The sequence below is a fragment of the Aquarana catesbeiana genome, linkage group LG03 (genome assembly GCF_042186555.1).
Source record: "Aquarana catesbeiana isolate 2022-GZ linkage group LG03, ASM4218655v1, whole genome shotgun sequence".
Taxonomy (NCBI): Eukaryota; Metazoa; Chordata; class Amphibia; order Anura; family Ranidae; genus Aquarana; species Aquarana catesbeiana.
The window spans coordinates 64,967,449-65,111,627 of NC_133326.1; the positions used below are offsets into that span (position 1 = coordinate 64,967,449).

The 144,179-nt window shown below is 43.7% G+C and overlaps 3 protein-coding genes across 6 annotated transcripts; 1 reads left to right on the top strand and 2 right to left on the bottom strand.

Moving 5' to 3' along the window:
* Positions 1–8,137: 8,137 nt before the first annotated feature.
* Positions 8,138–37,882, bottom strand: BLOC1S6 (biogenesis of lysosomal organelles complex 1 subunit 6). The gene is made up of 5 exons (XM_073618630.1): positions 37,682–37,882; positions 33,872–34,016; positions 29,192–29,279; positions 24,684–24,770; positions 8,138–10,200 (listed from the first exon to the last, which is right to left on the bottom strand). Exons 1-5 carry the CDS (start codon positions 37,752–37,754, stop codon positions 10,081–10,083), a joined length of 513 nt encoding a protein of 170 aa, XP_073474731.1. The 5' UTR covers positions 37,755–37,882; the 3' UTR covers positions 8,138–10,080.
* A 159-nt stretch (positions 37,883–38,041) lies between these two features.
* On the top strand, positions 38,042–69,715 carry SLC30A4 (solute carrier family 30 member 4). Its single transcript, XM_073618629.1, has 7 exons — positions 38,042–38,522; positions 49,540–49,686; positions 52,597–52,750; positions 58,979–59,180; positions 64,726–64,831; positions 65,110–65,244; positions 69,191–69,715. The coding sequence occupies exons 1-7, from the start codon at positions 38,144–38,146 to the stop codon at positions 69,337–69,339; spliced, it is 1,272 nt and encodes a 423-aa protein (XP_073474730.1). The 5' UTR covers positions 38,042–38,143; the 3' UTR covers positions 69,340–69,715.
* Positions 69,716–90,835: 21,120 nt separating this feature from the next.
* AFG2B (AFG2 AAA ATPase homolog B) lies at positions 90,836–112,199 on the bottom strand. 4 transcript variants are annotated; one of them, XM_073618631.1, is made up of 10 exons: positions 111,957–112,199; positions 110,513–110,577; positions 106,388–107,452; positions 103,000–103,185; positions 99,258–99,416; positions 95,824–96,033; positions 95,468–95,689; positions 94,538–94,672; positions 92,600–92,725; positions 90,836–91,022 (listed from the first exon to the last, which is right to left on the bottom strand). In XM_073618631.1, the coding sequence occupies exons 1-10, from the start codon at positions 112,102–112,104 to the stop codon at positions 90,858–90,860; spliced, it is 2,481 nt and encodes an 826-aa protein (XP_073474732.1). In that variant the 5' UTR covers positions 112,105–112,199; the 3' UTR covers positions 90,836–90,857. The 4 variants fall into 4 exon arrangements, with proteins under 4 accessions (XP_073474732.1, XP_073474733.1, XP_073474735.1 ...); XM_073618632.1 differs by having other exon boundaries at positions 112,008–112,077; XM_073618634.1 differs by lacking the exon at positions 110,513–110,577 and having other exon boundaries at positions 112,008–112,195.
* Positions 112,200–144,179: the final 31,980 nt, after the last annotated feature.

Here is a 144,179-nt window from a genome sequence, read left to right on the forward strand (position 1 = left end):
ATTTTAATGGTAGGTTTATTTTAACAGTGAGAGACAGAATAACAACAAAAAAATTCAGAAAAACGCATTTCAAAAAAGTTATAAATTGATTTGCATTTTAATGAGTGTAATAAGTATTTGATCCCTTATCAATCAGCAAGATTTCTGGCTCCCAGGTGTCTTCTATACAGGTAACAAGCTGAGATTAGGAGCACTCTCTTAAAGGGAGTGCTCCTATTCTCAGTTTGTTAGCTGTATAAAAGACACCCGTCAACAGAAGCAATTAATCAGATTCCAATCTCTCCGCCATGGCGAAGACCAAAGAAATGTCCAAGGATGTCAGGGACAAGATTGTAGACCAGGGGTCTTCAAACTGCGGCCCTCCAGGTGTTCAGGAACTATAATTCCCATCATGCCTAGTCATGTCTGTGAATGTCAGAGTTTTACAATGCCTCATGGGATGTGTAGTTCTGCAACAGCTGGAGGGCCGTAGTTTGAGGATCCCTGTTGTAGGCCTACACAATACTGGAATGGGCTACAAGACCATTAACAAGCAGCTTGGTGAGAGGGTGACAACAGTTGGTGTGATTATTCTTGAATGGAAGAAACACAAAATAACTGTCAATCTCCCTCGGTCTGGGGCTCCATGCAAGATCTCACCTCGTGGAGTTTCAATGATCATGAGAACGGTGCGGAATCAGCCCAGAACTACACGGGAGAATCTTATCAATGATCTCAAGGCAGCTGGGACCATAGTCACCAAGAAAACAATTGGTAACACACTACGCCATGAAGGACTGAAATCCTGCAGCGCCCACAAGGTCCCCCCGCTCAAGAAAGCACATGTAAAGGCCCGTCTGAAGTTTGCTAATGAACATGTGAATGATTCAGAGGAGAACTGGGTAAAAGTGTTGTGGTCAGATATGACCAAAATCGAGCTCTTTGGCATTAACTCAACTCGCCGTGTTTGGAGGAGGAGGAATGATGCCTATGACCCCAAGAACACCATCCCCACCATCAAACATGGAGGTGGAAACATTATGCTTTGGGGGTGTTTTTCTGCTAAGGGGACAGGACAACTTCACTACATCAAAGGGACAATGGACGGGGCCATGTACCATTAAATCTTGGGTGAGAACTTCCTTCCCTCAGCCAGGACATTGAAAATGGGTCATGGATGGGTATTCCAGCATGACAATGACCCAAAACACAAGGCCAAGGCAACAAAGAAGTGGCTGAAGAAGAAGCACATTAAGGTCCTGGAGTGGCTTAGCCAGTCTCCAGACCTTAATCCCATAGAAAATATGTGGAGGTAGCTGAAGGTTCGAGTTACCAGATGTTTTTATTACAAATTATGTGAGCAGACTGCAGTTCCACTTTAATGACTTGGTCAGGATCTGCAAAACATGCATAGGTGTGAATCCAGCCTCACTCTTGTGAGAGTTTGCCAGGAAGAGAGGGGGGATGAGTCATAAGAGGTCCAATGAGAGCTGCAGAGCTGGAGGTGTGTGTCTGTGTAAATCCAGGAAGTGAACAGGAAGCTGCTTCAGCTGCCCACAGTTAAAATGGATGCAGCCAGACTCAGTGGAGGGAGATTTCTGCAGCGTATTTGGCAAGTACAGAATCACAGTATATATAAAATAACATGCAAAGTGGTTGGAGCGAAGCTTCAGAAAGGCAAAGATGTTTTTATTACAAATTATGTGAGCAGACTGCAGTTCCTCTTTAATGACTTGGAGAGGATCTGCAAAGAGGAGTGGGACAAAATCCCTCCCGAGATGTGTGCAAACCTGGGGGCCAACTACAAGAAATGTCTGACCTCTGTGATTGCCAACAAGGGTTTTGCCACCAAGTACCAAGTCATGTTTTGCGAAGGAGTCAAATACTTATTTCACTTATTAAAATGTAAATCAATTTAGAACTTTTTTGAAATGTGTTTTTCTGCATATTTGTTGTTATTTTGTCTCTCACTGTTAAAAAAATGATAGACTGATAATTTCTTTGTCAGTGGGCAAACGTACAAAATCAGCAGGGGATCAAATACTTTTCCCCCCCTCACTGTATATCATGCAGGTGCGCCTTTCATGCGACTTTTTGAGGGTTAACATTGAGGTCTATGGACCAACTCAAATGAAAGTCAGACCAATGTAGTGCAGGAGCTACTTTGAAGTCGCACAGATATGAATGGTTATCATAGGGAAAAATGGGGTGCGGCATGTCATGTGACTTTGGGGTCCATTTATCATAGGGAAACATGGGGTGCGGTGTGTCATGTGACTTTGGGGTCCATTTATCATAGGGAAACATGGGGTGCGGCATGTCATGTGACTTTGGGGTCCATTTATCATAGGGAAACATGGGGTGCGGCGTGTCATGTGACTTTGGGGTCCATTTATCATAGGGAAAAATGGGGTGCGGCATGTCATGTGACTTTGAGGTCCATTTATCATAGGGAAACATGGGGTGCGGCGTGTCATGTGACTTTGGGGTCCAAAGTCGCATGAAAAGTTGCACTGGTGTGAATGGAGCCTAAATGGATATAAAAGGAATTTGCACACTTTCAGAAACCACAAAAGTCAAAGTGATTGAAAATAAGCTTTTCTTATAAATCAAACTTCTTTAACATAGTTGCTTCAAATGGGAAAAGCAATACAGCCCCGCTCTGGAGATATACATACACAAGAGAGGAAAAACAAGTTTTACAAAAAAGAACATTAAAGTCGCTGTATAAAGACAAGGACAGCGTGTTTCTCCTACACACTGGACTCTAGACTCACATCAGTTTACAATACAAATCAGTTGCTGAAGATAACATCTCCAGTTTCACAGTTTTTTTCTTCTTGATACAAGGTTTGTTGCAATTTACTATATTGTAAACTATGTCATATTCTTTATTACAGGCATTTAGTGCTCTTCTCACGTGTGGCAGCACTTACCACCCCTATGAAATGCAATCCTTGGTTGAATGCTTTTCATAGGGCGGTTCACAGAGGTGGAGGTGATATTTCGCCTCTTCAATGCCTGTTTTAACACGGAAGCAGTGCACCCCATTAGCTTTAATGTGTTGTGTTTAAAAGCGGTACTGCCCAAAGCACAGCAATACAGCTGCGGCATGTGTACAGCCCTGAGTGCCTGCACTTCTTTGTTTAGGTGGGTGTCTGGGGGCAGAAAACTGTGGCTCAACCGCCTGCTTTTACAACCCCCTAAATCCAAAACCAAAAATGTAGTATATTGCAACTTACCAATCATTAGATGTGGTGGCTGCATTAGTTTTCTAAGGGCTCTTTCACACAGGGCGGATCAGTGATGATCCGCCCCGTGAACACCCACTTGCTCAGCGGGGATCGCTCCGCCGATCCCCGCTGAGCAGGAAAATGACAGGTCCGTCGCTGCACACTGTGCAGCGACGGACCTGTCAGAGCGCCGCTCTCCCCTATGGGGGATCGGATGATGACGGACCGTAGAGTCCGTCGTCACCCGATCCGATCCGAAAACGGATGGAAAAGTAGGGTTTTCCTCCATTACACTTTTCGGATCAGAGCGGGTCGGATGTCAGCGGACATGTCACCGCTGACATCCGATGCTCCATAGGGATGAATGTATGTCCGTTTTTCATCCGAAAACGGAAGGATGAAAAACGGACATATGGATCCTCTGTGTGAAAGAGCCCTTAGGCTTTTTTCACCTTTGTTCTCATCTGGTGATCTAGCCAGTAACACACCTCCTGTATTAGAGGGCCTCCACTCTGGATGAAGGAGCACAGGGGGCCCCTTTGGACAGCATCATTGTTAATCGGGGGGGGGGGGTGTTAGATTGTCTAGCAGATTTAGATACACTAATTCAGGGGTGTCCAAACTTTTTTCAAAGAGGGCCAGATTTGATGAAGTGAACATGCGTGGGGGCCAACCATTTTGCCAGACATTCTTTGAACCATTAAAATGAGGTCTAAGTGTGTTAGTCTGAGCAATAATACACTGCCCAACGAGAATTCTCGTGCCTTTGTGGCTGTGTGGTGAAGAGATGATCTCAGGCGTTATTTGTATATACCGTATTTATGGGCATATAACACGCATCTTCACTTTAAGAGGGAAGTTTCAGGAAAAAACTTAAATTTTAAAGAAAGAACTGTGAAGCAAAATAAGGGTCACAGCCCATCAATGCAGCCTCACCATTGCCATGGGCAGCCTTACCAGTGCCATTAATGCAGCCTCATCATTGCCATAAATGCAGCCTCACCATTGCAATGGGCAGCCTTACCAGTGCCATGAAGGCAGCCTCACCGCTGCCATCAGTGCAGCCTGATTGATGCCCATCTGCAGCCTCGGAGGGGACAGGGAGGGGGCGGGACGAACGCCAACAGATTACATACAGGAGAATCTCCTGTTTACTTGGCAGCCTCTTTAATACAAAGTCCCGCCTCCTATTATAGACAGAACAGTCCTCCAATGGCAGCCCAGGAGACCGGACTTCCTATTACAGATGCCGCAGAGTAAACAGGAGATTCTCCCGTATGTACTCCGACGACGCTTGTCCCACCCCCCTCAGAGGCAACGCCGATAAATACTATATATATCTTATGTGGCTTATGTGTATATCCAAATCACCAGGGGGGCCGTATTAAACTGGAACATGGGCTGCAATTGGCCCGCAGACCGGACTTTGGACATGTCTGCACTAATTGAAGCCAAACTCCAGCTAATACTTTATAAGCAATTACAGCAGTTTTTTTTCTTTTGGGGTTTAGGTTTTACATGAATAAAAAAAGCTGATCACTGTAAGCACCCCTGCTAGTGTTGAATGGTTTGTCTCATCTCTGTAACTGATACATTCTGCTGGAGAGCTTGTTCTATTGAAAAACAACAGACTTACTGGCTGGAACACCAGATGAAAACAGAAGGCCTAAAAAAGAAAATGAATGCAGCCATCACATCTAAGAAATGGCAAGCTGCAATATAATTAACACCTTCCCGCCGGAGCTATAGCCAAAAGACGACTACAGCACGGCTCTCCAGTTCTGGGAAGACATCCATGGATGTACTCCCCACACCTCCTGCACACCCCCTGGGGCGCGCATTCTGTGACCGCTGTGTCCTTTGGACACAGCTGATCACAGATCGCAGTAAAAGGACCGATCACAGGCCCTTTACCATGTGATCAGCTGTGTCCAATCACAGCTGGTGACAAGTAATCAGTCTTGCCATTTTTCGGCATTCCTTTCCTCACACGCTGTCTCTGTGTGAGGAAAGGAGAGCCGATAACCAGCAACGCTGAAAGGGCACAGTGAGTACATTGTTTACACTGCTCATCAGTACAGGTTATCAGTGCCCATCAGTGCAGCCTCATCCGTGCCCATCTGTGAAGAAGAAAAAGTACTTGTTCGCAAAATTTTATAACAGAATAAAAATGTTTTATTTTCATAATTTTCAGTCTTTTTTTGATTGTTTAGCTCTATATCTCAAAAAAGAAAAAAAATGATACAAATTGCGGTGCAGTGTTACGTGACTAAACAATTGTCATTCAAAGTGTGACAACGCCGAAAGCTGAAAATTGGCCTGGGCAGGAAGGGGGTAAAAGTGCCCGGTATTGAGTTAATGTTTGCTTTTGGGTTTAATGCCGTGTTAATGACTCAGAAGTGTCTGTTGTGTTGTGTTATATTTCTGTACCTGTGTGTCATTCTCAGGACATTATAAATCCAGGAAATGGGTCTAATATAATTGCCCTAGTATCTATTTATTTTTTATTTTTTTAACCACTTGCTTACTGGGCACTTAAACCCCCCCTCCTGTCCAGACCAATTTTCAGCTTTCAGCGCTGATGCACTTTGAATGACAATTGCACGGTCATACAACACTGTACCCAAATGACATTTTTTTCATTTTTTTCCCCCACAAATAGAGCTTTCTTTTGGTGGTATTTGATCATCTCTGCGGTTTTTATTTTTTGTTAAAAAAATGTAAAAAGACCGAATTTAAAAAAAAAAAAAAAATTTTTTTTTTAATTTATATTTTGTTATAAAATTAAAAAAAAAGGTTAAATATAGCATATACAGTTATTAGGCTTGCAAGACGATTTTAGCCCAGGTTCACATTGAAGTGATTTGGCATGTGATTTGACATGTCAAATCGCATGCCAAATCGGTGGCTATTGCCGGCAATGACACCGTCCAAATCTTTTCTGTACTACTTTTGGCGGGCGATTTGTATAGACATGAACCTGCACAGATGTCTGTCAAATCGCCCCTGAAGTCGGACTGCATTGCCGTGTTGAAATCGTGCAAGTTCAGATTTCAAACCCGCAGCAATGTGAACCTACACTGAATCACAGATCTACCCAGCAGATGGAACATAAGCCCACGCCTTGACCTCAGCTTGGGTGAAGATTAAGCTGTACACAAGATCAGAGACAAGGAAACATCTAAAAAAAGAAATACCAAGCTTCCTTCGCTGACCATTTGAAAATACCTGTTGCCTGGCTGCCACGGCAATCCAGTGGCTTTGGTACTTTCTGAATACTGAATCAGAACAAGTATGTACTTCACTTGCTGAATATTTGTTGTAGGTCAGTGACTCAGAAAGTACTGAACTCAGAGGCCAGCAACAGAAGACCATTCATTTCTCTTAGTATCAATTTTCTTTAACGCTGACGTTCCAGCAGATAAAAAAAAGACACACATTAATGTCTATCATAATATTGTAATTATACACGTTAAAAAAAAATCATCAATATAGTATCTAATATATATTTTTTAATGCAAGCATGGCAAGTACCTGAATTTTGTTTTAGCTCCTTACAGTCCCTTTACAGCAGAGCTCAAACTGGGGGAAAGCGAAGCAGCACAAGGATCCAATCAGTTGTGCTGCAGTATAAGGAGCGCAAAGGAGTTGGCAGAGAGGAGGAAGTGACATAGAGATGAGCTTGTCAGTGTGCTACTTCTCTATTCACTGTCCAGTCACATATTTAAGGAAGGACAAGGTCTGTAACTATTACTTAACTGCAGCAGACAAAAAGCAGGTCTCTGGTAGGCCAGACAAGACTGTGCTGTATGGTAGAGCTGTATAAAAGTCAGGACTGCAGCGACAGAAATACAAATCATTTGGCAGCTCCCATATATGTAATTTATTTGTGCATTTAGCCGTTTGCCTGGAGTTCAAATTTAATAACAAAAATTACAACAGACCTGGCACCTAGATTTGTGACCTACAAATGCGTACTCCACAGTGACAATAAAGAGTTACTGCTTATGGGATCCCCCACTGGCACTCCTGGCCAGCTTTCTCTGGTGTACCCAAGCAGGCTCGCTCCTGAGCCGCTGCTCTGCGTATCCATTCAAACACAGAGCCCTGGCCTGGCCCCGCCCTTGCTTTCTCCTCATTGGCTGTGACTGACAGCAGAGGGAGCCAATGGTTACCAATGCTGTCTCATCCAATGAAGAGGGAGAGTCCCCGGAGAGCCGAGGCTCTCCTGCACATCACTGCTGCCCCTGCTTTCTCCTCATTGGCTGTGACTGACAGCAGTGGGAGCCAATGGTTACCGCTGCTGTCTAAGCCAATGAAGAGGGAGAGTCCCTAGTGAGCCAAGACTCTCCTGTATATCACTGGATCGCAATGTGGCTCAGGTAATTATTGGGGGGACTGCTGCACACAGATGGTTTTTACCATCATGCAAAGAATGTATGAAGGTAAAAACCTTGTGCCTTTACAACCACTTTAACATGTTATGTATCCATTTACTCAGCGCAGCATCACCTTTTATATTTTAACAATAAAAATGGGCATTGTATTGTGTCTGTGTGCATGAAAATTAATTTATGTGTATTTTTCCTCAAAATTTGCTTTTAATAAATAGCTGCGCAAATAACGTGCAACAATTTCTCCAGACAGCAAGTAGTTAATTAGGCCTAACAGTTAGCTTGAATATATTTAAAAGACAATAAAAATTAAAACCCAAGTCAAGCAATATCAAAGTGAAATTGTACCATTCTCTAAATATAAGTTAGAGCCTCTGCCTGATTTGTCTTGCCATCCTCTTCCTTTTGGGGGAGATTACTGCTCATTTTCCTTCAGGTCAGGGAGTTATGGGAAATCCATTATATCGGTTTTATTATTAGGATTCAAGAGTTATTGCATTAAACAAAGAAGCTGGCTGCAATCCAATGACATCAGATTTAAACAGACTTTATTGTTCCAGACAAAATCAACAAACATCCAACCAGGCCAAGCCTCACTCTGATGCATTTCACCCAGAAGAGCTTACCATATGTGTGGAGCGTTGATGAGCTCCATTAGGCTGCTAACTGCTGTCATAGTGATGGGCGGATGGCAGACTAATGAGCAGCAGGTCTTCCTGGTACAGTCATAAAGGACACAGACACCTAAAGGGGCTTACATGTGGTGCCACATATCTTACTCTATGCTCTAGGACAGGGGTCTCCAAACTTTCTGAACAAAGGGCCAGTTTCACATTTTGAGGGGGCCGGACTGACCAGTCTGAGTAGAAAATGCTGTGGGGTCAATGAGAGTAAAGAATGCCCAATTATTGGTATTAGTGGGAGGAATATTGCCCTATTGTGGGTATTAGGGGAAAAAAATAGTGCCCCATCATTGGTGTTATTGGAAAGAATAGTGCCCCATCTTTGATTTCAATGGGAGGAATAGTGCTGCATTGTTGATATCAGGGCAAGGAATACTGCCCCATCATTGGGAAGAATAGTGCCCCATCATTGGTGTCATTGGGAAGAATAGTGCCCCATCATTGGTGTTATTGGGAAGAATAATGCCCGATCGTTGGTGTCAGTGGAACGAATAGAGCTGCATTGTTGATATCAGGGCAAGGAATAGTGCCCCTTCATTGGTGTCACCGGGAATAGGGCCCTGCACTTGGTGCCAGTGAGAAGATTAGTGTCTTATCATTGGTGTCAGTGGGAGGACTAGTGTCCCATCATTGGTGTCAATGGGAAGAATAGCACCCCACAATCACAGGAATTATGTCTTATTATTGGTGTAGAAGGAAAGGTGTCCCAAGGGCCTGAGAAAGGCAAGCAAAGGGCCACATCTGGCCCCCGGGCTGCAGTTTGGAGACCACTGCTCTAGGATCTTGGCACCCAACCAGCGCCCCTTTGGCACTTATTGTGTGACCCTTACACCCTCCGCAGACAACAGTCTATGTTTTCCTTACATAGGGCAGAGAAGGAAAAATATTAATTAAACAGGATTCTAGTAGTTAAATGGTTTGGTTTATATATTGCCTACTATCTTTTTTTCTGTGCTGCCCATTCTTTTTTCCCTTTGCTCTATTATAACAGATCTTACTGGGACACATCATTTTAAATGGGCTGTAGGGAGTACAAACGTGGAGGCATAAATTTGTAAAACTGCTGTAAAAGCAGCGATTTCTAGCAGCCTCATGTAATGTGCCTAAGGCATATGACTGTTGCCTGAAGCACGTCCCCAGTCTCCCATAGAGCATGTTCACAGATCCTAACCATCTCCTACAGCATGTCTGCAATCTCTGACAGTTTTCTGTAGGATTGCATTAACTGAATAATATGTGTGGCCCTTTGGTGATGTCAGGAGCCACACTTGAGACCCGCCACATGAAGATAGTGGACATATAATTAAAGATACTGTAAATTGCCTTCCTGATATTAGCCAGTAGATGGCAGCAAAGTTCCAAGGTCATCTGGAGCAGGCGTCAAAAATACCATATTTTTTGTTCTCTACTTTCCTACTAAGCTCCCTAGCAATATATAAAAAAATTATATTTAATTGAAAAAGAGTAGTCGGTGCTTTCGTACAGAAAGAAAAGAATTCATGCTCCAGCTATTACATTCTCTTCACTGCTTGGATAGACTTTCTTCACATGCTTTATTATACACAATGATTGCACCCACGCTTATCTTGAAAGGCATTTGAAATGTGTGCTCAATCAGTGCAAGCTGGGCAAGCAGAAACCTGGACTGGATGGTTAAAAGCATAAAAATTGCAGACTAGAATTTTTGATAACGGTCTTCAGCTTCAACAGTATCAGCGCTGATTTTCCATAACTAGATAGAAATGCCCAGGATGCAGAGTTCATGAACGGGCCGAGCCATGGCCCTGCATTTCATGTCCTTTTAGCTGGCTTGGCTGTTAATTGTTTTTCTCTCTCCAGCTCACGCTCACGTTGCTGTTCTTGCTTAAGATTTTCCTCCTGTTTCTTCTGCTGCAACTTTAGTGCTCGCTTCTGAAAAAAAAAAATAGACAGGAAACCCATCAGTAACTTCTAGATAAATGAAAATGCTAGTGCAGTCTAAAAAAGGGATGCTGCAATCATATGGGAACACTGATGTACAGCAGAGTGCAGAGTTTAGGGGTGAGCTACGTACAGAGTGCAGAGTTCAGGGGTGAGCTACGTACAGAGTGCAGCGTTCAGGGGTGAGCTACGTACAGAGTGCAGCGTTCAGGGGTGAGCTAAGTACAGAGTGCAGCGTTCAGGGGTGAGCTAAGTACAGAGTGCAGCGTTCAGGGGTGAGCTAAGTACAGAGTGCAGCGTTCAGGGGTGAGCTACGTACAGAGTGCAGCGTTCAGGGGTGAGCTACGTACAGAGTGCAGAGTTCAGGGGTGAGCTACGTACAGAGTGCAGAGTTCAGGGGTGAGCTACGTACAGAGTGCAGAGTTCAGGGGTGAGCTACGTACAGAGTGCAGAGTTCAGGGGTGAGCTACGTACAGAGTGCAGCGTTCAGGGGTGAGCTACGTACAGAGTGCAGCGTTCAGGGGTGAGCTAAGTACAGAGTGCAGCGTTCAGGGGTGAGCTAAGTACAGAGTGCAGCGTTCAGGGGTGAGCTAAGTACAGAGTGCAGCGTTCAGGGGTGAGCTACGTACAGAGTGCAGCGTTCAGGGGTGAGCTACGTACAGAGTGCAGAGTTCAGGGGTGAGCTACGTACAGAGTGCAGAGTTCAGGGGTGAGCTACGTACAGAGTGCAGAGTTCAGGGGTGAGCTACGTACAGAGTGCAGAGTTCAGGGGTGAGCTACGTACAGAGTGCAGCGTTCAGGGGTGAGCTACGTACAGAGTGCAGCGTTCAGGGGTGAGCTACGTACAGAGTGCAGCGTTCAGGGGTGAGCTACGTACAGAGTGCAGCGTTCAGGGGTGAGCTACGTACAGAGTGCAGCGTTCAGGGGTGAGCTACGTACAGAGTGCAGCGTTCAGGGGTGAGCTACGTACAGAGTGCAGCGTTCAGGGGTGAGCTACGTACAGAGTGCAGAGTTCAGGGGTGAGCTACGTACAGAGTGCAGAGTTCAGGGGTGAGCTACGTACAGAGTGCAGAGTTCAGGGGTGAGCTACGTACAGAGTGCAGAGTTCAGGGGTGAGCTACGTACAGAGTGCAGAGGTGAGCTACGTACAGAGGTCAGCTGTGCACTAGGTACAGAGTGGAGAGTTCAGGGGTGTGTTATTTACAGAGTGCAGGGTTCAGGGGTACGCTACGTACAGAGTGGAGAGCCGGGGGGGTGCACTGTGTAAAGAGTGCAGGGTTTTGGAGTGCACTATGTACAGAGTTCAGGATCATGCTACAGAGTGCAGGGTTTAGGGATGTGCTACATACAGAGTATAGAGTACAGGGGTGCAGTGTGTGCAACCCCATCCCCAACTCAAAGGCCATCTTCGCATCTCTCCCACCTACCTGGCACCTCTACATCTAGTATCTCCCTGTGTAGGGGGATCTGCATTCTCTTGCAGGGAGATTGTTCTCTCCCTCAGATTCTGGAGATCTGTCCCCACCATGCCCCGCCATGAGTGCATGCAGGAATCTGTTAGATCCAGGAGCCACCGAGAGCAAAGCTGTTCTTTGTAAACACAGAATGCTTCTGTGTGTACAAGTGACTGGGGAGTGAGAGCCTGGAGATGACAAAAACTGAGTTCCAGCTGCAAAATTGGGTATGAGGACCACATAACAAGGCCTAGTAGGCTGGATTCGGCCCATGGGTCTTGTGTTTGATATATGTGATGTACAGAATCATGTACTGCCCAAAGCAATATAACAACCCAAAGTTGGCTTCCTCCTTTTGCCATCTCAGGCAAAAGTACCTCTTTCTTGCTTTAAATAAAAAACTGTTCTAAAATCCAAAATGTCACAACCTAGCCATAGATAACGTCTACCAAATGCATGGTGGGTTGTGAACAGAGAAAGACGATCTGGATGGCTGCTCTCGTTAATTACGCCACCTTTACTGCAGTAAATCTTTGTAACACAGCACTCAGAAGCATAGAGATCACAGCGGGGGACTGAAGGTTGATGAGTTTAATGCCTGTCTCAGCACTTAATCATTACATACTGGATCGATCCTGCAGCCACCTAATATAGGAGAACAGGACCCCATTCAGCTGTACACAATTAGCTGCGGACGGATCGATCCCAGATAGGTAGGTCAGCTACTTTGTACACCTCATATAATTGTAAAATAAAACAAAAATTAAACTCTGCACTCAGAAAGCAGAACAGAAACACGATACAATTAAAATACATCAAAGATGACAAATGGGACTATGAAAAATATCCTCTATAACAGCTTTCCTCAGCCTTTTCAACACAGGAGGAACTCCTGGTATAACTTTCATCCCTCTAAAAATGACTATATCTACAACTCACAATACATTAGTGTGATGATCAGTGGGAAGAATGTCTCTTACAATTGTGGTCATTGCCCCTATGGCCCCTTTCACACGGGTGGACCGTTCAGGTCCCCCTGTCAGTTTTTTGGGCGGACCTGAACAGACGCTCCATACAGGTCTATGGAGCGATGGATGTCAGTGGTGACATGTCCGTTGACATCCGACCCGCTCCGATCTGCTAAAGTGTGACGGATGGAAACCCTATTTTTCCATCCATCTGGCGGATCGGATGAAAACGGACTCATTCGATCCCCCATAGAGGAGAGCGGTGCTCTGACAGGTCGGTCCCTGCACAGTGTGCAGAGGCAGACCTGTCATCTGCCTGCTCAGCGGGGCTCGACGGAGCGATCCCCCGCTGAGCAAAGCGGAGCCCGTACACCGACACGTCCGTGTGAAAGAGCCCTAAGGATCCTTTCACATGGGCTTTCCACCCGGCGGATTCAGCGGTGGGTCGATCCGTTGAGCAGGCGGATGACAGGTCCGTCTCCGCTCACTGTGCAGGGATGGACCTGTCAGAGCCCCGCTCAGTATATCAGCTTTAAAGCCCAACTCCTTGCAGAGAGGTATCAGATAAACAGAACTGGTATTTCTTTACAATTTCTGCCAGGGTTTTTTAACACATCAGATTATTCCCAATTAGTTGATCGCTCTACATGTGAACCTATCATACATTAAAAAATGCTATAGAACAGGTCATCTTCAAGGTCTCAGGATGTTCTTCACCGGCTGGAGCCATTCTGTTGCTGATTTACCCCTGTAAATGTTTAAACCATCCACTAAAAACAAGGCACTATAAAATGCTGTCTGTACTTGGTAAAGTGCATGTCAGGGCAAAATGCAAAATGACATGCCATAGATCTGTGCAATACATGCACATTCCCCACGTTTTATTCCACTAGAAACTTTCCAAGTGCAAAAAAATACCCAATCAGGGGCGGACTGACCATTCGGGCATATCGGACACTGACCGAGGGCCCGGGGCCAGTAGGGGGCCCCATGAGAGGCTCCTGGGAGGATGCAGCAGAATGGATGGAGCAAGCAGGTACCGGGTCCAGTCTTGAGAAGGGAGAGATAAAGTGAAAGAGATCAAGAGAGCCTAGGGAGGAGGAGAACACTTCTCGAACCAATGAGAGAACTCAGGGCAGGGGTCGGCATCAGTTTAACAGCACCGCCGCCAAATAGGCTGCATGTGTGACTTGCTCACATTATACTGTCTCTCTGCTCTTGTCAGTGAGGAGAACAGCATCGCTGAAGTCTCTCCTGCACTGCATATATACATAGTTTCACTTTCACCTCCCAGCAGGACAGCAGGATGTTTGGCTGCCAATTCACCCGAATACAACTGGAAGATGATTAGCCCTGCCATACAATGCTGGCACCTGCCATCTCCTGAAGTCCAGGCTGTGCTTCCCGCACAATATGCATGCTGGAGAATTAAAATGTCTGCTGGAGCAAGGGTGGTAAGAGCCAGTGGCCTCTCTTGGCATAGCTTGATAATGAACATGGTTAGGGGGGAGTAAAGTGATAGCATATATGTGGGGGCTTGTGTGTGTATGTGTGTGTGTGGGGGGGGGGGGGGGGGGGGCGGGCACTGTGCTTCATATATTGGGGGGCCCTGTGTCCCCTTAGCATGAACAGTACTCATAATGGACAACCCCCTGTCATGCCATGTGGGCTGTGAGAGAGATAACTCCTTATATTGAGAGATCCTGTGTCCTGAGGATGGGGGGCACTGAACTTATAATGAGGACCCCCTGTGTGACCTCAGGTTGAGGAGCTCAGTGCATATTACTGTATAATAGGGACCCCCTGTATGACCTGAGGATAGAAGCTCTATACACCTTGTAATGAGGGGCACACGTTGTGACCTGAGAATTAGGGCTTATTGTGTTTTGTTGTTGGGGATCCCTTTCTGCCCTGAGTAAGGGGCTCTGTGCACCTTATAACAAGGGGTCCACTCTGTGACCTGAGCATGATGATGTACTCTGCACTTTATAATGGGGAGCACCCGGTGTGCCCTGAGATTGGGGGGCATTAAATATCTTTTAATGGGGTGCCTCCTGTGTGACCTGATGATGGGGGGGAACTTAATGTCCCCTGTGTGTCCCAAGGTTGGGGGGCACTATATGCCTTATAATGGGTACCTCCCCTGTGTGCCCTGAGTATGGAGGGGCACTGTACGTCTTATAATGCAAACCCCCTGAGTGTCACCTTCCCTCAATTCCTCCCCCCATCATTCTCTTTTCTTCCCCCTTCCCTCTCACCCCCTCACTCTCTCTCACCCACCCTTTCTATCTCACCCATCTTCTCTGTGTCACCCCCCCTCTCTCTCTGTGTTTCTCTCACACTCCCCCCTCTCATCCCCCCTCTCTCTCACTCAGGGCGGTGCTACACTAGGAAAACTAGGCAGCCACCTAGAGTGCACTGCTGCAAGGGCCACTGGTGTTTCTACTCTCTTCTTTTTGCAGCAAGCAACTAAGGTCACAGCATCATCAGGCAGTGGCCACTCCATTTGCACAGAGTGTCAGAGATGCAGCGGCAGCGGAGGACTGTGTCTGTGTCCCGACTCCCCAATGAATGGAAGCAAGCACAACATTCATTGATGGGCGCTAGGTAGGCTGCATTTTGATGAGTGCTGGTGGACTGCTTCATTAAAAAGGTGGGGTATACATAGGCAGGAAAAGGGGGTGGGGTCAGGGGTGGAGCCACGGGGGGGTGGAAAAATTAGGTTTCGCCTAGGGTGTCAAAAATCCTTGCACCAGCCCTGCAGTCTCACCCCCCCACCCCTCATTCCCCTACTCTCTCATCCCCCTCTCTCTCTCACCCCCCTCTTTTTGTCTCACCTCCCTCTTTCTCACAATCCCCCCACCCCCTTCTCTTTCTCACACCCATCTCTCTCTCTTACTCCCCTCTCTCTATTTGTCTCATCCCCTTTCTCTAACTTCCCTCACTCCCCTCACTCCCCTCTCTTTGTCTCATCCCCTCTCATCCCCATCTCTCTCTCTCTCTCCTCTCTCTCTCTCCCCTCTCCCTCTCCCTCTCCCTCTCCCTCTCCCTCTCCCTCTCTCTCCCTCTCTCTCTCCCTCTCTCTCTCTCTCCCCCCCTCTCTCTCTCTCCCCCCCTCTCTCTCTCTCTCCCCCTCTCTCTCTCTCTCTCTCTCTCTCTCTCCCTCTCCCTCTCTCTCTCTCCCTCTCTCTCTCTCCCCCCCTCTCTCTCTCTCTCTCTCTCTCTCTCTCTCTCTCTCACCCCCTCTCTCTTAAAGGGGTTGTAAAGGTAAAAAAATTTTCACCTTAATGCATTATATGCATTAAGGTGAAAAAACTTTTGACAATACTGCCGCCCCCAGCCCCCCCGTTTTACTTACCTGACACCTCGAATCTCCGCTGCTCGTTCCCGTCATCTCTATTGCAGCTCAGCCTGGTCGCTGATTGGCTGCAGTGGATGGATTGAAAGCAGCGCAGCCATTGGCTCGCGCTGCTGTCAATCACATCCAATGACACGGCGCGCTGGGGGGCGGGGCCGAGTGATACAGTGAGCGGCTATAGCCGCCGGCTGTATCACGGGAGCGCGCCCGCAAGAACTAACCACCATGCGAGGGAGCTCGCATTAAGGTGGATAGTTCTTGCGGGGAGGAGCTGAAACAGCCGCCGAGGGACCCCAGAAGAGCAGGTTCGGGGCCACTCTGTGCAGAAACGAGCTGCACAGTGAAGGTAAGTATAACATGTTAGTTATTTTAAAAAAAAAATAAAATTACCTTTACAACCCCTTTAATGAAGGAGCTGAGTGGTAGCTGAATGGCTGCACAAGGCAATGAAAACCAGCCCCCCCGTAAACCACACCCATGCCACACTACTTTCTCTGGCATTGGGGCCCAAATTATGATCTTGTGCTCAAACCCACTGCTTTTATAAAACACCCCTGGTTTCGTCATAAAGATGGCTGCTGTGCATCGGCCACCTTTAACCTGGAACCTCCTAAGGAAAAAAGCCGAGAACTTCCATGCAGGCTATATTTAAATGCCCCTCTATTCAATTGAGCTGCACTATGTAGTTGGAGCTTTTTGTGGGTGGGGACACAGGGGGCCCATAGATCTCCTGATGCCCGGGGCCCCTTGGGTTGTCAGTCCGCCCCTGTACCCAATGATCCTGCCAGAAAGCCACTGATCTCCTAACCTTCTGTAGTGACTGACAACACTTCCTCTGCTACATTGAAATCCCCAGAAGTGTTGTCAGCTCTGCCTAAGTTCTCCCCCTGTTGACTACAGAACATCCCTCTATATAAATGTAGATGAAAGGGGGGAGGAGCACTGTAGCCCAACAGAAGATAACTGAGACAAAGCTGACAATACGGACTGAGATTTTAGTGTAGCAGAGGCAGCATTGTCAGCCCACAACAGAAAGTTTGGAACGAACTGGATTACTGGCTGCATCAACATATATTTTCCTTGAAGTGTTTTCATATAGCAGATGCATGCTTTACAGAAACATACGGCACATGTTTTTTTTCACTTTACATACAATTGGTATTTTTCTAGTATGATTTAGATAATGGTCGATCCAATGTTATAAGCGGTTTATGCAAAAAATACCTATTGCTTAAAGCATAACAACAGGGCAAAACTTTTTTTTTTTAGTTTTGGATAAGAGTGGAGAGGGATTAGAACCTCTGCCAGTTTGTATTGCTGTCTGTGGCCCTGTTAGAAGATTCAACCTCTCTATTTGTCCTGTTTACCATTATCATTGTAAACAAAAGTAAAAGAAAATCCCAAATATTGGGTCGTCCACAGAAAAGTAATAGAGGGGAAATCTTCCAATGCAGACATTAGTTTTAGTGACCTGGGGCCAAGAGATTCTCTTAACCACTTGCCGACCAGCCGCCGCCGATATACGGAACAGGTCGGCTCTATTGCGCAAATCGCCGTACCGGTACGGCGGTTCGTGCAATAGATATATCGGGTGCGTGCGCTGGTGCCGATGCACGTGGCCAGCAGCCACGATGTCCACCGGCTACTTGTGATCACTCCACAGAGCGCCAGAACAGGGATCTGTCAATGTAAACAAACAGATCCCTGTTCTGACAGGGGAGTAGAGAGAGATTGTCTGTTCCTAGTGATCAGGACAGTGATCTCCCCCTACTCCCAGTCAGAAACACCTCTCCCTAGGACACATTTAACCTCTTGATCGCCCCTTAGTGTTAACCCTTTCCTGCAAGTGACATTTATACAGTAATCAGTGCATTTTATAGCACTGATCGCTGTATATATGTCTCTGTCCCAAAAAAAGTGTCAAAAGTGTCCAATCTGTCCGCCGCAATGTCGCAGTCCTGCTAAAAATCGCTGATCACCGCCATTACTTGTAAAAAAAAATTATAATATTAATAACAATTCCATAAATCTGTTCCCAATTTTGTAGATGCTAGAACTTTTGCACAAACCAATCAATACAGGCATTCCCCGAGTTACGAACACAATAAGGACTGTAGGTTTGTTCGTAAGTGGAATTTGTGTGTAAGTCGGAACACTGCTTGCAAGTGTAACTTCTGCCTGTGCATCGATGTGGAATGTGCCGGGTGCTTGTGGCCATGCAGTACATGTAGTACTGCAGTGTGGGGTGTGGCAAGATAGCTGCTCGCAGGTATCCAGGACCAGCATGGAGCACAAGCGGCCGGCATTGAGGCCGTTCATAAGAGTCGTTCGTAACTCGGGGACTGCCTGTATGCGCTTATTGCAATTTTTTTTACCAAAAATATGTAGAAGAATACATATTGTCCTAAACTGATGAAGACATTTTTTATTTTATTTTTTTATATTTATTATAGTATTATGATTATTATTATTATAATATTTATTTATTATGGAAGCTCATCCATCCTAGTATGGTCAGTTTTCTGGATGTGCTGGGAGAACAGCCTGCCTGTCCTCCAATGATCGGACTTCTACTGACACTCCCCCACTGCACAGCCATTTACTGGGAAGATCAGTGTACTTGTGTTTCTCCTCCCCTAGCTCTCTAAGCCCCATATGCAACCGAGAATAGAGACTATGTGATGTGTATTTATAATGTACTGTATACACAAATGTTTTTTTTCTTTTATTTCAATTTGAAACTAAATGAGTTGTTTTACAAGGTAAGGGTTCACATAAACTTTAAGCTCAGTGACATAGCCTATAGCAAAATGCCAGACCCAGTATTCTCCATTGCACCAAAATCATGAGACCCCAGCGCACTTCTGGTGGCTTCATTAAAACCATATCCATAACCAGGGACATACTATATCCCACCATGACATTTCCTGAAGCAGTAATCGGCCCTCCAGTTGTACATCTTGCTGGCTCTAAGAGCTTTACTGACATTTCTGGAGTTACACTTCACCATATAGGAGCTATTCTACCATCGTACAGGAAAGTCTGAGACTGCAAAGCAAAACATAAAATGTCCCTTTTCAGGCAGGATGGGAAATATGTCAAATGTCAACATTAAAGCGGAGTTCCAGCCTCTAAACAATGGATAAAAATCAATGATTTAAAAAAAAAAAAATAGATTTTTTGGATTTAAACCATTTTTCTTTTTTATTACATTTATTTTTATATTTGGAGTAAAAATTTATCTGAAGATCGTTTTCTATTTAAGATTCCTCATGAATAATCAAATATGGCTCTTTACAAGAAAGAGCAGCCAATTACGAAACCCTCCTTGCTGAGGATGTAGCAACCAAAAATACCAACTTCCTTGTCAGAAGGACTAAGGGACTATGTTGTATCAGTTCAAATGGCTGTTTTCGTAACACAGACAAAATTAAGTTCAAGTCCCAAGGATTCAAGGGAGGTTTGACTGGCAGATTAAGCCTCATCACTCCTTGCAAAAAACCCCGGACTAAAGAATGTGTAGCAAGCGGTCTTTAAAATAAGACTGATAAAGCTGACACTTGGCCTTTAATAGTACTCAAGGCCAATTTCATTTCTACCCCTAATTGTAGAAAGACAATAATTCTGCCTATGATATATCTCCGAGGGTGCCAACCCTTGGATTCACACCAGGAAACTTAAGCCCTCCAGACCCTATAATATATAGTTCTGGAAGCTGGCTTCCTTACACTAATCAGGGTAGAGATAACTGACCCGGAAAGCCCACGTTTCTTCAGAATGTGGGTTTCAATAGCCAAGCCGTTAAATTTAAAGACCGCAAGGTAGGATGGAATATCCGTCCCTGTGAGAGCAGATCTGGCCGTAGTGGGAGGGACCATGAACCCTCCACTGCCATATTTACGATTTCTGCATACCATGACCTTCTGGGCCATGCTGGTGCTACCAGAATTACCGGCTTTCTTTCCAGCTTGATCCTGCAAAAAAGTCAAGGCAGCACCTGAATAGGGGGAAATGCATAGATCAGTGAGAACTTATCCCACGGGGTCACCAACGCATCCATTCCACATGCGAGTGGATCCCTTGTTCTGGCCACAAAGTTGACTAACTTCATGTTGAACCTGGACGCTAGAAGATCTACGTCCGGAATCCCCCATCTTTGGAAAACCGCCCGAAAAAGGCCAGGGTGAAGATACCATTCCCCTGTGAATAACTGCTGGCGACTCAAGTAGTCTGCCTGCCAATTCTCTACACCCAGAATGAAGACTGCCGATAGGCATGGAACATTCCTTTCTGCCCAAGTTAAAATATGGTTCACCTCTCTCTGTGCTGAGAGACTCTTGGTGCTCCCTTAGTGATTGATATAGGCCACAGCTGTGGCATTGTCGGATTGGATCCTGACAGGACAATCCCGTAACCTGGAAGTCCAGGCCTTCAGAGCTAGACGCACTGCCTTGGACTGTTGTCTTTTCTAGTACTGCTCCCCAGCCTAAAAAGGCTGGCATCTGTCATTACCACTTTCCAGATAACTGGTCTGAAGGATTTTCCTTTCAGCAGATTCTGGGTTACTAACCACCAAGTGAGGCTTGGGACACTCTTGGGGACAGCCGCACTGGCAAGTCTAAAGCTTGAATTGTTTTGTTACAAGTAGACAGGATACTGTTTTGCAACAGTCTTGAATGGAACTGGGCATAGGGAACTGCTTCAAATGAAGCCACCATGGTTCCTAGCAACCTCATGCAAAGGCGAATGGAGGGATCGCCTTTTGACCTGACCATCCGCACCAGCTCACTTATGGAGTTGATCTTTGCCTGAGGCAAGAACACCTTTTCCTGGGCTGTGTCTATGATCAGACCCAAGTACCCCAGCCTTTTTAGCGGTATTAAGGAAGATTTCTCTAGGTTGAGAATCCAACCCAAACGTTCCAGGTAACTGATTGTAATGGTCTATTAGCAATAGATCGTCTAGGTATGCCAAGACTGTTATGCCCTGTGCCCTTAACCTGGCTAGAGGTGGGGCCAGCACTTTTGTGAACCCAGGGTGCTGTAGCTAGCCCGAAGGGCAGGGCTACAAACTGGAATTGCTGCTGTCCTAACTCGAACCGCAGAAGCTTTTGGTGAGTGGGAAATATAGGAACATGCAGATATGCATCCCTGATGATGTCGATAGATGCCAGAAGTTCTCCTCCTAGGAGGATAGAAACTACTGACCTGATCGTCTCCATGCGAAAAGAGCAGATCTTCAGGAACCCATTTAGATTTGGTTTTGGTACCATAAAAAGATTTGAATAAAATCCCAAACCTTGCTTTTTTGTGGGGATCTGTATGATCACCCCTTGAGATATTAATCGGTCTAGAGCCTGAAACAGAGATTGTCTTTTCTCTGAAAATTTGCTTGACCTCAGGAAACGAGACAGTGGAAAGTCCCGAAATTCCAGCTTGTACCCCAGCGTTACCGTGGAGATGATCCATCTGTCCTGAATTTCCTCTTGCCAGACTCCTGAAAACTGCAGAAGTCTTCCCACCACCTTGGTGAGGGGGGTTGCATCTTCATGATGAGGCTTTAGGATTCTGCTTTGCAGGTTTCCGGCCCCAGGACTTCTTTTGAGCCTGGGTCTGACCCGGAGGTTTTCCTGTAGAGTCTGACGGCGGAGACCGTCGCCACTGCCTAGAGGCAAAAGCCCCTGGCTCAGGGTTAACAGCCCGTTTAAATGAAGGGCATTTATACTTTCTTTTGACTGGCAAAAGAGTACTTTTCCCACTAGAAATTGTTTGGATATATTTGTCCAAATCCAAATCTTCCCCAAATAGCCGCTCCCCATGAAAAGGGAACCCAGTTAGGAGGTTTTTACATGGTGCTTCAGCTGTCCAATTTTTTAACTACAGAATTCTACGCATATGTACTAACATAAGCGTAAGGCGGGACGCCTGGTGAATAGAATCTTTAATGGAATCTATGGCAAAGCATAATGCTTTTGGTAGTTCAGCCAATTCCTGGGCTTGTTGTGCAGGAACCTCTTTAAGGGCCTGTCTAAATTGGTCCTTTAGGGATTGACAGACGCCTATTGTAGCGACTGCTGAGTAACAGCACCTGCAAAGGAAAAAGCAGATCTTAACAGGAATTCCAACTTTTTATCTATTGGATCCTTAAGCATTTGTGCAGTGTCTACTGGACAAGTTAGGCTTTTATTCACAGTGGAAATTGCAGCATCAACTGCTGGTACTTTCTATTTTTTGGTGAATTTCTCCTCCATGGGATAGAGAACTGAAAATGTCTTTGGAGGGAGAAAATGCTTATCTGGGTGATCCCATTCAGCAAAAATAAGCTGTTCTAGTAATGCATGGACAGGAAATGCATGCAAAGGCTGTGAAGGTTTTAAGGAACCCAAAGAAGAAGCCAAGCTTTCAGCAGACTCCTTTAGGGGTAGCATGAAAGTAAAACGAACTATCTCCGTAAGAGATTGTATCAGCAATTTCTCAGATTGTGAGGCTGAAAAAGTTTCATCTACTGTTGTTTCCTCCACAGAGGAATCATTGGTTTGTTTTTCCTCCTGATTGACTGAGGGTAACACCTCATCCTGTGCCCACTATTCCCCTTGCAAAGGGTCCGAAGTGGGGGATGGGGGATCTAGCACGCTTCCTATCCATTTGAATGGAGGATGCGGTTAAAGCCGCTATTCTTCCTTCCAAACCCTGCAGGGTGGAGGAAAGGACATCTTCAGTCACGTCCACAGGAGCTGAGATTTAAGAAGTAGTTGCACCATCAATTTGTTCCAATGGCTCACCCTGGCTTGCTATAATTTGTAATTCAGGCAAGGATGACAGTGTGGAGATGCAACTCAAGATCCTAGCACCTGGGGGTGAAACCTTTGGTACCTTTTTGGTCTTTGGGGTGTCTTTTTTGGCAGGCATAGTCCTAAGCACAAAAACAGAGGCACTATTACATTGCACTTAATCGCTTAACATAGTGATGACAGTAAGGCCGCCATTAAGTTCAGCCTGGTGCTGGGAAAAAAGTCCTTCCTGTATCAGGAATGCCACAGCTCCTGTGTCCCTGTGTGCAGACAGTTTGTTTCCTCCTCGTCAGCCGAGGAGAGACTGTCCCAGCTGTGTTTTTATTGTCCTTGCCTGCCATGCCTCCTCTTGGACGTTGCACGGCGCTGCGCCTAGGCCCCGCCCCCCCATTTCATTTTTGAAAATGTTCCTGCCCTCTTGCACGGTGGCTTTCGGGTCCTCCGCACCCCCCTGCGGCGTGGGGGGGGGGTGTTGGTTATGTAAGGGGGGTACACCGCTGATGTTCCCCTAACCCTCCGGTCCCTTCAGGGGGGAGAAAAAAGCATTTGGCAGATTTCTTTACCTGAGAAAATCCCCCTGCTCAAGCTGCTGCAGCCACACAGAGACTGAATCAGCTTTACAGTGAAGACAACAGATTAATGTGCATAGACTCCCTCTAGTGGAGAATTAAGGCATGACAACATTTTTTCCCTTAAAGAAGAAAGCATAGGTGGACTTCTTAGTTCCTAAGTTTCTTCCCTTATCTTATCTCTGCCACAGGATTTGCTGAATTAACAGACAATCCAACCCCTACCCATTACGGTGGGCTGTGTTTAGCAAACCTTCAAGGAACGGGGGCCCTTAATATCAGGGTTCCACTCCCTTGGACCTGTAAAAAGCACCCCACCAGGAAAGCTTTAGGTAATGTAGCATGACCAAAGCCCTGGGTCCCGGGGTCCAGCCCTACAAAGAGAGGCGTTACAGGCAAAAACCTTGTGCTTCGGATACGAGGCCCCAGGTACCATCCACTTTGGCCTCAGTGGCACTTTGGATTAGATCTGGTCTATGAAGGCTATTTAAATCCAGCACGGAACCCTCCTGGAGCTCCTCAGAGCACATCTTCACTCGTGACCAACACCTTAGACACTGGCGAAAAAACTGATGTGCTCCTGGAAGGAGGAGGGGTTATATAGGGAGTGAACTTCCAGGATTAGGTATACCAGTGTCCATCACCTGAAGGTGGCCTATAACCCATTAAGTAATTACTTAAGGCTCTGTGTCCCATGATGTACGATAAAGAAATAAGGACACTTACCTGTCCAGGGATCTGGTGATGTCGGCCCCCCCCCCGAAGCAGAGCCGGCCATCGGCTCCGGGTGCAGGCATTGCAACTAATAGAAACCGCCAGTGAAGCATTTAGGCTTCACAGCCAGTTTTCTACTGCGCATGCACGAGTCACGCTACACTTTCTGAGTGGCCCGTCGTCTTCTGGGACACACACAGGTCCCAGAAGACAGTGGGGGGAAGGAGGAGGGGCCGATGCAAATGCAGAGATGACGTACCTCGATGGGATGAGGTAGGACGGAAATCCAGATGGAGAAATACAAAAATAAAATAAAGAATAAGGAAAAAAAAAAAAAAAAAAAAGAATATCCAAAAACAAAAAGGGGGGGCTCGATGGTCCTAGAGCTACTTTCATTTTAGCCTGGAACTCCGCTTTAAGATAAAAATATTATTATACAGGATTCATAGAGTGCCAACAGTTTATGCAGCACTTTAAAAGGGGTAAAGGGAGAGAGACATTACAGGTGCAATACAATTGAATACAAGAGGGATAGGAGGGAAATATTACAATCTACATGGGAGGGGAAAGCGATATAAAAAGGCAAAATCTGTGGGGGGATATACAGCAAAAAAAACTCACCTTTAATTTTGATGTCTTTTCATGAAGTAGCAACATTTCCTTTCTAATATTTACTAACTTGTTATGGTAATACTTGGCTTCTGAAAACTACAATAAAAGACATGTAACAATAAAAAAAAAAATATGTATTTGCCATTGATCATTTTCTAAAGAAAGGGAGTGTAGGTATCTTGAATCCATGCAAAAAAAAAAAAAATAAAATTTATATATATATATATACATACATACATACACATAATATATATATATATATTATATATACATATACACACACACATACAATAAAACTGAAGGTAAATCTTTTGCCGATCGCCATAAAGTTTACAATAATGACCAAATGAAGGAGATGGAATATCACTGGAATGGTAAATGATTAAAAATGTAATAACATAGTGGGCGCTTCCTTGATGACAAGTACAAATACATGCAGTTTGGGAATTTAAAGCAGCCATATTCTGCCACCTTAACAAGAGAAATCTAATAATAAAATGTCTGCTGTACCAGGGTTTAGAAATACTTCTTGGATCTCCACTATAAAGTGCAATCATGCACATGCATAAAAAAGTAACAATTGAGGGTAAAAGAACACTTAGAGGTTATATTGTTCATCTAACCACTTTCCCTGTCACACTTGTACACCCCCTATGGACCAGAGCAGTTTTTACTTTTCTGCTATGGACCTGTTTTGTTTGGCAATATCATTGTGATTACTTAAAGCGTAACTATACTCACTTTCGCTCCAGCGCTGCGATGCCCGGGAGCTCCCCGCCGGCCGCTGACATCTTTCAGCCCTGCGGCTTCCGGTTATCGATCCCCAGCTGTTTTCATTGGCCAGGTCAAAATGGCATCACTTCTGCACATCCAAGGGAGTAATTTCAGCATTGCCAAAATTCTACGCTAAGTTGTGCGTGTGCAGCTCAGTATACAGTACAGACAGGCAGGTAAGTGACTTCAATGCAGAAGAGATAGAGCACGTCTCTTCTGCATTAAAAATCCTGCTTGCTTGCCATTTTTTTTTTATGTTAAAGTTCCACTTTAAGATAACAAAAAAAAAATACATATATTGTTTTAAGCACAAACAAAGCCTTCCTTTTGTGATATTCTCTTGCAAAAATGTTTTTTCAACACAATCCTTATGGTCCGACGGAACGAATCCGTCGGACAATCCAACCGTGTGTGGGCTTCATCGGACCTTCAGCTGACTTTTTCCTGTCGAAAATCAGACGGACTTTAGATTTGGAACATGTTTCAAATCTTTCCAACGGACTCGAGTTCGGTCGAAAAATCTGTTCGTCTGTATGCTGGTCCGACGGACAAAAAAAGGACGCTAGGGCAGCTATTGGCTACTGGCTTTCAACTTCCTTATTCTAGTCCAGTCGTTTGCAAGTCAGTCGTAACTCTGTCGAAAGTCCGACGGAAAGACCGTCGGACGTTTGATGCTGAAAAATCCGCCCGTGTGTACACGGCATTAGACAAAAAAAAAGTAACAAAACTATCACAAAAAAAAAAAAAAGCGATGCTGTAGATTTAAATCTAAAATTGTATTCTTTAATCTATCCAGTTTAAAATGACGCTAAATGTATGATTCTAGTAAGCATTGCAAAGTTATTTACAAATGAAATGAAAAAAAAAAAAGTTTAAATAACAGTAATGGCTAACACAGAAATAAACAAAAAAAAAAAAAAATCAGCAGGAAAATAAGGCAGACCATAAATGGTGCAAATTTCTTTCTTGCAACCACGGGTTGCAGGAAAGAGTTTTGCACGATTCCCTGCCGCCAAGACATTGTGAAGACAGCGATTATTGCTAGCGGCTATAGCAGCCACTAATGATAATTGCAAGTTAAACCAGCAGACTGGTTGTACCCAAGTTGATCGATCGATCAACTTGATGCATTCAGCCTGCCCACACATAGTTTGAATCTCGGCCAGTTGCTACTGAACTGGCCAAGATTCGAACCATCTATGGCTGGCCTAATAGCTAAAAAGGAGAATGGGAAGGGGAGCTAATTAAAGCGGTTGTAAACCGCTGTACTTTTTTTTTCTTACCTGCAAGGCAAAGGCATAATGTGCTAGTATGCATCAGATACTAGCACATTATGTGAAACTTACCTCAAAACAAAGCCTTCCAGCGCTGCAATGTCATCACTGGAGACGGCATCCATCTTTATCCGGTCTTCCTTCTGGGCTTGTGGACTCTGGCTCTGTGACTGGCCGAAGCCGCGATGACATCACTCCCACGCATGCACAAGGGAGTGGCCGGTCACAGCACAAGGCACGGGTGGCCCTTCCTTCAGAGCGCATGCGCCAGTGATTTCACTGGCTGCATGTACAGTAAATAACTCCTAAACGGTGAATGTTTAGGAGATATTTACACTGCCTATAGGTAAGCCTTATTAAAAAAAAAAAACAACATTAAACAATACTTTCTATCAGCAGATTGCTGCAGCAGGGATGCAGGTATATGTGAATAGCAGTGGCTAGGGACAGTAGTTAGGAACAGATGCATCTATGTCCAGGCTTACACATCCATCCCTAACCACAGGTAACCGCTTGGTGTGCTGACACATGTGAACAGCAATGGCTGCTGTCAGCCAGTCAATATTTTGTGCAGGCAGAGTATCTGCTGCTGTTCACATTAGGGATCGACCAATATCGTTTTTTCAGGGTTGTTACCAATACTGATTTTTCAGCTACCTCTAAGGCCGATAGCCGATATCAGGTGCCGATAGTCTGTAAATATAAAGTTTTTATTTTTACACTGTCCTTTTTTTTTTTAATCACTTTTATTGCTGTCACAAGGAATGTAAACATCCCTTGTGACAGTAATAGTCAGTGACAGGTACTCTTTATGGAGGGATCTGGAGTCTAAAAGTCCCCAAACTCCTCCTCTGCACATAAAAGTATTCAAAACGCCAAAATCAGCATTTTTGAGTACTTTCTATTTTTTAAAACTAGCACCTTTAGGATGAGAGTAATCCGGAAGTGATGTCATGACATTGCTTTCGGGTGACTAGATCCGAGACTTGCTCTGTTTGGGTCACGTCCGCCGGCTGGTCGTTCGGGTGGGATAGGAGATGGAAAGTACTTTGGGGGGCAGCTTTGGGTTGAAGTTCAGTATTGCAGCCTGAACTGTTTTTTTAATCTATTTAAGCAGTCGCTGAGGAACAGGGATAAGCAATGGCATGTTTGGATCCAAGTCCGAATCCACCCGAGTGAGCTTGCCAGGAAGTTGTGATTGCACTGGGCCTATCAAAAGCGGCTGAGGCATTCCCCACACCACAGATGCATATATATATCCAGTTAACGACTGCGCTATTGTAGCTTTACTGGTACAGGGTGGCCACTCTGTGCAGAATCACATATATGTACATTATTCTGCACTTCCGGTTAGGGGGCACGTGTGCTGCTTTTGCTATCATTAGTCACAGCAGAAGCCAATTAGCGGGTGCCGACCAATGGATGGCTACCGACCCCCGCTGATCGACGAGGAGACACACTGGATGGAGCTCTAAATATGTAAACAATGCAGAGCTCTGACCTGTCACAGCAAGGATGTGCTGGATTTTGTTTCCCTGCAAAATAGGGAATAAAATCCAGCACATCCCTTAGTGAAAGCAGAACACAGTACACACATAAACACTGAATAGGCACACATTTAACCCTTTTAATCGCCCTAGATATTTAACCCCTTCCCAGTCAGTGTCATTAGTACAGTGACAGTGCATATTTTTAGCACTGATCACTGTACTAATGTCACTGGTTCCTAAAAAGTGTCAGTGTCAGAAGGTCCACCACAATATCGCAGTCCCGCTATATTAAGAATATCAAAAAAATATAGAAAAAACAGTATACTGTATATCCTATAGTTTGTATACACTATAACTTTTTTGCAAACCAATCAATATACACTTATTGAGATTTTTATTTATTTTTACTAAAATTATGTAGCAGAATACGTGGTCTAAATTTATGAAGAAATCTGTTTTTTTTTTTGTTTTTTTTAAATTTTTTATCGGATATGTTTTATAGCAGAAAGTAAAAAATATTGGGGCTTTTTTTTCAAAATTGTCGGGTTTTTTTTGTTTATAGAGCAAAATAAATAAATGCAAAGGTGAATACCACCAAAAGAAAGCTCTATTTGTGGAAAAAAAATTACACTAATTTAATTTGGGTACAGCGTTGCATGACAGCGCAATTGTCAGTTAAAGTAACGCAGTGTCAGATAGCAAAAAATGGCCTGGTCATGAAGGGGGGGGGGTAAATCTTCTGGGGTTCAAGTGGATACACACCTACTGTATACATTTGCTTGCAGGGTGGGGAATGACCTGGCCACAGATCATTGGCTCAGTACTATGAAAGCTTCCTGGCGGACTCGCTCTGGTGGGTTTGGATTAGGATCCGAACATGCGCAAACTTATCACTACTGGGGGAACCATTTTATTTTTAAAAAATGTTGCATGGAGTTCGGTTTCAAATAAACAAAAGAGGCATTTACATAGAACTCACCAGGGCATTGATGTCCAGAATTGAATTGCACTCTTTGAATTTGGAGATTTCCTGATCTAGAGTGTCCAGTAATACCACTTGATTCTGCCTATAAGAAAATATATAAATAAAGAACATGTTCAAAACTTGATTTTCCTTCAATGCATTAGCAAATATAAAACACCTAATTTACGATAACTCAAGTAGTAGTAATATAGTATACAGTATTTATACTACGGTCACTTGAAATCACTTAACTACATACAGGGGATCTTCATTTAACAAATTATGTGGTTGGCTGCGCCAGTGTCTAAAGCCTCGTACACACGGTGCGATTGTTGGCAGGGGATTGTCCGTTGACAGACTGTTGTCCTAAAATCTTTTTTTTTGTAAATTCTTTTTATTAAAGGTTTTTTAAACATAGAAAAAGATACATACAAACATTGAACATAATAAACATTCAGCACTACAATTCCCAGCGCCAGTGTACAATGCAACTCCCATACCAAATAACAGACATCAGAAATCATTCCATATTAAACCCTAGTAAAGGGGGGAAAAGAGGGGAAGGGGGGGGGGGGACATATACAATGTACAATCATTATATGCAGTATGATATCCTCAAATAGCAGTAGTAAAAGAGGTTATAGGTTCCCATCTAAGCTTACACAAGCCTCACTACCCGCCACATAGTTCATCTATTCACCAGGAGGAAATTATGCAGTTGAATTGAATCTATCCAGCCACCCCACACCTTTTTAAACTTATCTGGTACCCCTCTACTGAGATATGTAGCTTCATACAGCGGTAGAGCCTTGTTGTTGTCCTAAAATCTTACCATTAGTACGCTCCTTTTGACAATTGTTGTCCAACTTTCGGCCAACAAATCTTGGATGGCAGGCTAGTAAATTTTCGGCGGACATCGGTTTAACGACAGATTTTCATACGGTCAGTACACGAATCCGTCACATTTCGTGCTCACCAAACACGAAATTAGCAGAAGGGGCCCAAAGGGTGGCGCTCAAGAGCTGACAATTGTGTACTGTTAGTATGCAAGACAAGATCCTGGCACACGCCCTTAAGACAAAAATCAGACGCTCGGTTGGCCAACAATCGTACCGTGTGTACAAGGCTTTAGATGCGTCATATATAAAAGGGGTGTATATTTATGCAATCGGTTATTTCATTTTTGTCTATTGTAATTAATTTAAATCACTTTGCAAAGGTCTGTTTTCACTTCAAAATTAAATCCATTGTGCTTCAATGTTCTATAACAACAAATAACAAACAAGAATTTGTAAGCTGCAATTAAAAAAAATATATGCTTGCTTTTGGGTTTAATCACTGATCCCTAAACTAGGCTGTCCAGGGTTATTAGTAACGATACACAACCTCCCCCCCCCCCCCCCTTTTAGTTTTTTTTTATTTATTTCTTCAGTAACAAGAGCATATGTTCATGACAATAAACAATTCACTAATGAGGTTTCTTATCAGTATATGCTAAAAATTACATACATTCAAATTTAATAAGGTAGCAAGATGATATCAAGCTGAAAGCGGAGTTCCACCCAAAAATGGAACTTCCGCTTTAAGGGAAGGTGACCCCCTGACATGCCACATTTGGCATGTCATTGTTTTTTTTTTTGGGGGGGGGGGGGGACGACTCTTTTTAGAGGGTTCCAGCTCCCACTTGCTCCCGGGCACCGCGGCGCCGGAAGGAAGTTCACCTCTCCCCCCTCCCTCTCGGCAATCATCTGGGACACGCCACAAGTCCCAGATGATTGCCCGGCCAGTCACAGCGTGCAGCGTGGCTCGCGCATGCGCAGTGCCTGCCGGGCTGTGAAGCCACAGCCAGGCACCCACAGTGATGAAGCCGACACTGCAGAAAGAAGGGGGAGATGAGCGGGGCTACGTTCCCCCACATCGCTGGACCCTGGGACAGGTAAGTGTCCAGTATTTGTAGCTGCTGACTTTTTAATTTTTTTTTTTGGCGGAACTCCGCTTTAATATATTTTGGCCTCGCTTACCCCAATTGGGTTCAAACTGTAAGCGAAGACCGGTTATCAAGCTGATACGTTCAATATGGAAGAGAGAATTTACACCTTAACTTTAATTGGACGGTCAGTTTTTTTTTATAAGTTACAGTTCTTTAGATAATTAGAAGGTCTATGGTGGTTCATCCGAACTTGACACTTTTTTTATAACCAGTTGTAGAATAGTTTTTGTATGCTAACATCAGCTTGTATTGTTCAATCAGCTTAAATATTCAATCTAATAATATTTGATAAGTTTGGAATGTCAGTAGATTTCCACATACTGGATATTGTAATTCTTGCTGCTATGAGTATATGGGCTACTATTGTCCTATATATTAGAGGGTAAGTGTCAAGATTCATCCCTAGTAGGGTCATAGCAGGAGTGAGAGTAATTAGGTTACCAGTAAGGTCAGCTATGAATGTGGAGATAGCCTTCCAGAAGCTGTGTACATTATTACAGCTCCATAAGATGTGGTGTAGGTTTCCTATCTGTGCATTGCACCTCCAACATATCAGGGAAGCGGAGGGGTATATTTTTGATATCCTGTAAGGAGTCAAATACCATTTGTTTTAAATTTGTGAATTATCCCAATATTCTGTACAAGAGGAAGCCTTCTTGTGTATCAAGAATGATACACAGACTTTTAAATACAGCAGGCTTGTGTTTCAACAATTGTCATTAGAGGTTCAAGAACAGTTCAAGAATGTCTTGTTAAAAAAAAAAAAAAAAAGAACAGTTCAAGAACAGTTTGATCCCAAGCACACTATGCATATAGCCTTGGTGCATTTGGCTCTGGCATTTAGCCACAGGCGATGGGTGCAGATGTCCTGTTCAGCCCCGCTGCTTGCAGTCTAGTTGTACAAATGTTTAGAGGAGTATGCACCCAGAGACTAATGTTCAGAACACAGACTTCTTACGTTCAGCCCATTTGACCCCGGGCACATACCATTCTAAACATTCATACAGCTAAGTGCACTATCCAGCCCTATCCAGCTGCAGCAGCTGTTAGCTCTCTTCTCGACAGGCTGCCAGGAGCTGGGCTAGATAGTACAACAGTGCCCGCCGCTAAACGTCAAAGTCCCATGCACAGAGGCTAAATGCCCTCTGCTCATGGGGTTGTCTTCTCTGAGGAACTTTGATTCATCTGATCTTTTGCTACAACAAAACTTTACTGTACCCCCCTTCTTTTGTCATTGTTTGTGATTTATTACAGGACGCTGAATCACAGTACAATCTTTAAAATATCTAACTGGTAATTCCCGAAAAATAGAAGATTAAAGGGGAACTCCGGGACAACCAATAATTTTGCAGGGGGTGCAAAGGGGAAGTGATGATCACCATTCCATAACGCCTACATTAAACATCTTTCATCCTTAATATTCATACATAGATACTTAAAAAGTGTCACTAAAGCCACATCATAAAAAAGGATCAATAAAAGCTGTATTACCTGCTGTTCCTACTCACTCAGTCACTATGAGATTCGTTTTTTGTATCCTGCAAAAAAACCTGGTTGATCCTGCTGCTCTCTATTTCTACCTTCTGTTCATCTCTCCAGGTGTTGTGGGGGCACCTGAGCCGAGTGTCCATTCACACATGGAGCCTTCCCCTCTCTCCCCTGATTGGCTAATTGGCTAGCTGACTTTGATTGACAGCAGCGGCAGCCAATGGCACCGCTGCTGTGTCTAGGCCAATCAGGAGGGGGGAATCTCGGACTGCTGAGACACTTATGGACATCGCTGGACAGAGAGGGACCTCAGGTAAGTGTTAGGGGGGCTGCTGCACACAGAAGGCTTTTTATCTTCATGCATAGAATGCATGAAGATAAAAAACCTTCTGACTTTACAACCCCTTTAAGGTCTTATGCACACTAGGCATTTAGCCCTGGTGCACGAGTCATCATAGGTACATAGTCGATAAGGCTGAAAAAAGACAATAGTCCATCCAGTTCAACCTGTGAAGGTGTATGTGTATCAGTGTATATAATGATTTCCCATATCCCTGTGTGTTGTGTCCTTTTAGATGTGGAAGGTACAGGTGAACCGCCAAGCACCTAACTCCATGAAAGGTACTAAGGTTTGGGGCAGTATGTGCTTTGGAATGAATGCCTGGAACGCAGACTGCTAGCATTCTGGCCATTCATCTCTAAGGGCATACTGTCCTAAATGTTAGTACTGCTTGGCGCACCATCCAACTGCAGCACATATTATTTTCTCTTAGCCCCCTTTCACACTGAGGCATTTTTCAGGCACTCTTGGGCTAAAAATAGCGCCTGAAAAACAGCTCCCCTGCAGTCTTAGTGTGAAAGCCGGAGGGCTTTCACACTGAGGCGATGTGCTGGCAGGTCTTAAAAAAACTCCTGCAAGCAGCATCTACACCACTCCTTCACCACTCCTGCCCATTGAAATAAATGGGCAGCGCCACCGAACTGCCGGCAAAGCACCGCTGCGGGTCGTTTCAACCCTTTTTTGGCCGGCAGCCGGGGTTAAAAGCGTCCCGCTAGCGGATAAAAACCCGCGCAAAAACGACAGTAAAGTGCCGCTAAAAATAGCGGCGCTTTACCGCTGATGCCCCAGTGTGAAAGGGGCCTTAGAATTTTAAAGGCCTAAAAGGGCATAAAAGTTGGGCCCCTGTTACCAATAGCATTGCATGCTTTCTACATACGTGAGTTCCTGTAAGGCAAGCTTCGAGTTCTGAAGATTGGGTAAGTAATGAGCTAGGAGTCCTTCACTGAGTTGCTCAACAGACTTTACATCAAGAGGAAACTGATCTTCTGGCAATCCTTCATCGATTGTGTCATTACTTGCCCCTAAAGGATATTAAAGTAATAGAAGAAAAGAAAAAATTACTTGTAGCATGTTAATCATAAGAGGCCGATAGGTCACATTCAGGTAATTATACTGCTTACATTTAAAGCGTATCTATGTAACAATGTAAAATCATATAGTCGTTTCCACATTGTATCACACGGGTGTCCACCAAGGAGAGCGCTTCTCCAACATGAACACCCGTTGCGGTGAGGAGCTACCAGCGCCACTGGTGGACCCCCTAATAGGTGGATCGGGGCCACTCTGTGCAAAACAAACTGCACAGTGGAGGTAGGTATGACATGTTTGTTGTTTTTAAAAAAAAAATAAAAATGAGGTTTTACAACCCCTTTAAAAGACTAAACCTTTTTCTGACACTTATTGGTTTCAAGTTAAATTAATTATTTTTTGCTAAAAAATTACTTAGAACCCCCAAACAGTATATATTTTTTAGCAGAGACCCTAGAGAATAACACGGTGGTTGTTGCAATGTTTTATGTCACACTGTATTTGCGCAGTGGTCTTTCAAATGCAAATGTTTTGGAAAAAATACACTTTAAAGCGGGATTCCGGCCAGCGAAATTTTTTTTTTAAAGTCAGCAGCTACAAACACTGTAGCTGCTGACTTTAAATAAGTAGACTTACCTGTCCTGGGTGCCAGCAATGTCGGTCGCCCGAGGCCGTCCCGTCCCTCGGCTCTCGGGTCCCGGCACCGCCATCCTAAGTAAGGGAAACAGGCAGTGGAGCCTTGCGGCTTCACTGCCAGTTTCCTACTGCGCACGCGCGAGCGCTCTGTGAATGGCCCCGTGGTGTTCTGGAAACACACACAGTTCCCAGAAGGCAATGGGGCCGCTCACCGAGGAGCATTACACGCCGTAGAATAGGAAGAGGCAGATTAGGAAGACTGCCTAGCAACAAGAGTTTCAGGTAAGTACATTTTTTTTCCACTTTTTTTTTTTTTTTTTAAAGATTTTTGGTGCAATTTTTTTTTTTTTTAGGGTGGCCCTCCACTTTAATTAATTAAAAAAAAAAAAAACAGTAAAGTTTTTTTGTATAATGTGAAAGATGGTGTTACGCCACATCGTGGTCTTTATTCTAAGCAAAAAAATTGTGATTCTCATTTTTCCCAGAATTGCGCAGCTCTATAATAGGTGCAACACGATTGATCATTCCCTGCCCTGGCTGGTTGGCTTTGAGTGAATCTTATCTAAAGTGAATCTAAATTGGTCAGGAAGGAAAGTTTTGGCTATTTGATAGTTTGTGGATTCAAACATTTTGATCAAATCGATTGGATATTAAAATTGAAGGGAGTGTGAACACCACTAGATTCAGTTTAAATTGGATTTAATTCAAATGAGTTGTTCGGCCAGGGTCGGAAAAATATTGATCTCATTCATAACTATGATTCTATTCCATTGATCAGATTATGAGATTCTAGGTGGAAACAGAGGTAAGATTGATATGTTATGATTGTAACTTTCAACTATTGATCGAAATCCTCTTTCCCACAAGTCCAGGATCACATTAGTGCAGGTCTGGGTGAGTGTGTTTGTGTGGGCACAGCAGCCTATTTATTTGGATGAGCTGGTCTACCTGCGGGAAACACGGGGAGAAAGTCACCAACCCTTTATAAACCACTTCAATTCCGGGCACTTTCACCCCCTTCTTGCCCAGGCCAATTTTCAGCTTTCAGCACAGTCATACTTTGAATGACAATTGCGCGGTCATGTAACATATATATATATATATATATATATATATATATATATATATATATATATATATTTTTTTTTTTTTTTACACAAATAGAGCTTTCTTTTGGTGGTATTTAATCCCCACTGGGTTTTAGATTTTTTTCCTAAACAATAAAAAAAGACCAAAAATCTTGAAGAAAAAAGAAAAAAAAAAAAGTTTTTTTTGTTTCTGTTATTTTTTGCAAATAAATAGCAGATTTAATAAATAACGGTATTTTTTCTTCTTCACTGATGAGGCTGCACTGATGATCAGTACCCAGATTATAAGGCCTAATGTACACGGGACATTTTACAACCTCTTATGGCCGATTTAAATTGACAGCTAGTAACTGACGTTTAAAAACATCCGTTTTGCCTCGTTTACATGCCGCGTTTGCGCTTAGAAGCGTTTTTTCTTTTCAAATAGTCAAAAATTACAAACGCCTGTAAACGAAACGTGGCTAAATGCGAGTTACCACATTTACAATCTGTTACAGGCATTTGGCGTTTCAAATGCCTCTGAACGTCCGTTCTAAATGCATTTTTTTTTGCTTTCCAAAAAATGCTTCTAAACGACCCTGTGTACATGTACTGATAAGATAACATAGAGGAGAGTTCAGGGGCAGCTGAAAAAAATGCCCGACTGCTCTTAAATGTCCGTTTACCAGGAGCCGTGTACATGAGGCCTAAGTGTAAATATCCGCTGTCAGCCTTGCCACTAATCATAATAACTCCTCTCTTCACACACTGGCAGCGTGTGAGGAAAGGACTGCCAATAACCAGCAAGTTTGTTTACATGTGAACAGCTGTAATTGGACACAGCTGATCACATGGTAAAGGGCCGCTGTGATTGGCCCTTTACCTCGATCTGTGATCAGCTCTGTCCAAAATACACAGCAATCACAGAGCACACCCAATGTGCACCCCGAGGGGCTCGTTCTGGGAGAACGGCCGTATCAGAACCAGAGAGCTGCACTGTAGACAACTTTTAGCTACGACCCGATAATAAAGTGGTTCAGAACGCAGCTGCACAGAATCGCGGGGTGCTGCGGCACCATGCAGTTTCACACACAAAAATGACTTGCATCTTCTGATTCATGTTGGCGCTAGTAAAACTGAATGCCCCCCCCCCCCCCTGTCTGCAAAAGAGCAGGGCCTTTTTCTTGTGGTTTGGGAACGCATGCGATTATTCACGTGTTACCGACCCGCACATGTGTGAACCGAGCCTAAGGGTCAGTTTATGTGTGCGGTGCAGTTTTATTTTTACAGGTGTTTCTACCTACCGCACTACCATTGAACTCTATGGGAATGTGCGTTTTGATTAAAGCGCATCAAAGTCCTGCATGCTGCATCTTTGATGCGTTTTCATCGTGCATGGCTAAAAATATGTATAAGAATGTGACGTGTAAGAAATGCTCTGAACACGTGAAGAGGCCCTGGGGCTGAACTTAGACTTTACAATCTGACTGTAGAATACAGTGCTTACCAAAACTGTGTAATATGAGGTCAGACATTGTACATTCACATCAGTCCCTACCCTCAAGGAGCTTACAATCTAAGGTCCCTAACTCACATTCATACTTACTGGGGACAATTTTAGACAGGATCGAATTAACCTACCCTACCTATAACCTACCTATCATATCCAATCAGGCGGGTCCTTGTACTGTATGGTGAATGGTAGGGCTGAAGGTGATTGTACAATGGGATTGTACAGTGTGTGGTCAGATTTACACCAATGATCAGCTGACATGAAAGGTTCTGACTTCCCTTCCTGTATATAGATCACTATAACAGGAGGATCACCATGACAGGCAGGCAGTATAATAAGCAGGGGGCCAGCAATGGCAGTCTTATTCCTCTTCTGACCAATCAGACAATTGCATTGAACTTCCATAAGACACATCCAGGGACACACAGCTCTGCCCACCTACCTGCTGCACCCTCTCCCCCCTGGGGTATCCTGCTGTCTACTGTCTGTCCATCACCGCTGCCTTCTTCCTCCATGAAATCCAGCTTTCCCCTCCTCAGCTGATTTCAGCCTGACCCAGGCATGTGATCCCCGGCTAGGAGAACCCGGAAATAGCTCGTTTACTTCTTTGGAGACAAGCCTGCTCGCGTTAACGTTGATGTCAATAAAGCTTGATGAAGGAAAGTTTTCAATGGGGCGGAATGTGCGCTTTTACCGCTAGAGGTCGCTCATTCACACCAGTAGGTGTCTTGTGACAACTTGATGCTCGTCCGCGGCAGACACGTGCTTCGGTGTTTGCCTTGCGCGTCCCCGCGGTGTCATGTGACCGATTGTTTTTAGAGCCCTAGCGGCTGGAACCCGGAAGTGGTGGAGTGTGGAGAGTGACACGGGTCGGCTGTCAGAGCGCCGAGCTGTGCGGGCTGCCATGTGGCGGCGGCCCCCTGCCTGGTGGAGTGCTCTGCGGCTGAAGCTTCACCGGGACGAGCAGCCGCCTTACCTGAGCGATGACACGGGCTTCGAATACCCGGACGGAGCGGAGGAGGCGGACGGAGAGCTGCCCCCCTCCATCAATAAGCTGAGGGTGCTGGTGTCCGAGGACTGCCCGACCATCAATGGAGGGACCCTGGCCTTGTCCTCCGATGATGACTCCTTACTGGAGAGGGACCAACCGGAGCCCCCGGTCCGCACAGAGCCGTGTGAGAGCTGCCAGCACCGGGGGGAGCGGAGGAGGGACAGGACGGTGAAGAGGAGGCTGGGCCTGGCCGCTTTGTTATACCTTCTATTCATGGGGGCCGAGCTACTGGGTGAGAGACGGGGACTGAGGGGGGACACCGCACCCCAATATATCCCCCCCCCCGGGGACCCCGCACCCCAATATATCCCCTCCAGGGGCACCGTACTCCCAATATATCCCCCCCGGGGACACCGCACCCCAATATATCCCCCCCGGGGACACCGCACCCCAATATATCCCCTCCGGGGGCACCGTACTCCCAATATATCCCCCCCGGGGACACCGCACCCCAATATATCCCCCCCGGGGACACCGCACCCCAATATATCCCCCCCGGGGACACCGCACCCCAATATATCCCCCCCGGGGACACCGCACCCCAATATATCCCCCCCGGGGACACCGCACCCCAATATATCCCCCCCGGGGACACCGCACCCCAATATATCCCCCCCGGGGACACCGTACTCCCAATATATCCCCTCCGGGGACACCGTACTCCCAATATATCCCCTCCTCTGGGGACACCGTACTCCCAATGTATCCCCCCCCCCCCGGGGACACCGTACTCCCAATGTATCCCCCCCCGGGGACACCGTACTCCCAATGTATCCCCCCCCGGGGACACCGTACTCCCAATGTATCCCCCCCCCCGGGGACACCGTACTCCCAATGTATCCCCCCCCCCGGGGACACCGTACTCCCATTGTATCCCCCCCCCCCCCCCGGCGACACCGTACTCCCAATGTATCCCCCCCCCCCCGGGGACACCGTACTCCCAATACAACCCCCCCCCGGGACACCGTACTCCCAATACATCCCCCCCCCCCCCCCCGGGACACCGTACTCCCAATACATCCCCCCCCGGGACACCGTACTCCCAATACATCCCCCCCCCCCCCGGGACACCGTACTCCCAATACATCCCCCCCCGGGACACCGTACTCCCAATACATCCCCCCCCCCCCCCGGGGACACCGTACTCCCAATACATCCCCCCCCCCGGGGACACCGTACTCCCAATACATCCCCCCCCCCCCCCCGGGGACACCGTACTCCCAATACATCCCCCCCCCCCCGGGGACACCGTACTCCCAATACATCCCCCCCCCCCCGGGGACACCGTACTCCCAATACATCCCCCCCCCCGGGGACACCGTACTCCCAATACATCCCCCCCCCCGGGGACACCGTACTCCCAATACATCCCCCCCCCCCCGGGGACACCGTACTCCCAATACATCCCCCCCCCCCGGGACACCGTACTCCCAATACCCCCCCCCGGGACACCGTACTCCCAATACCCCCCCCCCCCCCGGGACACCGTACTCCCAATACCCCCCCCCCCCCCGGGACACCCTACTCCCATTATACCACACCGGACACTGTAATCAAATACACTCCCCGGGGACACCATACTGTACACTGCTACCCAATATTCTACCCCCCCAGGGACTCCATACTCCCCGCCCCAAACCACACCGAACACTGCGACCCAATACATCCCCCGGGGACGCCAAACTCCCAATACACCCCTCCCCGGGGACACCATACACAGCAGCCCAATATTTCCCCCAGGAATACCACACCGGACACTGTAATCCAACACAATCCCCCGGGGACACCGTACTGTACACTGAAACCCAATACACTCCCTGGGGACACCATAATGTACACTGCAACACAATACACACCATCTGTCTGGAGATTGGATAGCGGTGGATGTCAGCAGACATTTCACCGCTGACATCCGCCGATCCAGAGGAGACTGGAGGGTCTGATCAGGTCCGCCTGAAAAACTGACAGGCGGACCTGATCGGACAGTCCGTGTCAAAGGGGCCTTAATCAGTTTGCTCTTCAGTTCATTTTATATCCGTTTGCTCTTTAGTTCAGTTTATATCAGTTTGCACACCCATGGTTTACATCTGTTTTTCAATTGTTTATTTTTTTTTAAGTTGAAAAAATTTAATCATAGATGAAACAGTATACACAAAGTTTCCTGCCCAAAAATGGTCAAAACAGACCAGATATAAACGTACAACATCCGTTTACCTCCAACTGGATTGTCTAAATGGAAAAGGACGCGGTCCTGTTTTGTTTAACAAATGCACCTGAACAGACACAGATGTTTACATCCGTAAGCCCATAGAAATTAATTGCTGTCCATTTTTCATCCAAAAATGGACAAATGAGAAACGGACCAATGTGAAAGGCCCCTAATTGTCTTTGAAAGGTAGATGTCAGAGCTTCTGGTCATCCCAACCAACACTGAAATGAACTCTGTATGACTAATGCTGTCTTCTCTGGGCTGAAAAAAATACCATATTGTCATCTCTGCTAAAAATGACACGACAGCTGTCAGTTGAAAGAAATTTGTAGACATAGCAGGAAAATTAAGATAAAAGGTAATTCGTTGTAGGGTTGCCCCACTGATCTCTGACCACTTCTGCTTACAGAACCAATCGCTAGTAATGTGCTGACTGCGCTGACAGCTCCTCTGCTGACTGTCTTTGATTTAGGCCGGGGTCACACTGGTACGACACAACTGTTGTATGACTGTCATCCTACTTTGCCCTGCAACATCGGTCCTATTTCCATCCAACTTGAATGAACAGGATTTGATTTTGCTCCAAATTTGAGATGGTCAAACTTGTCCTTTGACCAATCAAAACAATCCCAGTGTGACATAAATTCCTTTTCCTGTTGCTGTAATCACCATGTCAGATGTCACAAGTTGGATGGTTAGGACAAGGATCCGACTTTGATTCGAACTTCAGTGGTACTGAATGGACTGAAAACGGACCAAAGTAGTGCAGGAACCCTTTCTAAAGTCGGACTGACCTGTGTCGGACTAGTTAAGACAGTTCTCATAGGGAAACATTGATTTGTACACTTCATGCGTCATGTGCTCCCAAAGTCGGAGCGTATGTTGCACCAGTGTGAACCAGGCCTGACATACTTTGCTATAGTAAAGCAGGACAGTGTGAAGATCAGCTTTTTATTCACTTCATTCTAATAAACCTGACCTAACTTGCTTTACCCAATAGCAAATATACTATTTTGTTGCAGTGGTTTATTGGTTGTTAGTAAATCTCTAGAACAGGCTGTAACACATGCAGCCTTTTGGACCTTTTTTGTGAGCAAGGTTTTATATAAATTTATTTTTGTTTAATCGTTTTTTTATTATTACCAGTCAACTGTAAAATTACCAGAACTGTATTTATAGGGGCGAGTTCACAGTACTAAATCGAACATTCGAGTAGCAGAAGAAATTCTAATTTCCTGTTTCTGGGTAGATTTGTCTTCAGAATTAGGTGCGGCCCTGTTTGACTTGTTGATATAAATGTGGCCCTGAGACTCTGTTTTGATTTGGTAATCACTGACTGGTCTATAACAGTGTTTCTCTACTTTTTTTTGAGTCAAGTCTTAAAATTCTGCACAATCTCAAGGCACCCTGCTATAAAATGTAAAAAATGACATTATTAGTTTTGCATAATGCGGGAGCATTTTACATACATTGGACACCCAACATCTGAACTGATTGGTTTTTACAAAGTAAATACATCTTTGTACTGACTAGACCTCCAGAGTTTCTTATCTCTCTCATTCAGCTAAAGTGATCCCAGTGCGAATGGAGAGGGGCAACCAAGGATCCTGTGCAGGCACCTGATGTCCTTATTATTGAATCAGTTGTTAGGATGCCGGTGGCTGGGCCTACGGGTCTACGGTTGTAATTCAGTACAGTGAAAACCTGTGGCTTTGGTTAACAAAAAGGCAGACTGGATCCACTGACTGGCTTAAACTCTTTTTCATCAATTTTTATGCATTTTGCCAAGGCACCCCTGATGCACCCTAGTTGAAAAATGCTGGTCTGAAAAATGTTTCAGATATGAAAGGCAGTGCTACACTCTAATGCCCCGACGGAAAATGTGTGATAGGACCTTGTTGTCGGAAATTCCGACCGTGTGTAGGCTCCATCACACATTTTCCATCTGAATTTCCGACACACAAAGTTTGAGAGCAGGCTATAAAATTTTCTGACAACAATATCCGTTGTCGGAAATTTCCGTTCGTGTGTACACAAATCCGACGCACAAAGTGCCACGCATGCTCAGAATAAATTAAGAGACAAAAGCTATTGGCTATTGCCCCGTTTATAGTCCCGACGTACGTGTTTTACGTCACCGCGTTCAGAGCGATCGGAATTTTCCGACAACTTTGTGTGACTGTGTATGCAAGACAAGTTTGAGCCAACATCCGTCGGAAAAAATCCATGGATTTTTTTGTCGGAATGTCCAATCAATGTCCGATCATGTGTGCAGGGCATTACAGTGGTCTCCAAACTGTGGCCCGAGGGTCGGCTGTGGCCCTTAGCTTGCCTTTGGGGAACCACTCCACCGACTGACACCAATGACAGAGCACCATTCCCTCTACTGACACCATCAATGGGGCACTATTCTTCTCATTGACACCAGCAATGGGGCACTATTCCTACCATTAAAACCAATGATAGGGCACTGATGTCAAGGCATTTTCCACTCCCAATGGCCCACCTAAAGCCTGAAGGGACAGTACACTGGCCCTTTACTTAGAAACTTTGGAGACCCCTGCTCTATGACATTGATTAACAGCAAAAGCATGAATTATATTGAAATTATTTGTTGTTTTTGTCGTTCTACAGCATAGCAAGGGAACCAACAAAATTTTTCAGGTTTAGGAGTTTGGCTGAGCAACCCTTGGTGTGATACGACACCTCATCCCAGTAGTTGGAGCTCAATTAGGGGGGGAAAAGAAGTATAGGGATTATGGCGGTGCCAAGAGAAACAAGATACAATATTTGAGAATAAAAATTCTATTTATTTAACAAAATTCAATAAAATTTAAGCATAATAGTCACAAAGACGGGGTGTGCAAGGAAATTCTAAAATCAATTCTGTAGCAAGAGATATTTCACATCACTTGGCCTGATAAGTGTGACGGCCATTTCTGTGAGTGGGTATTCAGATGTCCGACATGTTTCGCCAGTCTTGGCTTCTTCAAGGACAGTTGTTTAATACCTAAGAGGCTACAGAGTTTTCTATAAAGAAAGATATAGCTGTCAATAAATATTTTAGAGCAATTGATACATTAAGATACAAAATAATAAATATACACATGTCACCGTATGTTTGCGAGCCGTCTAGGCAAAATATGCCCCACCACCCCAGATGGCCTCTACAGGCCCCCCCACACACCACAGGGTGCCAGAAATGCCCCAACACAGGCTATCTAAGATGGATTACCTGCAATTCACCAGGGATGGATGCTACATGCCTCCGAAGCAGAGCCTCAGAAATAGAGATCAAAATAGGTAGCTGCAGGGGACAGTAAGAGAGACCTGGCGGAGAATATGCCTAAAGAGATATACAGGCAAAGTTACGTATATATAGCTGGGCCTGGGGACCATATATATCAGTAGAAGTAAGAAATTTCAAGTTGGACTAACATTTGTCACTTGTTACAGTTGTATTGCAACTAGCGTTGCCTATTTACATCTTCTGGACATCATTATGTGGCATATAAATGTTACCCCTTCCTTTCTCTCCCTTTCTTACCATTCTAGTGACACTTCTCATTTTACAATTGAACTACTCTTAATGTTGGCTATTCTCTGACGTCCTGTCTTCCAACTTGAATACTCTACGTGTAAGTAAAATTAGAGACTATGTTAGTCCAACTTGAAATTTCTTACTTCTACTGATATATATGGTCCCCAGGCCCAGCTATATATACGTAACTTTGCCTGTATATCTCTTTAGGCATATTCTCCGCCAGGTCTCTCTTACTGTCCCCTGCAGCTACCTATTTTGATCTCTATTTCTGAGGCTCTGCTTCGGAGGCATGTAGCATCCATCCCTGGTGAATTGCAGGTAATCCATCTTAGATAGCCTGTGTTGGGGCATTTCTGGCACCCTGTGGTGTGTGGGGGGGCCTGTAGAGGCCATCTGGGGTGGTGGGGCATATTTTGCCTAGACGGCTCGCAAACATACGGTGACATGTGTATATTTATTATTTTGTATCTTAATGTATCAATTGCTCTAAAATATTTATTGACAGCTATATCTTTCTTTATAGAAAACTCTGTATCCTCTTAGGTATTAAACAACTGTCCTTGAAGAAGCCAAGACTGGCGAAACATGTCGGACATCTGAATACCCACTCACAGAAATGGCCGTCACACTTATCAGGCCAAGTGATGTGAAATATCTCTTGCTACAGAATTGATTTTAGAATTTCCTTGCACACCCCGTCTTTGTGACTATTATGCTTAAATTTTATTGAATTTTGTTAAATAAATAGAATTTTTATTCTCAAATATTGTATCTTGTTTCTCTTGGCACCGCCATAATCCCTATACTTCTTTTCCCCCCCTAATTGAAAATTTTTCAGGGGAATTATGCATGTTGTATTTTTAAGGATAACACATTTCCCAGGAAGTGGTGTTTTGTGTAACCTGACATTTAATATAAAGCCATAAAGAAAGAACATATTGTTTTCTTATTTGGCAGTTGTAAGTTAATCAGGATCAGGAAATCAATATCTACCTGTTGTTTTGCTAACCCAGCATTTAATTAAAATCTTGTAGAGTGATATAATTGAAAACTCCCTAAAAATACTATGTTTAGCAGTAGACCGATCTAACAGGTTTCACTAAACCAGGTTTACCGTAAGCCTTAACAGATACTGTACCAGATCCAATCTGTAAAATAGTTTTGTTTCCTGAAACCGGCTACTGCTTTCATAGAGGTATGTGTGTGTATATGTATGTACGCAACATGCATGTCACCTGGTGGTCAGGGGAACGGCACACATCAGAGTGAGAGCCTTCTAAAGCCAGGACATTCTTTAACTTAATGCATTCCTCACATTAAAGTAAAAAATTCCACAGTACTTGTATCGCCTTGCCCCCCCCCCCCCCCCCCCCCTGAGTCCCCATTCAATCCAGAGGTGTGGCGGTGCTCTCTCAGCATTCACAGGACAGAGAGGGAGGAGCGGGGGCCACGGGCTCCTGCTGCTATCAGATCCTTTGAGTAGAGAGCTGGGGGCAGGGCCATTTGCTTCTGCTGCTGTCTGTCTAATCCGGTGGGGCTGTGTGTGTCTATAGACACACAACATGGCTTAGGAGCGAGCCCACAGGTGTGACCCCATAGGAAGTGGTTTCCTATGCTGGTACACCTAGAAGAAGAGGAGCCTAGAGTGCTGGAGGGGGACTCCAGAAGAGGAGGTTTGGGCCTGCTCTGTGCATACCATAGCATAGAGCACGTATGTGTAACATATGCTTTTATGCTAAGGAATGAAGACAACCCGCACAACTGTCAGGCTTTAAAAAAACAAACCTTGTTTACTGAAATGTTTGTTTTTCAATTGCACAGACTTTGGGTACTTTCAACTTCACAATTTGGGCTTTACGAATGATAACAACAAAAGCAATTTTTTCCTAAACCCTTACATAGACCTAGTGCAGTGACTGGCCTCAGGTTATACACAAAGATGAAACAAATCCTCCTACATAAGTTGTACTTGTTTATTTGAGGCTTTCTCTTCTCTACATCCATTTAAAGTGAAGAATTGATATGGCTTTTCTGAGCTGTCAGTAAAATGGGGGCGGAGAGCTAAAGTTACTCTGCAGAGCTCAGTGAGGAGAGCTCTGAGCTGATTGGAGGGCAGAGACACACCCCCTGCACACAGGAACAGAGCTGAGGTTGTCGATCACAAACTGTGTGCGGTCGCTCCTTCCCTATCACCATTTTTCTCTTTGTGTCAGGAAAATTTGTCAGAAGTATCTCATGCTGATAGCAGAGAAACGAAGCGGCAGACAGAAATGACATTCTACTGCTGACATTCTCTTTACTACTCAAGATAACAGGTAACCTGTATCTTCAGCCTCAAAACTCGGGCTCTCATCTTTCTTTCATTGCTCAGATCCTGCAGGGGGAAAGACATCCACTGGTCCATGTTTACCCCAGGAAAAGGGACTCTTCTCGGTTACGTGGCAAGGTCTACTTGTATCACACTGCCAGAAAACAGGTCTCCTCCCTCTGATATAATCAGTAGAAATGGTGCTGCGCTAATCCTAATGTACCCCACAGTGTCTATATGTACATAAGTGATATCAATCAGTGGCTTAAAAAAGTATACAACTAATATCAGTGTGCTGGTAAGTAAAAAAAGTCAGGCGGTGACCATATCGCCTATAGTGCAGAATACAAATAAACGTAAGTGAGCATGAGTCAAAAATAGTGACGTGTAAAACAATAGTGATCCATCAACCTAAGAGCATAAATCTGTATATTGTATCTGAAAACTGTTGGAGCCAGAGAAAACTCCCAAAAAGCACACAGAGAAAATAATATATATATTGAAAGTACAAAGTTACACTCTTAGGTTGATGGATCACTATTGTTTTACACGTCACTATTTTTGACTCATGCTCACTTACGTTTATTTGTATTCTGCACTATAGGCGATATGGTCACCGCCTGACTTTTTTACTTACCAGCACACTGATATTAGTTGTATACTTTTTTAAGCCACTGATTGATATCACTTATGTACATATAGACACTGTGGGGTACATTAGGATTAGCGCAGCACCATTTCTACTGATTATATTACATATGCCCTTAGGGTCAGGTTGGACCCTATTCGGTGCAAGCTGCTTTTCCTTGACTATTACCGTCCTTACATGGTAGCGCAGGAATAAAATATACTTGTAAGTTCTCCCTCTGATACTCTTAACCCCTTGGCACTGGTGCCTCTCAGTCTTTTAAGGGGTTTTAGATGCCAGGACACTGGGTAGGGTTTATGATCATATGACCGTCCTAAATGGCTGTCACAGCGGTCACATGATCGGAAAGATTTCCGTTAGCTGCCGGTAACTGTCTAGTGCGCAGGGTGCACGCTCTCGCGACAGCTGTTTTTGCAATGTGGTATGCAAATATGCAGCCGCTCGGTGCCAAGGTCCACATGCCGAGAGGCCACATATTTGCATGCCACCTTACTAGCCCCATTCCAAAACATTTCCTTTACAGCTTGTCAGATGGCATTCAGCACATCTCCAGAATTCTCTCCTTTGCTCTACATCTTTTTTTATCACTGTATTCTTTTCCTGATTTAAAACACTTTTAACTTAGACGTGTCTGCCAATGTGCTTTTTCCAGTCACTGCCCGATCTCTGTCTTCCTTTTCTCTTTATTTGCCACTTTGAGATATAGATTTAGATTATAGATACTTTATAGAAAAAGCATCAATGCTGTAGGGCTCATTCACACTATGTGCAGTGACTGGTGTTTTTCCACACTGGATAACAGTTGTTTTCTATGTGACCCGTTCACATAAAAACACTGGTGTGATGTGCAGGGCAGTCATGCTGCATTTTACCGCAGTGCACTGCATGTCGCTGGACTGCTGTGCAATCACTTTGTTCACTTCAACTAGAGTTAGGAAAAACAAGGAAACCATATGATGTGCTAGAATGTACATCGCTTCACCCCCCTCACTGCAGGGCAAAACTCACAGCTGTCCCCACACTTTAAAAAAAAAAAAAAAAAAGAGAATTTAGCATACAGCCCTGAAAAAAAAAAAAAAAATCCAACATTTTAAAGCATTTGTTAACCCAAAATAATAAAATAAACATCCTGTTCCCTTTAAGCATGTTATACAGCACAGTACTTGTGCTATGTAATTTGGCCTATTGTGTATCACCTGTAATACCTGGCTGATCCTGCCAGTTTCTGACAACCCCCCCCCCCCCCCCCATGCTGACTCCGATATATCATGGCTGCCAAGCTCTGACACCGGAGTCAGCGTATATGCCTCTGTCACCGCAGCCTGCTCTGTGTCTCCTGTGTGCTCTGCCCCCTCCTCTCCCCCCTCTCTTCTTTGCCTGACGCTCCATGTCCGCGCCGCCCCCTCCCGTCCTGCTGCTCAAATTACTGTTTATTTTTCATAATCCTCTGTTTTACTGTAATGGCCCCCTGTGACTGTGCTTTATGAAAATAATGCTGTATATACCTTGTTTACAGACCGCTAATCTGCGTTTATTGACCCACCGCTTCTCTCCATTCTTGGCCCGACTGACATCAGCAGGGGGCTGGGAGATCCTCGGCCCCGCCCACTACATCTGTCAGGCCAAGAGAGAACAGAAGCGGCGGGTCAATGAGTGCAGATTATCGGCCTGTAAACAAGGTATATACGGCATTATTTTCATAAAGCACAGTTACAGGGGCCCATTACAGTAAAAAGAGGATTATGAAAAAATACATTGGTGGGTTAACAACCACTTTAAGTGAATGTATGTTTTGGGTTTATGAACAGTAGAAAATAAAAATGACTGGTGATGGCTTTAAAGGATAAGTTCACCTCTGGATTTTGTTATGGCCCACCTATTCTTGGGGTGGAACATGTAACATGTTCCACCCTAAGAACAGCCTCCCACCCCTGATCCTCCTTTGGGGATCCTCTCCCTGCACCCGCTGTCACAATTTGAAAACATTGCCGCTGTGCGGGCTCCTCCCACACAATCACGACATTGAGCTGTGAGGGTGCTGGTGAGCATGCTGGTAGTCCATTGATTTTCCTACTCTCAGCTAGCTGTCTGCCTGTATGAGGTATGAGCAAACAGCTATGCTGAGAGTCTACAGGTGGGTATGATTGCACCTGTGATCTGCTGATCATGGGTGCAATGCTCTGCAAGCGCCGCCGCCTTTCTTTTTTTTTTTTTTTTTAAAGGTTTACTTATCCTTTAATGCTGTAATCCGCAGCAAACATTAGCAGTTGGAATGTAAACGGATATCGTTAAAAATACCATTGCTGTTAATTGCAACATTTTGATCCTAAATTCTGATCTTTGTCCCTTAGTGACAGTAGAATAAGGATGTTTACATCTTGTAAATTTAATAGAGCTAATGCATAGCTTAACTTGTTTCCCACATGTGGTCGGTACTGTATTTCATCCCCTCCGGCGTTGTGTTCAAAGGTGTCTTATTCATTGACAGCTTAAATGGAGAATTCTTAACAGGTTATTTGACTCTTTGATTTTATTACAGGTGGATACTTTGCTAACAGCCTTGCGATTATGACTGATGCACTACACATGCTAACTGATCTCAGCAGTATTATTTTGACCTTGCTCGCACTGTGGCTTTCCGCAAAGTCTCCCAACAAACATTTCACCTTTGGATTCCATCGCTTAGGTGCGTTTTTATCTTTTAGTGTTTTGAAAAACAAATACATTTCAGGCTGCATATTGAGAAACTGTTATATGTTTATGTGCTTGTATATGGGATTTGCAAGCCAAAATCTTTTTTGTTTTCACTTCAGCTGCAGAAAGTTATTTTTAATTGCCCCTAAACAAACCGTGTTTCTCACTCCCCCTGGGACTTTTAGGCAGCAAAAGAGTAAGTGGTAACACGTATAGTAATGTAAAAAATCGATAATTTTATTAATGCAAAAATTAAAATAATGCATGTCTTAAATTATGGGCTCTGGTGTAGGAGTAATACCCTGTATTATACAAAGCGATAACCATTAGAAGTCAGTTAGAGATATCTCTAGATAGATAGATAGATAGAGATTTACAAATGAATTTCTTAATAGTAATCCTTCCCAAAGAAAACCAAAGCGTTTAAATTAATGATCTCAGTCTTCATCAGGAGGGTCAGGGAAATTTAAATAATTAAGAACATACAATATTATAATACAATCCCATACATCACCATACACATACATTTCTGAGGTATAAATAAAGTACCTTTTCAACATGAGGATATCGACTATAAACCAGAGCAAGCATCTTTCTACCAAATATTCTAGCTACATCCTAGGCAGGGGCACCTGGACTGGGGCTTACTAGAGGCCATATGGATAAACTGTACCCAAAGATAGAGTAGCCATACACCTGACCACTGAATTGCATAAAAGTCCAAAATCAAATGTCAGAATGTAAAAATTAATTGCTCCTAAAAACAGAAATCAAGCTTGAAACACACTGATTCAAGATTATGTTCTGATAGCGATCTATTTTGAAGCATGTTCAGTTTCATCATTCACATCAGAGTCTACCCGCATACACTAGATTCCTATGTAAGAATCAGTGGATACTTGCAGTTGGAATGACAAGTGCGAATGGTAGCGGTTGCTCAGCCTATACAAAGTAAGGACAAGCTGACAGCAACTGTCACTGTTCACACGTAGCCGCACATCACACCCAGATGTGCGACTGCATGCATACAGCCGCTGCTGCTGTCAGCCTGTCATTACTATGTATAGGTTGATTGGCCACTGTTCTTTGCATGCGCCTGTCATTCTAGCTGCCAGAACTTTCTGATTCTTGCTGCTGGAATCTGGTGTATGCAGGTAAACACCCGTGTAAAGGAGGCCTAAAGAAGAAATCTACTTACCTGTCTCTTTCCCTGGCTAATCTTCATACTCTCTTCAAGAGTCATAGTGCTTTGAGAATCCTTTTCATTTGACACACTTTCAGTAGAATCAGATTCTTGTACCCCACTGAGTGCTGTGCTTTCTTCTGTTGATCCCTATGTGATGATAGGACACAATGGTGAACTAGGGCCTGAGAGAAGGAAGCACACGATTGATGTGATGTAAGACAAAAATCTTCAGAAAATCTAATAGTGTGTATGGGGTCTTACACTATCCCCCTCCCAGACACTGCAGCTCACAGTGGGAGGGTTTCATTAACAGGCAGTGCTGCCAATCCATAATACAGTGAACAGGGCTGCTAGGTATGGACAGGTGCTGATTAACAAAGTACATATTGCAGTGCCAATACTGATAGCCCCAACCCTGCAACATTCCTTTCATCAATCTGTAGTGCTGCAAGCAGGCGCGGCCTACATGCTCTGAATTCAGGAGCAGTGCAGCATTGTTGCCACCCCATCATAGAAAGCTGCATTAGGTGGACTTCACTGGCAGGCTACTAAAGGTATTTGTGGAACTTTTGCTGAGGGACTACAAGAAAATGTTAACTGTAGTTCAGCTAGGTAGATGTGAAGAGACCCAGTGGTGGCAGGGAATGTGAGAGTCAGTTAGAGCATGAGGAGGATACAAGGGTGTTTACATATAAAAAGATTTAAAACAATTCATGAAATGACATATCATGTTTAAAGTGCATTATGGGATGACGCCTACTTTATATTTATAGCTTGTTCCTATTCACATAGCATAACCTATATAAATATTTAAAAAAATGCCACCTAGCTTTTTACTTGGATGAAAATCCCACCAAGATTTGCTATGTGATGTTAAGGAAGGGGCTTGGATACTGTTTGCTATTATTAACCCTGTCTGTACTGTGCTGAAAGATCTCATTATCCGTTGTAAAACTGTACACTCTGTCCATCCTAACAAAGGGTTAAAGATCTCAAGGCTTGTGTGGTACACTGTATGTTAATGCACTTTTAAACAAATCTTTCTCTAAAGGTTGATACACATGGGCTGAATATCAGCCGGTTCAGTTCAATAGAAACCAGCTGACATTCGGCCAGTCTAGCAGCCTGTCTTGCTTCTTTCAAACAAACCTGCAGCTGATCAGTGCTGACCGGGGGGTTCCCTTATCAGAACACAATAGCTCAGCTGCAAGATCACTCTGCTAACATTGCATGGTTAGAACAGCAAGCTTCCCGGTTTTTATTTGTTCAGCCTACTAGGTTGAATGAAAAAAAAAAAAGACGTGTCTATCAGGCTTTAATTTGTCCGCTAATGGTACATCCCAAGCTTTTGTGGACAGTAGAAGCCGCCCTTAGAATTCTATGTCTAATCCTTCTCCGAAGGGAAAAAAAATAGGAAGGTAAGAGATTATATATATATAAACATATATATATTTTTTTTTTTATTATTGGTATGCTGTGTAAATTGGAACACATATAAAACCTATAGTGGGGGTTTATTAAATTTTAACAGCAAAGGTAGAAATACAATTTGAAGTCTGTGAAGTTTGTCATTGGGTTTAAATCTGCTTTAATATAAATATTTGCAGCTGTATATCACCATTGTTGCATTGCAAAGAGCACTTGATGGCTTTGCATTATTGAATCTACTTTTTTCCTAATGTTTTATCGTTTTTTTTTTTTTCTTCTTTATTGTAGAGGTCCTTTCTGCCATTATTAGTGTATTGTTGGTGTACATTCTCACAGGCTTCCTGCTGTATGAAGCAGTGCAGAGGACTATCCATATGGACTACACTATTAATGGAGATGTAATGTTGATAACAGCAGCTGTTGGTGTTGCTGTAAATCTCATGTAAGTTACAGTAAAAGCTATCTTTTATGGGTACATTTATTTATCATGTAAGTGAGTGGAATTCAAATGGACAAATCAGTTTTCTGTAAGACATTTCTGATCAGTATTAAACTTTTTTTGGATGGAGCAGATGCCTACACTTGCAACCATTATTTCATACATTAACTGTATGAGTGTAGGTGCGCTCATCAGCTCCTACAAACAGTTTGCACAACGTTTAACATAAGGATATTTGTTCTCTATAGTACATTCTGTGGATGATTTTGGAGGGGTTTGGACATGAATAGAACTACTTACCCTTGGCTCAATTTAGATGCAGTGTATGGTCCTATCCTAAGTGGAGAATTATCCTCCCATGGTTGGCTGTCTATTCTAAATAATCAAGCCCATGCATTGATTCCATTAATCAGGAGTTCCATCCACTATTTCTTTATCCAGTATTTTCCCAGTCTTAGAGATTTCTCTAGGGCAGCCACATATATCTGCTATTGGAATAAATCTGTGTTTTCCCTGGATGTGACACCACATGCACACTGAACTATTTTGATGTATGTCTCCATTAAAGTAGAACTATGAGCAAAACTTTTTTTTTTTTTTCATTTTGGATAGAGTAAAGGAGGGTTATAACTCCTGTCAAATTTTTTTTCGCCATCTGTGTCCCATTGAGGAGATTTCCCTTAACTTCCTGTCCCATAGCCAAACAGGAAGCGAGAGAAAATCCCTGGGGACGCCCCCCAAAGGTCACCAGAACTAGTGTCCCCATTGGAAGATTTCCCCTCTATTACTTTTCTGGGGACAACCTAAAATCTGTGTTTTTCTTTTACTTTCAGTTTCATTGATAATGGTAAACAGGACAAATAGAGAGGGTGGACACAGACTGCAATAAAAACTGACAGGTGTTCTAAACGCTCTGCACTCTATCCGAAACAAAACAAAAAAATAGTTTTGCCTTTTAGTTCTACTTTAAATATTTGTGAAACACACAATATAAACCCAGCGCCAATGATGGGCTACCTGGAGTGTTCTGTATAGAACGTGTGATGCATGACTCAACTGGATCTAACATGCCAGGTGTCGGACATTATGTAAATAGACACCATAATCTATACAGAAAAGTGGAGGGGGAAAAAAAAAAAAAAAAAGAGAGAAAAAAGAAACAGGACACCCCGTGCAGCTGGACCAACCGTAGCTGGTGGATACAGATCATAACAAGAAAAGAACAAATACAGCCCAGCGCTCAGGATGTGTTAAAAAACTAACTACTACAACAGAACATAAAATATGTATAATTTTAATTAACCAAAATATAATTAAATAGTGGTAACTAGTGGATAATAAAACCACCATGTGTACAAAAATATAGAAAAACTGTTGTAGAAAGCACCACAGTAACACAGAATTAAAAAACAATGATAATTGTGAAACAATAACCAAAAATTAAAAATAGTGCATTAAAATAATAACATATAAAAGGCACTAGCTCGTCCGTTATTGCTAGTGCCTTTTATATGTTATTATTTTAATGCACTATTTTTAATTTTTGGTTATTGTTTCACAATTATCATTGTTTTTTAATTCTGTGTTACTGTGGTGCTTTCTACAACAGTTTTTCTATATTTTTGTACACATGGTGGTTTTATTATCCACTAGTTACCACTATTTAATTATATTTTGGTTAATTAAAATTATACATATTTTATGTTCTGTTGTAGTAGTTAGTTTTTTAACACATCCTGAGCGCTGGGCTGTATTTGTTCTTTTATTTGTGAAACACGTTGAGACCTACAAGAGTGTTCCTGCATAGAGCTTTCCGTTTTTGAATGATGATTATGTAATGATATTGCATGTACAGTTGGGGTCCAGCAAGAACTAGAGCAGGGGTCTCAAACTGGCGGCCCTCCAGCTGTTGCAAAACTACAAGTCCCATCATGCCTCTGCCTGTGGCAGTCATGCTTGTAACTGTCAGCCTTGCAATGCCTCATGGGACTTGTAGTTTTGCAACAGCTGGAGGGCTGCCAGTTTGAGACTCCTGAACTAGAGCCTATCCCAGGTACAAGCAGAATACCTTTTTATATTTTATGTTTATAATTCATTGATTAATAAAGTGTCATTTTGGGTACATACACTTCTTCTGTCCTTGGGTTTGTATTTGTGCACCTCCAAAGTCCCCCCTTTTTTGCTCTTTGTATGGTTTGTGTGGCTCTATAGTACACTCAGTGACCAAAATAAAAATGCCCAGCCTCCTTTAAAGTAGAAGATACCACTAACTAAAAGTATTCTTAAAAATCCCCCCCCCCCCCCCCATCCTTCTACCTATTTTGCATAACCTGTATAAGAAAAAATAATCTGTATTTTTTTTCAATCTGCTCTGGTGCAGTCAGTGAGTGGCTGTTGCAGGAAGTAAGGGCAATGGGATCGGGTGGGTGATGTCAAGGCTGCGTGAATTCGGAGCCATTGTGGAGCGGTCCCTTTATGGGAGCTGCTGGATCACATGCCTGCACTAGAGCAGACTGAAAAAAGGTAAGTACAGAGATCTTTATTTTTATACAGGCTATGCAGCATAGGTAGGAGGAGGGGGAGACAGCATTTTTAGGAATACCTAGTGCACCTTAACTACCCGTTAAATCATATTTTTGCTGTAAAACTTAGAATTTGCCATCAACTAATAGAATTCTTGATGAGTTCTTAAGTGACTGTACTTGCCGTGGGTAGAATGATATAAGTTGCTTTCTCCATCTCGCAGCCAGTCCTATTAAATGCTTAAAGAGAGAGAAAAAAACAATCCCCTTATGGTGATTAATGTACATTGTAAGGATTTTAACAAACTTTGTTGTAGATTTGGTACCTGTTCCTGCTCTGAAGAAAACGTTTGTTTGGAAACTGATTCCCAATGGGAGTGTGTAACGTTTTAATCATCTGGTGCACTTTGAATGTTCTGATGAGAAAGTTGCAGTGTCTGCAATCCCTTTAAAAGTGATTAACCTGTAGAGAATATCTCAGTAAAAATTAAATTTTTGTTGCAGAGTATGCTTAACACCTGACTTGTACTTGCAGAGTTCCTCATTGACACAGGAAATGACATTGCTGGGGGCGCTCTGTATACCAACTGCGTACAGAATGCTTCCAGGTAGCATTGAATTTTACAGAAAATTACAATGCTGCAGTTTGAAAAGGAAAGGTGATTTTTAATAATATTAATTACAATATGGCTTGTGTAGCAATTTTATATGCTATATCATTTTTTTATTTGCCAAATTTTTTTTCTACGAAAATGGAGTCACCCTTTAATGTAGTATTAAACCCTTAGCGTTTTATAGCTTAACACATTAAAGCAGAGCTCCAGGCTCCTTCAGAAAAAATTAAGTCAGGAGCTACAAACAATGTATTAGGACACTTGCCTGTCCACAAATCCAGCAGTGTCTTCACCTGAGCCAATATTTCGGGCGGTTCTCGGGTGCTAACGCTGCCGCCATCTCAGGTAAAGGAAACTGGCCGGTTCCCTACTGCGCTGCACTTTGTGAATAGCCGGGGGCAGGAGGAGAGGGGCTGAACTTCCGGATGAGTTTGCCATGGTGAAGTCAGCCGAAAGTGGGAGCGGGTACCTGTCAAAACCGGGTACTTGCTCCCCCTTCTAAAAGGCGCTAAATGTGGGGGGGGGGGGGGGGGGCAAATAAGCGGATGGGTGGAGCTCCGCTTTAAGCATAGTATAATAAATATTTCCCAGTTTAAAGCAGATTTCCAGATATCGCAATTATTTCGAGTCCTGCTGTCTCTGTCAATAGATGCAACAGCAGGACACGGGACTGCGCCCGCACGAGTGCCTGAGGGAGAGCGGCTCTCCAACGGAACAATCGAGAACAGGAGGAGCCAGGAGCGCCACTGAGGGACCCCAGAACAGGAGGATCGGGCCCTGATGTTTTGTGTATCCACATGCAGTCAGTCCCATCCATGTCAATTGAGATGCAGTTTTTGTACGGACACAGCTGCTGATTTGAATTCGACATCCTCATGGATGCATGTGTCCCAGAACTCGCACTGTGTTCCGGAACAACTGCATTCCAATTGACATGAATGGGGATGCAGGAAACGCCAGTGCATCCCCGTGGCAAACAGGTCCCTTTGCACAGGTATACGCTTAAAATGATTGTAAAGTCTCTTTATATATAAAAAAATAATAAAAAACCTGTTCTACTTGCCTGCTCTGTGCAGTTGGTTTTGCACAGAGTGGCCTGGATCCTCCTCTTCTCGGGTCCCTTTTCAGTGCTCCTGGCCCCTCCCTCCTGTTGAGTGCCCCCACAGCAAACAGCTTGCTTTGGGGCACCCGAGCCGAGTCACAGCTCCCTGTATCCATTCAGACATGGCTCCCCAGCCCGTCCCCTCTCTCTCCTGTTTGGCTATCTGACTTTGACAGCCGCGGGAACCAATGGCGCCGCTGCTGTGTCTCAGCCAATCAGAAGGGAGAGTCTCGGATGGCTGAGACACTCATGGACATTGCTGGATCGGGATGGGGCTCAGGTAAGTATTAATGGTGCTGGGGAGGCTGCTACACATGGAAGGCTTTTTATTTTGATGCATAGAATGCATTAAGATAATAAACCTTCTGACTTTACAACTCCTTTAAGTGTGCCCTTGTGAACAAGGCCATAGTATGTATATATCAGACTTGTGGGATTCCTGTAGAAGCTGAAAATGTAGTAGGCACCACTCCTGCAGTCATTGCCACTACCTTCCAGGGCCGTGTTGAGCGGCTGCACTGCTGCTTACTGAACACCCTAGGTCACCTGCTCAGCACGGCTGGCATTCAGAGAACACTTTCTATTTTCTTAATAAATGCAAAACATTAACTGTTTGGATTAGGTGGAGTTTGTGATGTCACTGCTCTGCCTCTCTACCTTGTCCAGTCAGAGGATGCTTTGCATTCATTGAGAAGATGCAAAGTGTTCCCTAATGGTAACAATGAACGTAAGGCTTCCTCTGATTGGAGGTGGAGAGACAAGGTGGTGCAAGGTATTCTGTGAATGGCACCCTTTCCAAGCGAGTGGCCTCCTGTGTTAACAATGCAGCTGGGCCATTTGACACAAAACCCAGAAGCTAGCAACTACTACTGCAGCAGTGGTGCCTACTACAGTGATTTCCAACTTCCATGGGGATCCCACAGGTATAGGACATACATACATACATTGGCCCAAGCTGGAACAATGCAACTATGTAAAAATTGCCATATCTGGAATTCATCTTTATCAGTTTGTTAAAATTCTTATCTCATGTGGTTGGTTTCTGATCTCTGTGCAGATTCCCTAACCTTTTGGTTAATGGTGGACAGTGAAGCAGGGGGAGTGCCTTGTAGTCCTAGGCTATGGGGATGTTTGTCTCTATTGAAGCACATAGTGTAGGGAGACACAATTCTAGTCTCTGCATGCAAGGGTTACTCCATTGGCTGCTGCGAGAGAAAGTAGTCATCTGAAACACTGAGTCAGCGGTCATGGCACTAGCTTAACCTGGAACATGGGGAAGAATTAAAAGATGACAAAGCTGCATAGTCGGTAAGGGATTAAATCGGCTGGCAAAATTGCCTAAAAAACAAACGTGCCATGCCATGTTTTAATAATAATTTTTATGGCTGCTACCTGTGCCTTCCTTCAACTTGGCAAACTGCATCGGGAGCCAGGAAAACAATTGTAGTAAAGCTGCCAGGAAATCTGAACAATAGGCCACCACTATATACACATATACACACTCAGATTAACCAAGTGCTTTTCTAGTTGATTTGTTACTTACAATAAAGGTATTTATCTGTTTCTTCTAGGTGTGCTGAGAAAGAACCCTGTGCTCACTTTGTATTCAATTGCTGGCATTTACTTTGTATACACTATGTGGTTTACTTTGAATGAGCTCCAGTATTGACCGTTCCATAAATAAATCAGGGAAGTAAAAGGGTAATTGGGACTTTAAATAAAGCGCATGTATTTATATGCCTCCATTCTTATCTCTAGAAGTAAAAGGGGGGAGTTTGGGGCTTTAGATGAGGCAAGTGATAAACAAATTGGTAAAAAAAAAATCTTGACATGTTCATTGTCGTGAACAAATAGCATAGCACCTTTGTAGTTGGTACATACATGGGTTATAGTAATTTCATAAGTCAAGGTGAAACTCGCTGAGCTCTGTAGAACATCTTTTATATGGACTTTCTTCTTTAGTTCCTGACTTTTTTTTTTTTTCTGTCTACAGAATGGGGTTTCTGTTAAACCAGGCGGGCCATCCTCATTCCCACTCACATTCTCATAGTGCGCCAACAAGTTCTTCTCCCAGTCCTCATGGTCATGGCCACAGCCATGGTAGCCTTGCAGTGAGAGCGGCATTTGTACATGCACTTGGAGATCTCGCTCAAAGCATTGGTGTTTTGATTGCTGCATACATCATCAGATTCAAGGTATTGTGCCCATCCAAATGTGGACAGAGCATGCTTTTTGTTTTTTGTGATCAATTCACTAAGAGATAAATACCGCATACATTTTTGAGTTAAAATAACTCATGTTATTCATCTCAAAAGTAGTCAATTCACAAAAAAGTGTTTATTTCCCAAATGTATTAAATATTTATGTTTTGCGATATGTAGAGATTCATTTTTGAGTTTTTTTTATTTCACAATTTTTCTTTTAATGAAGGCTAACACTGCACCAGAAGGCACACAGCAATATTGTAAGACTATAAAAACATTCTAGTGTGCTTTCATTCAAAAAATGATCTACCTCTGATGAAATGTTACAATTTATTTTTATTCCTGAGCTCAGAGGAGAACATATTCACATTGATACATTGTGTACTTTTCACTTCCTGGCCAGTGCAGAGTTCCTCAGTTGCCGATTTCAGGTGCGACTTCTATAGATACCTGTGCATGAAGTTGCACAGATGTCAGCCAAGTTGCGCCTGAATTTGCACTGACCTGCGGCTTTGAAATTCAAGTGAAGTAGCACGATTTCAAAGTCTCAGGGTGAACCAGGGCTTATTTTGCACATTTCTAAAATACTGCCAGCAAACACCAGTTATGAATAATTATATGAATGTGTTTTTTAGTGAAATGACGTTTAGCCTAGGTTCACATTGGTATGATTTGGCATGTGATTTGACATGTCAAATCGCATGACAAATCGGTGACTATTGCTGGCAATGGCACCGTCCAAATCAGTGCAGCGCCGCACTGATTCCCAAAAGTAGCTCCTGTACTACTTTTGGCGACTTCAGGGGGGGTTTGGAAATGGATATCTGTGCAGGAAACCGACATATCTGTCAAATAGCCGTTGAAATTGTGCAAGTTCAGCTGAACTCGCAGGATTTCTAACCTGCAGAAATGTGAACCTAGGCTTAATGATTGATCTCATGTTTTTTTTGTGGTATTTATCTCTATATTTTAACTAATGTGCTGTATTTACCTCATATTCAATATTTTACTTTGATTAATTCACTCTTTTATTATCTCACGCAATATTGCCAAAAAATAAGTCACGTGACCTTCATATCGCATGCGGTAACCTCTAATGAATTGACCTCTACGGTAGCAGGGCTTGGCCATATTTTCACATGTCTAAAGCTGGATACACACTTCTTGCCAGAACCAATGTTTCCCGCACGCATGCGCTGGGGGTGATGCCATCGTGGCTTCGCCCAATCGCACAGCCAGAACGCGCGAACCTGAAAGAGACTGGGGGAAGATGTCAGCCTTCTCAGCGGTGACTGGGCACTGCTGGAGGGCTTCGTTCTAAGGTGAGTATTCCATATTGTGCTAGTATGCAATGCATACTAGCACATTATACAATTGCCTTACAGGTGTTTTGTTTTTTTCCCAGCCGTGGTTTACAACCCCTTTTAAAAAGAAAACAAATGCAGCCATCACATCTAGGTATTGGTAAGCTGCGGTGTATTTAAATGTTTTCTCCCGGGTTTAAAGGATAAGTTCATCTTTTAGGAAAAAAGAATAAATGCAAATATTTTAGCAGAAAAAAATGCGCATTTATTATTTTTTTCCTGCTGGAGCCTGCAGATAGGGCCATCTTTAGAGCAGGGCAAATAGGGCAGCTGCCCAGGGCCCAAAGCAGCTGCCAATTGAGCCCATGCTGCTGCCTGCCGGAGTTCTGTCACTTGTTGGCTGCCCACTACTGTCAGTTGTAAATACAAATAACAGCGCTTCTCTGTCGGCAGCCATGCAGATCCCTCTGCTCTACACATCAATCACTATATGAGGGGTAGAGGGGCGTGGAATGTACACAGGCAGAAGCTCCTTGTAAAGCCAGCAGCCTGCACGGACGTTCTGTGAGTTTAGCTGCTCTCTGAGGTTTTCTAGATACTGGGAGAGGATTTGGGGAGGAAGAAAAGCTTTACACTGAAAGGGGGGATGGGGAATGAGCCCTGAGCTGTAATCTGGGGGGAGAGCATTGTACTTAGGGGGATGGAGAACTTGGATGTACACAACCTTGAACCCTGCACTCCATACAAAGTTTACCCCTCAGCCCTGCACTCTGCGCGTAGCGCGCCCCTCAGCCCTGCACTCTGCGCGTAGCGCGCCCCTCAGCCCTGCACTCTGCGCGTAGCGCGCCCCTCAGCCCTGATTTATAACAACGCCTCACTGTTAGTGCAGTTTAGCCACACTCACAATTTGATGCAGAGGTAATGATTTGCAGTAACCGCTAGCAACCAATCAGTGAGCAGTTATAATGTGCAGTAACCTCTAGCAACCAATCAGTGAGCAGTTATAATGTGCAATAACCTCTAGCAACCAATCAGTGAGCAGTAATGATGTGCAGAGCATTGTACCCGTGATCAGTAAAGCAAGTCCTACAGCTTTCTGCCCTTCTTCTCACAGTTCACTGAGAACTACAAGCCTTCTGCCACGGTGGAAGATGGGATTTGTAGTTCATTTATTCACAGAACTCAATGAGTGACAACATTTTCGGGGTGGGTGGGATGTCCCTTGTATGGTATACCCTGTGTATGGATGTAATTTGTAACATGCTTCAGAAGGTGAACTTTAACAGGATATATTTGGAGAGTTGTTGGGTGGCACTATTGAAAGAGCTAATGTGTTTTAAAAGTACAGTTTTTCTTTAACCCCTTCCCACCTGAAATTGCTACATACAAAGTTCTACATACCTTTATGAAATAAATACAGGTAAAAAAAATGCATTCCTTCTTTTTTTTTTTTTTTTTTTTTTTTTTTTTTTTATTAGGAACATGTAAGGTATTGCGCCCACATTCAGCAGAATGTGGGTGTAAATCCACTGTCCAGCAGACTGTGTAGCTGTCTGTCTGTACCTCAGATACGGGTGGGCAGTTACTGAATGACCGGAAACTCAATGAACTTCCTAGAACGCTCAACAGCACTGTGGTAGTTCATTAAGAACTACAAGCCGGCAGCCGCAAAGGCTGTCAGTACTTTTAGTTGATTGATTCACAGGGATCTGAGGATGACCCTCACGGCCATGGTCTCTTTGAATTCCGACAGCAGGTGCGAGGAAAATATCCCTGGATTGCTGTCATGAGGAGAGGGAAAGGGGATCTGATGCTTAACATGTTACAACCCTACATGGGTGTAACATGTTGAGAAAGGTAAACTCCTTTTTTTAATAAACCTCCTTCCTTTGAGAGCCTCCTGTGCGCACTGTGTGCGGCTGGTGGTTCTCAATCCCGGCTGTCACAGCTTCATGCTCTGCGAGTAATCAGAAACCAATCATTGTTCCCGATCATGTGATTTATCATCATGTCAGCTGTGACAAAATGGCTACATTTAGGCATCATTGACAAAATAGGCCAGCAACTTGAGGTTACAGTGTTCATCTGTCAAGTACTGTGATAAAAAAAAAAAATGGGAATTTTTTTTTTTTTTTTTTTATCTTAAATATTTTGTCGGCCTATAATGGGGGAAAAAAAGGTGTTTTATTAGGACTCGTTCGCATCAGCTTCTGTGCTAGAATGTAGACACTGGTATGCAATAGGGTGACAGCAATGCTAATGTGCCAGTCCTGGTGCATCACCTTGTTTTTATTAATTGTGAACTTTATTGAAATATCATAAAGTGGCATTTCTTTATATTGAATGCAGTGGATTGCATTGTGCTATGCTACTGCATACTGTACTTTTCCACTGCACACATACCGCACCTGGTGTGAATAGGCCCTTGAAGTGAACTTTAAACTCAAAAAGTAAAGATATCATATGTTGTAGGGAACATCTAAAAATGTGCTCAAGCAGTACCCTGAAAAAAATTACCTTTTGACTTTAATTCTCTGAATAATAGTATTGCACTTCCTGGTATGTTGGGTTGCCTAGGTATTTCTGTGTTAAAGTAGAAGTAAATGCTCTCTACTGAGCAAGCGATAAATGCTGCCCAAACCCGTCCTTCTTTTTTTTTTTTTTTTTGATGCATAATGTTTCTAATAATAAGCAGTTTAAATAAAAAAAAAAAAGAATTTAAATCCGTTTCCCAACGGTTACATGACTACACAGCTCTGGGTCCTAGGTGACTGCTGCAAGAGCTGATGGTGAATTCCCAAAGCAGCGACATGGTGAAGAATTTGCAGGGCAGCAACACGGTGTGAAGAACTCCCCGGAGCAGAACATTGGCACCGGCAGGGCTCTTTTTCTCTGAGAATAGGTGCAGGAACTCCTCCCCTTTTTAAGCCACCCTTGTCTCCACCCCATACCCACCTCCAAGTACCTTCCCTTGGTTCCACCCCCTGCCTACCTCCCAGTACGCCCCTTTTAGAGAACACAGAACCAAGTATTTTGTGGTGCTAAGTAATTTGTATGCAGTTTGTTAACGATAACAAAAAAGCAGTAAAATAGATCCCCTAAAGCCAGCAACAATAAACCCCACCCCAGCAACAATAGACCCCCATTCCAGGCACATTAGATCCCCCCAGTGACAACAGATCCACCCAGCAACAATAGATCTCCCCCAGCGACAATAGACTCCACCCCAGAACACAATAGATCCCCCTAGCAACAAAAGACCCCTCCCCAGCAATAATATATCCCACCAGCAACAATCAATCCCTCAAACAATAAATCCACCCCGGCAACAATATACCCTCAGCAGCAACAACAGATCTTCCAGCAGCTAGCAACAATAGACCTCTCCCTCAACAATAGATCCCTCCCAGCAACAATTGACCGCTCGGCAACATAAGACGCCCCCTAGCAACAATAGACCCCCATGCAAAAATAGATCCCTACTAGTTACAATAGATCCCCCAACAGTCAGCATCAAAGACCCTCCAGCACCCCTTGCCATTACATACATTCAGTGCTGGAGGTGCCAGAACTGTGTTCCCCCATGCTCCCCCTGAAAAAAAGCCCCGTGCACCGGTATAACAACACCACTTCTCTGGGGATTCCTGACCATTGACAGATTTCACAGCAGCCATCCAGGACCTGGAGTTGTGCAGTCGCATGACCTGTAGGAAACGGATTTAAAAAAATATTTACACTGCTTATTAGAAACAATGTGCAGCATTAGTAAAGGTAGAGGGAAGGCAAAATTTAAAACTTTGTAGAAGCTTTTCCTCCTTTAACAGCTGTATATCTGCAGTGTGAGATCTAAGTCACTGCTACCTGTGACTGCTAGTCTCAATAGTGCTGCTCACTGTTCTTGCTGGAGAATCTGGCATGAGAAAGCATAACCTTTATTCTTGACAAATTCGTAATGGGGGGGAAAGGTCAGCTGCAGGCAATACCGGTAGTCAGTTGCCCTGTGCCTGACGTGCAAGCATGAAAGTGAAGAATTTCCACACACGAAATAGGGCAACTATTGTTATTTTCTGATTCCTTTCCATTAGGAAAGCAACCAAAGAGAACAGGCCTTGCCTAGATTTTGCAGTGTGTGATTTAAATTCTATCTTGATTGTAGGACCGATTAATGTAATTTACATATTCTGAAAAGCAAAACCACAAAGCATTTAACAAATAATTTTTTATCTTTTCAGCCAGAATACAAAATTGCTGATCCAATCTGTACCTATGTATTTTCTGTACTTGTCATCTTCACTACTCTGAAGCTTATACGAGACACCGTGCTTATAATACTTGAAGGTGAGCAGAATCCTATAAACACTGTTATAAAAAAAAAAAAGGATTATATCTGGCAACATGTTTGGAGATTTACATTTTTAAGACTGTTGTGAAATTTGCTGACAATAGTGGATCGTTGATTGCAATCTTCTTACACAAGCTAGTTATTGTGAAATTTTTCTGTAGGGAGTGTCAGTTTATGATTAAACAGTATTAAAATTTTTACACCAGCAATATATGCAGAACATGTTTACACGTGAATCTCCCAATTTATGAAATCCTACTTTACTTAATTCCAGGAGTTCCAAGGCACTTGAATGTGGATCAAATCAAACACGACCTGATGAAAATAGAGGATGTGTACGCTGTAGAAGATCTTAATGTGTGGTCACTGACCACAGGGAAATCTGCTGCCATAATCAATTTACAGCTCAGTAAGTTGGTGCTGAATTGTAACTATAATTCTGAAATAGCCTCTATAATGCAGCATTAAAGAGTTACTTCACCTTTTGTGATACAATTGCCTATGCATTCCATCATCCCCATTACAATAGTGCATTCCTTTCCATGTCACACATTTAGGCTGTGTAAGGCCACTCCTAAACCATTAAAGTCATGAAAAAACTCCTAGGTGGGTGACCTCCTCCCTGCCAAGATGTACCAGGTATTGAGTGCACACCCCAGGTAACAGAGACAACAGGTCTGGCTTATTCTTTTTTTGGAAATTTCTTTTTATTAAAGGTGTAAAGTATATAGGTACAAAACATAGTCTTTGGGCATTATGCAAACACATAAAACATCACAGTACTATCATCTTATCTAGTAACAAAAACACAACGTTCCATACACTTCGCTTAGTTATTTTTGTATAAATGTAATCAGGTCTGGCTTATTCAAATAAAACCTGCACATGTACAATGTGCTCGCTTCCTTTGTCGCAGCAGAGGCTGAGCTCCGCATTGTGTGACAGAGGAAGAGAGATCGCACTGCACATGCACACATTTTTAACAAACCAGATCGCTGGTTCCTGTGACCCACCACCCAAAGTCTAGTAAATCTTCCCATCTAGACAGTATTTGTATTGTATCTGTCGCACTCCTTACAGGCTTGCCCACAGTTTGTGTAGAGAGTTGGTGGATGACGTCTCCATGCAATCACAGGAAAATGAGCATCTTCACCAGCATACCTTGGTATAGTGATAATCCTTGTCCTTTATTCACATAAAATAGCAGGCATCACAGGCCAACATTTTGGGACCTCGCAGGATCTGTTTTTAAATCTGCCTTGAAAAAGGAATCATGCAAGGTCTCAAAACATCGACCTGTGATGCGTGTTATTTTATGTGATCAAAGGACAATGTTATTATACCAAGGTATGCTGGTGAAGATCCTTATTTTCCATCTAGGCAGGACAGAAGCATATGGACAGGCTTGGGAGAGGTCACACACCACCTACAGGTAGGATATTGAAAATCTTTTTTTTCAAAACCCAAGCATTGTTGTAGCCTCCCTGGCGGTTTTCCCGAGTGTGGCTCGGGGTTAAAATTCAGTACCATTAGCGGTAACCCCGAGCCACACTCGGGATCGCATTGCAGGATCCTGGGGCGGCGTTACTTACCTTGTCCCCGGGATCCTGCAATGTCACCCGCAGTGTCCGAGGGCTCCGTCCTCCTCCGAAGCCTCTCCGTGCCAGGCTCCATTCCCTACGAGCGGCGCGACGCACGGGGGCGGAGCCTGGCGGCAAATTCAAAAAAATGTCAAAAGCATAACACATACAGTACTGTAATCTTACAGATTACAGTACTGTATGAAATGATTTCACATCCCTTTTGTCCCCAGTGCTTTGTCCCATGCCCTGCATGCAATTTTACATGATATACACTGTTCTTTCTGCCTGGAAACTGGAGATTGTCCATAGCAACCAAAAAGTGTCCCTTTACGTCAAAAGTGGCTTTAGACCAGCTAGAAAACAGCGATAGTAAATTAGAACACTTGCAGAATTGAGCGATAGTGAATTGTGGAGAAATTTATTTTATTACTTTTTTTTTTTTTTTTTTAATTATTTATTTTTATTTATTATATTATAATTTATGTTTTTGTGTTTCAAACTTTATCATACCCGGGATATCTACTAGACTCTGGTTTGGACAGATTTAAGTGTGTTATTGTTAAGATTTACAGACCTACAATATAAAACGCCAAATTTCCATGCAAAATAATGGTACTGCTTTCAGCACCTAAAATCCGAAATAATCATACCGCCAGGGAGGTTAACATACTTTGGATGCTAGAATGCGTGTGAACTTTTATTCTGAAGGTGAACTAACCCTTTAAATCAGGGATATGAAATTAGCGGACCTCCAGCTGTTGCAGAACTACAAGTCCCATGAGGCATAGCAAGACTGACAGCCACAAGCATGAGACCCAGAGGCAGAGCATGATGGGACTTTTAGTTTTGCAATAGCTGGAGGTCCACTAATTGCATATCCCTGCTTTTAAATGTACAAATGTAAATGCTGGCTAACAAGATTTTGTGATGAAATCTACTGTATGTTACGTTTATCGGCAGATATCAGTCAGCTAGGTACCGGTGGTTTGGATTCAGCCCTTCTGTTGTAGACCATTCGTATTTATATTATGAAATTCTGTAAACGCAACTTCAATGTACACAGAGTTTTAAAAACCACAGAAAATAAATTGTACAGACTGAATTTTAGGCCTGCCATCCACATTGCCTATACTAAGCATGGTTATTAAAATGCAGTATATCTCCAATATCTGCAAAAGCCCCCCATATTTTATCTCTTTTGAAATTCTGCAAGTAGAGAAAAATACCTTTCAACCCTGGCAGAAATTCTATGAGCTCTTTGCACCTTTTAGCGAGCTGACATCACAGCACCGTTTGGGATTTTATTGCCACAGAGGCATTGGGTCCCATCTGCGGGTCTAATGCAGTGGTCTCCAAACTGTGGCCTGAGGACCAGATGCGGCCCTTTGCTTGAATTTATGCGGCCCTTGGGGCACTATTCTACTCATTGATTAAAGTGGCTGTGTACCCTTTTTTATATTTTTACCTACAGGTAAGCCTATAGTAAGGCATACCTGTAGGTAAAATGAATATCTCCTAAACCTGTACGGTTTAGGAGATGTTCACTTTGCATGCTGACGTCAGCGGCGCATGCGCTCTGAGGGTCCGGCAGACGCTGCTGGACCTTGCCGGAAAGAAGTCTCCCGCGAGCATGAGTGGGAGTGACAACATCATGGCTCCAGCCACTCACAGTGCTGGAGCCGCAAACCCGGAAGACACGCCGGGGGGAAATGTCAGCTCCCTCGGCGGTGACCGGGATCAGCTGCCAACGCCTCGTTCTAAAGTAAGTATTTCATAATGAGCTAGTATGCGGTGCATACTAGCTCATTATGCCTTTTGCCTTACAGGTAAAAAAATGTTGTGCGGGTATACAACCGCACAACATGGGTACGCACGGGTATACAACCGCTTTAAAGGCATTATATTCTCCTACTGACACCAATGATGAACCACCATTCTTTTCACCGACACCAACTGTGTGGCAAAATTACTCATTGATGACAACAGCGGGGCCCCATTCCTTCCACTGGCACCAGTGATGCACCCAACATCCTTCCGCTGATCAACATGTTGGAACACTATTCCTGTTACTGACACAAATGATGGGGCACTATTCCTTCCACTGACACCAAAGATGGGGCACTTATGTATGTCCACTGGCACTAAAGGTGGGGCACTATTCCTGCCACTGACACCAATGATGGGGCACTAGTCCTTCCCCTGACGCCAATGATAAAGCGTTATTTCTTCGACTGCCACCAACAATGGGACACAATTCCTCCCACTAATACCAATGATGGGATGCTATTCCTCCTCCTACTGACCACAGGCGCAATGTAATTCTTTTTTACACCCGCTAACCACCAAGCTGGGGCATTTTCCACTCTCACCGGTCCTCCTAAAGTCTGAAGGACAGTAAACTGGCCCCTTGTTTAAAAAGTTTGGAGACCCCTGTATCTTACCTCTGGGTGATGCCCACGTAGCCAGCGTAGTGGCATGACTATCTGAAATTTCCGCTCTTCTCCCTCCTTTTTTTTTTTCTGCACCACTTCCAGGATGGAGCAGTGTGATTCTGACTGGTCAGTGCCAGCTAAGAACATCACTCCAATCCATTCTGGAAAGACTAGGTAGAAGAGTGGGAATTTCAAATGGCCAGACTGCTACACTGATTGCGTGGGCAATGACGGCTCATCATCAGTGGAGGTAAGTACAAGTCTATAATGTTCATTTTTTTTTTCCTGAAAAGGCAAAACTACTGTTTCATTTAATTTTATTTTGTATTTTCCATTTCAGGTCCTGGTTCAACATCAAAGTGGGAGGACGTACAAAGCAAAGCCAGGAAGATACTACTCAACACATATGGAATGTACAAGTGCTTTATTCAAATGCAAAGCTACAGACAAGAAGAGAGCACAGCTTGCGCCACCTGTTCCAGTGCCTAAGTCCTGTGGACTGCTGCTGCCTTGCCACAGACCCAGCAGAAAACAGCAATATATTTGTTCACCTTGAACCCTTTCTGTAGATGGTGCCTCCTGCAACACCAGGGAAGCACACTTTTTATCAGAGCCTGTGATGCTACCAGAAAGAAAGGCAATGCACCATCGTGAAGTAATATATAATGACCAATTTTAAAATGCTGTTTACAGATATAAGCAAGTTTTGCACATACCTCAGATCTTAGGGTGAAGAAATGAAGCCCTGACACGAGGATCCAAAGAACACTATTTTAGTGATCATCTAATGACTATGTCTTTATTTGATAGGACATGACACGTTTCTAATAAACAGGTGTATCGGCATTCATCACTTGGCCCACGAGAGACCTATGGCCTGGCAATTCTTTCACATTCCTACCAGTTAAAAGGTTATACAACTCCATAAAACAGATCCTTCCAGGCCAGTTTTATTGGCTTTCTGTTACAAAGGTTGAGCAGTTCCAGTTATATTTCTCTCCTGATGAAGCACAGTCTCCATAAACCATCATTATCATCACACAACAGGTTTACAATGCAGCCTCAGGGGGACGATTGACCACGCTTCATGTTTTACGTTCTTCCACTTTTCTGTTCAGCTGATTTCTGTGCTGCAATGACGCCTCTGTCTAGCTAATATCTTATAAGGAAACGTTCGCTCAGGTTTAAACAGTGACCTGATTCTTGTGCTATAATTAACCATTTCATGAAGATTGATATCCTTAAACTGTGTTTTTTTTCCCCGACTTATGTGCTGTTCAAATTAACCTTGACAGCCCTGCCTTCCAAACAATATGGCCTCATTAACATTCTGTGGTTCTTACAGCTCGACGAGCTGCTTGTTTATGTGGACGGAGCTGCCTGCAGGCAACGTGTTACTCTATGGGGACACAGCTACAAGTCCTAAGTCGACAGGTGTGCAGAGATGGGTGCATGGTTCTGAATACAGACAGTGTGCGTTTGGGGCCGCTCGTCCAATTAGGCATGCATCTGTATCCATAGAGCTGTTGTGTCCCCATAGAGTAACAGGCTGCTTGCATATGTGGCTTCAGCCACATAACCAAGCAGGTCATTCACATGGCCCATTCTTGTGTTTAAGGGCTTGCTCACATGTGCAGTGCCCTCTGAAGAGCATCTGTGTTGGATCACTCTTCAGAGGACATTTTTACTGGTGGTGAGAAGGTATTGTGGTGTCTCCTCACCACCTGATTTAACCCTGTAAATGCCACAGTACCAGACCACTATTGAATGCATTTGCTGGATGGTGCCATAGACTTGGATTAGTTGTGTTCAGCATCAGTAGAGACTGCTGAATGTGACCTGCTGTTTTAATTTTTGTGACTGGATGTCCAGGTTGAGGTGGGTGTTTGGGGAGCAGTAAAACCACAGCTCAACTGCCTAGCTGCACATGTGAATGAAGCCTAAGGAAGCAATGTTGTATTTAAAATAGAACTCGGCTTTCTTTACTTTCCTTCATATCAACCAGTGTTGTACTTGATTCTTATTTTGAAAATATATTTTTAAATGGTTTGCTGTGCTGACAAACAATGGTATTTTAATAACCTAGAGGTTTTCAGTTAGTTCTGTGCAAACAGATGTGCCAATCTGTGGCCACAAAGTGTTGATAAATATTTTAAGATAAATTCTAGGCAAGCAACTAAATATACTAACTATATATATATATATATATATATATATATATATAGTCATAACACACCCCAGCCTGTTGATTGACTAACAAAAGAGCAGCAGATCGCTGATGAGGTCCTTATCCTGCTCTCTGCCATTATGTTCATGGCCTGTACATGAGCACTACTAGAGAGCCTAGTTGACTGCTAGTGCTGGCTCCACCACTTCCCAGTCTGCTGGTCAGGGGATTACGGGAAGCTGATACAAAGACGTATTTAGGTTATTACGCTATCTACATTTATTTCTAATTAACAGCGTACGTTGGGAAGTTTTTTTTTTTTTTTTTTTTTTTTTTTGTGCGCTTCTGAAACTTAGGAACTATATGGCAGCTTCTGTCTGTTTTCATATCTTTATCAGATTAATGCTTTCAGAACACAAATGCTTTTTTTCATAAGGGACAGTTCACTTTATATGATGATGGCCATCCTTGATTCGGTCAGGCTCAATTTGAACAGTGTTAATTCAGGAAATGGAGGAACCAGATTTACCATGTATAGACTTGACAAAGGTTCTGCTCCATGCCTTTCACTGTGAAAGCTCCACAATACTTAGACAGCGGATGTAAAACTGATATTGGAGTTCTAGGTAGACACAGCTGTGCTGTTGTCCAGTAGTTTCTTCTATTTCTTGAGAATCCTGCAGTGAGATTTTTCCTGTTCAAATTCCCTGCACGATCCCTGTGGCTAATTTACCTGCTGCCCACCTTCCTAAACTGGACACACTCTTTTAGCGTTTAGATTTGCTTGGTTGTTGGCTTTCACGCAAAAAAAAAAAATGGATATCCTATTTTAATAAATTCCACACTAGATGTGCTGAGAGAGAGGTAGTAACATATTTAATCCAAATTTCTGAAAAATCGAATTGTGTTAAGTTGGGTTATGCACTATTATATTTGTAAATGCTCTTAAACCTATGCCCAATGTTTATTGTATAGATACTTGAAATCTGAGTTCAGTACAAAACGGGCCCTTTCACCATTACACCTCTTCCGTCACATTGATACCCCACGTTAATGCATTTGTTTTTACGCACTTTATGTGCAGTGATCTTTTGTTTGTTTTTTCTTATGTTTTCACACAATTTCAATGGATCAGCATAAATTCACACACTGTCATATTTTGAAAAATGGCACGGCTATGTGGGGCTCCACCTACACAGCTGATTCATTTATTCATGCACTCACAGGGATTTCTGAATGAGAAAACTACAAATCCAGTCTGCCACTGTTTTTTTTTTTTTTTTTTTGTGTTAACCTATGCAGTATTATACCTAAACTGCAGGGGTCTAAATGACCCTTTTACCAGCTCATATTACAGGAAAAAGTATTATGTCTCTGGGAAACAAGTAAGAACATGTTCCCTGCTATACAGCAAGGATGTCAACTGTGCTAATGTCAGCTCAGTTTACCATAATCTGAGATCATTTAAAAGAGATTTAGTTTTTTTTTAATCGGGGCTGAGAGCCTGAGCCAGCCGGTCCTCCGGACTGATGTTGCATTTGTCCCCCGCCGGCTCTAGCGCTGAAAACTGAGCGATCAAATACTGCCGATCGCTCAGTTCTCACAGCTCCGTGAGCAGAGAGCTGGTGGCAGGCAGTCACTGGCTCACTGGGCTGTGGAGGGGGCGGGAGCAGCTGTCTCAGCAGCTTGCTGAGGCTGAGCCAGGTGCTAGTCCAGGCATGTGGGCGGATCCCGACCATATGGTTAGATCTTTGCCGAGCCTGGACTGGCTTTGCTTTGTATTATAGAAAGGGAAGCAAAAAGAACCAAGACCCTGAGAAGGTAGGCTGTGTTCCCTTTTATGCAATTTGCCTAAAAATTGACCATAAAATGCTGGCTTCCTCTACATTCATACAGTAAACAGCAGGAGACTGCGTGTAATTTAATAAAATCGGTCTGTAATTAAATGGAGTTATAAAGCTCATGCATACCATGAGAAACCGCTCAAGCCTGAACAGAATAGACTTGATCATTGCCAAAATGAATAAACTGGTGTTGCAACTATCTGAGGAAACATTGTGTATTTACTTTCCTCTTAAGGCTCCGTGGGTGATTTGATCCTGTATTAGGATAGGTTCCAATCCCTGCAATTGTTTTCCTGATACAGGATTCCAGCTCTGCCATTCAGATATATTGATGCTCTTTAAAACCCACTCTAGTTAAATTGGATGGGCTTCTTTCTATCAAGAAATGTAACTAGCAAGGAGATTGAAGGTGTCTTCATGAGTTTGGGACCTCATGTAGGAGGCTTTATAATAATTTTTTTTTTAGTTTAATACAAAAATACCTTAAATTTGTTTTCCTAGATTTGGATAAAGTGGAGAAGGATTAGAACCTCCTGTTGGGTAACTCCGCTATGGAGATTTTCCCCCACTTCCTGCCCTGCTGAGAATGGTTTCACCAGACAGGAAATGAGGGAAAATTTACAACATTTTTAGAAGCTGATGGGAATTTTAGCCTACTCTACTAAAGAAAAGCATTTTATTATCTTCTGTATTCCTGTTGGTGAGTTCCCCTCACTTCATATCTAGTAAAACAATGTCTTCAGGAGAGGAAGGGTAAATCTTTTAACCTCCCCCCACGCAAAAGAAAAGTTTGATTGGACATATACTTTAAGCCTTAACATTTGTTCTTTCCGAATTCGATGGTTTCAAATGTTCATGAAGCCAAGGGTTAAAGTGATAGTAAATTTTTTTTTTTTTGCCTAATATAAAAATGTTTTTATACTTGCCTGCTCTGTGCAATGGCATTGCACAGAGCAGGCCTGAACCTCCTCTTCTGGTGTGTCCCCCACCAGAGGTCTCTGCTCTCCTCCTATGTGTGTGTCACCATAGGAAGCCACTTTCTATGCTGGCACACATGCAGGCTTGCTCCTGAGCCAGGTTGTGTGAGTCCACTGATGCACACAGTGTGGTTTGAGCCCACCTCACTGGATGTGACTGACAGCGGCAGGAGCCAATGGCTCCCACTGCCCTCAGCCAAGCTTGTAAGAGAGAGGAGATAAGTCCTGCAAGACGAGCATGGCGCTGTATCAATATTTGGGGGGGGGGGGGGGGTTTTGAAGGTTTGAATGGGCAAAGATTTTTTTTTTTTTTATTTATTTATTTTTTTTTAACCCTAATGCATTAAGGTACAAAAAAAAGTATGACTTTAGAACCACTTACCCTGACAATATCACAGCTATCATGGGACACATCACTGGTGTTTATTGGTATGGGTGGCTAAGTATTGTAAATATACATATCGTTTGCACTGTACATGTGTGATCAAACTGGAAACATAAGTGGAAAAATGATGTGCTGAAATTGGTTTGGTGTGTTATCTAATTGTTTTAGTAAATACAGTTAATTTTTTGCTTTCAAACTATGTATAACGATTCCAAAATGTAATAACCACATTGCTAGCATACTACTTCAATAGAAAAGAGGATGGTACTGAATCTGCACAATACAGTTATAATAAAATATTTATTTGCTAATTATAACTTTGTTTCACTGGGTTTCTCCAATGTCCAATATTTCACAGGCTCTCCAGGTGAGATCAGACTCCCCAATCACATCTCAAATGCTGGTTTGCCTCATCTACGTCAAAGCAATCACTTGTATCCGCAACAGGAACACCGCACACTGAGATGCTGAGGCCCCTTTCACACGGGCTATCTGTTCAGGTCCTGTCAGTTTTTCAGGCGGACCTGATCGGACACTCCATTCAAATCTATGGAGCGGTGGACATGTCCTCTATCCAATCCTCTCCACCAAAACCATACGGATGGAGGGCCTATTTTCCATCTGTCTGGCAGATGGGATCGGATGAAAACTGACAAGCAGTCCGTTTTTCATCTGATCTCTCCATAGAGGAGAGCGGGACTCTGTCCGTCTCTGCTCTGCACAGTGAGGGGAGATGGACCTGTCATACGCCTGCTCAGCGGAGCGATCCCCGCTGAGCAGGCGGCACTAAGTAAAGCAGAGGCATTAAGTAAATGCACTACTTGCTGAGCAATAGTCTAGCAATACAATGCTGCTATAAAGTTCAGCTTGGTGCTGAGTAAAATGTATTTCCACTAACTGGGAATGCCTGTATGCAGCGCCTTACGTGCCCCCATTGCTCCTGTGTCCTGTGTGACCAGACCGCTATACTCTCCAGCTACTAGCTGAGGAGAGTCTGTTTTCTGTGCTCGGCGTCCTGATCGCCTGCGCCGTGTGTCCTCGTGGACGCTAGGTCCCGCACACGGTGCTGCGCCTAAGCCACGCCCCCTCAGCTCATCAACCCGCCGCCCCCCTTGTTTAAAACTTCCAGCTGTCCAGGCATGGACGACATTTGGGTCAGTGTTAATTTAGTCGACTAAAACATTTTAGTCGACTAAAATGACTAAAACATTTTAGTCGTCTAAATGAATACTATTTTAGTCTACTAAAATGCGACTAAAACTAAAAGCCATTTTAGTCAAGACTAAAATGAGACTAAAACTAAAATGCCATTTTAGTCAAAAGACTATGACTAAAACTAAATTGCAATTACTGAAATGTACTGGAGATTTAGTCGACTAAATACGACTAAAGCAATTGCAGAAGACTAAAATGGGACTAAAACTAAAATGCTATTTTAGTCCTAAGACTAAAATTAACACTGATTTGCGTCTGCCAGCCAGCAGACCCAGCGGGAGGGAAGGGGAGGCTGGATCAAGCTCCCTCATGGTGCTTTCTGGGCTTCTGTGGGGAGGTACAAACTACTGTTGTACCTCCCAGCCCCATAGTTCCCCCAGGGGGGAAAAAAAATGCTGTATTTGGCAAAAATTTTTCCTGGATGAGGAATCCCCCTGATATATGCTGCTGGCCGAGACCACACACATGCTGTTAGCTGGGACACTGAGCTGAACTGAGAGGCAACGTACCAAGGTATGTGCATTTACTCCCTCCAGTGGAGACTTAAGGCATGACAACATTTTACTCAAGGAAGAAAAGCCATAGGTGGACCTTTTACAGTTCCTAGGCTTCTTCCCTTACCTTATCCTTGCCGCAGGATACTGCTGACAACAGACAGATCCAATCTTCACCCATCACGGCGGGCTGCGTTTAGCAAACCTTCAAGTACTGGGTCTCTTTTTTTATCGGGGTTCCACTCCTTTGGATCCGTATAGCACCCCGCCAGGAAAAACTTATGGTAATGTGAGCATGACCAAAGTACTGGGGCCCAGGGTCCAGCCCTCCAAGGAGAGGCGTTACAGGCAAAACCTCATTCTTCCTATAGTCCCGAGTACCATCCACTTGGCCTCAGTGGCACTTTGGATGGATCCGGTCAGTGGAGGCTGTTTAGATCCAAATAGGCATCCCTCCAGCAGAGCTCTACAGAGCACATCTTCACTCGTGACCAACACCTTAGACACTGGCGAAAAAAAAACTGAGGTACTCCTTGTAGGAGCAGGGGTTATACAGGGAGTGAACTTCCTGTATTGGGTATGCCAGTGTCCATCACCTGAAGGTGCCTATATACCCATATAGTTAATAACTATGGCTCTGTGTCCCGTGATGTACGATAAAGAAATGTATTATATTGCAGCTTACCATTCATTATATGTGATAGCTGCATTAGCTTTCTTTTCATAGGCTTTTTTCCCCTCTTGTTTTATCAGGTGATCTGGCCAGTAGCACATCTGTATTCGAGTGCCCCCACTCTGGATGAATGAGCACAGGGGGTACATTTGGACAGCAGCATTATCAGTCTGGGGGTTGGGGAGTGTTAGTGTATTTAAATCTGCTAGTACATCTAACAAATTGAAGCCAAAATCCAGCTAAAACTTTATAAGCAGTTACAGCAACAGTTTTTTTTCCTTTTGTGATAAAGGCTTTAAATCAAAAGCAAGGGACTTGTTTTTTTTTTTATTATATTTTTTTTATTTTTTAGTTGCCTAGGTGGATGCAGCTTTGGACCGATGCTGCATCTGTCCCCTGGTGCCTCTACACTGAGAACAGAGCGATTGAACACCGCTGATCACTCTGTTTTCAAAGCTCCGTGAGCAGAGAGCTACAGATTTGTCAGTCACAGCTCTCTGTTCTGCCCCCTCCTCGCTCACTGGAGGCTTAGGCTCTCAGTGGCTCGCTGAGGCTGAGCTGGGTGTCTGGCCAGAGATCTGGGCGGAATGCGACTCTGGTCATGATGACGCAGAGCCTGGACTGACTTCTGTGACGTTAGCAGAGAGTGGACTTCAGCCTGCTCTCTGCTGAAAACAGGTCACAGGTGTGCCAAATGAACTCCACTCCTGTGATCCATAGGAGGAGTACAGCCAAAATGAGCTTTGGCTGTACTTCTCCTTTTAATAAAGACAATGTATCATTGTAAGCACCCCTGCCAGCGTTAAATGGTTTGTCTCATGTATAACTGATAAATTTGCAAGAGAGCTTGTTTTGAAAAACAGATGTAATTGCCAGATCACCTGATGTAAATAGAAGAAAGCCTGGAAAAGAAAACGAATGCGACCATCAAATCTAAGAATTGGTAAGCTGCAATATTATAAGTGTTTTGGGTTTAATACTGCTTTAATAAAGGAAGATTAATTTGCAACTCATGTACAGCATTCCTGTTGCTGATACAGGTTAATGTATCAGGCTTTGTATTTTAGCAGACAATGCCAGGAATAACAATCCACCCCCCACAGCGATATATGCAGCAGGACATCTATTTTTTAATATCCTTTTAACCTAAAAGGAATTTATGAATGAAGACAACAGCCTACACTTCCAGGAGTTGTGCCTGTTCTGTCTTATCCTGGCCCAGGGTGATGCTTCATTGCTCACAAACTTTTGGCCTTATAGTGACCGTTTATCACAACTTTCTGAGAAAGAAGGGACACCTTTTAGCGCAGAGACTTTAGGCCAGGCATGCTCAACCTGTGGCTCGTGGAACCATCCGATGTGGGCCGAGACCTCAAACCTATGGCAATCCTCCCAGCCTCCTTTGGATGCATGCTGCTCTATTGAATAATTGACGGTCCTCCATAATCCTAGTGGCTGTCATACACAAATTGCTATTGCAGCCGGCTCCCCGCTCTTCTTTCTTTCCTAACACACCGACATGGGGAGAGGAGCCTTTAGCTGAGTGGACTACATATAGTGGCATCCATACAGGGGTTCTGAAGCTGGATTCTCACAGTTGTGTGATGAGCTTGGTGTCATTCCAGGAGCATATGTGTGCATTATATGTCATTTTATTTTTGCTTAATAAAAATGTATTGAGCTACTTGGTCATGTGCTTTCCTGGTCTTTTTTGTTTAGTACTTATTATGGAAATTCATTGGTCCCACAGAAAATTATCCTGATTAAAAATCTTCATTATTCTATTCAAAATTAAAAATTCTGAACCATTTAATTGTGGCCCACCGGTTACCAAATCACTCACTCAAAAGGTTGAGCATTCCTGATTGAAACCAACCTTTCTCAACCAGAGCTTGGGGGAACCCTAGGCATTCTTTGATGATCCATCACTAAGCTGTGGTTGAGAGGGCCATGCACCAGCATGGATGTCAGATTGGGAGCTGCAGATGTCTGTGTTGCTGCGTCCCAGTTGACAGCTATAGAATTTCCTGCACAGGGATACATGAAACACCTGTGCATCCCTGTCCTGGTAAACACGGCAGTGCACCGACCATGGATTACAGTACCCTGTGTGAATGAGGTCTAATGGGATAAGCACCATAATGCAGAAATAATGCCTGCTTCTGTATTCCCAGAACATATAAACTTCAGCATTACCTACCAAAAGTATATTAAAGCTTTCATCTTACTCCAAGGTCATTGTAGGCGTATTAGTGCACTTGCAACAAAAACAGTACGGTTCATGATACTTTTCACTAACACCCTAATTTTTAGGACAAGCTTTTGGGGTGTACTCACTTGGATCTTGAAAAACCTGTCTGTGTGACGGGGACAGTGGCCTGGCAATCAGTGTAACCAATGGCCACACACTTGTGTCACCAAGAATATACTTTTATTCCTGGTCTGTGTACAGACAGTCCCAGCCTCCTACTCACTGCTGACACATTAGACCTTGATTGGGTTTAATCATAGAGACCTAGCGGGAAGCTTATTGTTACTTAGCTGCACTGAGGAACAAGTGTTCATACTGGACACTTCAACCTCAATGCCGACCTCCATGCAGAATATTCATGTACCCGTTTCAGACCCAACAGAATTCCAAGGAATGGTTGTCTGCAAAGCGTTTATGAATTCCAAGGATTGAGTAGGCTCAGATATGCATCAAGCCGCTGTCGGGCATCGGACGCTGCTTCATTGGCCCCGGGGATTTGAAATCTTACTGGCTCACTCTCCTCTCTTCACAGCGCTAATAGGATGGGCTGGACAGATTATGATTGGTCAGCAGCATGCTTTTGGAGTAATTTTGATAGGCTGGCCACTCCTGGAAAGTGGTTGTCTTGGTGTGTTTGGTGTCGTTGTGTTGGAATCCTGCCCTGTGGCCCAGTCTCTGAAGGGAGGGGATCATGCTCTGCTCCAGTATGTCACAGTACATGTTGGCATTCATGGTTCCCTCAATAAACTGTAGCTCCCCCAGTGCTGGTAGCACTCATACAGCCCCAGACCATGACACTCACACCATAATGCTTGACTGTAGGCAAGACACACTTGTCTTTGTACTCCTCACCTGGTTCCCGCCACACACACTTGACACCATCTGAACCAAATATGTTCATTTTGGTCTCATCTGACTACAGGACATGGTTCCAGTAATCCATGCCCTTAGTCTGCTTGTCTTCAGAAAACTGTTTGTGGGCTTTCTTGGGCATCATCTTTATAAGAGGCTTCCTTTTGGGACGACAGCCATGCAGACCAATTTCATGCAGTGTGTGCCGTATGGTCTGAGCACTGACAGGCTGACCTCCCACCCCTTCAACCTGTGCAGCAATGCTGGCAGCACTCATATGTCTATTTTCCAAAGATAACCTTTGGATGTGATGCTGAGCACGTGCACTCAAGTTCTTTGGTTGACCATGGTGAGGCCTGTTCTGAGTGAAACCTGTCCTGTTAAAACGCTGTATGGTCTTGGTCACCTTGCTGCAGCTCAGTTTCAGGGTCTTGGCAATCTTCTTATAGCCTAAGTCATCTTTATGTAGAGCAAAAATTATTTTTTTCAGATCCTCAGGGAGTCCTTTGCCATGAGGTGTCATGTTGAACTTCCAGTGACCGGTATGAGAGAGTGAGAGCAATAACACCAAATTTAACACACCTGCTCCCCATTCACACTTGAGACCTTGTAACACTAACGAGTCACATGACACCGGGGAGGGAAAATGGTTAATTGGGCCCAATTTGGACATTTTTACTTAGGCTTGTACTCACTTTTGTTGTCAGCGGTTTAGACAATAATGGCTGTGTGTTGAGTTATTTTGAGGGGACAGCAAATTTACAGTTATACAAGCTGTACACTCACTACTTTACATTGTAGCAAAGTGTCATTTCTTCAGTGTTGTCACATGAAAAGATATAATAAAATGTTTACAAAAATCAAAAATGTGAGGGGTGTACTCACTTTTGTGAGATACTGTGTGTGTGTGTGTGTATGTATATGTGTGTGTGTATATATATATATATATATATATATATATATATATATATATATACACACACACACACACACACTGCAGCCATTTGCTAAAATCATTTAAGTTCATTTTTTTCCTCATTAATGTACACACAGGACCTCATATTGACAGAAAAACACAGAATTGTTGACATTTTTGCAGACTTATTAAAAAAGAAAAACAGAAATATCACAAGGTCCTAAGTATTCAGACCCTTTGCTCAGTATTTAGTAGAAGCACCCTTTTGATCTAATACAGCCATGAGTCTTTTTGGGAAAGATGCATACACAGTGGGGACGGAAAGTATTCAGATCCCTTTATATTTTTCACTCTTTGTTATATTGCAGCCATTTGCTAAAATCATTTAAGTTCATTTTTTTCCCTCATTAATGTACACACAGCACCCCATATTGACAGAAAAACACAGAATTGTTGACATTTTTGCAGATTTATTAAAAAAGAAAAACTGAAATATCACATGGCCCTAAGTATTCAGACCCTTTGCTTAGTATTTAGTAGAAGCACCCTTTTGATCTAATACAACCATGAGTCTTTTTGGGAAAGATGCAACAAATTTTTCACACCTGGATTTGGGGATCCTCTGCCATTCCTCCTTGCAGATCCTCTCCAGTTCTGTCAGGTTGGATGGTAAACGTTGGTGGACGGCCATTTTTAGGTCTCTCCAGAGATGCTCAATTGGGTTCAAGTCAGGGCTCTGGCTGGGCCATTCAAGAACAGTCACGGAGTTGTTGTGAAGCCACTCCTTCGTTATTTTAGCTGTGTGCTTAGGGTCATTGTCTTGTTGGAAGGTAAACCTTCGGCCCAGTGAGGTCCTGAGCACTCTGGAGAAGGTTTTCGTCCAGGATATCCCTGTACTTGGCCGCATTCATCTTTCCCTCAATTGCAACCAGTCGTCCTGTCCCTGCAGCTGAAAAACACCCCCACAGCATGATGCTGCCACCACCATACTTCACTGTTGGGACTGTATTGGACAGATGATGAGCAGTGCCTGGTTTTCTCCACACATACTGCTTAGAATTAAGGCCAAAAAGTTCTATCTTGGTCTGATCAGACCAAAGAATCTTATTTCTCACCATCTTGGAGTCCTTCAGGTGTTTTTTTTTTTAGCAAACTCCATGCAGGCTTTCATGTGTCTTCCACTGAGGAGAGGCTTCCGTTGGGCCACTCTGGAGCTCAGCCACAGTGATCTTTGGGTTCTTCTTTACCTCTCTCACCAAGGCTCTTCTCCCCCGATAGCTCAGTTTGGCCAGACGGCCAGCTCTGCGAAGGGTTCTGCTCGTCCCAAACGTCTTCCATTTAAGGATTATGGAGGCCACTGTGCTCTTAAGTGCAGCAGAATTTTTTTTGTAACCTTGGCCAGATCTGTGCCTTGCCACAATTCTGTCTCTCTTCAGGCAGTTCCTTTGACCTCATGATTCTCATTTGCTCTGACATGCACTGTGAGCTGTAAGGTCTTATATAGACAGGTGTGTGGCTTTCCTAATCAAGTCCAATCAGTATAATCAAACACAGCTGGACTCAAATGAAGGCGTAGAACCATCTCAAGGATGATCAGAAGAAATGGACAGCACCTGAGTTAAATATACGAGTGTCACAGCAAAGGGTCTGAATACTTAGGACTATGTGATATTTCAGTTTTTTTTTTTTTTTTTAAATCTGCAAAAATATCAACAATTCTGTGTTTTTCTGTCAATATGGGGTGCTGTGTGTACATTAATTAGTGTAAAAAAAATGAACTATATACACACACACACTGTAATTTGTTTATGCCACTGATTTTTTTTTTTTTTAAAGCGTACCTTTACATTATACAAATTCTTAGTAGAAGGGCATTTGGGTTGGCACCTCCTTAACCACTTGCCGACCGCCTCACGCCTATATACGTGAGCAGAATGGCACGGGCAGGCAAAATCACGTACCTGGTACGTGATTGCCTTCCCACGGGCGGGGGGTCCGACCGGACCCCCCCCCGTGCCAGCGGCCGTCGGCATTTGTCTGGGAGCGATCAGAGATGAGGGGGAGGCCATCCAATCGTGGCCCCCCCCTCGCGATCGCTCCCAGCCAATGCGAAACATCCCCTGCCTCTGTATAGTACACAGAGGCAGAGGATGTGATGTCATCTCTCCTCGGCTCGGCAGTTTCCCTTCCGGCGCCGAGGAGAGAAGACATCTGAGTAAGTGTAAAACACACACAGTAGAACATGCCAGGCATACATTACACCCCCGATCCCCCCCAATCACCCCTCCCCCTCCCTGTCACACTGACACCAAGCAGGTTTTTTTTTTTTTTTTTTTTTCCTGATTACTGCATGGTGTCAGTTTGTGACAGTTAGAAGTGGTAGGGAAGTTAGTGTTAGCCCCCTGTAGGTCTAGGGTACCCCCCTAACCCCCCCAATAAAGTTTTAACCCCTTGATCACCCCCCGTCACCAGTGTCGCTAAGCGATAATTTTTCTGATCGCTGTATTAGTGTCACTGGTTCCACTAGTTAGGGACGTAAATATTTAGGTTCGCCGTCAGCGTTTTATAGCGACAGGGACCCCCATATACTACCGAATAAAGGTTTTAACCCCTTGATTGCCCCCTAGTTAACCCTTTCACCACTGATCACCGTATAACCGTTACGGGTGACGCTGGTTAGTTCGTTTATTTTTTATAGTGTCAGGGCACCCGCCGTTTATTACCGAATAAAGGTTTAGCCCCCTGATCGCCCGGCAGTGATATGCGTCGCCCCAGGCAGCATCAGATTAGCGCCAGTACCGCTAACACCCACACACGCAGCATACGCCTCCCTTAGTGGTATAGTATCTGTACGGATCAATATCTGATCCGATCAGATCTATACTAGCGTCCCCAGCAGTTTAGGGTTCCCAAAAACGCAGTGTTAGCGGGATCAGCCCAGATACCTGCTAGCACCTGCGTTTTGCCCCTCCGCCCGGCCCAGCCCACCCAAGTGCAGTATCGATCACTGTCACTTACAAAACACTAAACGCATAACTGCAGCGTTTGCAGAGTCAGGCCTGATCCCTGCGATCGCTAACAGTTTTTTTGGTAGCGTTTTGGTGAACTGGCAAGCACCAGCCCCAGGCAGCGTCAGGTTAGTGCCAGTACCGCTAACACCCACGCATGCACCGTACAACTCCCTTAGTGGTATAGTATCTGAACGGATCAATATCTGATCCGATCAAATCTATACTAGCATCCCCAGCAGTTTAGGGTTCCCAAAAACGCAGTGTTAGCGGGATCAGCCCAGATACCCGCTAGCACCTGCGTTTTGCCCCTCCGCCCGGCCCAGCCCACCCAAGTGCAGTATCGATTGATCACTGTCACTTACAAAACACTAAACGCATAACTGCAGCGTTCGCAGAGTCAGGCCTGATCCCTGCGATCGCTAACAGTTTTTTTTTGTAGCGTTTTGGTGAATTGGCAAGCACCAGCGGCCTAGTACACCCCGGTCGTAGTCAAACCAGCACTGCAGTAACACTTGGTGACGTGGCGAGTCCCATAAGTGCAGTTCAAGCTGGTGAGGTGGCAAGCACAAGTAGTGTCCCGCTGCCACCCAAAAGAAGACAAACAGGCCCGTCGTGCCCATAATGCCCTTCCTGCTGCATTCGCCAATCCTAATTGGGAACCCACCGCTTCTGCAGCACCCGTACTTCCCCCATTCACATTCCCAACCAAATGCAGTCGGCTGCATGGGAGGCATTTTTATGTCCTCCCGAGTACCCCTACCCAACGAACCCCCCTAAAAAAGATGTTGTGTCTGCAGCAAGCGCGGATATAGGCGTGACACCCGCTATTATTGTCTCTCCTGTCCTGACAATCCTGGTCTTTGCATTGGTGAATGTTTTGAATGCTACCATTCACTAGTTGAGTATTAGCGTAGGGTACAGCATTGCACAGACTAGGCACACTTTCACAGGGTCTCCCAAGATGCCATCGCATTTTGAGAGACCCGAACCTGGAACCGGTTACAGTTATAAAAGTTACAGTTACAAAAAAAAGTGTTAAAAAAAAAAAAAAAACACAAACAAAAATATAAAAAAAAAAATAGTTGTCGTTTTATTGTTCTCTCTCTCTCTATTCTCTCTCTCTCTATTCTCTCTCTATTGTTCTGCTCTTTTTTACTGTATTCTATTCTGCAATGTTTTATTGTTATTATGTTTTATCATGTTTGCTTTTCAGGTATGCAATTTTTTATACTTTACTGTTTACTGTGTTTTATTGTTAACCATTTTTTTGTCTTCGGGTACACCATTCACGACTTTGAGTGGTTATACCAGAATGATGCCTGCAGGTTTAGGTATCATCTTGGTATCATTCTTTTCAGCCAGCGGTCGGCTTTCATGTAAACGCAATCCTAGCGGCTAATTAGCCTCTAGACTGCTTTTACAAGCCGTGGGAGGGAACCCCCCCCCCCCAAATGACCCCATTTTGGAAAGTAGACACCCCAAGCTATTTGCTGAGAGGCATGTCGAGTCCATGGAATATTTTATATTGTGACACAAGTTGCGGGAAAGAGACAAATTTTTTTTTTTTGCACAAAGTCACTAAATGATATATTGCTCAAACATGCCATGGGGATATGTGAAATTACACCCCAAAATAAATTCTGTTGCTTCTCCTGAGTACGGGGATACCACATGTGTGGGACTTTTTGGGAGCCTAGCCATGCACGGGACCCCGAAAACCAAGCACCGCCTTCAGGCTTTCTAACGGCGTAAATTTTTGATTTCACTCTTCACTGCCTATCACAGTTTTGGAGGCCATGGAATGCCCAGGTGGCACAAAACCCCCCCCAAATGACCCCATTTTGGAAAGTAGACACCCCAAGCTATTTGCTGAGAGGTATAGTGAGTATTTTGCAGACCTCACTTTTTGTCACAAAGTTTTGAAAATTGAAAAAAGAAAAAAAAAAACAATTTTTTTCTGGTCTTTCTTCATTTTCAAAAACAAATGAGAGCTGCAAAATACTCACCATGCCTCTCAGCAAATAGCTTGGGGTGTCTACTTTCCAAAATTGGGTCATTTGGAGGGGTTTTGTGCCATCTTGGCATTTTATGGCCTTCAAAACTGTGATAGGTAGTGAGGAGTGAAATCAAAAATGTATGCCCTTAGAAATCCTGAAGGCGGTGCTTGGTTTTCGGGGCCCTGTACGCGGCTAGGCTCCTAAAAAGTCCCACACATGTGGTATCCCCGTACTCAGGAGAAGCAGCTGAATGTATTTTGGGGTGCAATTCCACATATGCCCATGGCCTGTGTGAGCAATATATAATTTAGTGACAACTAGGGATGAGCCGAACACCCCCCTGTTCGGTTCGCACCAGAACATGCGAACAGGAAAAAAGTTCGTTCGAACATGCGAACACCGTTAAAGTCTATGGGACACGAACATGAATAATCAAAAGTGCTAATTTTAAAGGCTTATATGTAAGTTATTGTCATAAAAAGTGTTTGGGGACCTGGGTCCTGCCCCAGGGGACATGGATCAATGCAAAAAAAAGTTTTAAAAACGGACGTTTTTTCAGGAGCAGTGATTTTAATAATGCTTAAAGTCAATCAATAAAAGTGTAATATCCCTTTAAATTTCGTACCTGGGGGGTGTCTATAGTATGCCTGTAAAGGGGCGCATGTTTCCTGTGTTTAGAACAGTCTGACAGCAAAATGACATTTTGAAGGAAAAAACTCATTTAAAACTACCCGCGGCTATTGCATTGCCGACAATACACATAGAAGTTCATTGATAAAAACGGCATTGGGAATTCCCCAAAGGGGAACCCCGAACCAAAATTTAAAAAAAAAAATGACGTGGGAGTCCCCCTAAATTCCATACCAGGCCCTTCAGGTCTGGTATGGATATTAAGGGGAACCCCGGCCAAAATTAAAAAAAAAAAAAAAAAATGACGTGGGGTTCCCCCTAAATTCCATACCAGACCCTTCAGGTCTGGTATGGATTTTAAGGGGAACCCCGCGCCAAAAAAAAAAAAAAAACGGCTGGGGTCCCCCCAAAAATCCATACCAGACCCTTATCCGAGCACGCAACCTGGCAGGCCGCAGGAAAAGAGGGGGGGACGAGAGTGCGGCCCCCCCTCCCTCCTGAACCGTACCAGGCCACATGCCCTCAACATTGGGAGGGTGCTTTGGGGTAGCCCCCCAAAACACCTTGTCCCCATGTTGATGAGGACAAGGGCCTCATCCCCACAACCCTGGCCGGTGGTTGTGGGGGTCTGCGGGCGGGGGGCTTATCGGAATCTGGAAGCCCTCTTTAACAAGGTGACCCCCAGATCCCGGCCCCCCCCCTGTGTGAAATGGTAAGGGTACCCCTACCATTTCACGAAAAAAGTGTCAAAAATGTTAAAAATGACAAGAGACAGTTTTTGACAATTCCTTTATTTAAATGCTTCTTCTTTCTTCTATCTTCCTTCATCTTCTGGTTCTTCTGGTTCTTCTGGCTCTTCTGGTTCTTCCTCCGGCGTTCTCGTCCAGCATCTCCTCCGCGGCGTCTTCTATCTTCTTCTCCTCGGGCCGCTCCGCACCCATGGCATGGGGGGGAGGCTCCCGCTCTTCTCTTCTTCTTTTCTTCTCTTCTTCATTTTCTTCTCCGGGCCGCTCCGCAATCCATGCTGGCATGGAGGGAGGCTCCCGCTGTGTGACGGCGCTCCTCGTCTGACAGTTCTTAAATAACGGGGGGGCGGGGCCACCCGGTGACCCCGCCCCCCTCTGACGCACGGTGACTTGACGGGACTTCCCTGTGGCATTCCCCGTGACGTCACAGGGAAGTCCCGTCAAGTCACCGTGCGTCAGAGGGGGGCGGGGTCACCGGGTGGCCCCGCCCCCCGTTATTTAAGAACTGTCAGACGAGGAGCGCCGTCACACAGCGGGAGCCTCCCTCCATGCCAGCATGGATTGCGGAGCGGCCCGGAGAAGAAAATTAAGAAGAGAAGAAGAGAAGAAAAGAAGAAGAGAAGAGCGGGAGCCTCCCCCCCATGCCATGGGTGCGGAGCGGCCCGAGGAGAAGAAGATAGAAGACGCCGCGGAGGAGATGCTGGACGAGAACGCCGGAGGAAGAACCAGAAGAGCCAGAAGATAGAAGAAAGAAGAAGCGTTTAAATAAAGGAATTGTCAAAAACTGTCTCTTGTCATTTTTAACATTTTTGACACTTTTTTCGTGAAATGGTAGGGGTACTTATGTACACCCTTACCATTTCACACAGGGGGGGGGCCGGGATCTGGGGATCACCTTGTTAAAGGGGGCTTCCAGATTCCGATAAGCCCCCCGCCCGCAGACCCCCACAACCACCGGCCAGGGTTGTGGGGATGAGGCCCTTGTCCTCATCAACATGGGGACAAGGTGTTTTGGGGGGCTACCCCAAAGCACCCTCCCAATGTTGAGGGCATGTGGCCTGGTACGGTTCAGGAGGGAGGGGGGGCCGCACTCTCGTCCCCCCCTCTTTTCCTGCGGCCTGCCAGGTTGCGTGCTCGGATAAGGGTCTGGTATGGATTTTTGGGGGGACCCCACGCCGTTTTTTTTTTTTTTTTTTTTTGGCGCGGGGTTCCCCTTAAAATCCATACCAGACCTGAAGGGTCTGGTATGGAATTTAGGGGGAACCCCACGTCATTTTTTTTTTTAAATTTTGGCCGGGGTTCCCCTTAATATCCATACCAGACCTGAAGGGCCTGGTATGGAATTTAGGGGGACTCCCACGTCATTTTTTTTTTTTAATTTTGGTTCGGGGTTCCCCTTTGGGGAATTCCCATGCCGTTTTTATCAATGAACTTCTATGTGTATTGTCGGCAATGCAATAGCCGCGGGTAGTTTTAAATGAGTTTTTTCCTTCAAAATGTCATTTTGCTGTCAGACTGTTCTAAACACAGGAAACATGCGCCCCTTTACAGGCACACTATAGACACCCCCCAGGTACGAAATTTAAAGGGATATTACACTTTTATTGATTGACTTTAAGCATTATTAAAATCACTGCTCCTGAAAAAACGGCCGTTTTTAAAACTTTTTTTTGCATTGATCCATGTCCCCTGGGGCAGGACCCAGGTCCCCAAACACTTTTTATGACAATAACTTGCATATTAGCCTTTAAAATTAGCACTTTTGATTTCTCCCATAGACTTTTAAAGGGTGTTCCGCGGCATTCGAATTTGCCGCGAACACCCCAAATTGTTCGCTGTTCGGTGAACTTGCGAACAGCCAATGTTCGAGTCGAACATGAGTTCGACTCGAACTCGAAGCTCATCCCTAGTGACAACTTTTTGTAAATTTTTTTTTTTTTTTTTTTGTCATTATTCAATCACTTGGGACAAAAAAAATAAATATTCAATGGGCTCAACATGCCTCTCAGCAATTTCCTTGGGGTGTCTACATTCCAAAATGGGGTCATTTGGGGGGGTTTTTTACTGCCCTGCCATTTTAGCACCTCAAGAAATGACATAAAGCAGTTATAAACTAAAAGCTGTGCAAATTCCAGAAAATGTACCCTAGTTTGTAGACGCTATAACTTTTGCGCAAACCAATAAATATACGCTTATTGACATTTTTTTTACCAAACACATGTGGCCGAATACATTTTGGCCTAAATGTATGACTAAAATTGAGTTTATTGGATTTTTTTTATAACAAAAAGAAGAAAATATCATTTTTTTCAAAATTTTCGGTCTTTTTCCGTTTATAGCGCAAAAAATAAAAATGGCAGAGGTGATTAAATACCATCAAAAGAAAGCTCTATTTGTGGGAAGAAAAGGACGCAAATTTTGTTTGGGTACAGCATTGCATGACCGCGCAATTAGCAGTTAAAGCGATGCAGTGCTAAATTGTAAAAAGTGCTCTGGTCAGGAAGGGGGTAAATCCTTCCGGGGCTGAAGTGGTTAACACAGTTGTAATTTTTTTTTTGTTTGTGACTTTAGTCTTCGTTTATGAAAAAGGAGTTAATGATTTATCACTGCAATAATTCTTGCAAATAGCAACAGACTGAAATTGTGCCTCCAGTTTCAGAACTCTGTACTTTCAAATATGCCAGGGCTATACATCTCTATCCAGGGGCGATGTACAGACCAGGATTAAATTATACATAATACATAATACACAAGCTAAACTCTCCTGGTTACTCTGTTAAAGTACATGAGTATGTACATTCAGCAGATATAAGATTCCATAGGAGTATTAAGGTAGAATTACACCCTAAACCTAACTAGTCTTAAAAATGTTCCCTCCCCCCACTTCTAAAACCATTTCTGGCTAATATGTTTAAAAAAAGATGTCTACTTATCTATCAGCCTGGTCTGGTCATGTCATTGGGTTTCCTTGGTCAGCCAGTGGTGGCTGCAGGGGAGCGGAGGAAGCGTTGTGAAGCACTCTCTCCTCTCCCCTGCAGCCATCACTGTCTGACACAGAAGATCACAGGCTGAAAATAAGTATATACTACTTTTTTTTTTCCTTTACACAGGTTAGCCAGCATAGGTGTTAGGAGGCAGAGGGGACATTTGTAAGCCTATTTAGGTTTAATCTGGAATTCAACTTTAAGTTAATGTGAGGGTAGATGGCACCATGTAGGGGATGCAATGATACCGAGTATTTTCATGAGCACTAGTGAAAAAGCTCCTAATATACTTTGTGGTGCGATTTTGCATCAATACAAAATGGGTGCAAAATGCATGCACTTTGAAGAGGAATGCGTTGCGATTCCTTTCTGAATCGTATGTGGTTTCCCGCACTTCTCCTTTGTGAACCCAGGCTGAAATGACTAGGACAAGCCTGGGTTCACACAGGAGCGGTGGGGAAACCGCATGTGATTTGGACAGGAATCACATGGGATTCTTTGCAGTGCGAATTGTGCCCATTTATTCTGTATGGGCGCAAATAGCACCACAAAGTATTGGTACTTGGTATTGGCGAGTACTTGACCGAAAGTATCGGTACTCGGCGATAAAAATTTGGAATCAGTGCATCTCTAACACAATCTATTCCTAAATATTCACAGCATTATCCTTATATTACAGACCTCACAATTCTGGGCAAAGTACAGATGTCAGTAGCAGAGGTGGACAGTAAATCTGCAATAAGGCTCCTGTGTTGATGAGCGATTGCATTTGACATCAGCTTAAGGCACTTAAGATTGTTCAGAATTTTTGACATATGCCTTTAAGAGCAAACATGCTTCAAATAGATCAAAGTACATTTATTCATTATTTAAAAAGATATTCTTTCTCTGTAGGTCCATGTAACTTTTTATATGCTAAAAGATCTGTGGCATTCAAAGATGATGGTACAGATGCTAAAGCCTTTTGGAAATGCTCTTGTTTCACATAGGTAGCCTGTAGTTCAGTTTCCTGTAACGCAACCAGGGCGGCCTGCAGGCAAAGATAATGTATATTTATATCAGAGTAACACATGCATCTTTACACTTATATGTTTTTGTTACCTATCTCCTACAACCACATCTTGCTAAAAGCAGCAATAGGCTAGGCACAAGAATCAAGGGGGAATAATTTAGATTATATTGTAAAGGTAATCTCCAGCTAAAAGTTTTAGATGGAGTGGTAACTTCTGTCCTTGTTACACATGGTCTCCAGGACAGAAAGTGAGTAAAGCTGGCCATAGATGGCTCAAAATTTGGCTGGTTAAGCAGGAACCATTAATGGGCAGGCTTGGTTGTACTGGAGATGATAGATCGACTTCAGTACAACCAGCTTGTCAATTTTTTTCCTTTCAATTGCTGCCTGTCAAAATACAATAGCTGCTTAGGAGGGATTCCATCATTACCACTGAATGTGTTGATGGCGGAATCTAGCAATTTTCTTTCCTTCAACCCATGGTTGAAGGAAAGAAAATTGGTCAATAATGGCCTGACTAAATCTACGCAACTGGGATACATACAGCAATAAAAACCTGAGAGTTTAACCCTTCCAGTTCCTTTTTTTTTTTTTTTTTTTTTTTAGATACGGTTAAGCAGGGAAACTTTCACTGTTGCACTGGATTAAACACATTAATAGTATTTAAGACATCGAACAACAATTTTTTTTTCAAGACTAATTCCAGGCATGGTATGTTTTTACTTTGTTACATTGGTCCACCTTGGACGACTGGAAATCACTGAAGTAGACACAGCTACTCCACCTTCTGTAACTGGAAAAGGTGCAGAGCATGATGTCACCGCCCGGCCTCTCCACTTCATCCAATCAGAACACCTTGCATTCATTTAGAAAATGCAAAGTATTGTGTTCATAATGCATCGGGCTGTCCGCCAAGCATGGAACCTGAAAGCAAGTGGAGATCACTGAAGTAGTGGTGTGTACTATAGTGATTTCCAGGGGCATCAGCCAGGTATGGTACTATATAAAAATACACCATTCCTGGTACGCTTCTTTAAAGGATCGGTTCACCTTTTGGAACATGGAACAGTAGCTGCAGCCTCTCCCCCTCCCCAGTGACCAGGGAACTTCACCTGGCGCCCCCTGCCACTATCTAAAAATAATAAGGCCCTGCAGGGCTCTGCCCACAAGGCCATGTCACTCATTCAAAGTTTCCTGTGAATGAATTGAACTAGAAGTACTGTCATACTTTGCGGTTGACGGCTTGTAGTTCTGAATGGGCTGCGAGGTTGCTGATGAGCGGCCTTGTAATTCATTCACAAGCCCTGCTAGTAAAAAGTCAGCCTGTGTGCAGGTACAGGCTGAAAGCTGCAAGGCTTGTTTGCAGGAGTCTGCCATTGCACCACTGATCACAAGTGCAATGCTTTCCAAGCTCCTTTGGGAAAGAAGTTATAAATGCACATTTTTCCTACAAAAATATGCGCATATATTTATTTTTTCCCAAAAAGTGAACTTATCCTTTAAACTCACAATCTACAGTGAGATTTGGAACTCACATAATAGGTTCCATTTTTACCGACCTAAGGGTACCATTCCAATTGTGAACTAATTCTCACCTCTTTACAAAGATTGTGAAGATCAGCGCCAGAGTAAAATGGGGTATCAGCTGCCAGCCTTTCTAGGCACACGTCAGAATGTAATGGCACATTGTTAGTGCAGATTTTCAGGATACATACCCGCGCCTGTCAGCATAGGAGAGAGCAAAACAATGAACAAATCAGAACCTAAATAGCAGGTTAGACAAAAGCAGTATAATAAAAAAAGAAATACATATAAGAGCCCCAAGTATCATTTTACTGCAACCCTATTCACTACTTTTATTATTCAATACCTGGCTTTCCCCAAAACAGTTACAACCACAGATCAATGTCAGAAGCCATCGCCACGCTGTATCCCATATTCCCAAGCTGAATACAATGAGTATATCAGAATTAACATTAGCTTCTGACCCTCATATTTGAATGGATCATAAATGTTCTTGTAAGCAGACCTACAATCAGCTATACTATTTTATGTTATATGCATGCATACTAGACCAGGTGTAACACTTCTAGGTATTTATTACCATAGATCATAGTATCCCATGGACAATTCCCTTTTTCTGCATGTCTCTCCAAAAGACTCAAACCACCTATGTTCAGGTATGATTCATGATCACCATCTACTTCCTGGCACACAAGCATATACAATTTTGGTACTTGTGTAGTTTTGCCTTATTCACATATGTAACACAAATCAGTCCCTGCTGCTGGCTCTCGCCTTATAACTTGCTACAAAAGGTACAAGAATTTTGCATTCTAATCGCTGGAGTTAGGCCAAAAAATGTCACTGACCACCAATGCAGGGGGGTGGGGGTTACATTTCACTGCCAGTGTCCACCATGTATTAATAATATTGACACCAGTTTGAAGGGTTATTATGGCATCCACCAACACTGTGTTGCAGATTGTTATTGCGCCCTCTGGCACCAATATTGGGGTTATCATTGCCTCCACTGGCACCAGTGTTGAGGGTTGTTATTGTGTCCACTGACACAGAATTGTGGGGTTATCACTGCACTCACTGACACCAAGATAGGGGGTAGGGCATTACTGCATCCTCTGATGCCACTGTTGGGGGTTATTATTGGACACACTGACACCAATGCTGGGGCTATTGAACTCTTGTGTTCATTGTGATACACTGAAAATAAAGCAATAGGACCGAAATTGACACAAAGCACGAAAATGTGCTGCTATTGTGCGGCCCTCCGGAAGGGTCAGGAGCTGTACCTTGAAGCCATCTAAAATTTTTACGTTGACCACCACTGGTCTATACCAGTGTTTCTCAACTCCAGTCCTCAAGGCGCACCAACAGGTCGTGTTTTCAGGATTTCCGTCAGATGAAACAGCTGTGGTAATTACTAAGGCAGTGAAACTAATCAAATCACTTGTGCAAAATAATGGTAGGCCTGAAAACATGACCTGTTGGGGCGCCTTGAGGACTGGAGTTGAGAAACACTGGTCTATACCATGGTTGTTGATGTTGCCTACAGGATAAAGGACACTATAGAAAAATCAACAGGCCAGCCAAGATAGGCTTTTTTATAACCCCACCGCTACCAATCATGCTCAGTGTAGATTAGTATCCTAAGAAGTTAGGACATCTCTCTCAAGACTCGACACTTTTTTCGTGGATTTGTTAGCAATCTGAGCTCTTTTCTTACTGGCAAACAAAATGGTAAAAAATTTTGAAAAGTATCAATTTTTATTTCTCTTAAAACAAACACAGATGGACATATGTCGCAGGTATTAAAAAATATATTTTCCATATCCAGTAATGGATTAGTTAAAAGAATAAAAAAAATGTAGTATAAAGTCAAAGTATATTGTACGACTTGATTTATGAAGCTGTGAACCAAGACAGTGTTGGGAAAATGTGCACTACTAATGGGCCTTGAGGACCAGTGCTGAACAATATTGATCTAGCTATCAAATGCAGAAACCAACAATTACCTTTTCATCTGGTGGTGGAATATAGAGTAGTTTATCCAGTCTCCCTGGTCGCAGCAAAGCATCATCCAGAACATCTGGCCTGTTTGTAGCTGCCACAATCATTACGGATTTGTTAACCACTTCCTGAAACTTGTCCTGAGAGTAACACATATTAATTTATAATTGTATGTTTGACAATTTTTGACATACTGCATTAAACGGTATATTAAATTATTCGGATATTTGTGGATTATAGGTACATTACAGCAGAGACATCCCCAATTATATTGTTACTAGGTTGTTGTGGTTTATTAAGTTTAAGGTGGGGAGTACATATCAGATCTAGTATATAATCTGTAACAAAATTAATTTGGTTTAAAAAAGACACAAGTCCATGCAGTTCAACCAGATGTAATTATCAAATTAAAAATAATCAGAGCAACACTAGGGACTTTATTGTAATGGACTTCCCCAAAAAAGGCCTTAGTGTTACTATGATTATGCTGCCACTTAATCCTTTTTTTTTCATCATGGAAAGGTTTACTTCATCTTTCCAGCTACATATTGCAGACGTGCTGTCAAAACCTTTAGGTGTATGGGTATTTAAAATAATTTTTGGAACACTAGTACATTTCAGTCTACAAGCTTGTGTCCACAATAAGTGCATATGAATGTAATGTTTTCCTTTATTGATTTTACAATACATCTTAACGGATCTCTCTCTAATCACTTTATGGCCTGTTGAAAAGCAATTCTACAAATCGATTTGTTTAGCAATGTTAGTTGTAATTTTTAAAATGTCACTTCTGTTTTTATGATCACATCTCTCCACTGCAAAAGAAGTCCAAGTGCATTAAAATAAAGAAAAATAATTTTGAAAACAATAGACTCTAATCAAACTTTCAAGGATTCCTCTATCGTCTACCATCTAGTCCAGTTGAATAGACTTACAGGTTCATCATGGCGATAATCAGTATTGCCTTCCAACAATTTCCGGCTCCCCCTGCGTTCTGTAATCTTCAGCCCAACTCCATCCAGTTCATTCAGGAGAACAGAAAGGATTCTCTCTTGTACACCAGAACCTGTCCTGGCCTCTGATCGACACCCTACTATAGCATCAATCTCATCAAGAAATATGATTGCTGGCGTGCTGGCTCTTGCCTGTCTAAAAAGCTGTAAAAGGAAAAAAAAAAAAACACCCTGATTTATGAAATTTGGATCAAAGTAACTTAGATCTTGGGGTACCCCAGTCAGATTTTGGATTTCCTTCATCAGGAAAAAGAAACGTGAACTCCATTAATATTTACCTGTGCTAATGTCTTTTCTGAGTCACCCACATAGGGTGAGAAGAGATCAGCACCACTGACCGAGAAAAAAGCACAATGGCAGCTTGTTGCTAAAGCTTTTACCAGCGTAGTTTTAGCGCATCCTGGTGGCCCATAGAGAAGAACTCCTTTTGGTAGCGTCAGACCCATTCTCAGGAAAGCTTCAGGATACTTCATAGGCCATTCAATGCTCTAGACAAAGTACACAAAAAGAAAACAAAATGTGTCCATAGAAGGAATTCTACCATTCTCCAATTCCCAGAAAGCAAACATAAATAGCAAAGAAACAACATTTAAACTTTCTGCATAAATTGGAAAAGAGAATTAAACATTGCCTTTATTATGCTCAGTCGAACATCACCTGCTCTACAAAGGCAAAGCTTTCAACAACTTACAAAGAAATAAGTTTGCCAGATGGTAGTGTCCCCATAATATTGAATGAGATCATTCTAATACTCCCAGACCTCTGTAGGCACCATCACCAGGATATAGGGACTATACTATATTCAGTATCTTTGGATTCATTCTGTTATTCTAACCTTCTAAAAAGCAATCCAGAACCTTATTATAACCATTTATCTCCACTGTAAATCTTTCAAGAACAAAAGTAAAATAAAATAAAATAACTGGACAATCCATTTAGAAAGCAGTTTTCCCTTAAAAGAAAGCAATTAATCATGTCCCACAGCCAGCACCACTAAACTTCTATGGATTTAAAAATGCTAAAAGTTTGGAGTTTAAGTGATACCCTTTTTATTGGCTATTTTGAGTTGGTAAAGATTGGAAAAACAGAGTTTTGCTCAAAGATGTTCAGAGTTCAGCACGCTTTCAGGTATTTCGAAATACCCTGACACCCTTTTGCCAGCCCTTCTGTACTCTAGTGACACAGGGGCAAGTGGAGACATCTACAGAGTGCAGCAGGTGTGACCAGCATTTGACACCACCAGAAATTATGAATGCTGAAGATTTATTTATTTTTTTATTAATTTTTTTTAGTAAGCATTAGGCTTCATGCACGTAAACCCAAAAAGAGCATACAGTGTGCGCGGAGCATAAATAGTCGGATTAATCAAGCCACAGGTGCAGCAAACAGCTTCCTATTGCAGTGAATGGCTATACACTGCTACAGGAAGATTTACACCTGAGCTTAGTTTAGGTCATGCATGCGCATACAGCACTAGACACAGAAACATGCATCCAGGGTGCACGCCCATGTGCAAGTTTACGCAAGTGCCAGTATACACCCTTGTATAGCAGCGTACAGTCGTTCATTGCAATGGCAGAGGCGGCATGCTGCACCTGCGGCTTGCTTACATTGGCCATTTACACTCCATGTATGCCCTCTTGTGGCCGTGTGCATGAAGCCTTGTTCGGCACCTTATGGCATTAGGTGTAGGGCTGTGAGACAAAAGTACTAATTGCATCCTTTGCAGAGGGAACTGCTTTTCAATTTTTAAAAATGGTGACAAAGTCACTTTGACACGACTAATGGCCTTCTTCTCTGGAATATGGTAATAGCATCTCCCCCCTTCCCCTCCATGGTACACTGGCCACAGTTTGTTAATAATATCTATGATGATTCCTGAGAATCAGAATTAACATTGGATATAGGTCTAGACAAAATACAGGATTTCTGATGGATATAAATGACTGTCAGCTTAAATGTCTGGAAAACTCTCTCTCCCCCCACTCCCTTTTTTTTCCCTTCCCTCTAGTTTATTCCTCTTAAATTATTTGTCTACCACTTCAACACAATTTGTCATTTCAACACACTACAAAAAAATATGTACATAATCTACAAATGCAAAAGCAGACATGCTACATCTCACCCACCATGATTATCAACAGATTACCTCACTTTTTAGAGGAGTAATCATTGAAATGATAGCTTGCTTTGTTGTGTACAGTTTACCTAGGTATTCCCCATATTTGCTATAACTGTATGCTACTCTAATGGCAACTCTGCTTTAAAGTCCAACTCTTTAAAAGTCATCCCTTGCAGTAGGGCTGTGCCTGCATTGCAAGAGTTAAAGGAGAAGTATAGCCAAAGCTCTTTTGGCTGTATTTCTCCTATGGATCACAGGAGTGCAATTCGTTTTGCACTCCTGTGACCCATTTTCAGCAGAGAGAGGACTGAAGTCCACTCCCTGTTGATGTCACAGACGTCGGTCCAGTCATCACAACTATGGAGTCTGGATCTGCCAGTCTCTCAGCTAGCTGCCATCCCCTCCACAGCCCAGCGCTTCAATGAGCGAGGAGGGAGCAGAGCAGAGAGCCGCTGACTGACAGTCTGCAGCTCTCTGCTCGGGGAGCTGCCAGAACCGAGCATTCAGCAGTGTTTAATCGCTCGGTTCTCAGTGCAGGGGGGACAGATTCTGCATCCACCTAGGCAAGTATAAATCTAAAAAAAAAAAAAAAAAACCCAAACCCATACTTCTCTTTTAATTGCTTGTTTAGGTCTAAATGAAATTGTTAAAGGCTAAGTTCACCTTTTGGGGAACAAAATAACAAATGCATATATTTTTGCAAGAAAATAAAATGTGCATTTATTATTTTTTCCCCCAGGATCCTGCAAAGCATTGCAACCATGATCAGATGAGCATGGGTGTAATGTCAGGCTCCTGCAGACAAGTCCTACAGCTTTTTGCCCATACCTCTGAACAGGCTGTACAGCTGCGGGGCTTGTGAATGGACTATGAGCGCACTGATAAGCACGCTCGCAGTCCATTGAAACTACAAGTCCTTCTGTCATGATGGTAGTTAATTCACAGATTGCTTTGAATGAATGACATAACTGTGTGGGCGGAGCCCCGTCAATTTTAAAATGTGACAGCGGCTGTGGGGAAGAGGAAGCCTGCCTGCTGTCACATGGGATTGGGGGGGGGGTGAGTGAACATGTGCTGAAACATGTTACACAATAAACACGGGTGTACCATGTTCCAAAAGGTGATAATAGCCTTTAAAGTAGATTTACTTACCCGATCCTCCACACTATTAGACCAGTCCCCGCAGTGTCTCCTCTGCTATGCTCCAGTGGTCTGAAGTCCTGATGTCATCAAGACCAATGCAGGGTACACATCCCTGCATTGGATGTGATGACGCCAAGGGAGAGTCGGTTGCCAGAGCACTGGGAAACACCATTTGCTGGGGGAGTGAAGTATCAGGTAAGTTAAAGCGCTTCTCTTCCCCCCCTAGACTACAAAAGCAGTGAACCCTTGCAGTGCAGGCACAGCCCCACTACAAGGGATCATTTTCACATTTCCCAGAGTTAGGTTTTAATGTCTGGATTTTTTTACCACAAATCTGTATTTTAATTCTTGTAATCATTTTAGGATGCAGAACATATGACATTTCTGCAGACATAAGGAATGCCCATAATAACATTTTGCACACTTAGGGATCAAGCTGTCCTTTACCTGCTTCAGTACGAGTTTAACATTCTCCAGGCCCCCTATATTCTCCCAGTAGATTGGCTTAAACTCCACCTGTCCAATCGCACTACGAGCTGTAGACGGACGGATCTTTTTAAAGGCTTCATAAAAATGTGCTCTAGTAACTTGATTCGCTTGACTGTCCTGAAAGAAAAGACTATCATTTATATGGTTTAATTATCATTGCTTTATTTATACATAGATCAATCATCAATTAAGCAATATATAAAGGCTGAAATCTCAGGTTCTAATATTTAAGGCAATAAACAAAACTTAATGCATGGGGTTTATCATTTACCACTGTTGATGTGAAGCTGTGACCAAGTTAATATATTCAAGTATCATAACATTCTGAATAAGCAGTCAATGAGCTTCAAAATAAACACTCACTGGCCTCTGAAGCTGCTGACACTGTGGAGAAATGCATTCTCAGAGTTTACAGCAGAAACACAAAAGTCAACTCCAGCCTGTTCTTTAGCTGCAACTATTATAGAAGCACCTGAACGACCACAACATACAGGGATATACAATGTATTACTGACATATAATCACACACATAGGTTGGACTTGTGTCTTTTTTCAACCTCACCTACTATTTAACTATGTAAAGGCTGAGGTTTTTTTTTTTTTTTTTTTTTTTTTACTTTCATGCATTCCATGTATGAAGGTAAAAAATCCTCTGTGTGCTGCTCCCCCCACAGCCCCCCTAATACTAACCCGAGCCCCATCTCGATCCAGCGATGTGCAATCCCAGGTCTCTCTCTCCCTCATTGGCTGAGACACAGCAGCGGGAGACATTGGCAATCACAGTCAGTGAGCCAATGAGGAGAGAGCAGGGGGGGCCAAGTCACAGCTCTATGTGTCTTATGAACGCATAGAGCGGGGCTTAGGAGCAAGTATGCACCAGTGCCCCCCTAGCAAGCGGCTTGCTATTGTGGGGACTCTTCAAAGGGGAGGAGCAAAGAGGGCTGGAGAGGGACCCGAGAAGAGGAGGATTGGGGCTTCTCTGTACAAAACCACTGCACAGAGCAGGTAAGTATGACATGTTTATTATTTAAAAAAAAACAAACCTTTAGGATCACGTTAAGCAGTGTTTTACAGTTTTGAGGCCTCCAAGGTAAGCACATAGCAGATGCTCTAAGAGAAACAGACTTGATCAAGGTAGGCCTTAATGGCGAGAGGCCTAATTTATGCGTAGCAAAATATAAACAATGCTGTGCCAAGAGCTCGCCCCTGGCAGGTAACGGAAAGCTCCCGATCATGTGACTGCTGTGACAGCCAATCACGGCAGTCACATGACCGAAATGCCTGTCTGCCGGCATCTGAAACCTCTTAAAGAGCCGGGAAGCGCTGGTGCTAAGACATTAAATGCTTCTGCAGTAAACTGTAAGGCTCGGTTACCACTGCCGCAACCTGAAAATTGCGTTACTTACAGTGCAACTTTGCCAGGTGACTTGTTGTGACTTTGAAGCAACTTCAGGGAATGCCTGGGTAATCTTCCTGTAATGTGGGATCCAAATCACATCAATTAAGATGAGGATTCAACTTGGAGGAGACTTCCATTAAAGTCAATGGGCACAATTCGGATAGAAGTCACCTATAATATGGGTCCAGAAAGTTCAGTTTTTAAATGCAGTGCAAATTTTGTAAAGGGACATGAATGTCACAAAAGTTCACGGTCTGCTGATAAGAGCCTGTATGAAAGGATTTTCCTTTAATCCAAAATACTCTGTACTATAAATCTAATGCAGGAACTAATTTACTTTATACGCATGTATACTATATGTTGTTTTTTAAACTGATTCCATAAATATGGAGAAATTAGAACATGCAGTTTATGAATGTGTATAATAAAACCTAATGAAAAATATTCCAAGTGCAATATTCTCATATAACCAATTCAGTTTAAAAACATTCCCCTCTGGATGATCTGTGTACCTTGCAGAGATTTTAACAATCTTAGTTGGGGATTCCTACCTTTTGTTATTCTGAAGAAATAGCTGTTTGTCTGTCTCCATGTAGGAAATTGAATCTGTATGGGAGTGGTTTTATAATTATCAATCTGCTGCTGCACCTGCAGGGCGCTAATGAGGAAAGTGGTTGGGTCTGCATTCCTTCAGATGTGATTTCCCTGTGGGAGTACCATCAAAAATGACATTTTTGTTGCAGGGGGATGCCCAAAATCTGACTTGCTTCTTAGTGTAGATTTCTGGGAAAATCAGTGAGCCAATCACACAAGCAGGAAATTACATTTCTGGGGGCGTTATTTATTTATATTAAATAGCTTTTTTTTCCAACTAAAGCGGAGTTACCTTTTAACTACTGTAATAAAAAGTCAACTCAGAACCTGGCTGTCTGGTTAAAGAATAGCTGAAGAAAATTACGCATTTTTGGCAAGTAAGACATTTCACAATTAGGCTTAATGTACACGGGATGTTCTACAACCTCTCCTGAACGATTTAACTTGACAGATAGTAACTGATGTTTAAAAACATTCGTTTTGCCACATTTTACATGCCGCGTTTGCGTTAAGAAGTGTTTTTTTTCTTTTTCCAAATAGTCAAAAGTTAAAAACACCTGTAAACGAAACGCGGCTAAGCGTGTTTACAAGCTGTCACAGGCGTTTGGCATTTCAAATGCCTCTGAACATCCAACGCATTTTTTTGCTTTCCAAAAAAATGCTTCTAAACTCAACTGCCTAGAAACGACTATAAATGACCCTGTGTACATGTACTGATAGGATAACAGAGGAGAGTTCAGGGGCAGCTGAAAAAAACACCCAACTGCTCCTAAACATCCATTTAGCAGCAACAGTATACATGAAGCCTTAAAGGGTAACTCTACTACTGTCATCCCCCCTGCTCCCTCCTCACAGGATTTGACTGAGAGCTGCAGGAGCCAATGGCTCCCGCTGCTCCCAGAGACTCAGTGAATGCAGGAAGAGAGGAGCAACACGGGACAGCTCTGGATTGATGGAGGACTCAGGTAAGTGAGTGGCAGAGAATGCATTAGGGTAAAAAACCTTCTGTTTTTAGAATTACCTTAAAGTGGAGGTCCACCCTGAAAAAAAAATTGCATAAAAAAATACCTAAAAAAATGGAGGGAAAAAAAATGTTTTAACTTACGTGAAATGGCTGTTGCTAGGCAGTCTTCCTACACCGCGGTGATCTTCAGTCTTCTCCTCCCCTCGTTGTCTTCTGGGGAATGGGGCGCGGTGTGTCCCACAACACATCGCTTCCCATTCACAAAGCGCTGCGCGACTCACGCATGCACAGTAAGAAACGGGCAGTGAAGCCGTAAGGCTCCACTGCCTGTTTCCCTTAGTTAGGATGGCAGTGCCGGGACCCGAGAGCCTCAGGCGGCCGACATCGCGGGCACCCAGGACAGGTAAGTACTAATTTAAAGTCAGCAGCTACAGTGTTTGTTTAGCTGCTGACTTTAAATTTTTTTTTTTTTCCCCGTCCGGAATCCCGCTTTAAAGTGATTGTAAACGATCATCTTGTACAAAAACCCATTCATTTTAAAAATAGAAATGAAAGGCACAACATTTATATACAAATATATTATAATTATTTAATTTAATAATTAATGTAAAAATTTCATTTTAATAATTGTAATCCTTTAACACATGAATGGAACAAATGTAATTATACTTTATCTTTAATGCAGCAACTCTGCTAATTCACATAATAAACTATCCAAAAGTCCTTGTAGGCACTTATATTACCTGGTGCACCTGCAGCACAACTTGCATAGCAGCTTCGCGGCACAGCGCAGTGAGATCAGCCCCCACGTATCCCACCGTCATGTCGGCCAGAACACCAACATCCACATCACTGCTGACGGGCATATTAGATAGGAGTACTTGAAGAATGGCTCTTCTCTGGCAGAGTGTGGGGGTTCCAATAATAACCTACAGAAGAAAACCAGACCTTTTTTTCCCAAATTCTTTTCATATAGGCTACAAGGATTGATCAGAAATAAACCTCAGTGAATGAAATGTGACAAAGAATAAAACGTAATCCTGTAACAGAAAACCTTTAGTGTAAAATCAACTCCAGCTAATGAAATGCTGCCGCTTTGTGACGAAGACATTCATCAGTGCAGAATTCTCTGATATAAGACAGGTTCACGCCACAATTTCAAAATACATTTCTGCATGTGTGTTTTATTAAGTGGTTTTTTTTGCAGCATTCCAGATGCCTTCAATGCCGAAAAAAATGCAACATGTTCTACTTTTGTTGACTGCACTGGTGTGAACTAGGACCATTGGAATCCATGTTAATCATTGTCCTTTCATTTTTGATTCAGAATAAAAACGCATTGGGCTACATCTGCAGTGAACCAGCCCTGATGATCCTTTCACACCAGCGTCCAGTCTTGATCGGTCAGTCAGCCTTTCAGACAAATCCAAACTGAACCGCAATGTATTGTTATGGAGTTTATATTACGTGTCTGTCCATTCCCATCTATGTCCTTTTATGTCTGCAAAAAAAGGTTTGCCTTTACTGTTTTTGCGGATATAAACGGATGTTGAGCGTTTATGTCTGCTCACCTCTGTTGTAAAAGGATTAGGTTTTCATGCTTTTTTTTTTTTAAATCAGTCTTCATAATAGAACGAACGACACTCGTGTAAAAGAGCCCTTAAAAGCTTAATATTCTTATATTTTGCTTCCCTAGTTTCCCCCCCCATAAGCTTTTCACCAGAAACTTCATTTTAGTGCCATTTTAAATGGACAAATTATCAGGGTTATTAGGGGATACTGTTTTTTTTTTTTTTTTTTTTTAAATGGTGAGTACTGATACTTGTGCTCAAGTGCCGATACCGAACACCGATACCTCTGCAGTGCGATTTTAGCCCATACAAAATGAGTGGGCTCAAATCACACTGCAAAGAATCGCATGCAATTTGAACAGGAAAGCGGTGTTCGAATCACATGCAGTTTCCCGCACCCCGCTCCTGTGTGAACCCAGACAGAATTTACTATGACAAGCTTGAGTTCACACAGGAGCGGTGGGCAAAACTGCATGTGATTCAGACAGGAATCGCACCGCATTTCTGTTCAAATCGCATGAGATTTTTGCAGTGCGATTTGAGCCCACTAATTTTGTATAGGCTAAAATCGCACCGCAAAAGGTATCGGTATTCGGTATCGGCATTTGAGCATAAGTATCAGTACTCACCAATTTAAAAAAAAACGAAACATATTGTATGGGCTTAAATCGCACCGCAAAGGTATCGGTTTAGGTCTCAGAGCATTTGCATGAGTGCAAATGCTCAGTATCGGCACCGATATTGGTAACACAACTATATATTGACAAACAACTAAACAAAATCTCAATATATGAGCACATAAGGCGAATCACAAAATTTTGACTAGGCAACATAAAACTTTCTCCCAAAATTGTATAAAAAAAAAAAAAAAAAAAAGTATCTATAGTTGATGAGATACCTTTACATTTTCTATAGATATAGAATTTAATATTATTACTCGATTTTAGGTGTAATTTGTTGTATGGATTTATAACTATTGTTATCTATTTTAGAAAAAAAAATGTACAGACCATACCAACAATATGTCAGCAATAACTTCTAACTCTTGGTCCTAAAGAAACAGACAAATTCTGTGAAACATGCTGACCACTATAGGTGACACGGTGGTGAATGCTGTAATCTGAAATAGTCTTCTGTATGTATACATTTGTATATATTGTTTTACCATAAGAATATTTGACTGGTTTTAAAACAAAAGTTGATAAAATCTGTGCACTTTTTAGGAAGAGTTTGGTATGTATTTTTAAATGTTCTCGGGGTGCTATGTCCAATCTTTCTTTCCATATATATTGCTGTTTTTCTTGGGATGATAGCTGGCCATACACTAGCAGAATTACATTTGAAAATTGTTGACTGTAGTGAAGAGAAAATAACATTCATTACAAAATCAAATGTTAAAAGCAAACATTTTAAGTACTTGTGTACAACATCTGTCAAGTCATCAAATGTACTGAGAATATTCATAGGAATGTTCATTTGAAAATCTACCAGTGTATGGCCAGCTTAAGAGACATTATTGGATTCTATCTGTGTCCACCCCTCTTAGCTAGATATCATACATAGTAATTACCGTATTTTTCGCTCCATAAGGCGCACCCCCCCCCCCAAAAAAATGGGGGAAAATGTTGGTGCGTCTTATGGAGCGAATACTGACCAGGCCCCCCCCCGCCATGTCACAATAGCGGGCGGCCGTCTCCCACGAGCCTGGCGATCTCCTGGCTAAGCCTGTCACTATCAGAAGACAAAGCAGCCCCAGCAGCGGAATGGAGAACAGCCACTCCTGCTGCTCTGTTTTCTATCTGAGTGACAGGTGGATGTGATGACGTCCTCGCCAGTCGCCGGGCACAGGTCAGGCAGCATTTTAGTTGGGCACAGGTCAGGCTACATTTTTAATGGGCACAGGTCAGGCTACATTTAATGGTGCATTTAGTGGGCACAGGTCAGGCTGAATTTAATGGTGCATTCAATGGGCACAGGCAGGCTGAATTTAATGGTGCATTCAATGGGCACAGGTCAAGCTGAATTTAATGGTGCATTCAGTGGGCACAGGTCAGGCTGAATTTAATGGTGCATTCAGCGGGCACAGGTCAGGCTGAATTTAATGGTGCATTCAGCGGGCACAGGTCAGGCTGAATTTAATGGTGCATTCAGCGGGCACAGGTCAGGCTGAATTTAATGGTGTATTCAATGGGCACAGGTCAGGCTGCATTTAATTGGCACTGGTCAGGCTGCATTTTATGGCCACTGGTCAGGCTGCATTTTATGGCCACTGGTCAGGCTGCATTTTATGGCCACTGGTCAGGCTGCATTTTATGGCCACTGGTCAGGCTGCATTTTATGGCCACTGGTCAGGCTGCATTTTATGGCCACTGGTCAGGCTGCATTTTATGGCCACTGGTCAGGCTGCATTTTATGGCCACTGGTCAGGCTGCATTTCATGGGCACTGGTAAATATTTTAGTACACCATTTGGTTCAGAATATTTTTTTCTTGTTTTCCTCTTCTAAAACCTAGGTGCCTCTTATGGTAAGGTGAGTCTTATTGAGCGAAAAATATGGTACCTCCCTGTCGAATCTCCCTGGTCGTCTCAGAGCGGAATCTATAGCATCAGGACGGTTTGAAGCCGCAACAATAACCATTTTGTTATCACTGAGAATCCCGTCCATGAGTATCAAAAGCTGAGCGACTATGCGATTTTCAGGAGCATTACTTGAGCCTCCACGTTTAGGACACAAGGATTCAATCTCATCAATAAACAGGATGCAAGGTCCTCCATGAGAAATGTCTCTGGCTCTCTCAAAATACTTTCTTAAATTCTCCTCACTCTCTCCAGGCCTCGATCCATGAATTGCTGGCCCATTCAGGCTAATTAGATAGGCTCCAACTTGTCTTGCAACAGCTTTTACTAAAAGAGTTTTCCCAACTCCAGGAGGACCAACTAAGAGAAGGCCTCTGGGACACGTTAAACCTAGTTTGGTTAAGGTCTTTTGATAGTGGAAAGGTAAATTGATGATCTCACAGAGTGAGGCACATACTTCCTCCATTCCAGCAACCTTGTAGTGAGGAGCACTGTCAGCTATGTGCTTGTACCACTCCAGTGCTATGACCTCTTTAATGTTCAAGTTTGTCTTTGCAGTTATTATGCCAGCGCCAGCCGTTACAGGATCCATGTCTATTACCTCCACAATCACAACTGGTGAGTCGTCAGTCATTTTTATCACATATTGAGGTAGTACATACATATTTCTCAGCAAGTCCCTCACCACCTCATGGAGCATTGTGTCTGATAAAGCCAATTTCACTTCCAAATTCCTCAGTACCACTTTCACCGTCACCCTTTTTAACTTGATAGGATTTAAAACTTTTAAATAATTTAAACAAACTGAACCTGTGTGGTCTATTGTAGGTTTTGTCAATGCAGAGCACATGGTGTCAACTTGGAGAAAGCCATCAGAAAGGTCCTTCCTTGGCCAAGCTGTGCACAGACAGTTGCCACTTGGTAATGATATCAAGATAGGGAAACCTATTTTAGCTCCCAGATGCGACATAGCTTTGGGTCCCAATCTACATCTTTGTGATCCATGGTCTTCATAATCTAATGGCAATAGCTTAAGCTCTGTATCCATCTGTAATAAAATAACATTGCAGTTAAATAGACATCAGTATGAGATAAAGGTTTAAGTATAGCCTAAAACTTTTTGGGGGGATAACATGGTAAAGGATTAGAACATTTGTCTGGCTTTTATTGATGTCTATGTTCCTGCTGGGGAGAGTCAATCCCTCTATTTGTACTGGTGACTAGGGATGAGCATGGGTTGCTCTAAACCCAATGTTCAGCTGAATCCAGATGTAAGTCACCAGTGCTGGGCCACACGGCTGTGGGCAAGGCATTTCCCACCCCGCGGTTGCAGGGATGCTTGTGACATATTACCTAATATGGCCATAGGTAGTGCCTTGACCACAGCTGTCTTGGTGAACACTAACAGCGACAGCTGTGTTGAATCCGAACCTGAAAACCTCAAAGCCAAGACTATCTCTACTGCTGACCATTGTCACTGAGACAGTAAAATTAGCCAAAGATGGATTTCAATCTATCTATGGGCAGGCTAGTTGTACTAAAGTTGATCCATTGCTCACCTTTAGTAGGACCGGCCTGTCTGTTTTGTTGTTTTTCGTGTGATGACTGCTGGCAGCTATAGCAGCCGACAGTAATCAATGTATTCTGACAGGTGGGAAACCTCCCGCTGTCAGAATACAAAAGCTCTGCGGGAGGAATTCCGCCATCAACACTGAATGTTTTGATGGGGGAATTGAGTTGCTTAATGTATGCCTCACTTTAGTAATGGGAAATCAAAAACTTTAGTCATCACTGGAACAGGTATATATAGGCGTCATTCTTTCAATATGAACGTTTGTTCCAGTGTCAACTGTCTGGAAGGGAAAAATACATCACTTTGCAGTAATGATTGAAAATCTCACCAATGGGAACACAGGTAGCAAAAAAAAAAAAACTGAACCCTTCCCTAACAACAGAGATAAAAATGACACTACGGCTACACCTAGATAAGGCTTGACTAGAAAGGGGAACTGAATTTTAACAATTCCTCATATAGTCATCTCATACCGTCACCTCAGTAAATGAAATAAGGACTTGAGGTGTGTTCCTCTGAATTAGGGTATGAGTATAAAAAGAAAGGGAAAATAAAAAGTTTTTCCAAAGTAATTCCTAAACGAGGAACGGCCAGAAGGAGTAGAGTCAAAGCTTGTTTGGCTGTAGTTCTGTGGATCACAGGAGTGCAGTTTGTTCTGCACTCCTGTGATCCATTTTCAGCTGAAAGAGGGCTGAAGCCCACTGTCGGCTGACATCACAGAGCCAGTCCAGGCTGGGGAAAGATCATGATCATATGGTCGAGATCCACCCAGGAGCCTGGACCGGCACCCAGCTCAGCCTCTCAGTGAGCCGGTGACTGACAGTTATCAGCTCTTTGCTCACAAAGCACTGAGTAATCAGCAGTCTTTAATCACTCAATTCTCAGTCTTTGAGCCAGTAGCGGACAGGTGCAGCTCCCACCTAGGTAAGGTTAAAAAAAAAAAAAAAAATCTCTTTTAAAGAAGAAGTCTTACATCTGTACATTTTTACTATTGTTCTGTTCCTCAGGAAAGTACATTTTTTTTAAATGTATATTTATTTAGAGCTTTTCTCCCTGGGGACTCAAAGTGGTTGATAAGAGAGGCAGCCATCTTGGATGCACTTAATTGAGCCAATTAACCCACAAGCATGTCTTTGGAGTGTAGCAGCAAATCAGAGTACCTGGGAGAAAGCCACAGAAGCACAGGAAGAATATGAAAACTCCATGCAGGTAGTGTTCTGGTCAGGATTCGGACCAAGGACCCTAGTGTTGCAAAGCAGAAGAACTAACCACTAGTATTTTATGTTATCTAAAGCTGGCCATAGACTGGTTGAAATTCAGCTGAATATGATCCTTGTATGGTCGTTCCCATTCAAGAGGAGTCGATCTAATGAGTTCAATCAGCACTGCAGTTTTGATAGTGTATTCTAACAGCAGAGTATTCCTCTATCCACCTCAATTGTTTGCATGGGGGAAATCTGTTTGGTTGATAAAAAATAAATAAATCATACACTTAAGCCAGGTTAAAGCGGAACTTCACCCAAAAGGGAAGTTGAGCTTTTCCACCTCCTCTCCAACTTTTGAACACATTTTTATTTGAAGCTGCAGTGGGTACTTAGTTTTGATAGGTACTTGCTCCCACTTCCACTTAGATCGCCTGGGTGATCCAAACAGAAGTTCAGCCCATCGCCTTCTGGAACACGTCACAGGTACCAATAGGCTGCGGGACCATCCACAACGGGCAATGGGGCTCGCACACTGGGAAGCCACAAGGAGTCACAGCCTGCTTCCCTTAGTAAACATGCCGGCGCCAGGGACCCAAAGACTTGCAAACAAAGAGTAGGCCTGGGTGAGGGCGGTGCTAGATCCTTGGACAGGTGAGTTGTCTACTTATTAAAAGTCAGTAGCTACAGTATTTTCAGCTGCTGACTTTTATTTTTGTCTACCCTAACATGTTCCCTTTAACCCCAAATCCTCCATACTATAAATCTAATGCAAACACTAATTTACTTTATATGCATGTATACTATATGATTGTCTAGCAAGTATCTTCAAACCACTTCCAAAAACATGAAGAAAAAAAAAAGATAATGTAGTTTGCGAACATGTATAATAAAACCTAAAATAGTGTGCCAAGGGCAATATTCTCATATAGCCAATTCAGTTTACAGCACTGAGCTCTGTGTACTTTATTCTTTGAACTACCTTTATATTGCCACAATTCACAGATCAAAATACAGTATTTGCAGCTGCTGAAATCTAAGTAAGAAGTTACATCATCCTGGCCTAGCCAATGCCCCTAAACCTGGAAGATTATCAATAGAAGCGCTGGCCATAACTAGGAATGCAGACATCACAGCGCTGGATGAGGTCATTTTGCTGGGTACATATGCAACAATGTGCAAATATTCTGTACATACCTTCACATTATAGCAAAAAGACCTTGGGGGCCCAAAATTTGCCATTTTCCCTGGCAAGCTCCGTGCCTGTAATTGAGCCCTGTGTGCTTCCTGTAGATATAAGGAACCCAAAACCATAAAGACAACTATAACTAACCTTAACACAGGACATCAGGCTGAGGTCAATGTAATGGTGATAAAAGCATTTCACCTTTATTATGTCTAGAGGAGAGTACAATCAGCATTAACATACAATATACATATTGATATCCCATCTACTATACCATATACCGTACCCCATATACTATACCATATACTGTACTCCATCCCATCTACTATACCATATACCGTACCCCATCCCATCTACTATACCATATACCGTACCCCATCCCATCCACTATACCATCTACTATACCATATACCGTACCCCATCCCATCTACTATACCATATACCGTACCCCATCCCATCTACTATACCATACCCCATATACTATACCATCTACTATACCATATACCATGCCCCATCCCATCTACTATACCATATACTGTACCCCATCCACTATACCATATACCGTACCCCATCCCATCTACTATACCATATACCGTACCCCATCCCATCTACTATACCATATACCGTACCCCATATACTATACCATATACTGTACTCCATCCCATATACTATACCATATACTGTACTCCATCCTATCTACTATACCATATACTGTACCCCATCCCATCCACTATACCATATACCGTATCCCATCCCATCTACTATACCATATACCGTACCCCATCCCATCTACTATACCATATACCATACCCCATATACTATACCATCTACTATACCATATACCATACCCCATATACTATACCATCTACTATACCATATACCATACCCCATCCCATCTACTATACCATATACTGTACCCCATCCACTATACCATATACCGTACCCCATATACTATACCATATACTGTACTCCATCCCATCTACTATACCATATACTGTACCCCATCCCATCTATTATACCATATACTATACCATATACTGTATCCCATCTACTATACCATATACTGTACCCCATATACTGCACCCATCTTATCTACTATACCATATACTGTACTCCATCTACTATACCATATATGGTACTCCATCTTATTTACTATACCATATACTGTATCTTATCTTCTATACTAGACCATCCCATATACTGTACTATACATTGTACCACACAATCTACTAAACCCCATTCCATACACTATGCCATATACCAATGTTTCTTAACTCCAGTCCTCAATGCGCCCCAACAGGTCATGTTTTCAGGCTCTCCATTATTTTGCACAGGTGATTTGATCAGTGTCACTGCCTTAGTAATTACCACAGCCGATTCATCTGAGGGAAATCCTGAAAACATGACCTTTTGGGGCACCTTGAGGACTGGAGTTGAGATACACTGCCATAAAATATACTACTAGATCATCCCATATACTATAATATAACATCTACCTACCAATATACTATATTCTTTATACTATACTATATATCATCCAGTACACTATATTATGCCACCCCATGCACCGTCCACTATACGATACTCTTACCCTCTTGTATTTTACAGTACTGTCTCCCATCCCCCATATACTGTATCATACACTGCTCCACACGTGTACTCCCATCATCAACTTCCGGGTTCCATGACAGTGACATCAGCGCAGGGCATGCCGGGAGATGTAGTTCTGTCCTTCTCATCCAATGGAGGAGAGCGATGCGATAACTGGGAGGGGCTCGTTTTGTGCCGTTTATGGTGGTCTGGGGAGGGTCCCGCCTCTGTCTGGGTCCCGCTATAGAACAGTTCCGTGAACTGATACAGACATGCAAGTGATGTGTTGTGATTGGGCAGTGTAAAGTGGGCGGGATTTTGTCTTTTATTATTACTGGATTTCGGAAGGTGAGTGTAAAGCTGCCATATGACCAGCAGGGGGCAGCCTGAGAGCGTTGAATACAGCGGTGTATGGTGAGTGTCAGTGATCTATAATGAAGATGATGTGTGCCCGACCTGAGTACTGAGCATCGCTTCCTGCCCGGACACAATCACACCATTGTACTGAGAGAGACACTGACATCACAAGGAAGGATCTTCTCCTGAGAGTAGAACTCTAGTCATTGGGAAGATTTCCTCTCTATTATTATTATTATTATTATTTATCTTCTGGGGACATTTGGGACTTTCTTTTACTTTTTTTTTACAGGAAACAGGATGAATCTGCCTAATGGGGACACAGACAGCAATAAAACCTGACAGGTGATTAGAATTTCTCTCCACTCCATACAAGGAAAAGAAAAAAAAAAGTTTTTCCTTTATAGTTACACTGGAATCTATTTTAGGATGGGATCTTTGTGAGTCCATGTCTGAAGAAGAACACTGAAGTACACTTTCAGTGCCGGTTCATGCCTACAGGTGTGACCCATCATGCCCGTGTTTCCGTGCGTTTTCAGCGTGTTCTTGCATTTTGCGTGTAGGGCAACCCGTTCAATTCAGTGGGCTGCCCTGCACACAAGAAATGCGGAAAAGAAGACGCTGAGGCTGTGTTCACACTTGCATGTCCCGGGAACGCATGAAAAACGAGAGTGGTACTATTAATAGGTAACGGTACCCCAAACATAGCTAGCAGATGAGCCAAAACGTGCAGTAAAAAAAAAAAAACATGTGAAACTCAATGTTGGTACATAGGGGTTTCCCGATACCACTTTAAGACCGAGTACAAGTACCGACACTTTTTTTTTTAAGTACTCGCCGATACCGATTACTGATACTGTTTTTAATGTCATGTGACAGTGGCACTAATATGGAGCACTGATGGGCAGTTGGGCACTGATGAGGCGTGGACTGTGTCAGTAGTTTGTTTTTGTTTTTTTACAATTTTATTTTTTACAATTAATTTTATTTATTATTTTTTACAATATATATATATATATACATACCGTATTTATCGGCGTATAACACGCACCCCAAGTTTAGGAGGGAATTTTAAGGGAAAAAAAATTTTAGGAGGGAAGTTTAAGGAAAAAAAACTTACATTAAAATGCCCATCAATGCAGCCTTATCTGTCCATCTGCAGCCTTTTCAGTGTCAGTGCAGCCTTGCCCTAGTGCAGCCTTGTCAGTGCAGCCTTGTCAGTGCAGCCTTGCCCCAGTGCAGCTTTGTTAGTGCAGGTTTGCCCCAGTCCAGCCATGTCAGTGCAGCTTTGTGCACTCGGTGTAGATTTAAATATGGCGCCGAGACTGCAGGGAGCCGAGATACACATACCCGAGTGTTCTCGGCTTTTTTCGGCGCCGCTCACAGTCACGCCCAGTTCCGCAGTACGATGGACATAACACGGGTCCAGGGGCGGGACTAGGCGTGACGGCGACGCCGAAAAAAGCCGAGAACACTCGGGAATGTGTATCTCGGCTCCCTGCAGTCTCGGCGCCATATTTAAATCTACCCACGGCTGTGTATGTCGGCGGCGACCGCGGCAATTGCCGCGATCGCTCCGATGACACAGAAATCGGTGGGGATCGGCCTATAACACGCACCCACGATTTTCCCCTGATTTTCAGGGGAAAAAAGTGCGTGTTATATGCCGATAAATACGGTATATATATATTTACAATGCTTTCTTTTTTTTGGGGGGGGGGGGGGGGAGTGGACAGTCAGTGTTTTTTTTTTTGTTTTTTGTTTTGTATTATTTTTACTTTAAAATATTTATTTATTACAATGTTTATTTTATTTTTTTTTTTTTAATCAACCCTGTTCAGGTGGGGGGCTTTGGTGAGATGTCAGAGGTCTACACAGACCCCTGACATCTCCCCTTTGAGCCATTGAAAGGGACTGAGGATAGAGATTCCCAGTCCCTTTCTCTGCAGCCTCAGCTGCACTGAACTCTCCATTCATAAACTGAGACATCGTAAACATAAATTACGGTGTTTCCGTTATGAATGGACAGAGTGAGTGTTGACTGAACCGGAGGAGGACAGGGGGGTTGCGGAGAAGCCCATGGATGGAGGGCCCGGAGGAGGACGGGGGGGGGACACACAGGGATGATCGGTGCGGTCAATGCAGAGAGGAGGAGAAGCGGCTGTCAGCTTCTTCATTGAAAGCCACACAGAGAGATCGGTGATTATAACTTCCCCCGCCATCACACCGATCATCCCTGAGTGTCCAGGTATTGGACTAGGCATCGGGAGCATTTGCAGAAGTACAAGTAGGTCATGTGACCACTGTGATGTCTGCTCAGCCCCTCCTGCTGTATTCCTTAGATTGGGGGAGGAGAGCAGCTAGAGGTCACATGACCACACAGAGGCGATCTGAAAGAGAGTATTTAGTGGCATTATTTTAAACAAACCTTTACACTGTGTAGTATACCTTGGTATAACAGAGGGGCTGGCAGAAATCCTACTCTGACTTTACCGCCAGCTACTAATAGGAGGAGATCGCTCACACAGGAGCTGACAGGCAGGGAGGGAGAGGGAGAAACTGTAAGCAGACAGATCCCCATTCTGACAGGGGAGGAGAGAGAGATCTGCTGTTCCTAGTGATCAGGAACAGCAATCTCAATCTCTTTCTCTCTCTCTCTCCTCCTCCAGTCAGCCCCCCCCCCCCACAGTTAAAAACACCTCCCAGGACACACATTTAACCCCTTGATTGCCGCCTAGTGTTAACCCCTTCCCTTCCAGTGTCATTAACACAGTAATCAGTGGCTATTTATAGCACTGATCTCTGTATAAATGTCAATGGTCCCAAAAAAGTGTCAAAAGTGTCCGATCTGTCTGCCGCAATATCGCAGTCCTGCTAAAAAATTGCAGATTGCCACTATTACTAGTAAAAATAAATAAATAAAAATGCCATAAATCTATTTCCTATTTTGTAGACGCTATAACTTTTGCACAAACCAATCAATATATGCTTATTGCAATTTTTTTTTTTACCAAAAATATGTAGAAGAATACATATTGGCCCAAAGTGATAATGAAGAAATAAGGTTTTTTTTACATATTTATTACAGCAAAAAGTAAAAAATTGTTTTTTTTCAAAATTTCACCCTGCAACCCTGCAGAGGTGATCAAATACCACCAAAAGAAAGCTCTAATTATAGGGAAAAAAAGACGTCAATTTAGTTTGAGTACAGCGTCGCATGACCACGCAATTGTCAGTTAAAGCGACGCAGTGCCGTATGGCAAAAAATGGCCTGGTCATTAAAGCCTCGTACACACGATCAGGTTGTTGGCAGGGCATTGTCTGTTGACAGACTGTTGTCCTAAAGTCTGACTGTTAGTGCGCACCTTCTGATAATTGTTGTCCAACTTTCGGCCAACAAATGTTGGATGACAGGCTAGTAAATTTTTGGCGGGCAACGGTCTGTTGTCTGATTTTCGTATCATCAGTACTCAAGTCCATCACACAAAAGTCGAAAGTGCTCGGAATCAATGCTCACCAAACACGAAATTAGCAGAAGGGGCCCAAAGGGTGGCGCTCAAGAGCTGAAATTCCTCGTAATACGGCACTACGTTCATGTTTGTTGGCCTACAATTGTGTACCGTTAGTATGCAAGACAAGATCCTGGCACACGCCCTTTGGACAAAAATCAGACGCTCGGTTGGCCAACAATCTGATCGCGTGTACGAGGCTTTAGGGCAGGGATATACAATTAGCAGACCTCCAGCTGTTGCTAAACTACAAGTCCCATCATGCCTCTGCCTCTGGGTGTCATGCTTGTGGCTGTCAGTCTTGCTATGCCTCATGGGACTTGTAGTTCTGCAACAGCTGGAGGTCCGCTAATTGCATATCCCTGCTTTAGGGGGAAAATCTTCTGGTCTGTAAGTGGTTAAGATGTGGTTCTGTAGTTTGACTTGTGAACGGTTTTGACACGGTTTTATCCCTGTGAAATTTTAGTTTCATAAAGTTTTCTTGCGAATAACAAAGTCATACATGTACAATAATTCTGTGGAACAGGAATGGGTACATTAGCAGTATAAAGAAGGCAGTTTACAAATGAGGTCATAAAAAAGGTGGACAGACAATTTAATCACAGTACAGTAAGTAGATGGCAATAACCAATAGGAAAGAGGCAAAAGAAATCAAGAGTAAAGGCTCAGGGTCTACTTTCAATCATTTACAGCAGTATTAGGACCTACTCAATGTGTCACCCACCAGAAGAATATAGCAGCCCTTCATCAGCATTATGTTAAATAATGACACAACCTGTGTTCCTATACACTATATATGAAGCTAGTACCAGACCTTTCACTTTTGTGGGTAGTGAAATATTTAAAAGGTAGGGAATTCACAATCTACAGACTGAGGATACCCTACTGAGTCTCAGACATATTTGAATAGGCATGTGCAAAAGAAGAGAGAAAAGAGCAAGGGTTTGGGATCTAAAGGCCTTAAACTGGCACATATGGAATAAAGGTGCCTGTCCTGTACAGTTGTGATGTGATTTCACCCCTAGTAGTCAAGGCACTGTTGCTGCTTTGCTCGGAAGTTGACTTCAGGGATAAAAACATAAAATCACTTTCCAAATTGCATCAGAATCTCATGTACATGCTATTTTTGTGTGATTCTATTGAACTCTATGGGCCAAACTCACGCTGAAATCACACCAAAGTAGTATTTATAGTATAATATGAAAAACGATTCCAATTCGTTGGGACGCAATGATGTGAATGGGCACCATTGAAAAAAAATGTGATTTCCATTGTAATGTGATTCTGTGCAACCCAAGTCGCATCATAAGTCACACTAGTGTGAACCAGGCCTAACTGTGGGCCAGATAAAATCTTGTAGCAAGCTGGATGTGGCCTGCAAGCAATAGTATGGAGACCCCCTGATCTAATGTATCCAAACACTTTTGGTACATAAAGTCTGGTACACTGCTGGGTTGAACGAAAAAAAACCTGTCGGCTCCAGTCAGAGTCGCTGTACTAACTATGCAATGTTAGTGCAGTGATCTCCCCCTCTAAGCTGTTGTGTTCTGACAGGAGGACGGCTCCCCCGCCTGAACACTCCGATCAGCTCTCTCCGCCATTGGCTGAAAGCGCTGATCGGGAGTCGTCGGTTGCCGGTTTTCCAGCATGCTTGTCCAACAGAGGCCAGCCAAACGGCCAGCTTCTGTCGGACAGACTGACATACACAGGGGCTGAATGTCGGCCGTTATTTCTTTATGCGGCCGTCATCTCTTGACATTTGGCCCGTGTGTACGGGGCTTTAGGGTGAATCGTAAGGTGTGTCCTCCTTTGTGTTTTCAGTAATACAAAAAGTTCATTTATCAGATTAAGCGTGTGTCCTCCATAACAGAAGATAGGTAGATTGTGAACTAGAACACTGATCATCTTTGAAATATCTGTTTTTAAAATAAAGTAATACAATGTAATACATTGTAGCAGGTCTGGCAATATTTGGTTTGCTACAAGTTATAGTAGTTGGATCCACGTTACTTTTTTTTTTTTTCTAATGTGGGTACATATATTTCTTTCAAAATTTTTGTATGTCATTTTTATATTTTACTTGCAAGTGTATATACACAATGTAGAGTGATTGGAAGGAGCAGAGTTTATATATGCAATATGTTTGGTGTGACACTGACAGCTAATCAGCTATGATTAAGGTCCTAAAGCGCTTAAATGCGTCAGCAGATGTCTGTAATCGCTGTTTGTCTTTGCATCCAAACATCTTGCAACTGGTGACCGTGTGCAGGATTTTTACTTCATATCCTCACATTCAGAGTCTCACAACATAGACATTCATTCACAGAAGATAGACCACATAGTGACAGAACAGAATCAGAGTGCACATTTTTGCTTTTTATCTAATGGTAACAGATGATGAATAGCAGTTTATTACACTTGTAATGTACCCATAAACAGAACCGGTCAGGGACACTAGAATAAAAAGTAGCAAAAGTGTGCCTCGTCTTCCCATACTTTACACTCCATCCCTGTCTTGCACACCTTGTTTGTATATTGTGTACTTCTCTTCCCACCACCTCTTCCAAACACTGGGCACACTGGCATAGTCCCTGTACACATACTGCCCACCGTCATACTCTCTGTACTCCTCTCCTGCACCCTCTAGCCACTGTCATACCCAATGCAGCCTTGCAAATACTCTTCTCCATCATACCGTTTACTCCTCATACTCCTCCCTTCCACATACCGTCTTCCATCATATGCGCTACACCCCTTTACTGCATAAACAGTACTGCGCATTGACATACCCTCTGCACTTCCCCCTGCACACACTACCCACTGCCATACCTTCTGCACTCCTCCCTTGAACATACTACCCACTGTCATACCCGTCATACTCCTTCCTTGCACTTACTGCCATTCCCTCAGCATTCCTCTCCTGCATGTAATGCTCTATCATATCCTTCACACTACTCTCCTGCACATACTGCCCTCGTACCCTCTGCACTCATCTTTTGCACATATTCCCTGCCATCATAGCCTCTGCCCTCATCCCCTTCACATACTGATCTCCATTATACCCTCTGCATTCCATCTCCGCATTTCTGCCCATCATCATACTCTTTATATTCCTCCCCTGCACATACTGCTTGTGGTCATACCCTCTGCACTTCTCTTCTGCATATACTGCCTGCTGTCATACCCTCCTCACTCCTCCCTTAAACATAATACCCAGAATCATACCCTCCACACTCCTTCCTTGTACATACTGCCTATTGTCATTCCCTTAACACTCCTCTTCTGCGCATAGTGCTATATCATATCCTTAACTCCTTAATTCCTCTTCTGCACATAATGCTAGCTGTCATGCCCTCTGCACTCATCTTCTGAATCTGAATCCGATTCCTCAGCCACTTGCTGGATTTTCAGATCTTTAATTGATCTGCAGACACGTGTTTTTTTAGTGTGCACTTTAATAAAGCCAACTGTCGGCTTTCATGTGGAAGTGATACAACTGTGAAGCCACCTATCTTTTCCACAACTACCGCCACAATATTTGCCCCCCCCCCCCCCCATAGGTGTGCACAGCCTATTGCATTAGGTTATGCACCCCAAAGCTCAAACACACGTGTGTGTATATCTCTCTCTCTCTTTATATATATATATATATATATATATATATATATATATATATATATATATATATATATATATATATATATATATATATATACACACAGTGGGGACGGAAAGTATTCAGATCCCTTTATATTTTTCACTCTTTGTTATATTGCAGCCATTTGCTAAAATCATTTAAGTTCATTTTTTTCCCTCATTAATGTACACACAGCACCCCATATTGACAGAAAAACACAGAATTGTTGACATTTTTGCAGATTTATTAAAAAAGAAAAACTGAAATATCACATGGCCCTAAGTATTCAGACCCTTTGCTTAGTATTTAGTAGAAGCACCCTTTTGATCTAATACAACCATGAGTCTTTTTGGGAAAGATGCAACAAGTTTTTCACACCTGGATTTGGGGATCCTCTGCCATTCCTCCTTGCAGATCCTCTCCAGTTCTGTCAGGTTGGATGGTAAACGTTGGTGGACAGCCATTTTTAGGTCTCTCCAGAGATGCTCAATTGGGTTTAAGTCAGGGCTCTGGCTGGGCCATTCAAGAACAGTCACGGAGTTGTTGTGAAGCCACTCCTTCGTTATTGCAGCTGTGTGCTTAGGGTCATTGTCTTGTTGGAAGGTAAACTTTTGGCCCAGTCTGAGGTCCTGAGCACTCTGGAGAAGGTTTTCGTCCAGGATGTCCCTGTACTTGGCCACATTCATTTTTCCCTCGATTGCAACCAGTCGTCCTGTCCCCGCAGCTGAAAAACACCCCCACAGCATGATGCTGCCACCACCATGCTTCACTGTTGGGACTGTATTGGACAGGTGATGAGCAGTGCCTGGTTTTCTCCACATATACCGTTTAGAATTAAGGCCAAAAAGTTCTATCTTGGTCTCACCAGACCAGAGAATCTTATTTCTCACCATCTTGGAGTCCTTCAGGTGTTTTTTAGCAAACTCCATGCGGGCTTACATGTGTCTTGCACTGAGGAGAGGCTTCCGTCGGGCCATTCTGCCATAAAGTCCCGACTGGTTGAGGGCTGCAGTGATGGTTGACTTTCTACAACTTTCTCCCATCTCCCGACTGCATCTCTGGAGCTCAGCCACAGTGATCTTTGGGTTCTTCTTTACCTCTCTCACCAAGGCTCTTCTCCCCCGATAGCTCATTTTGGCTGGACGGCCAGCTCTAGGAAGGATTCTGGTCGTCCCAAACGTCTTCCATTTAAGGATTATGGAGGCCACTGTGCTCTTAGGAACCTTAAGTTCAGCAAAAAATTTTTTTTAACCTTGGCCAGATCTGTGCCTTGCCACAATTCTGTCTCTGAGCGCTTCAGGCAGTTCCTTTGATCTCATGATTCTCATTTGCTCTGACATGCACTGTGAGCTGTAAGGTCTTATACAGACAGGTGTGTGGCTTTCCTAATCAAGTCCAATAAGTATAATCAAACACAGCTGGACTCAAATGAAGGTGTAGAACCATCTCAAGGATGATCAGAAGAAATGGACAGCACCTGAGTTAAATATATGAATGTCACGGCAAAGGGTCTGAATACTTAGGACCATGTGATATTTCAGTTTTTCTTTTTTAATAAATCTGCAAAAATGTCAACAATTCTATGTTTTTCTGTCAATATGGGGTGCTGTGTGTACATTAATGAGGAAAAAAAATTAAATTAAATGATTTTAGCAAATTGCTGCAATATAACAAAGAGTGAAAAATTTAAGGGGGTCTGAATAATTTCCGTCCCCACTGTATATATAGACACACACACACCCTCTTATGGCAGAGCGCACAGTGAAGAGAAGTATGGTAACACTTCATTATTGGCAGAACTGGTCAGAGGGAGATATTTCCCATCTCCCTGCCAGCATACGGGGTGATTAGGGTGTACCCAGGCACACCTGGCACACTCCCTGTGCATGCCCATGATCCCCCCCCTCGCCCCCCCATGTTCACCGGGCTCCGCTGTCCCACCTGCGGGCAAAGTATAGGCACCTGCATAGGAAAACGACGATTGCCCTACACATGTTACATATCATTGTGCACGTCGGAGTGAGATCAGTAATTTTGTCATCAGAACTCCTGCGTAACTCTAAACTGATAACCTGTAGGAGCTTTCAAAGCATTGTCTATGAAAAAAATATAGGGTACTGAAGTTTTTCACCGTTTCACAGGTGCATGCAATTTTAAGGTCTGACATGTTGGGTATCAACCTCATCTTTTATATTATACAAAAAAATTGGATAATAAATTACACTGATGTGCCCAAAAATTAACTTCAGTGTAATTTTTACTGATTGGGGGGGGGCGACAAAATCCACCCTCGCCGGAGTAGACAAAACTCCTTGTACCAGCCTTGCCTATGCTCATCTGCTGCACACACTGATCTCTGGCATAGCCTCTGCATTTCTTCCCTGCACTTACTGCCAACCATCATGCTTTCCACATTCGTCCACTGCACATACTGCTCGCTATCATACCTTCTCCTGCACATACTGCCTTCTTTCATACACTTTGCACTCTTCCCCTGCACATGCTGCTTAGCTTCCTTGCTCATAATGCTTGCCATCATACTCTCCCCATTCCTCCCCTGCACATATTACTTGCCGTCATACCATCTGCACTTCTCTACTGCACACATACGTGTGTGCAGGGGGTTTGCCAGGTGTTCCTGGGCACACCCTAATCACTGCATCCCCCTGTGTTGCGCTCCCAGAATGGAAAATGGGGGAAGGGGCTAATAAATATGTAATTTACTGGCCCCTTCCTTTTCTAAATGAACACACTCACTCACTGTGTTCATTTATAACAGAAAAATAGTAAACTGTGTTTACTATGCTTCAATTTGTGAATGAAGACAAAGCCACTCAGCACAGAGCACTATGCTGTTCATTCACTGTCCAGTGCAGCTCAGGCTGCAGAGGAAGGCATGTGTGTTTAAGCTTTGGGATGCACACCCTAATGCAATAGGCTGCGCACCCATCACCGTCATACCCTCTGAACTTCTCTCCTGCACATACTGCTCACCGTCATACCCTCTGCACTTCTCTACTGCACATACTGCTCACCGTTATACCCTCTGCACTTCTCTACTGCACATACTGCTCACCGTCATACCCTCTGCACTTCTCTACTGCACATACTGCTCACCGTCATACCCTCTGCACTTCTCTACTGCACATACTGCTCACCGTCATACCCTCTGCACTTCTCTACTGCACATACTGCTCACCGTCATACCCTCTGCACTTCTCTACTGCACATACTGCTCACCGTCATACCCTCTGCACTCCTCTCCTGCACATACTGCTCACCGTTTTACCCTCTGCACTTTTCTACTGTACATACTGCTCACCATCGTACCCGCTACACTTTTCTACTGCACATACCGCTCACCGTTATACCCTCTGCAGTTCTCTACTGCGCATACTGCTCACTGTCATACCCTCTGCACTCCTCTCCTGCACATACTGCTGACCTTCATACCCTCTGCACTCCTCTCCTGCATATGCTGCTCACCGTTATAACCTCTGAACTTCTCTACTGCACATATTGCTCACCATTATATCTCTGCATGCCTCTCCTGCATATACTTCTCACCGTTATACCCTCTGCACTTTTCTACTGCACATACCGCTCACTGTTATACCCTCTGCACTTCTCTACTGCACATACTGCTCACCGTCATACCCTCTGCACTCCTCTCCTGAACATACTGCTCACCGTCATACCCTCTGGACTCCTCTCCTGAAACATACTGCTCACTGTCATACTCTCTGAATTCTTTTACTGAACATACTGTTCACCGTCATACCCTTTGCACTTCTCTACCACACATACTGCCATCTCATCATATCCTTCACACTGTTCTCCTGCACATATTGCTTGTGGTCATACCCTCCGTACAGACATTTTGTAAGCATTTTTTGTAATATACTCAACATTGACTGTTCTGGAATGGCCAGACTTTTGCTAGTCTGATATAATATGGTATTAGATCTGTTAGGTGGTTAAATACACAGTTAATCCAATCTCACATTTCATATGCAAATTTGAACTGAGCAGCACATTCTTGCTGGATTAAAAATGGAATACTGATCCTTTGTTTGCAAAGCTTAACCCAAATATTTAAAGCTGGCAAGTGGTAAATGGGATGTATTACTGTAAAAAAAAAAAATACAGTGTTCAGTACTTGCCAGGTGCAGGATGACAAGCCCAAGGTGAGAAGAAGTGGAATAACTAAAAAAAACTCATTGTTTAAGTTTTCTGCTTTTTTTTAGAAGATAGACAATTCTACATTATGAGGTCAATTTACTAAAACTGGAGAGTGTATAATCTGGTGCAGCTCTGCAGGGCCATCTTTTTTTTTTTTTTAATTCTTTTTATTGATTTTAAAGACAAACAAACAATCACAAACATACTCCGATCGGCAACATACCAATTGAAGCCGACCTCGCAGGGCCGGCAATAACTAATCTAAACATACTTAAACTCTCCCCCCCCCTTCCCTCCCCCCAACCCTTCCACCCCACCAACAGTCATATAGTAGCAGATAAGAATCTGTGCATCTTAACCACTTGACCACTGGGCACTTAAACCCCCTTCCTAACCAGACCAATTTTCAGCTTTCGGTGCTCTCACACTTTGAATGACAATTACTCAGTCATACAACACTTTACCCATATGAAATTTTTGTCCTTTTTTTCACACAAATAGAGCTTTCTTTTGGTGGTATTTAATCACTGTTGGGTTTTTTATTTTTTGCGCTATAAAAGAAAAAAGACTGAAAATTTGGTAAAAAAATGAATTTTTCTTTGTTTCTGTTATAAAATTTAGCAAATTAGTAATTTTTCTTCGGAAATTTTGGCCAAAATTTATACTGCTACATATCTTTGGTAAAAATAAGTACAACTTGGTGTATATTATTTGGTCTTTGTGAATGTTAGAGAGTCCAAAAGCTATGGTGCCAATATCTGAAAATTGATCACACCTGAAGTACTGACGGCCTATCTAATTTCTTGAGACCCTAACATGCCAGAAAAGTACAAATACCCCCCAAATGACCCCTATTTGGAAAGAAGACATTCCAAGGTATTTAGAAAGATGCATGGTGAGTTTTTTTGAAATTGTCATCTTTTCCCACAATTCTTTGCAAAATCAAGATTTTTTTTTTCTTTTTTTTCACAAAATTGTCATATTAGAAGGTTATTTCTCACACACAGCATATGCATACAACAAATTACACCCCAAAACACATTCTGCTATTACTCCCGAGTACGGCGATACCACATGTGTGAGACTTTTACACAGTGTGGCCACATACAGAGGCCCAACATGCACGGAGCACCTCCAGGCGTTCTGGAGCACCCAATTCAATTCTGACATTTCTCTCCTGCATGTAAAAATAATCATTTATTTGCTAGAAAATTACATAGAACCCCAAAACATTATATATATATATTTTTTTTTAGCAAAGACCCTAGAGAATACAATGGCGGCTGTTGCAACTTTTTATCTCGCACGGTATTTGCGCAGCAATTTTTCGAACGCGTTTTTTTGGGAAAAAAAACAGTTTTGTGCTTTAAAAAAAAACAAAACAGTAAAGTTAGCCCAATGTTTTTGCATAATGTGAAAGATGAAGTTACGCTGAGTAAATAGATACCTAACATGTCACCCTTTAAAATTGCACACGCTCGTGGAATGGTGCCAAATGTCGCTACTTAAAAATCTCCATAGGTGACGCTTTAAAATTTTTTACTGGTTACATGTTTTGAGTTACAGAGGAGGTCTAGGGCCAAAATTATTGCTCTCGCTCCAACGTTCGCAGTGATACCTCACATGTGTGGTTTGAACACCGTTTTCATATGTGGGCGGGACTTACGTATGTGTTCGCTTCTGCATGTGAGCACACGGACATGGGCGCTTTAAAATTTTTTTTTTTTTTTTTATTGTTCATTTTACTTTATTTATTTTAGTTTGACACTTTTTTCCCCCCAAAAAAATTTTTGATCACTTTTATTTCTATTACAAGGAATGTAAACATCCTTGTAATAGGAATATGGCATGACAGGTCCTCTTTACAGTGAGATATGGGGGTCAATAAGACCCCATATCTCACCTCTAGGCTGGGAAGCCTGAAATAAAAAAAAAAAAAAAAAAAAAAGATCTTGGCTTCGTTCGTAGCGGGGGGGGGGGGGGGCATCCCCTCTCGCCTCCCATAAGAACGATCAAGCAGTGGAACAGCCGCTATGATCATTCTTATGGTGTAGGAAATCGCCGGCTGAAAAAGCTGATATCTGAATGATGCCTGTAGCTGCAGGCATCATTCAGATATCCCCGCTCAAAGTCAAGGACGTCATATGACTGTGGGCGGGAACTGGTTAAAAATTGCTGGGCATATTGCAGAGTATTGCTGGGCATATTGCAGAGTATTGCTGGGCATATTGCAGAGTATTGCTGGGCATATTGCAGAGTATTGCAGGGTATTATGCAGAGTATTGCAGAGTATTGCTGGGTATTATGCAGAGTATTGCTGGGTATTATGCAGAGTATTATGCAGAGTATTGCAGGGTATTATGCAGAGTATTGCAGGGTATTATGCAGAGTATTGCAGGGATGGCTGAGCATGGAGGGATGGATGGATGTGACTGTAATTGTCACTGAGCACCGCTGTGGGCACTACACATGCAGCCCACAGCGGTGCTGCCATCCGATCCCTCCCCCTCTCCCCTCGCACTGTACCGATCGGGTACAGAGAGGGGAGGGACGAACCAGCGTCATGACATGACGCCGGTCTGTTGACATGTGATCGCTCCGTCATTTGACGGAGCGATCACATGGTAAACGGCGGCGGTCACGGAAGTTCTCGGGTGCGCGTCCACCCAGAACTAGCCGACCGCGCTGCAGCCATCTTTCGGCTATGGCCCGGTCGGCAAGAGGTTAAATTACAGTTTTGTAAGAACATCCTCTCTTAGACCCCCGTGCATTTTTTCTATTAAGCATAGAGATCCGAAAACAATAGATAGCCATTTATATACTAACAATCAGTAATCGGCAAATAATATTAGTTAGACCATTCTTTTACCTCCTAAACAATGAATACCTCTCCTAACTCACTGTAGCAGTAGAGTCCAGCCACGCCTGCCATACCTTTGAGAATTTTTTAGGACAGCCTCTGGCATGATACATTGCCTTGTATAAGGGGATAACCGAATTAACCAATTTTTTCCAAAATAATAAAGTAGGGGCAGTGGTTTTTTTCCAGTTTAGTAATATAGCTTTCCTTCCATAGAATAACCCAATGTTTAATAGGGTGCGATGCGCACGGGAAGGGACCACCTCCTCCACCAGTCCTATAAGACAGACTCTAGGCGTCAATGGAACCGATGTGCCCAGTACCTCCGCTAGACATTCTATTATTCCCGACCAGAATCTTTGAATGTGTGCACAGCTCCAGAATATATGCTCTGCGTCCGCTGGGGCATGAGAGCATCGCCAACATTGACTACTCACTGTTGGGTAAATACGAGCCAACCTAGCCGGGGTGAGGTATATCCTGTGCAGAAATTTAAAATGAATTAAACGATCCCTAGCCGAAACTAGGTGTTTAAATGGATGGTCCCACATGTCGTCCCAGTCTTCCCCCTGAATATCTGTGATCTCCCCTTCCCATTTCTCTCTACATTTGATGATTCCCGGAGGAGTTTTTTTAAAAAGGGATTTATACACTGATGATAAAGGTTTGACTAAGTCCTCCTCTACTAGCATGGATTCCAATGACGAATGTAGATATTCTATCCTTTGACCTATAGTTTGTTCCCTAAAAGCATGCCTCAGTTGTAAGTAACGAAAAAAAAAGGAGTTTGGAAGGTCATGCCTGGCCTTTAACTGATCAAAGGTGCAAAGTTCCCCCTCACTGGTAATGTCCTTCAAAATCTTAATACCTTTGCATGCCCAGATCATTGGGTCGGGGAGGGAGAAAAAGTGTGGAAGCCTCGGGTTCATCCATAGGGGAGCTGAGGGTGTAATTCCTGTGTAACTGGGAGACATTAAGGTGGTGGTTGTTTCCCAGGCCTTAATTGTCGTTTTCATGGATTCTGTCAGGGGTAGACAGGATTTCGGGCCTCTATACAAAGCCAGCTTTAAACTTTCATACGACCCCAGATGTGCAGCTTCCACTACTGTGGCAGAATCACCAGAATCCGCTGTCAACCATCTCCTAGCAACAAAGACCATTTGACCAGCAAGAAAATATTTCTGCCAATCAGGCAGAGCCAACCCCCCCTGCCCCCATGGTTCCTGCAATACTTTAATACTTATACGCAGAGAATTTGGGGACCATATAAAAGATCCTATGATGCTATTTAATGTTTTAAAATACCCCGTGGGAATCCACACCGGGGAGTGCCGCAAAAAATATAGAATCACCGATAGAAATTTCATTTTTATTAGGCTGACCCGCCCAATCAATGAGAGAGGTAGGGTCTTCCATGCTGCCATTTTTTGTTTAAGTCTATTAATCAAGGGTAAGAGATTCAGAGACAGATAATCTTGAACATTAGCTGTGACTTTGACCCCTAAATAAGTGATTGATGAGACCCATTGTAACGGCAGAGTATCGTCTGCCAATTTTTTTGCCTCTTTTCCCAAAGGTAATATAGATGATTTACTCCAGTTCACACGCAAACCCGAAAAAGTGGCGAATCTATCCATAATCAGCAAAGCCGCCTTAAGAGACGGACCGGGGTCTTTAAGAAACAGGAGCAAATCATAGGCATATAATGCAATACATTCACTTATGGATTCCACCTGGATTGCTCGCACCCCCTCCGAACGCCGAAGAGCCCTAGCCATGGGCTCCATCATCAGGGCGAAAAGGAAAGGGGAGAGCGGGCACCCCTGCCTGGTGCCTCTACCTATATGAAAGAAATCGGAAACCATGGTGCCCAGCCTCACCGCCGTCTTTGGTGCACTGTAAAGTAGGCCGACCCAGCGACGAAAGCCAGGACCGAAACCCATGCTCTCCAAAACCTTGTGCATGTATTGCCAGTCCACAAAATCGAAGGCTTTTTCGATATCTATGGAGACAACCACTTTGGCTGGGTATTCCGTATTGTCTATCTGAGTATGTGTAAACAGCCTTCTCAAGTTTGTATCCGTAGACATTCCTGGTATAAAACCTGTTTGATCGATGTCAACTAGGGTTGAAATAACTGTGGCCAGTCTTGTAGCTAATATCTTAGCAAGTATTTTTAAATCCGAGTTAAGTAACACTATTGGGCGATATGACGAGCACAACTGCGGGTCCCTGCCTGGCTTCAGGAGAAGTATCATATAGGCCTCCATCATTGAAGCCAGCAAGGAACCATTTTCCCAACAATACTTGAACAGTAAAGTTAGTCTAGAGGCCAGTTGTGACATGTGGACCTTATAGAAGTCTGCAGGAAATCCATCCGGGCCCGGAGCTTTATTAGGGGGGAAAGAAAGTATGGCTGCCTCAACTTCCAGAACAGAGATATCAGCCTCTAACTGAGTGGCATCAGTATCTGTTAATTTAGGCATGGTAAGGCTCTGGAGAAGGTCTTCCAGCTCTGCCACGTTATAAGACTGGATTGGGGAGTATAGGGCCTTGTAGAAACTCACAAATTCATCCAAAATTCCCACCGGATCTGATATTAAGGTCCCTGCACTATTTTTAATTACCGGAATGCTAACAGGAATCTTTTGGTCCACCACCAGATTAGCCAGTAGCTTACCATTTTTATCCCCCTCAGCAAAAATATTTTCGGCCCTTCTTTTCGCCTCAGTATGGGCCAATTCTGTGAAATTAACTTCTATTGTTCTTCTACTGTGCAGCAAGGAGGCATAATTAGCCTCCGAAGGGGAGTTCGTCTGAAGCTGTGCACACTCCCTCTCCCTAGCCATAAGAGTTTCATTTTCCTGATTATGTTCTTTCCTAGCCACTTTAATTGCTGATATAAATTCACCCCTTGAGACCGCTTTCAAAGCATCCCAAACAATAGGCGGGTCAGCCGTATCCACATTTGTCACCCAAAAGGTTTCCATGGCAGCTTGAACAGGTGTAGTTACTTGTTCCTCCTGCAACCAACCCGGTGCCAATCTCCAACCCCCTTTATGACCTCTGATGGGATAAGTCAAGGTGACCAACAGAGGATTATGATCTGAGGTCCCCCCAGCTAAGTAATCTGATGCACTTAAACCGTTCAATAGTTGGGCATTTCCAGATGCTAAGTCTATTCTAGCTGAGGATTTGTGAGTGTTAGACAAATGTGAATATGACACGACCCCCGGGTTCTTCCACCTCCAGACTTCAGTCAAACCCGCTACCGAAGCCCACGTGCAGAGATCCATTGAGGCTGTCCTATTAGCATTAGAAGTATCTAGTGTAGAATCCAGTATATTATTAAAGTCACCCATAAATAACATATGTAGATGTAGGTACGGTGCTAGAGTAGTTAACAAGTCATATAACAACTGCACTTTAAATGGTGGAGGTATGTAAACATTCACAAGTAGTATATTTTGATATGCCATATATTGCTCTCCCGGGTCAGTAAACACCTGATGGATGTTGCATGCAATCGCTTTACTTATCAATATAGATGTGCCTCTAGCGTATGATGAATAAGAGGAGTGAAAGGACCTCTGTATCCAAAGTCTACGCAATGCAAGCGATTTATTTCCATCCAGATGTGTCTCCTGGAGGAGAACGACATGCAGCTTCACTTGTTTAAGATATTGAAACACAGCTGCCCTCTTGAATTTGTTGTTCAGACCCCTATCATTGCATGAAATTATTTTTATCCTACTATCCATCATCTTTAAATAACGTATCTAAAGTACCAGACCTCCCCCATGATAACACAATTGTATCTAAGCAAAATGTGTCTGAGAGTGTAAGCAAGAAAGGAACCACTGATGCAATCTTTATATTACTTATATGACTGTTGTCTAACCTTCCCCCCCCCTGCTGTTATACCAGAAACTATTAACCTTACAACAAAACAAAAACCAAAAAAGACAAAAAAAGTCCGGTATGCAGCTTTGACCCTGTAACCAAAAACTCCAAAAGAGCTCAACCAAAAGTGTCGATAGTTCGGCATAAGAGGAAAAAAAATTAAAAAAAAAAAATCTGCTAGTCTGCTTCTTGAGACTCCTTGTTGGTTCCATGTAAAAGTACAGCCGATTAAATCTAACAATGCTGTAGGTGGTATAATAATAATAAAAATAATTGCGGTGTTATGCAGACCTTCCATGAAGGCCTCTCAGCTCCAAACAATGAATTCAGTGTAGAAAATAATGCCTCATGGGCTAAAAGTACTTCAACAGGAGGCTAGCCCCTTAAAGCACCTGCAGCTGCAAGCCTGTGTTACTATTCTCGCTCCTCCAACCTCTGGGGAGCCTCCTTCCTCAAATAACCTGGGCATATAGGAGGAAAGTCCTGCTGTATAACAGGAGGCAACAAAAGAAAAAATAGAGTAGGCCAGAGTACAGATCCAGGAACTGAATGCTAGTGAAAAATAAAGTGAACAAAAGAAACTTCGTTGTAAACATTCCAACAAATGACAGAGTCATCACAAATTATGATCCAGCCAGTCGTTAGCATCTTGCGGGGTTTCAAAAAATTTCACAGTACCTTTATGTTGTACCCTGAGACGACTGGGGTAAAGCATGCTGTATTTTAACTCTCTCTCCCTGAGCCGCCTCTTGACATCCGTAAATGAGCGACGTCTTTTCTGGGTTTCTGCCGAGAAGTCTAGGAATAACATAATACGGGCGTTCTCGAATTTTAACTCTTTGTGCTTTCTGGCCTCCGCTAGCAGCATGTCACGGTCCCTATAATTAAGGAACCGTACTAGAAATGGCCTTGGTGGAGCACCTGAAGGTCTGGCTCCCGTGGGGACTTTGTGTGCTCTTTCAGCCACATAAGTGGGGGGGAGATCACCCAGAGACAGCAACAATTTGAAAAATCATTCTGCAAATGCGGTCATGTCGGTGCCCTCTGCTCCCTCCGGAAGGCCCACCACCCGCACATTGTTTCGTCGCTGGCGGTCCTCAGAATCGTCTGCTCTGCGTTGTAGAGCCCCCACCATCTCCTTTAGCTCCCGTATCTGCGACCCATGACTGTGTGAGGCATCTTCCACTTCCGAAATACGGTCTTCCGCGGTGGTTAGTCTGCCCCTAATCTTATCCAAATCATGGCGGATAAGATTGCATTCTGAGGCCAATAGATCAATGCGCCCCATTAGCTCAGATTTAGATGCTGCTATAGCCTCTATGATCGGACCAGTTATGGCTGCTGTGTCCAGTTCAATCTCTGCCGAGGAGAGAGGATTATCCTCAGGTTGCGGTGCAGTAGTAATGTCCCGCTGCGCCATCCTAACCTTAGACGTTGTGGCGCGCTGTGTTGTCTTCACAGGAGCTGCATCTGAGGAGGAGTGGGCGGGGCTAGTCGCCATGCTGCCCTGAGAACGGAGATTTTTCTGTTCTTTCGGCGGCTGAGAACGGGGATTTCTCTGTTGTTTCGATGCCGAGGACGGCATATTAGGTCACCCGGACGTCTCCGCTCACTGAGAGACACTGTCAGCAGAGTTACAAACCGCAGAATCGGCTGTAAACAGGATAAAATGCCGGAGGTTCACAGGAGCTCAGAGCACACACGTCCTGCCTCAATCACATCCCGGCCACGCCCCATCCAGGGCCATCTTTAATATTGATTGGACCCTGGGCAAACATTTTCTTGCCCCCCCCATGCAATTTCGCCCTGCACCTGCTCTGAGACATACAATAAATAGCAGTTAGACTTCAAAATCAGTTTACTGAATCAGATCAGGCAGCGATTGCGATTGGTTGCCAGAGGTTACAGTGTATCATTACCACTTACTGACTGGTTGCTAGAGGTTACCCCCCCCCCCACCAAATTGCTTACCTTTGCAGAACATGCTGATGTTAGGCTTAATGACCACAGTTGCAGGCAGGACTTTTACGCATGCCCCTTTACCTCCCCAGTGGGCAGCATTCAGTAAAGGTGATGGTGGATATGACCTCAGGGAGGAATGATATACATATGAATGCCACCTTTATTTACATATTGGTTCGCGGCTATTTTCATATGAATGCAGGTTATTTACATGTAAACACAGGGTCTGCAGGTGAGTCATCTGTACACAACAATAGGGCAGAGCTGGGAAGCATTAGTAGCAGTTTTCACACTGAGATATCGGGACACAGGACGGGACTAAAACTTCAAGGGACAAGGGTATTTAAACTGGGATAGTTGGCAAGTATGTGGCAGGCTCTTTGGTCCCCACAACAATAATGGGGCCCAGGGCAGCTGCCCCTTTTGCCCTGCCTTAAAGACGGTCCTGCAGCTCTGCATAGAAACCAATCAGCTTCCTTTTTTTTTCAAAACTTAATTTAACAATCTGAAGTTAGAAGCTGATTGGCTAACATGCACAGCTGCACCAGATTTTACACTCTACCGTTTTAGTAAATCAACCCCTATATATCTATCCTGTTTCAGCATAGGGAGATTTCAGATTGCAGCTATAATTGCTCAGAAAAGAGCATTCCAGGTCAGCCTATCCATCAATATAAACACTGTGTTTTCTAGAACACTATTAATATTGTTTAGATGAGCCTGGATTAGGGATGATTTCACTTGGAGCTGAACATTTATACAGAAAACCTATTCAACTTGGAAATACCGCTGTAATATTCTTGATTCAATTAATCATACAAAAACTAAACTTGAACGAGAGATATATATATATATATATATATATATATATATATATATATATATATATATATATATATATACACACCAACATAGGGGTCGGTTAGGCAAATTTGAGAGGCTATGGGCCCCTTGGCTTGACACACCGGGGCTAAGCCTTAGAGAATTTATTATGATGAGACTTCTACATTGTCCAGCTGGATAAATGCATCCAATGATGTTTAGTATGTAAGCGGTCCAATGGGCCCTAAGTCTATATTGTTTAACCCATTCTTCATATCCCTAATTTGATTGATGTACTGTGTAATTGATGCATCAAGGCAATGTTATGGTATGGTGCAACCAAAATTCATAATGTGGTCGAACTAAAAATATATTGTTTACTTTCTTTATGCCAGCAAGGCAGTGAAATACTACCAGTGTTAATTTTGGCAGCAAATTTCAATTCAGTTTTAGTCTTATACCCTGTACACACGGTTGGATTTTCCGCCGGAAAATGTGTGATAGGACCTTGTTGTCTGACTGTGTGTGGGCTCCATCACACATTTTCCATCAGAATTTCTGACACACAAAGTTTGAGAGCTTGCTATAAAATTTTCCGACAACAAAATCCGTTGTTGGAAATTCCGATCGTGTGTACAAAAATCCGACGCACAAAGTGCCACGCATGCTCAGAATAAATTAAGAGATGAAAGCTGTTGGCTACTGCCCCGTTTATAGTCCTAACGTACGTGTTTTACGTCACCGCGTTTAGAACAATCAGATTTTCCGACAACTTTGTGTGACCGTGTGTATGCAAGACAAGTTTGAGCCAACATCCGTCTGAAAAAATCCATTAATTTTGTTGTCGGAATGTCCAATCAATGTCTGATCATGTGTACAGGGCATAAGACTTAGGACTAAAATGGTATTTTAGTTTTAGTCCCATTTTAGTCTTCTGCTAGTGTTTTAGTTTTAGTCATCGTATTTTAATTGACTAAAATCTCCAGTACATTTTATTCGAATAAAATCATTTTAGTCAACTAAAATGTGCACAATACACAGCCCCCCACCCTCTGCACAATACACAGCCCACCTGTCAGGGCTGGGCTCAGCCCTTCCTTCTCAAAGCTGGCTGCTCAGCTGTCGGCTAATTGCCAGCTTCTATCTCTCCACAGTGACTCACCTGTTGATGATATCCTGTCGTCAGTCCTTGTTCTTGCATGGACCCGGTCACATGACTGCTCACCTCTGATGTTTAATGGATGGATGACCGCTCTCCTCCAATCTAAAGCAACACTCGGAGGAGGAGGAGAGAGGCCAATGAGAACAAAGCTATTGAGGTATTTAGAAGCTTCAGCTTACAATGAGAGTGACACAGGAGGAGGAGCGGTGTAGGAGAAGGGGTTGGCAGTGATTTTTTCCTAACTTTAGACTTTGCTAGCAGTGTTGTCTAAGGGCCAGGAGAGGCGGGGGGGCCGGCTTGACCCCACCCCCCAATGTGTGGCACCCGGGGTGGACCGTCCGATCCCCGCCCCCTGTTGGTAAAAAACAAATATTGGTGTATAACACAGTGCGTGCGTTTTATACGTTGATAAACACAGTAGTTCATGAGGGTAAACGTCCCTACTTGCCATTAACATCCTGTTTTCATTCATTAACCAGTTGCCGACCGCCGCACGACGATGTACGTCGGCAGAATGGCACGGGCAGGCAAAAGGACTTACAGGTACGTCCTTGCCTGCCCGCAGGGGGGGGGGGTCCGATCGGACACCCCCCCCCCCCGGTGCCTGCGGAGGTCGGCAAATCTTAACCGGCAGAGGTGAGGGGGAGGCCATCCATTTGTGGCCCTCCCTTCGCGATCGTTCCTGGCCAATGGGATCATTTCCCTGCCTCTGTATTGTACACAGAGGCAGAGGAAATGATGTCATCTCTCCTCGGCTTGGCATTTTCCGTTCCGGTGCCGAGGAGAGAAGACTGGAATGTGAGTGCACAACACACACACATACAGTAGAACATTCCAGGCACACATTACACCCCCGATTACCCCCCCCGATCACCCCTCCCCCCCCCCCATCACACTGACACCAAGCAGTTTTTTTTTCTGATTACTGCATGGTGTCAGTTTGTGACAGTTAGTGTGTTAGGGCAGTTAGTGTTAGCCCCCTTTAGGTCTAGGATACCCCCCTAATCCCCCCAATAAAGTTTTAACCCCTTGATCACCCCCTGTCGCCAGTGTCGCTAAGCGATCATTTTTCTGATCGCTGTATTAGTGTCGCTGGTGACGCTAGTTAGGGAGGTAAATATTTAGGTTCGCCATCAGCGTTTTATAGCATCAGGGACCCCCATATACTACCTAATAAATGTTTTAACCCCTTGATTGCCCCCTGGTTAACCCTTTCACCACTGATCACCGTATAACTGTTACGGGTGACGCTGGTTAGTTCGTTTATTTTTTATAGTGTCAGGGAACCCGCCGTTTATTACCTAATAAAGGTTTAGCCCCCTGATCACCCGGTGGTGATATGCGTCGCCCCAGGCAGCGTCAGATTAGCGCCAGTACCGCTAACACCCACGCACGCACCGTATACCTCCCTTAGTGGTATAGTATCTGAACGGATCAATATCTGATCCGATCAGATCTATACTAGCGTCCCCAGCAGTTTAGGGTTCCCAAAAACACAGTGTTAGCGGGATCAGCCCAGATACCTGCTAGCACCTGCGTTTTGCCCCTCCGCCCGGCCCAGCCCAGCCCACCCAAGTGCAGTATCGATCGATCACTGTCACTTACAAAACACTAAACACATAACTGCAGCGTTCGCAGAGTCAGGCCTGATCCCTGCGATCGCTAACAGTTTTTTTGGTAACGTTTTGGTGAACTGGCAAGCACCAGCGGCCTAGTACACCCCGGTCGTAGTCAAACCAGCACTGCAGTAACACTTGGTGACGTGGCGAGTCCCATAAGTGCAGTTCAAGCTGGTGAGGTGGCAAGCACAAGTAGTGTCCTGCTGCCACCAAGAAGACAAACACAGGCCCGTCGTGCCCATAGTGCCCTTCCTGCAGCATTTGCCAATCCTAATTGGGAACCCACCACTTCTGCAGCGCCCGTACTTCCCCTATTCACATCCTCAACCAAATGCAGTCGGCTGCATGAGAGGCATTTTCTTTATGTCCTCCCGAGTACCCCTACCCAACTAACCCCCCCAAAAAAGATGTTGTGTCTGCAGCAAGCGTGGATATAGGCGTGACACCCGCTATTATTGTCCCTCCTGTCCTGACAATCCTGGTTTTTGCATTTGTGAATGTTTTGAACGCTACCATTCACTAGTTGAGTATTAGCGTAGGGTACAGCATTGCACAAACTAGGCACACTTTCACAGGGTCTCCCAAGATGCCATCGCATTTTGAGAGACCCGAACCTGGAACTGGTTACAGTTATAAAAGTTAGTTACAAAAAAAAGTGTAAAAAAAAAATATATATATAAAAAAAAAAAATAGTTGTTGTTTTATTGTTCTCTCTCTTTCTATTCTCTCTCTATTGTTCTGCTCTTTTTGACTGTATTCTATTCTGCAATGTTTTATTGTTATTATGTTTTATCATGTTTGCTTTTCAGGTATGCAATTTTTTATACTTTACCGTTTACTGTGTTTTATTGTTAACCATTTTTATGTCTTCAGGTACGCCATTCACGACTTTGAGTGGTTATACCAGAATGATGCCTGCAGGTTTAGGTATCATCTTGGTATCATTCTTTTCAGCCAGTGGTCAGCTTTCATGTAAAAGCAATCCTAGCGGCTAATTAGCCTCTAGACTGCTTTTACAAGCAGTGGGAGGGAATGCCCCCCCCCACCGTCTTCCCGTGTTTTTCTCTGGCTCTCCTGTCTCAACAGGGAACCTGAGAATGCAGCCGGTGATTCAGCCAGCTGACCATAGAGCTGATCAGAGACCAGAGTGGCTCCAAACATCTCTATGACCTAAGAAACCAGAAGCTACAAGCATTTCATGACTTAGATTTCGCCAGATGTAAACAGCGCCATTGGGAAATTGGGAAAGCATTTTATTCACACCGATCTTGGTGTGGTCAGATGCTTTGAGGGCAGAGGAGAGATCTAAGGTCTAATAGACCCCAATTTTTTCAAAAAAGAGTACCTGTCACTACCTATTGCTATCATAGGGGATATTTACATTCCCTGAGATAACAATAAAAATGATTAAAAAAAAAAAAAAAATGAAAGGAACAGTTTAAAAATAAGATAAAAAAGGAAATAAAATAATAAAGAAAAAAAAAAAAAAAGCACCCCTGTCCCCCCCTGCTCTCGCGCTAAGGCGAACGCAAGCATTGGTTTGGCGTCAAATGTAAACAGCAATTGCACCATGCATGTGAGGTATCACCATGAAGGTCAGATCGAGGGCAGTAATTTTAGCAGTAGACCTCCTCTGTAAATCTAAAGTGGTAACCTGTAAAGGCTTTTAAAGACTTTTAAAAATGTATTTATTTTGTTGCCACTGCACGTTTGTGCGCAATTTTAAAGCATGTCATGTTTGGTATCCATGTACTCGGCCTAAGATCATCTTTTTTATTTCATCAAACATTTGGCAATATAGTGTGTTTTAGTGCATTAAAATTTTAAAAAGTGTGTTTTTTCCCCAAAAAATGCGTTTGAAAAATCGCTGCGCAAATACTGTGTGAAAAAAAAAATGAAACACCCACCATTTTAATCTGTAGGGCATTTGCTTTAAAAAAATATATAATGTTTGGGGGTTCAAAGTAATTTTCTTGCAAAAAAAAAACATTTTTTTCATGTAAACAAAAAGTGTCAGAAAGGGCTTTGTCTTCAAGTGGTTAGAAGAGTGGGTGATGTGTGACATAAGCTTCTAAATGTTGTGCATAAAATGCCAGGACAGTTCAACCCCCCCCCAAATGACCCCATTTTGGAAAGTAGACCCCCCAAGCTATTTGCTGAGAGGCATATTGAGTCCATGGAATATTTTATATTTTGACACAAGTTGCGGGAAAGAGACAAATTTTTTTTTTTCTTTGCACAAAGTTGTCACTAAATTATATATTGCTCAAACATGCCATGGGAATATGTGAAATTACACCTCAAAATACATTCTGTTGCTTCTCCTGAGTACGGGGATACCACATGTGTGAGACTTTTTGGGAGCCTAGCCGCGTACGGGACCCCGAAAACCAAGCACCGCCTTCAGGCTTTCTAAGGGCGTAAATTTTTGATTTCACTCTTCACTGCCTATCACAGTTTCTGAGGCCATGGAATGCCCAGGTGGCACAACCCCCACCCCCCAATGACTCTATTTTGGAAAGTAGACACCCCAAGCTATTTGCTGAGAGGTATAGTGAGTATTTTGCAAACCTCACTTTTTGTCACAAAGTTTTGAAAATTGAAAAAAGAAAAAAAAATGTTTTTTCTTGTCTTTCTTCATTTTCAAAAACAAATGAGAGCTGCAAAATACTCACCATGCCTCTCAGCAAATAGCTTGGGGTGTCTACTTTCCAAAATGGGGTCATTTGTGGGGGGGTTTGTGCCACCTGGGCATTCCATGGCCTCCGAAACTGTGATAGGCAGTGAAGAGTGAAATCAAAAATTTACACCCTTAGAAATCCTGAAGGCAGAGATTGGTTTTCGGGGCCCCGTACGCGGCTAGGCTCCCAAAAAGTCCCACACATGTGGTATCCCCAATACTCAGGAGAAGCAGCTAAATGTATTTTGGGGTGCAATTCCACATATGCCTATGGCCTGTGTGAGCAATATATCATTTAGTGACAACTTTGCGCAAAAAAAAAAAAAACATTTGTCACTTTCCCGCAACTTGTGTCAAAATATAAAATATTCCATGGACTCAGCATGCCTCTCGGCAAATAGCTTGGGGTGTCTACTTTCCAAAATGGGGTCATTTGGGGGGGGGGGGGGTTTGTGCCATCTGGGCATTTTATGGCCTTCAAAACTGTGATAGGTAGTGAGGAGTGAAATCAAAAATTTACGCCCTTAGAAATCCTGAAGGCGGTGATTGGTTTTCGGGGCCCCGTACGCGGCTAGGCTCCCAAAAAGTCCCACACATGTGGTATCCCCGTACTCAGGAGAAGCAGCTGAATGTATTTTGGGGTGCAATTCCACATATGCCCATGGCCTGTGTGAGCAATATATCATTTAGTGACAACTTTTTGTAATTTTTTTTTTTTTTGTCATTATTCAATCACTTGGGACAAAAAAAATAATATTCAATGAGCTCAACATGCCTCTCAGCAATTTCCTTGGGGTGTCTACTTTCCAAAATGGGGTCATTTGGGGGGGGGGGGGTTGTACTGCCCTGCCATTTTAGCACCTCAAGAAATGACATAGGCAGTCATAAACTAAAAGCTGTGTAAATTCCAGAAAATGTACCCTAGCTTGTAGACGCTATAACTTTTGCGCAAACCAATAAATATACACTTATTGACATTTTTTTTACCAAAGACATGTGGCCGAATACATTTTGGCCTAAATGTATGACTAAAATTGAGTTTATTGGATTTTTTTATAACAAAAAGTAGAAAATATCATTTTTTTTCAAAATTTTCGGTCTTTTTCCCTTTATAGCGCAGAAAATAAAAACGGCAGAGGTGATCAAATACCATCAAAAGAAAGCTCTATTTGTGGGAAGAAAAGGACGCAAATTTTGTTTGGGTACAGCATTGCATGACCACGCAATTAGCAGTTAAAGCGATGCAGTGCTAAATTGTAAAAAGTGCTCTGGTCAGGAAGGGGGTAAATCCTTCCGGGGCTGAAGTGGTTAACGAAAACGGATTTGATTTTTGTCATAGTTTACGTCAGTTGACGAAAATGTGCTGTACTTTTAGTTTAGTTTTTGTCACTATAAAAAAGCCACTGACGAAAATTATGACGAAAAAGTTTTAGTTGGCGAAATTAACACTGATTACTACAGCCTGGTTCAACGATAACCATGGTGAGGAGCCACAACTAGGAATTCTGCAATTTACCATCAATATAACACATTCATATTAACGTCCGAATTGGTATAATCTGTAGGAGATATGCCCATATGGGAGATGGCTTAATGCAGACCGTTTTTTGTAACCGACATTTGTCCAATCAGAGGACAGTTAAAGTGTAGGTTGTAAATTCTTTTGTCACTGATGCTTATGGCTCTTTTTATGGCGCCTAAAATACATAAACCTAGGCAGTAGTGTGAAGGGTGGAAGTAAAAAAAGTCTCTATTGCAAACATATTAGTGACTCCAATAGTAAAACCACAGCTCCATGACTGCAGATTCGTGCAGTTGGGGCCTAAGTGGGACAACTAAGGAAAGAGAGGGGAGAAGTCTCCCCTTCCCATCTCCCTTTCTCCCCTCTTTGTAAGGAGGTCCCCTAGTGGTCGCCAAGAAGGCCACCTGATGGCCTAAGGACAGCCTCCTACTGACTCATGGAACACAAAGGGATTGGGGTTTGCTGACTCTCCTACCTTCAGAGGGAGGCTCCGCCATCTTGTCTTCACACATACACTCCAGGTCCAAGGCAGATCCCCCTCCCCCGTTAAAGACTGTCCAGTCAGATCCTTTTCCAATAAATTTACTAATTTGGTTATTATGCTATAACACATCCCAGTTTCTGAGCACATCTCCCAGATAAACCTATTCTACACAGAGGCATTGCCAGCCAGCATTTTGATGTCCACGCTTCATCCTCACTTCTCCATACCTTGTAGTAATGAGCCAGACAGGGCATGCCAAGGGGCAAACTCTCAGGACACCATACTAGCACACATCTCCTTCCACTTTTATACCTACCCCTGGGGAAAAGAGCCCACCCCAACCTAAATAGGGTCACCCTAAAAGAGATTCTAACCCCTGCATACATCCCCACCCCCCAACTTGCCCCCTCTCTCTTTAGTCCAGAATTCATCCCATTGTACCTTAAAGAGGATCTTTGGTCTGGAAAAAAAAAACTGTAGCTGCTGACGTTTAATAAACATGGATTTATCAGTCCAGGGAACCTCACTTTTACTAAGGGAGTCCAAAACAGGGGTAGTTGGGGGTTATACGCTTGCTTTGAATGCTGCATTAAGGCTACAGTATCTCACAAAAATTAGTACACCTCTCACATTTTTGTAAATATTTTATTATGTCTTTTCATGTGACAGCACTGAAAAAAATGACACTTTGCTACAATGTAAAGTAGTGAGTGTACAGCTTGTATAACAGTGTAAATTTGCTGTCCCCTCAAAATAACTCAACACACAGCCATTAATGTCTAAACTGCTGGCAACAAAAGTGAGTACACCCTAAGTGAACGTGTCCAAATTGGGCCCAATTGGCCATTTTCCCTCCCCGGTGCCATGTGACTCGTTAGTGTTACAAGGTCTCAGGTGTAAATGGGGAGCAGGTGAGTTAAATTTGGTGTTATCAACTCTCACTCTCTCATACTGGTCACTGGAAGTTCAACATGGCACCTCATGGCAAAGAACTCTCCGAGGATCTGAAAAAAAAAGAATTGTTGCTCTACATAAAGATGGCCTAGGCTATAAGAAGATTGCCAAGACCCTGAAACTGAGCTCCAGCACGGTGGCCAAGACCATACAGCGGTTTAACAGAACAGGTTCCACTCAGAACAGGCCTCGCCATGGCCGAGCAAAGAAGCTCAGTGCACGTGATCAGCGTCATATCCAGAAGTTGTCTTTGGAAAATAGATGTATGTGTGCTGCCAGCATTGCTGCAGGGGTTGAAGGGGGGGGGTCAGCCTGTCAGTGCTCAGACCATACGCCGCACACTACATCAAATTGATCTGCATGGCTGTCGTCCCAGAAGGAAGCCTCTTCTAAAGATGCACAAGAAAGCCCACAGTTTGCTGAAGACAAGCAGACTAATGACATGGATTACTGTAACCATGTCCTGTGGTCTGATGAGACCAAGATAAACTTATTTGGTTCAGATGGTGTCAAGCAGGGCAGGGCTGGCAGCCTTAGGCCTGGGGGCCAAGTCCAGTCAAGTGGTCCATTGAACCACCGAATCAGCTCACCATTCATGCCCGCATGGTTTTTCAATGCAGCCTCACCAGTTCCCATCAATGTAGCCTGATCAGTGTCCATCCAATGCAGCCTCACCAGTACCCATCCAATGCAGCCTCACCAGTGCCCATCCAATGCAGCCTCATCAGTGCCCATCAATGCAGCCAGATCAGTACCCATCAATGCAGCTTCACCAGTGCTCATAAATGCAGCTTCACCAGTGCGTATAAATGCAGCCTCACCAGTGTCCATCAATGCAGCCTCATCAGTGTCCATCCCATCAGCTCAGCCTTACCTGTGCCCATCAATGCAGCTTGATCTGGCAGCAGCGCCCATCAGCGCAGCCTTGCCAGTGCATGGGGAGAGAGGAGAGCCGCTGGTTTACACAGAGTGGGGATCTCCCGCTTACCCAGTGCGGTCGTTGTCACATTAAGTTCCACCTCCTGGACCGGCTCCTATGAAATTGGACCAGTATGGTGTCCATCACAGGAGGCGGGACTTCATATGTCATTCGGCCGCGTCGGGTAAGAGGGAGATGGAGATCCCCACTCATACGTAAATCGGCAGCGCTTGCCCCCCCTTCCCTTCAGAGGCAGTCTGGTGTGCATCGTCCCGAAAGCTGCCCCAGGGCAGGTGACCAATAGCCTTGAGTTCCCAGCCGACCCCAGGCCTTGGGACTCAGGGCTGAAAATGGTCATTGGTAATACCGAGACCCAGGGCTTTATGGCGGCCCACTCGGGGCTATAGCCCGGGTCAGCCCCCCTCCCGATGCCTCTGCCCACAGGCCATGGCCAGCACTGGACCCACAGGCCTTGGCCAGCACTGGACCCACAGGCCTTGGCTGGCACAGGACTCACAGGCCATGCCCAGGACAGGACCCACAGGTCATGTCCAGCACAGGACCCACAGGTCATGGCCATCACAGGACCCACAGGTCATGGCCATCACAGGACCCACAGGCCATGGCCATCACAGGACCTGACAGCCACCTGTTAAAGTGGAGTTCCACACAAAAATGGAACTTCCACTTTAAGTGATGGTGGCCCCCTGACATGCCACATTTGGCATGTCATTTTTTTGGGGGGGGGGCGGATACCCTCTTTTTAGAGGCATCCAGCTCCCACTTCCTCCCGGGGCTCCGCGGCACCGGAAGGAAGATCATCTCTCCCCCCTCCCTCCCTGCAATCTTCTGGGACACATCACAGATCCCAGAAGATTGCCCGGCCATTCACAGCGCGTATGAGCAGTGCGTGCCTGGCTGTGAAGTGGGAATAGGAATTGGGGGGGTTGTCAGGGTCTGGGTCTCTCTCTCACCTCACCAGCTGAGCTGCAAAAGGTAGCTCAGCTGGTCCTTGCACGGCCTCTTGGGAGGTGATGACAACTTCCAAATTTCAGCCAGCGCCCAACCCGAGCCAATCAGGTGCGTCCCCTGGTGTGCCCTGGCTACTGGCTGCCTCTGCCTGCCTCCAGTCCAAAGACTCCAGGAGTGTAGTGGAGGGTAAGCTGCTCGTACCACTGAAAGTAAGCTGGCTGCTCTCAGGCTCTCAGTCAGTTCTTCTCTCTGTGTGCTCGAAACTAGTTGCAAGTTGCACTGTCTCACTCTTGCAGCCACTGCAGCCAGCGCCCAGCCCCCAGCCTGAGCCAGTCACAGGACACATCCCCTGGCACGCCCTGCACGCCCTGACTATGCCTGCCTCCGAGACTGCTGGGAGTTGTAGTTTGCTGCAGTGCTCAGTTCCACCCACCTCCACCAGGAATGTGAGCGCGGGCTGGACTATAACTCCCAGAATGCAGCGTAGCAGACAGCCAGCCAGCCAGTCAGCGGCCGACTTCTACCATGTACAGGGAATAAAAAAAATAGCAAACAGGCAATGCGGCTGTTTTGAATATAAGGTAGGCGGCCTGGGGGGAAATTTCCACCCTGCCCCCCAGCCCAGCCTGTCCCTGCTCATACCCAAAAAGACTGAGTGTTGTAATAAATTTAAAAGGTGC

Excerpts from the sequence above, each read along its gene's own strand:
- BLOC1S6 (XM_073618630.1), bottom strand. The coding sequence starts at position 37,754 with ATGGAGGAAGAAGGCAGCGGTGATGGACAGACAGTAGACAGCAGGATA. Across the intron at positions 34,017-37,681 it reads GGGGGGAGAGGGTGCAGCAG|GGGCAAGTAATGACACAATC; the intron begins GTAGGTGGGCAG and ends AATATCCTTTAG. Across the intron at positions 29,280-33,871 it reads CTTGCCTTACAGGAACTCAC|GCAGAATCAAGTGGTATTAC; the intron begins GTATGTAGAAAG and ends ATTTTCTTATAG.
- AFG2B (XM_073618631.1), bottom strand. The coding sequence starts at position 112,104 with ATGAGAAGGACAGAACTACATCTCCCGGCATGCCCTGCGCTGATGTCA. Across the intron at positions 110,578-111,956 it reads GTACTGTAAAATACAAGAGG|ACATAATAAAGGTGAAATGC; the intron begins GTAAGAGTATCG and ends ACTCTCCTCTAG. Across the intron at positions 95,690-95,823 it reads CAGAAAAGACATTAGCACAG|CTTTTTAGACAGGCAAGAGC; the intron begins GTAAATATTAAT and ends TTCCTTTTACAG.
- SLC30A4 (XM_073618629.1), top strand. The coding sequence starts at position 38,144 with ATGTGGCGGCGGCCCCCTGCCTGGTGGAGTGCTCTGCGGCTGAAGCTT. Across the intron at positions 59,181-64,725 it reads CATACATCATCAGATTCAAG|CCAGAATACAAAATTGCTGA; the intron begins GTATTGTGCCCA and ends TTATCTTTTCAG. Across the intron at positions 65,245-69,190 it reads CATAATCAATTTACAGCTCA|GTCCTGGTTCAACATCAAAG; the intron begins GTAAGTTGGTGC and ends TTTCCATTTCAG.